General features: G+C 52.1%; 5 protein-coding genes across 18 annotated transcripts; 4 read left to right on the forward strand and 1 right to left on the reverse strand.

The window, feature by feature from the left end:
- Nucleotides 1-13,353: 13,353 nt before the first annotated feature.
- On the forward strand, nucleotides 13,354-23,405 carry MOB3C (MOB kinase activator 3C). 6 transcript variants are annotated; one of them, XM_044770722.2, is made up of 4 exons: nucleotides 13,354-13,433; nucleotides 17,121-17,592; nucleotides 19,925-20,127; nucleotides 20,439-23,405. In XM_044770722.2, the coding sequence occupies exons 2-4, from the start codon at nucleotides 17,175-17,177 to the stop codon at nucleotides 20,466-20,468; spliced, it is 651 nt and encodes a 216-aa protein (XP_044626657.1). In that variant the 5' UTR covers nucleotides 13,354-13,433; nucleotides 17,121-17,174; the 3' UTR covers nucleotides 20,469-23,405. The 6 variants fall into 6 exon arrangements, with proteins under 6 accessions (XP_044626657.1, XP_070366102.1, XP_014683381.1 ...); XM_070510001.1 differs by having other exon boundaries at nucleotides 13,416-13,433; nucleotides 17,124-17,592; XM_014827895.3 differs by lacking the exon at nucleotides 13,354-13,433 and adding an exon at nucleotides 13,585-13,759 and having other exon boundaries at nucleotides 17,124-17,592.
- Nucleotides 23,406-25,498: 2,093 nt separating this feature from the next.
- MKNK1 (MAPK interacting serine/threonine kinase 1) lies at nucleotides 25,499-66,397 on the forward strand. Of its 7 annotated transcripts, XM_044770719.2 has the most exons (15): nucleotides 25,517-25,632; nucleotides 33,278-33,369; nucleotides 35,013-35,194; nucleotides 41,683-41,786; nucleotides 43,952-44,056; nucleotides 46,207-46,304; nucleotides 49,324-49,403; nucleotides 50,965-51,038; nucleotides 53,202-53,306; nucleotides 56,363-56,418; nucleotides 59,722-59,817; nucleotides 61,385-61,579; nucleotides 62,260-62,424; nucleotides 63,643-63,686; nucleotides 65,027-66,397. In XM_044770719.2, exons 4-15 carry the CDS (start codon nucleotides 41,771-41,773, stop codon nucleotides 65,259-65,261), a joined length of 1,269 nt encoding a protein of 422 aa, XP_044626654.1. In that variant the 5' UTR covers nucleotides 25,517-25,632; nucleotides 33,278-33,369; nucleotides 35,013-35,194; nucleotides 41,683-41,770; the 3' UTR covers nucleotides 65,262-66,397. The 7 variants fall into 7 exon arrangements, with proteins under 7 accessions (XP_044626652.1, XP_014683370.1, XP_044626654.1 ...); XM_044770717.2 differs by lacking the exon at nucleotides 33,278-33,369 and having other exon boundaries at nucleotides 25,499-25,632; XM_070509999.1 differs by lacking the exon at nucleotides 41,683-41,786 and having other exon boundaries at nucleotides 33,278-33,560.
- Nucleotides 66,398-66,455: 58 nt separating this feature from the next.
- Nucleotides 66,456-75,512, forward strand: KNCN (kinocilin). Its single transcript, XM_014827890.3, has 5 exons — nucleotides 66,456-66,583; nucleotides 72,270-72,520; nucleotides 73,629-73,697; nucleotides 74,394-74,468; nucleotides 75,309-75,512. Exons 2-5 carry the CDS (start codon nucleotides 72,370-72,372, stop codon nucleotides 75,386-75,388), a joined length of 375 nt encoding a protein of 124 aa, XP_014683376.2. The 5' UTR covers nucleotides 66,456-66,583; nucleotides 72,270-72,369; the 3' UTR covers nucleotides 75,389-75,512.
- Nucleotides 75,513-78,996: 3,484 nt separating this feature from the next.
- Nucleotides 78,997-89,836, forward strand: TMEM275 (transmembrane protein 275). Of its 2 annotated transcripts, none has more exons than XM_044769337.2 (2): nucleotides 78,997-79,255; nucleotides 88,488-89,836. In XM_044769337.2, the coding sequence occupies exon 2, from the start codon at nucleotides 88,576-88,578 to the stop codon at nucleotides 89,116-89,118; it is 543 nt and encodes a 180-aa protein (XP_044625272.1). In that variant the 5' UTR covers nucleotides 78,997-79,255; nucleotides 88,488-88,575; the 3' UTR covers nucleotides 89,119-89,836. The 2 variants fall into 2 exon arrangements, with proteins under 2 accessions (XP_044625272.1, XP_044625273.1); XM_044769338.2 differs by having other exon boundaries at nucleotides 79,025-79,262.
- Nucleotides 89,837-106,928: 17,092 nt separating this feature from the next.
- Nucleotides 106,929-116,034, reverse strand: DMBX1 (diencephalon/mesencephalon homeobox 1). Of its 2 annotated transcripts, XM_044770715.2 has the most exons (5): nucleotides 116,023-116,034; nucleotides 111,911-112,079; nucleotides 108,787-108,965; nucleotides 108,159-108,507; nucleotides 106,929-107,383 (listed from the first exon to the last, which is right to left on the reverse strand). In XM_044770715.2, the coding sequence occupies exons 2-5, from the start codon at nucleotides 112,062-112,064 to the stop codon at nucleotides 106,929-106,931; spliced, it is 1,137 nt and encodes a 378-aa protein (XP_044626650.1). In that variant the 5' UTR covers nucleotides 112,065-112,079; nucleotides 116,023-116,034. The 2 variants fall into 2 exon arrangements, with proteins under 2 accessions (XP_044626650.1, XP_070367559.1); XM_070511458.1 differs by lacking the exon at nucleotides 116,023-116,034 and having other exon boundaries at nucleotides 108,787-108,982; nucleotides 111,913-112,064.
- Between the last annotated feature and the right edge of the window lie 11,615 nt (nucleotides 116,035-127,649).

Raw genomic sequence — 127,649 nt, forward strand, 5'->3', positions numbered from 1 at the left:
CTTTGGAAGTAGGAGCTGCATGTTCTGTTTTTTTGCAGCTTCTACATTACTGACCTTTTGCTTAGTCTTGGAGAAGAGGTACAAATGCCCATGCCCTGTCATTTGATTTTGCATTGATTCAGCATGCATTCATATTTATTGAGCACCTATTATTTGCCAAGCACAGTTATAGGAAACTGGGGAATGCAGCAATGAACAGGACAAATAAGGCCCCTGTTCCAATGGAGCTTATATTCTTGTGGGGAAGACAAATAAATAATGAGTATTTCAAATACGGGTAGTGCTATGAAAATTTTTTTAAATGTGATAGAATGTGGAGTGGAAGCAGTAACTTAAATGGTCAGGAGCACCATCTCTGCAGAGGTGACAGCTGAAGCTTGAGGTGGGGGAAAAGTACCAGATAAAGAAAAGAACAGGTGCTGAGGCCTTGAAGCAGGGCCAAGCTATGCACGCTGGTCTCTGGGCACAGATTTAAAGGTTCAGTCCCTGCCCTTGAGGAGCTCACAGTTCAGTAAGGCGAGACACTGACGTGAATAATTACAAGGCAGACTGACCAGGGCCATCTCAGAAGAGGGGCAAGGAATGTAAAGAAAGCTGCTGGATGCTGTGGGGAATGCAAATCTTGCCAGACCATGGTACCCACCGTGAAGCGCTTATAGCTTAAAAGAGAATAAAAAGCAGGCAATATAAAGTCTCAACGTATTCTATTCTGTAAAGAATGAGACGGGAGGCCCTGTGAGTTCAGAGTTGGTCTCACAATATATGCGTGTTAACAGTAACCACTGACATTTATTACCGGGGGCTTACATGTGCCAGCCCCTGTGCTAAGCCCTTTACTTGGATTATCTCAGTCTTTCCCATGACCCTCTGAGGTCAGCAGGAACCTGCTAGTTGGTGAGATGTGGCACTGCTCTCCTTGCGCCCCACCTCCCGCCCTGCCCTGCCTCCAGCTCAGAAGAGAGGGCAGCCTCCCGATCACCCCTAATCCCAGCTCCAGCAGCCAACTCAAGGCTTAAGAAATCATGAGTGGCTCTTGAACCAGCCCTTGCTTTGAGAAACTTGTGTGCCGGTTTCCTTGCTGGCAACTCAAGAACAAAATGCACACCTTATACATTTCCGATTCCTCCAAACTTTGTTTCAAAAGCCAGCGTGTTCTACCTGAGGAGGATTTTTTTGTGCTGTTTTATGCCACATGGAGCACTTTGGTCTTGGCAATTCTCCTAATGTGACAGGCTGGTGGCAGCATTTTTAGCCCTATTCTGCTAAAGGAGAGACTTGGTACACGAAAAGGAAAGAGATGACTTGAAGGTCACTGCCTGCATCAGGAGCCAAGCCAGGAATAGAAGGTGGACTGTCCATGCCCCGGACTTAATGGTATCATTTGTAATGTCCACTGAGCAGGCTCATCCCTCAATGTTCACAGGGCCACTTCTGAGCTCTTCGGGCCTCAGGAACTGGACGAGCTATAAGAAAAATTGGTTCGAACCACTTAGGAATATTCCCAGGCTCCTCAGAGCTTTCAGAATAAAGTCCCTTTGGATCTGCTCACAAGAGCTTTGGGATCTGGTCCATGGTGACATCTGTAGGCTCATCTCTTGCTAGGCCCCTACCCACTCCCTTAGCTCCATTCATTCTGGACAACTTAACAGTTCCCTGAACACACTGTGTTCTTATCTCTGTCCTGACCTTTTCAGATACTTTTACCTGCCTCAAATACCCATTCTCCCTTCATCAAGTTAATTCTTATTTGTCTTTCAAAGCTCCACTGAACCATCTCTACTAGAGCCGTCCCTGACACCTCCCCAAGTCCACGCTGACCCCACCCTGGTCATGTGGTCCTCTGTTCCTCCCCAGTGTTTTGTGTTCTGCCTTTACAAGGCTGTCTCTCCCATAGACTGGACACTCTTCTGAGGCAGGGATCTTACCTTCCTGGACATTATATTCCCAGTGTCCAGCATGAAGCCTGACACAGAGAGACAAGATACCCAGTGAATGTCAAATAAATTCCTCCTGGATGACTGCTCAGCTCAGACCCCCTGTGTCTACAAACATCGCGTGTACAATGAGACCAGCCCTGGAAAACACATTGTGCTTATATCCCAGCCCGAGAGTGGCCATTTTGCTTGCACTTATTGCAGAGGCTGCATGTGGAAAACAAAGGGCCATCAGAGGAGGCAGTCAGGTCCAGGGTTTGTAAGCAGAAAGAACCAACAAACAATGAACGAACTTTTAGAGCAAGACGGTTACTTTTTTGGCACATTCAAGCTCCTGTCTTGGCTTACCAAGTCTTACCATTAAAAAGGACCTTAGAGACTGTCCAGTCACTAGTTTTCAAGTGTGTGTCAAGAAATCTAACAGTTCCTTACAGGTAGGGACCCTGGAAGCCTGGTCCTTACCTCTAACTCAACCAGAGAAGCAGTGTGTTATTTACCGAGCATCCCATCAGTTGTCATTTGAAGAAACAGTTTCTAAGAAGGAATGAAAAAAACCCTGGTCTAGTTTAACCTCTCTCCCACCACAGCAGCTCTCTCTACAGCATCCCCAAGCCATTGGGCAACTGTCTGAAAACCCACAGGGACTGGGAGCTCTCTGCTCTGCCGGCTGACCTGTGCCCTGCCTCTCCCTCACAGAGACACCTCTGAGTGACAGCAAGTTCCTCCCTCCCCTGCAGTGAAATTTCGCCGCCTGTCACTCCCTTACAGGCCTTTGTTCTGCCTGACGTAGCTGGAGCCTCCCAGAAAAGTCTGTTCACTTTTCTACCTCACAGCCTCTCCTGATGATGTGTGACGACAGCTCTCAAGTTGCCTTGGAGACTTTACAGCAGATTACACAGCCTTCTGTCTTTCCTCATATGACCGAAAACCCCAACCCCTGCTTCTGGACAGACTAACTCACCAGAGTCTGCCTCACAGTGGGGACTTGAACCCAACATAGCCTTATGGAGTGACCAGAGGAGATTTAGGATGGCAGTCCTTTGGGAATCAGCATGGCCCACCTGGCAGTCATCTCCCCACACTGCCACTCCCTAAGGTCACCTTACTGACTCCTCCACCTTGCCCTTGCCTCACTCTGGAACTCTTTGATTTTTGGCCTCTACACATATCCTGATTTCATTTCATCTGGCTGGTTTCAGCCCAGGGTTGTCATCACATCTTGACTTGAATCTTGACTGTCGCCCAGAACCTGTGTCCCTCCCAACAGATGTGAGTTTCCTTAGTCTTCTACATCTGCCATGGCAATAATCAGAGGTAAATGGTGTCCCCTCAAGTGTTCCACTTACCCACTCACCCCCCCAAAAAATCCTTCCCTTGGTTTGAAATATCACTACTGAGTCATGTTTCACTTTTGGTCCACTGTGACCCTGAGATCCTTTTTGTTGTTATTGGGCCTATATTCATGATTTGGCATGAATCCCCGCCTCGCATTCTTATTTCTTCAACCCACATTTATTCTCCCCTTTTGGCCTTGCCTCTGGTCAGATGGGAAGTAGCTGACAGAGCTTATATTTTGACGCTGATTTTGTAGGGGATGGGAGGCAACACAGAGGTGTTTTGCTGAGCCTCATTTGGTGCATGACTCCCAGCGGACTCTCTGAGATGTTTGCTTCCACTGCCTAAGTTTCTTCCATTTGATCTTCCTCAACAATACTATGAGGATAGCATTACTCTCGTTTTATAAATGATATCCCTGGGGAGACAGCATCATAGATGTTAAGAGTAAGTTCTAAATCCCAGCTCTGCCTTTGGACCAGGTACTCAATCTCTTTGAGCCATTGTGTTCTCATCTGTAAATAAAAAATGATAGTCCTATCTGAAAAGTTAAAAGGATTAAGTGGTATAGTATATGTAGCGTGCTTAACACTGTGCTTCACACAGAATAAAAGTGCAAAATAGTAGGCACTAGATTAAGTACTTGGCCTTTTCGAGGCACACATCTCCCATGTAGAGGAGGTGGGATCTTCTACTTCTGGAACATAGATCTGCTTCTAGAACATAGACATTCTGCTTCGAGAGCACAAGTTTCTGTGATGCTATTTTTCCTGTACTATGTTGACATTTTCAGAAATCCTGGCATGGCACTAGGAATTTGGGAATCTCAAGGCTGGATTCACAAACTGGCGGGTAGGAGCAAGGAGGGGAAGGCTGGGTTAACCCAGACCAGAGCATATAGGTTGGAGTGAGCACTGTTTCTCTCTCCTTAATCACCAGCTGGCTGGACCCAGTGCCCACACCTGGGTAAGGGGAGCAGGGAGTGAGGGCAGGCAGCTAGGCAGACCCAGAGCCTGGGAGTGACAGCTGGGTCAGAAGCCAGGTGACACTTGAAGATCCAGGCCAAGGTGCAGGGCCTGCCTGATTATTTGTGGATGGCTTATCTGTGACCAAGGTACTCCTGATTATAGACCTCTTCTTCTTTAATTCCAACTCATTAGAGGTAACAGTTTATAGCTTAAAGAAACCAACATAATTTTCCCACCTGGCTGGGCCTCAGAAACACCTGAAAACTTGTCAAAGATGTGCATTCTTGGGCCCCACCACTGAAATATGGATTCTTTTGGTCTAGGGTGGGACCTGGGAAACTATTTACTAAAAAAAATTCTCTGGGTAATTCTGAGGCTCAGCCTGGTTGGGAACCCCTGCAATAAGTTAGCAATTTTACAGATGAGGAGAAAAGCCGCAGACCAGGTGAAATTACTTCCCCAACGTCACACAGGGTGTTGGTGGCAACATTCCTCCTCTCTCTTTGTTGCAAACTTTCTCTGTACTTTGGTCACAGGCAACCCAACTGGAAAATATCTGAAAAACAAGGATTAGATTATTGTCTGCTTCTAGGGAAGATTTCTGGGATGAGACTAGCTGTTCCTAGCATGTCTTGGATGACAACCTTGAGGGACAACAGAGGACAGCAGAGGCCTTCCCAGATTCTTAGAGTCCAGATTCTTAGTTTGATTGTGAGAGCTGAGAATTCCCCGGGCTCATGACCCCTGGAGCCAAATGCTGGCTTATCTGTTGCACTGGATTATCTGTGCCTGGCTCCTGCAGCTGCGTGGAGAATTGTGTGTTGCCTGTGTAGGCTGAAGCTCTCCACCCCGTGTGCGTTTGTTCTCGTCTGTGGTGAGGGAGTGGAGGTGGATGATATATGGAGAGCTGGGCTGGCAGCGATATGGGTAATGGATGGGAACTCACTACAGAGCTTGGCTGGGAGACTCACACCCCATTGGAGCTGGGATTGATTGGCTGGAACTTTCTTGCCCTTCTCAGTTTGTCTCAGAGCCAGCAGCCTGCAGTGTGTCCTCCGAACGCCCCTGTGGAGAGGGAATTGCTGTCAAGGTCAGGGAAGCTCTGGGTATTTCAGTGGTGGTCTACCATGTGCCTTCTTCCCAGAGGTGGGCGACCCTCTACTCTAGAAACCAAGTGACCCTCAGATAGCCTCTGTTTCCTGAACCCCTTCTCCTCTCTGTACTTGGTCTCCTTCCTATCTCTTTCTCCTTTTCTACCCTCAGCTCACATTAAATGACTTTCTCTCTGTCTGCAGACTGTACAGGATAGGACCTGCCCCAGCAGATTTTGCAAGGGTATTGAAAGAGTGAGCGAGAAATCTAAGGTGGTGTCAAGGTTACTGAGGATGGTCAGTGAACTGAATGCTGTTAACTGCTTTAACATGGATCAGGCACAACTGTCTGCATTATCATCTACTCTCCCAGGAGAACATTTTTAGAAAAGTGTCTAGGGTTGGTGGCAACATTCCTTCTATCTCTTCGTTGCAAATTTTCTCTGCACTTTGGTCCCAAGCAACTCAGCTGGAACATATCTGAAAAACGAGGATTTGATTATTGTCTGTTTCTAGGGAAGAGTCCTGGGATGAGGTCAGCTTTTCAAACTGATCTGTTCTCCTTCCTGGGTGGGTCATGGGAGATAGCTCCTAAGCAGTGTATCTGCTAAGCACTCAGGCAGTGTGGGGCATGGCAGGGGGCTGGGGGCACGCATGATTGGAGTTAGGAGGCCTGGGTTTGAGTTCCAACTCTGCCATTTTCCGGCCGTGCCTCTTGGCCAAGTCATTTCACCTCTTGGAGCTAATACTTGTCTCCCAGGGTTGTTGCAGGACTCAAAAATGACCAGAGTGGTGAAAGCACTTAGTAAACCAGAAAGTTCCTTACAACTGTCAGTTGTTGCTACAGGGTTCCATGGGAGGAGGTAAAATAAATAAGAACCCACTTTTCAGGGTTTACGGTCCAAAAGGGAAGACAGAGTCTCGTGGGCTTAACCAAGGAGCATATCTGCAAGCACTAGGAACTTTCTGTGCCAAGGGCTCCCCCCTGAGGAAGGTTGGTTCCAGGCAGCTGGTGTATTTTAGGAAGACTTCCCGGGAAAAGAAGAGCACACCATTCGTTCCCTTAGCCTTGGGCAAAGCTGCTTCTTGAAAAAGCCCCAGATGCAGCCCCATGACAAGCGGGAAGTCACAGGCTGTACTTGCTGTGGAATCCAGATCCACAGGGTGCAATGTGAGTCTCCACCAAGTGAGCAGGCCCCGCCCACTGCCTGCATTGCTGCTTCCTGACTGTGGGGAACAGTTTTCCCACCTCCAGAAAATGAAGCCAAGATGGGACCTATGGGTCCTCCTGGGAGCACTGCAGGGCAGAGTTTGGGGTGTCATCTTAACACGTCCAATCCCTGCTTCCCCCTTAGTGGGACTGTCTTTTTCTTTCCCGCCCCTCCATCCCTCCACCTGGAGAGGACAACTTAACAGCTATGGAAAGACAAACCCTCCTTCCAAGGTTGATGAGACGAAGAAATGAGACAATGCATCTCAAGCACAGGTATATAGAAGGTTCGCAGAATGGTTTTTATTATCATTATTGACCCTTTTTCCTCCCTGTGCCTCAGAGTTCCCCTGTACTCTGAGGAGACTAGACTGATAGCCAAGGACCCTTCCCCTTTAAGAGCCAGTCCCTCCCTGCCCTGTTGCTGGCTCTGATCTTCCACAGCCTCAGTCTTAGGAGCTATGAAGTGGGACACCTGGTGGAAGTTCCTCAGAAGACCGAGGGCTTTGTCATCACCCACAAAACAAGAGCAAGGTCAGCACCTGGCCCAGAAACAGTGCCTGACATCTGATGAATGAATGAACAAATGAATGAAACAGGTGTGCTGTTTCCATCCCACCCAACTGTCTCTGTAAGATGGTAAAACTATACTAATTTACTACTACTATTACTAGAAGACATCACCCCTCCCCTCTGGGAGGCCCCCATTTTTATCCCCCCTCGAGTAATAAGGGGAACAGAAAGAGGTCGTTTTAGTCCATTCGGGCTGCTATAACAGAATACCACAGGCTGGGTGGCTTATAAACAACAGAAATTTATTTTTCACAGTTCTGGAGCCTGAGAAGTCCAAGATCAAGGCACCCACAGATTCGGTGACTGGCAAAGACTGCTTCCTGGTTCACGTGGCCATCTTTTCACTGTGTCCTCACGTGGTGGAAAGAGAAGGGAGCCCTCTGGTCTATTTTATAAGGGCATTAACCCCATTCCTGAGGGCTCCACCCTCATGAAGTCATCCTTCCCAAAGGCCCCACCTCCAACCATCATCACACTGGGGATTAGGTTTCAAAATGTGAATTTGGGGGGAACACATTCAGTCTATAGCAGAGGTTCTCAAACCTTAGTCTTCCATATAAGCATCACCTGGGGAGCTTGCTAAATAGACGCCTGAGCCCACTCCAGAGACACTGAAACAAAATCTCTATGAGAGAGGCCCAGAAATCTGCCTTTTGTGTGTATTCTTTTCTAAACTTTTTATTGTTGAAATTTTCAAACATGTGCAAAAGTAGAGCCAATAGTATAATGAACCCCAAGTCCCTATGACCCAACATAAAAAATATGCAACACATGACAATCTGGTTTCATTTATACCCCCACCCACTTTCCCTCCAAATGCTGGATATTATATTGTTTCATCCGTACAGACTTGTGTTTATATTTCTAAAAGATGAGAACTTTAAAAAAAATTCCTAAAGGGGGCCAGGCTAGTGGTATCGTGGTTAAGTTCACACGCTCTGCTTTGGCGGCCCAGGGTTCACAGGTTTGGATCCTGGACGCGGACCTAGCACCGCTCATCAGGCCATGCTATGGTGGCATCCCACATAAAACAGAGGAAGAATTGGCACAGATGTTAGCTCAGTGACAATCTTCCTCAAGTAAAAAGAGGAAGATTGGCAAAGATGTTAGCTCAGAGCCAATCTTCCTCACGCATACAAAAAAAAATTCCTAAAATAAATAACAATAATTCCTTAATATTATCAAATGTGCAGTCATATTCACATTTCTCCAGTTATCTCATAACTTTTTTTTAACAGCACATTTGTTCAAATCAGAATTCAAACAAGATCCACACCTTGCAACTGGATATGTCTTTTAAATCAGTCTTTTTAAAAAAAAGCTTTTGGGGCCTGCCTGATGGCACAGAGGTTGGGTGCACACGTTCCGCTTCGGCGGCCTGGGGTTCGTCAGTTCGGATCCCGGGTGTGGACATGGCACTGCTTGGCAAGCCATGCTGAGGCAGGCATCCACATATAAAGTAGAGGAAGATGGGCACGGATGTTAGCTCAGGGCCAATCTTCCTCAGCAAAAAAAGGAGGATTGGCAGCAGATGTTAGCTCAGGCCTAATCTTCCTCAAAAAAAAAAAACGCTTTTATTTTTTTAATAATTTAGACTCACATGGAAGTTGTAAAACTAATACAGAGAATTTCTGTGTACCCTTCACCCAGCTTCCCCCAAAGATAACATCTTACATAACCATAGTATAATTATCAAAACTAGGAAATTGACATTAGTACAATACTATTAAAACCACAGACTTTATTTGGGTTTCACCAGGATTTATATGCACTCATTTTTAAGTTTTTCCTTTTGTACATAGTTCTATGAAATTTTATCACATGTGTAGGTTTGTGGAACCACAATCAGGATACAAAACATCACCCAGAGAAAGTCCCTTGTTCTCTGTCTTTATAGTCACACCCTCCTCCCAACCTTAACTCCTGGCAACCACTGATCTGCTCTCCATCATTATAATCTTGTCATTCGGAGAACTTACATAAATGAAATCATACAGTATGTAACCTTTTAAGACTGAATTTTTTCACTCAGCATGACGTCCTTGAAATCCATGCAAGTTGTTACAAGTATCAAATAGTTTGTTTGTTTTTATTGCTGAGCAGTATTCCATCTTAATTCACTTTTAATTTGTAGGTGTCCCCTCATCTCTTTTGTATTCTTGCCACTTATTTGTTGAGAATCTGTCCTACAGAATTTTCCTCTTTCTGGATTTTGCTGATTTCATCCCTCCAATATCATTTCACTTGTTCCTCAATTCCCAGTCCTTCCTGCAACTGAGAGTTAGATCTCCAGGCTTGGCCAGAATCAGATGGTACTCTGTAAGGAACCCCCATCCCCACTGGTGACTCTAAGGCAGGTGTTACCAAACACACTTGGAGAAGGGATGCTGTGGAGGAAGGAAGAAAGCGCCAGGGAGGCTTCCTGTAGGAGACGGGCTCTGAACTAGGGTGGTGCTCCAGGCAGGCAGCCCCAGAAGCTGAATTTGAGGCACCACAGTGGCAGAAGAGGGGTTAGGGTTGGACAGAATTTCCTGTGCAGGCTTTGTGGTGGGTTCCATGGACGGCTGAGCCTGGACACTGGTGAGCACCCCCTGCACACACACAGCTATCACCTCCTCTCCTGGGACACCCTGAGCTGGGAAGTGGTTGGAGAGCGTGCACCAGGGGGAGAGAGCAATGCCTGACAGGCCATTTTGGAGGTCAGGTCAGGAGGACTGTGAAATCGTCCTAAGGCCCTTATGCACACCAGACTTCCACCAATCTCCTGAGATCTCCTTCCCAAAATGGAAGGCCTGAAACCTGCATAGGTGAGAGCAAAGCCTCCCAGGTGGACCGGGAGCCGGGAGGGAGGAGGACCTTTGAGCACAGAAACTGGAGTCTGAGGTTCTCAGGGTCAAGAGGGCTCTCCTGCTCTGCAAAGGGATTGAAACCCTCTGAAGCCCGTGTTGCAGGGGACTTTGCCACTTTTGCTTGCACACTTCTGTCCTGAGAAGTGGGTCCATCCACCCAGGCTGCATGGTTGGACAGCTGTCATGTGCTGAGTTTCTCCTCATGTACTGTCCTGGGTCTCTGCCCCCTGCCCTCCAAGACCACAGGAATAGTGCAATCCCTCTTCTACACAAAAGCCTCTGGGTGCTTGAAGCCAGCACCCCCAAAAAGACGGGCCAGAGCCTTCTGCCATTTACCAGGGCTCTCACATTTGATCCTCACGGCTCTTCTGTGGGGCACATATTAGTGTCGTTGTTTCTGTTTTACAGAAGGGGAAATAGGCTCCGAGAGAATAAAGGCCTTGCCCAAGGTCGTGCAGAAATTTAATGTACATTCTTTTCAACCTTGTCTTCCCCTGCCACATTCCCTTGAATTTGTCTTCTTTAAGCGAAAGGAAGTCTAAGCTCAATTCTTCTTACTGCCACGAGGGTATCCTTCGCTTTTTCCTCCATGTGCCAGGATAAAAGACCCAGGATGGGAGATCCTGCCTTCTGGGCAGGGAGGGGCAGAAGCTGAATGGAAACTTTTTCTTGGGAAAGAGTGAGGAGAAGGTGGGCCTACATGCTACAGGTGCTGCTGGTGCCTAGTGGGGCGAGCTGGGGATATTGTAGCTCATTCTGAGAGCGGTGTGGGGCTGGGGGACTTTTCCTGGCAAAGGAGGGCCTGAGGAGTCCCCAGGGAGAGGCCGCTCTGTATCACTGGAGTCACTGTACAGGCCCACAGGGGCAGAAACACGGAGTTGGACCTGGTAAGGAACTTGGAATGGTATGGCTGAAAGATGCTTTTGTGGTACATATGGGGAAGTTGAGGCCCAGAGAAGGGCAGAGGCTTTCCCAGAGGCACACAGCAGGGCAGGAGCCCAGGTCTGCATGCCACCCTGCTGCCACTTGGAGCTCCCATGGAAGAGTCATGTGCCAGCGCTGTGCAGTGGAAGAGGGTATGTCCTCAACCAGATTCTCCACGGCTTTCACCAAGCTTGCAAAACAGGGCTTTATTTGAGCCACTTATATTGAGTACACAGTGGCAGAGAACAGTGCCTGTCCTGTGTGGGTGTGCAGTGCTGCAGGGTTACAGCGTGTCATCACAGAGGACAAGAGTAACCCAAGGTCACACGGTTAATACATGGTAAAGCCAGGACCTTGTTCTCCGAGGTCTGGGTCTCCTCAGCCCCAGCAGAGCCTCCTGAAGGAACAAGGCCTCTCTAGCCCAGACTGAGAGCTGCAGTAAGGGGGTGCAGGTGCTTGCAAGATCTGGGCTGTCTCTGGCTTCTCCCAACCCTTCCACCTGCCTGCCATCCCACCTGCCAGCCTGTCTACTTTTACTGACACCCAGGGGCTCTGTGGCTGATCTGGGAACTCCTGAAGTTCCTTCAAAACGGATCATCTGTATTTCCTACAACATAAGATTCTGTGCTTTTCACTCTTCACCAGGCAAACTCCTGCCCATCCTCTAAAACCCAGCTCAGACATACAGCAAATGACCATGGACAAAGCCACAGAGGGAGTCACATCACATTCCAAAGAATCTTACAGACCATGATCTCCAACCACAAGGCAACATAATTAGAAGTGAAAAAGAAAAACATAAGCCTCCCATAGTCCAAGAAACTAAAAAACACAATTCTAAATCATCCATGGGTTAAAGAGGAAATGACAACGAAATTATGAAATATTTAGAACTGAATGATAAGGAAAGCACAAGCAGTTTCTATTTCCTTTGCAAAGTTAAGTCCCTGAGCCCATGCGCCAAGTATCTTCTGTTGCCCCCAGATGTACCCTTCTCCCCCCAGCTCTAGGCCCAGGAGGCCGACCTCTAGGCACTGCGTCAACAGACTCCCTCGTCCTTGGCTTCAAGGGTTGGATTGGGCCAGTGGGGAAACCTGGCCAGAGATGGGAGGGAGGGAGAGAAGTGAGGCCCCTTTTCACCCCCAGTCCTTCGCAGCATGATCGCTGTGGGCTGGGTATGCCCCTCGACCTCGGGCCACAGCTCCCATCAGTAGCCCCCTCCTCCTCGCTCCCACTTTACCCCTCCCTCTCAGCACCCCTTCAGCCTGGGATAGACAGCGAAGGGCTGCTCTTGCTAGCCCTTTGTGCAGTTTCCATACACCCTCGCTGCAGCTCTAAATAGTGCCTGCCTTAAACTCTCCTCAAAGTGCCCGATTTGGGTGTTCCACGTGTTTCCTGTAGATAACCCCACTCTTACAAAGAGCTCGTTAGCAGTCTCTAGCCATATTCTCACTTCTGGAAAACTGAGCTCTGACCTTGTGTTATCTCTGTGTGTTGTCCCCCACTGCTGACCTGTTGTCAGCTGAGGTAAGGGGCTGGGACAGCTTCATCAGCTGATCCCCTGCTCTCAGTGCACAGAGTCATGCTCAGTAAAGGCTACTGATTAGGATATCAAACAAATGAAGGACTAGATTTGAATTCCTTCTGCATGCACTAGAGCACGCATATGTTTGTTTATAGGGGACTTGGGGCAGTGTTAAGACTCAGACAGCCAAAAAAAGAGAGCTTTAGACTGGGGCAAAAATAGATGCTCAACAAAAGAATGAATCCTCAGTTCTCTGAGCTGGGATTCTTAAGGATCCAGTGTGTTCTCATGCCATTGAACAACCAGAAGATCCAGAAACAAGGGGAGCTCAGTGAGGCATCTATGCCACTGTAAATGCCCACCTCCAAGTCTCCGCTACCTCTGCCTGCTCACCTCCCACACCCCTCCAGAGTGACTTCTGCAGCCATCTGTCTGCCTTGGTCCTCCCACCCCCAGAAGGCCTCCAACCTTCCCTCCCATCCCAGGACAGAGCCAGCCAACTGGACCCTGGGCCTGGGGCCCACAGTGCGCACTGAGCTGCTGCGGGATATCTGTCTGCCCTCAGGGGAGGAACCCAGGCAGACAAGGAGGGAGAGCGGATCAGGTCTTGAATAGTTTGGATTTGGTTGGTAGGAAGGAGGGGGAGAAGACAGCCCAAAGTGGGAGCAGCTGCAACAAAGGCCTGGCAATGAGAAAGGGGGTGACTTCTGCTGAGGGAGGGGAAAGTCTGTGATGTGAGCACTCCTCACTGCCACGTGCTGGGGTGAGGGACTCACTCATGATTCATTCATTCAGCAAGTGGGCATTAAGTGCCTGCTACTGCCAGGCACTCTGCCAGGAGCTGAGGGCATGAAATTGTATAGGGCAGACCTGATCCCTTATTGAGCTGAGGGACAAGTGAGACACATTTGCTTCTAGGAGGGCAAGGAAACCACCATTATCTAGCAGCTCTTTTGTTTCTGCTCCAGACGGAAGCTGAGCTTGGCCCCATTTTACAGTCGGGAAAGCTGAGGCTGCTTCCTGGGTAAGTCTGAGATAACTGAGAGTGCCAGCTAGGGAAGCCGGGAGCACGACTTTGCGGAAAGGCGACAGAGAGTGTGTCTGTGCATTGGGGGGAGGAGGGTCCCCTTTCCCCGCCTCTTCCCCGCCCCTGGGCCGCGGCGTGGAGGGCCCGGGAGGGACAGGGCGGAGCCGGCGTCGCCTTGGGGGCGGGAGGGCGACAGCGGCCCGGCGGGGCAGGCCGGCGGACAGGCGGACAGGCGAGAGAACCGGCAGGGTGGGAGGACCGGCAGAACAAGGCGACCCAGGGCGCTGGGGATGTGACCCGGCAGCCAGACGAGGACCCCGTGAGTGAGTGCCCGCGCCCCAGCGCCCCCGCCGCGCACGCGGCCCAGCCTTGCTTCCACTTTCATTTCTGCGGCTGTCCCTGGAGTGGCACTGTCCGGAGGCGACCTCCGCCCGAAGGCAGGCTGGCCACAGTCTTCGGTCCGGGGTCCGAAGCTAAAAGCTGCGAAAGTCGGGGTTGAGGGGGTGGCGGTGTTTGAAGGGGGCGTGTCTTCAGGAGCGGAAATGTCAGGCCTGCTCCTCTGGGTCCTACGAACTTCTCCCCTGGCAGCTGGGCGAGGGAGAGTGGTGGGAGTCAGGGGGTCCAGCGGGAGGCCGAGGGGGGGGCGTGGGTGAGCGCTGCGAGGAAGAGCATGGAGTTTCTGCCTATGCTTTCCTCTCGGATCTCTCCCCTGCAGGGCGCCCCGACATGGCACCGCCCTAGGCTGGATTCTGAGTTCAAACTGGGGCCATCCCCTGGCCAAGATCCTGGGCCAGGCCTGGAGAGTGGCAGGTGTGGCCCTGGCGGGGGGGGGCTAAGTGGCAGAAAGAGGCAGGGCCACTCTGGTCTTCATTTGGGAAGCCAGAAGTCCACCCAGGATATGAGCCATCGCTGGCTACTTTAGGAGTAAAAGGACATCCAGAGTTAGAAAACGGAGACTAGGAGGGGGAATGGCCATGGTTCAGGGAGGGGACAGAGGCTCTGTGAGGGATAGAAACTCAGTAGGGGCTTTGGAGTGGGAAGTGAAGAGACAAGGACCATGGATAGAAGGGCACCTATGGATCCTCCCGCCCCCAAGCTTACATTTTCCTGGGGAAAGACCGAGGCCTTGAAATTCTGCCGCAGGAAGGTGGGACTCTGGGTCACTGGTCAGGACATCCAACTTGCTGTGAGGGTGTGGGGGAGGCTCAGCATGCTGGGAGAGCAGGAATCAGGTTGGTCTAGTTGGTGAGAAGATGCTTCCCCTCTGCCTCCACTCCCCTCCTGTCCCCTCATCTCTACCAGACCAGCGACCAGCCAGTGCAGGAAAATGGCCCTTTGCTCATGGTCATGGTTATCCCACTTCCCAGTTCTGCCTTTGGAGATCCCCTGCCTGTAACTTGCTGTGTGAACACAGGCTCCTCAAGTCCCCTTTCTGGGCCTCAGTTTCTCCATCTGTACAAGAAGTGGGTTGGACCAGTTGGTCTCAGAACTATTTCAACCCTGAGATTCTTGATTCTAAGCTTTTAAAGCCTGAGCATCAACTATGTGCCAGGCCCTGACCTAGGCTGTGGGGTGAGGTGGGTGAGGACAGCAGTGACCGAAGAGCAGCCTCCATCCAAGGAGAAAGTGCTCTGGGTTCAGAAGAGGGGGCTGTGGGAGTAAGTAACATTCAACCTGACCATGTGTAGTCAGGCAAAGGGACCAGTGTACGAAAACACACAGAGGTAGGAGGATGAGGGTGTGTTCAGGCATCAGGAGGAAGCCCAGGGTGGTGGGTGTAGGGCAGTGGGGCAGAAAGGTGGGGTGCAGTGTTGAATGCCGGGGAGGGGGGGGCTTGTTGGTAACTGTCCGTAAAGGGGACTGTGCGGAGGTGGAGAGCCAGGAGCCCCACCTAATGGCAGTGTGAATGATTTTGGAAGCACCTGCCCAAGCAGAGTTTAGAACGCAGGTGGCGAGTGAAGCCTGAAGACACATCTTCTCTTGGGTCAGGAAGCTCGGGTCCCACTCTGGGGACTTCTTTGGGTGAGAAGTCGAGGGGCAGGGGATGGATAAGATGACCTGCCACATCTTTGGGGTTTTTTTCAAGAAGACAAGATTCTGCCGGGAGACCTGCCCCTACCCGCCAAACTCCTCTCATTTTACTTCACTGTCCCCTCCTGGCCTGCCTGTTGTGGGTACGGGGAAGAACCTCCTTCGAAACTTCTCTTCCACTACCTTGACTTGTTGCCTGATGTGACACCTCCCAGCCACCCATGTGTGCTGTGCCTTTGGTTACACCCCGTTGTCACCCTGTCCCATCCTCCCGTCCCCAGTCCTGTCCCAGCATTACTAGCAATGTGAGAAAGGAAGAGGCTCCAGTGTCAGCTCTGAGGTCAAGGCCAGGCTTCGTGGCTGTATTCAAGCCTCAGCCTAGGGCTGGAGTCCAGGACTCACAGTGACCGGGGTCAGGGCCAGGTCAGAGTTCAGCCTAGAGCCAGAGCTCAGTGCACAGTCTGGAGCCAGGGTCAGTGCTCAGTTTGTGGCTAAATTCCAGTCTGAGCAGGCACCTAGGTCTGCATTTCCCAAGCGCTCACACACTCCCCGGGGAGATGAAATGTGAGCTGACTGCCGCAGGAGTCCCAGAAACCTGGCCTGTATCAGAGTGACCCAGGAAGTTACCTGGATCAAATCCATGCCTACTACAGGGGCCACCCAGCCATGGGAGAGCTGGGACTAGGACCCAGGACTCCTGCCTCCAAGCCTGGGGCCCTCATTGCTGTCCCCAAAGTCTGTTCTGAGTCTGAGATCCTTCAATTCTAAGAGGCAAAGCAAATTTGTCTGAATTCTAGATGCACCCAGCTGGGTGGATCTGACTGCATTGTCCTATCTCCCAGTGCCAGGCACATAGTAGGTACTCTAGAATGTCTCCTGAATGGCAGGGGCAGGGGCAGGGGCCAGTGGCTCGTTCGGGTTTGGGTTTGGGTTTCTGGCTGGAGGAGGCTATCTTGGGGTGAAGGATCTCCAGCCACTGTTGGAGGAAGTGGCATCCTTCTAGACCCGCCACCCTTCCCCCCTTCTCCAGTGCCTGGGGCCACACTCAGAGGCCACCCAGCTGGCCATATGAGGGGTCCTTCCTCTTTCAGGGTAATAAAAAGAAAGGACATTTTTGGTAGAAAAGTCCCTCCTGCTCCCTGGGAATCCCCAGTGGCCAGTGGCCGGATGGACTACGGGATATCCCAGAGGAAGCCGAAGGCGGGGCCCTCCCCCTATCCCCTGCCCCTAGCACAATGCAGCCAGGCTCTCCCACGCTACACCAGCTGGCCTGTGGGGCCCCCACAGGTCATCATGTCCAGGCAGTTGCCTCCTGGTGGGCCTGCAGGAAGCCTGTGCTGCCTCTCTACTGGTCAACAGCAAGTCTGAGGAGCACCTGTTGGGAGCCCAGGCCCAGCCCTCTGTAAGATGCGATGAAAGTGGAGAGGAAACAAAACAAGATGGGAGGGCTGTGGGCGCTTGGCAAGGGGAGCTGGGGTAGCCTGGAAATAGGGCTGGGGCGCTGGACCGAGGGGATGAGGAGCATTTAGGTCCCGGACAGAGGCTGCAGAGGTTGGCCAAAAGCTCAGAAGTGAGAGGGAAATGATGTGTTGGGAAGTCAAAGGCCTTTTGGTAAGGACCTGACCACTATGCTCCCCCTACCCTTGGCTCCAGCAGGGCATCCACAGGTCCTGCCCCTGGACACTTGGCCCTCGACCCAGCCTGGCCATGGCGCTGTGCCTGAAGCAGGTGTTCGCCAAGGACAAGACATTCCGGCCGCGGAAGCGCTTTGAGCCCGGCACACAGCGCTTTGAGCTGTATAAGAAAGCTCAGGCATCGCTCAAGTCGGGCCTGGACCTGCGCAGTGTAGTGAGGCTGCCCCCGGGGGAGAACATTGACGACTGGATCGCCGTGCACGTGGTGGACTTCTTCAACCGCATCAACCTCATCTATGGCACCATGGCGGAGCGCTGCAGCGAGACCAGCTGCCCAGTCATGGCCGGCGGGCCCCGCTACGAGTACCGCTGGCAGGACGAGCGCCAGTATCGGCGGCCGGCCAAGCTCTCGGCGCCGCGCTACATGGCCTTGCTCATGGACTGGATCGAGGGCCTCATTAACGACGAGGATGTCTTTCCCACGCGCATTGGTGAGTGCCACCTGCAGGCAGGGGAGGCCTGGCCAGGGAGTTTAATAGAGCAGTTCTGTAGCAGGGGTTGTGATTTTTATCCCTGTTTTGTAGAGGAGAAAACTGAGGCGCAGAGAGGTGAAGTGTCTGCTCAACATCAGGCATCTCCAGCTAGGACTGCCTGACTCCAAGTTTGGGGCTCTTCTTGTCTGAAACTTGAAGGGACCACCTGGCAAGGCCACTATGGTTCTCAGAAACTTCCAGAACAGGTGCCTTAAAGTGCTCCTAGCAGGTTGCCCTGCTTGGGCTGATCTGACTTGCAGCCTCCTGGGAGTTCCCTCTGATTCCTGGCCCAGGAAAGGGAAGGGGTGGGGATTGCATGGGCTGGGTGGGATCTCCACCTCAGAGGGCTCTGAGGGCAGAATTTTCCCTTGTTAGGCCCAAGCCATGGGGCCTTCTCTTATCTCAGCTGGGCAGCCTGGGCAGGTACTGGTAGGGAGGAGAGATGAGTGATGTCATCCTGGCCCTGCTTCACCACCCAAGGGCAACAAGAGGGGGTGTTGGCCAGGAGCTGAGCAGTCATGACACCATGTTCATCACAGCAGCCGCACCCCCACCTGGCCTCATGTTCATCCTTGTTGAGGCTACTGGAATCAGAGATGGGTGGGGCAGGGTGGTCAAGCCCAGAGGGGAGAAGTCTGAATGCTGAGAGAAGCTGGGCACTGAGTCACAATTGAGTACCCACGGCCCCTCCCCAGCTGGTGTCCTGCCATTTCTTGCACTATCATGCCCAACAATGGGTATTTTCATTTCACGTGGGAGGAAACTGAGGCCAAGAGAGGGACAGCGCAGTGAATCAGAAGGGATTCAGAATTGCAGTTCAGGTCTCTTGAGGCCCGGGCCCCAAGTCCAGATGGGCAGGGCAAGTCTGAAGGACCTGGGCAGGGCCTGGAAGCGTTCACAGGAGGCAGGGCACAACCCCACCTAAGCGCAGTGAGCAAGGAGAAGGGCGCCGTGGAGCCGGGTGGGCCAGGGTGGCGCTATGGCTGGGCTCTTATTCCCTTCTTGCCTTGACTCCCGGGCCGGTGAGACTCCAGGTGCCTGTGCCTTAACCTTGGGATGGCTCTGCTACAGCAGAGAAGAGGGTGTAGCCACTAAGAGCTCCACCTTGAGTGTCGGGGCTGTGTAGAAATTGTGCCTTTTTCATAGGTCCTGGAGCTTCTCTCAGGCTGGGTCCATGGCATTTATCTCTGAAGGGCGCTGCAGTGCAGTGCAGGAGGCTTTGAGTCGTGCCTCCGGTCTGTACTAGTGAGTAGTTAGGTGGCCTCGGGCAAGTGGCCCCACCTTCATGCACCTCCATCTTATCATATATAGAATGGCTACCATCCCAGACAAGAGGTGCAGCGGGCCCAGCACAGGGCCCAGCTCCTAGATGGAAGGTTCTTTGTGAGTGTGATTGAATATTTGAAGGAATGAGAGATGTCTGAACTAGTTCTTGAAGATTCAGTAATTCTCGGGATTGGGGATCTGGGGCCTGCTGTATGAATGTTGTGAAGAGGAAAGAGCCAGGTAGGGCCAGAGAGGGAGGTCAGGATCAGATCATGAAAGGCCTTGTGCAGGTGCTGTGCTGCAAAGTTAGGACTTAATCCTGAAGGCCCGTGTTTTTAAAAATGGACCCCAGGGGCCAGCCACATGGCCAAGTAGTTAAGGTTCTGCACACTCTGCTTTGGCAGCCTGGGTTCACTGGTTCGGTTCCCAGGCACAGACTTACTCCACTCATCAGCCGTGTTGTGGAGGCATCCCAGATGCAAAGTAGAGGAAGACTGGCAGAGATGTTAGCTCAGGGCTAATATTCCTCAAGGGAAAAAAAAAATAGAGGAGGATTGGCAATGGATGTTAGCTCAGAGCAGATCTTCCTCACCAACAAAAAAAGAAAAAAAAGGACCCCAAATGTTGATGAACTCCCCTTGGAATTGTACCCAAGGACATCATTTGAGAGCATCTGCAGATGCACATATCTCTGGGGAGAATTTGGGCATAATTTTCATAATAGTCTAAGAATGGTTGGTCAGTGACCCCAACAAGGTTGCAGAGTCCTGCTCAGGGAAACGGGAAAATGTGGGAGATGATTTGTATTTCAGCAAGAGAGAGGAACAATCAGATGTGTGCTTCCTTAAAAAGGGAAGGATGGGAGAAAGCCACCACCTTCTCTTTCTCTCTCCCTGTCTCCGCAGGGAAGTGTGCTAGGGAAGAGGCCATCCTGGGCTAAGGCTGCCTATGTGGGGGAGGGCAGGGCTGGGCTGAGTTTCATCACCAGATGCTGATCCCCAACTTCTGCCCATCTCTGCCCCAGGAGTTCCCTTCCCCAGGAACTTCCAGCAGGTCTGCACCAAGATCCTCACCCGCCTCTTCCGCGTCTTTGTCCACGTCTACATCCACCACTTCGACAGCATCCTCAGCATGGGGGCCGAGGCGCACGTCAACACCTGCTACAAGCACTTCTACTACTTCATCCGCGAGTTCAGCCTGGTGGACCAGCGGGAGCTGGAGCCACTGGTGAGGCCAAGCTCCCTCTCTCCTCCCCGCCCAGGGCTAGCCTCTGTGAGTTTTCAGATCCAGAGGCTACCTGCTTTAAGAAAATCCAGTACTCAAGTGGATAAATTAGGGGAAGGCAACTCTTTTAACCATGGATTCTGTACTTTAATAGAGAATTCATTCAAGTGTCAGCTTACAAACCCAGATCTGCAGCCTGGAGTTGGGGAGGGGGCCAGGCTCAGGCAGAAGAGCAACCAGGCCCTGGGGTTTGGGAAGGGGCTACCTGGCAGGGTGAGCTCTGACTGACTGCTTCCCACCTTGTGTCTCTGCAGAGGGAGATGACAGAGCGGATCTGTCACTGAGCCCAGGCCTGGATGTTGTTGCTCGTCAGATGGATCATCTGAACACAGAGTGGCTAGGGGAGGGGACCCTCAGGAGTCTGGTGACAGAGAAACCTGCAGGCCCTGGGACCCCTCCACACACCCAAAGCCCCTGGACTTCTGGTCCTCAGAAGTCCGCCCACATGTCCCCCTGACTGCTTGTGAATGGGGAAGGGGATAGCTTAAAAGTGGGCAAGCAGAAGGGAAGGAGGAGCTAACCCTCTGGCATGAAGTCTAGGGGCAGGGTGGGCTAGAGGGTCTCTGCTCTGACACTTGACCCTTCCATGGTAGTTCCCAAGCATATTTGGGAAATGTGGATGTGGCTGAGTTGATGGCAAGAAAGGTACAAGAGAGTGATCAGCCTGTGTGTAAGCACAGATGACTGTGTGTCTGTGTGTGTTTGTGTGTGTATGAAAGTGATTTTGACTACGGGGTGTGTTTGTGAGAGCTAGCTGCCTTAGACCTCCCTGGCACATAGTAGGCCCTCCATAAATGTTATGTAAATGGATGGAAGGAAAGAAGGAAGAGAGTGAGTAGGGTTTAGGACCATCAGACCATGACCACTGTAGGATGATGACAGGTCGGAGTTCCCACTCAGTGTGTCTGACCATGTGTGTAAGTGCACAAAATGTCACTGTAGACGTAGCTCTATGTTTGAACCTTCCAGGCTACCGTCTTCCACAAACATAAGTTCTGAGGAGCTGGGGGCAAGCAGGAAGGGGAGCCTTGCCTTGGGTACCTAAACCCCTGGCCCACCACAGATACAGGTTCTGATTTGCACACAGGTTCTTATTCGCTCAGCCAGAAATGCCCATCAGCTGTCATTTCACTCATCCGTCTGCCTCTAGGAAGGCCTGATTGGAGGCAGCTTCCTGGAGGAGGGGGGTGATCCCTCATGTTTACGAAGGTCTCCTGGTCCTTAAATTGGGAATCACATGCTCCAGTCTAGCTCCTAGAATCTATGGACTTGGCTCCCAGGATCTGAAGCCCAGTACAAGATAGCTCCAACCCGAGGAGCTAGTGGAACTTGAATTGGGAGACTCTGGAGACTTGTCTCCCATCCTGGGACATTGAGGACCATGTAGCTAGTGAGTAGACTCTGCCAGGCTTGGAGAACCTCCATCCTGCAAGTACCTGCCTCCTTCCCAACCATTCTTGAGACATTCCAGCTGGTTGGATCTCAGAGCGTAGCTGCCCACAGAGAAACTGGGATGTTCATTCAGCACTCCATCACTCAGCACCCCATGCCCAGCCCTGAGCCCAGACCCAGGGGTGGGGAAACTGAGGCAGGGACAGCCAGAGCCTCCACGCTGGGAGGCCAGGATGGAGAGCCAGAAAGGACCCGAGCATCATTCAGTCTCACAGAATCATCCACATACAAAGGAGGAAACTGAGGCCAGGAGGAGAGGAGGGAGAAACTGTCCAAGGCCTCACAGCAAGGCTTTTGTGGAGCTGGAGTTAAACCAAGGGTCCTGACTCCCACCCAAGGCCTGTGGATGGCTGCAAAGGGAGATGAGATGCACATGGAAAGAGGGTTTGACAGGCCCTTTCCAGAACACAGCTGTTCCTGCTTTGAGCAAGGATGTCTAGCCTGATGCCAGAGCGCCCTACCACCCCTCAGGTCTGCTGAGGTTGTCTGCTGAGCCAAGCCTCCAAAGTCATGCCCCTCTCCATGGCCCAGCAGCTGCCTGATCTCTAGGGAAGCAGATGGGGCTCCCGGGGCCAGCCAGCTGCACCTGGGACTGCTGCCGCCGGAGAAGTTCCCAAGGGAAACACACTGACCCAGCAGCTTTGCCAGAGACTCTGGAATGAGGGGGTGGGTCAGACATTCCCCCAGGGAGGACTGGATTGGGAGATGGATTCTAGGCTGTGGCCAATGGCTGATTGCAGAGAGGGGTGGGGGGAGGGGGTAAATCTATTTTTGCGAAACAGAGGGAAGACTTTATTGTTGTTATTTTTGGTAAAATAAAGGAGGCAAACTAAAGTGGCACTGGTGGGAAGCTGTGGTCTGAGTGCCACATGGTTCCTGGGCAGGCTGTGGAAGAAACTGGGCCAAATGGGGCAGGGAGGCCTTTTTGTCCTGAGATCCTGGGCCATGTGGAGGGTTGATCTGTGTGGTCATGTCTGGCCCAGCTCTCCAGGGTAGAGACACCCAGGTTTTCCCAGGGCTCTGGGAATTCTGGACCCAGAATTCCTGGGCTGGGCTAGGACTCCCAGAGTAGGGGGTGCTGGCCCTTGCCTTCAGGGAACTCAGTCTCTTGGGAGAGTCTCCTTGTTTCAGCTCAGGTCACCTGGCACTGGCTATTCCTACCCCACCCCCGTAATCTGGGTGGTTTAGTGGAGCTAATGGGTTAAGGGACAGAGCAGAAACAGTCTTAATCCTGATCACAGCAGAGGAAGCCCTTCTCAAGAGAAGGCTGTTTGTTGGGTGTTGGCTAGAGCTCAAAGTGGGGGTGGCAGGACATGCAGCTGACTCCTGAGCTTATTCCCAGAAGATACCTGAGTGTCCTAGCTCAGGTCTCGCTGTCATTCCACTGCCCCTTGGCGTCAAGTGCCCAGACAAGAGCTGAAAAACAGCTTGGTTCTTAAGAGTCAGCAAAGGCCCACCTAGAGCTCTCTCCTCTACCTAAGAAGGAGACAGCCTGGCTTTGTGCCCTCCTGGGAGGCAGAGGCCCGAGTTTCAGTCCCAGCCCAGCTCCCCAGGTGCTAGGGCAGGCCCCTTTCCCCTCTAGACCTCAATTTCCCCATCTAGTTCATGACCAGGTGTGGGAGTGAGGAACTGATTGATCTCTGAACTTCTTCATTACTCACGGTCTGTGGATCATTCACAATGGTAACAATAATTGCTAATACTCACTGTGTGTCAGGTACACACATATAATAGTGCTAAATGCTTGACATATAATAGCTTATTGAATCAAGTTTGTCTCTGACTCCCTTTCTGGCTCCCAGTATCCCTCCTGTCACTGCTCTAGGATCTACAAGGCCCTCCACTCTGCTGCCTCTTCTTCTCGCTCACCAGAGGAGGCCCCAGTCCAGCATTCCAAAAGGTGGCTCTGCTTGCATACCTCCTATGACAGGTCACTCACTACCTCTTCAATTACTGGACAGCTCAGCCTCTTAGAAAGTTCAGGCTCTGGGCCGTAGTTGTGAAATACACTATGGCAGTGAGGATAAGTTTCTCTCCGAACTGTGTGGCCAAGGCCTGTGCCTTACAAAGGAATGTCTGAATACATCAGGAAGTCGTCACAAAATGGCTTGGAGAAATTCCAAGAGGGATGCTTAGAGAAGACTAGACAGAGGTAGAGAGAAAGGAGGAGACAGAAGGGAGAGCTGGGATCTCAGCGACACAGAGAAAAGAGTCCTTTGTAGGTCAGAACTTGGCAGGAGAGCAGAAGGTCCTGGGAGAAGCAATGTATTGGGGGTAGAAGGACAGAATGGGCAGCCAGGCTGCGGAAGGCTTTGTTTTCTTGTTGGATCAGGATCCATAACAATATTTGGAGAGGGGGAACCAGCCTGGTGGTGCAGTGGTTAAGTTCGCACATTCTGCTTCAGGCCCAGGTTCTCAGTTTTGGATCCCAGGTGTGGACCTACACACCACTTGTCAAGCCATGCTGTGGCAGGAGTCCCACATATAAAGTAGAAGAAAACAGGTATGGATGTTAGCTCAGGGCCAGTCTTCCTCAGCAAAAAGAGGAGGATTGGCAGCAGATGTTAGCTCAGGGCTAATCTTCCTCAAAAAAAAAAAAATTTGGAGCAGGGAACAAGGAAGCGAACCACTCTCCCACCTTGGGGCAGAGCATCCACCTGTTGAGTCAAGGTTGCCCTCCCCACTTGGCCCTCATGAACACTGCAGTTTCTTTAAAGTTTCCTGCTCCCACTCCCAACCCTGCTCCCAGGAGCTGTGTGGAGCCCTACCTGGCTTGGGGGAGGCCTGCCTGAGCCCTTCCTCCTCTGAGGCCCCCAGAGCCCTCATCTCTGGTGTTAACTGAACTTGGTTGCCATGTGGGAGACATAAGAATTTTGAGAACCTGGATTGGAACATAGGCCTGAGTGACTCAGGGCCAGCTGGCTACTGAGACATTTAGGGACAGAAAGGGGAACAGACCAGCATGGCCTCTGAGGACATGAAGCTTGGGTGAGCCTGTAAGGTGATGGTGGGAGAGGTCAGGCTATACAGGGGCCTTCAGGTTGGACTGAGGGATTCTGGAAACTTAGAAGAAGGCCTCCCTCTCCAGGTTTCACCCAGACTGAGAAATCTAGCAAAGCCCTGAATGTTCCCTAATGTTCCAGACTTCCCTCCATCAAACAGATAAGAAGACTGAACCCAGAAGGGGCAGGTCGACAAACACTTCTCAGGTGATGATGGGAAGGAAGTCCAGGAGGCCCTTTAACTAGCATTGTCCACCAAACCCTCACAAAAACCCTGAGACAGGCGGGGAAGGGATATTTACTTCCATTTCACAGCGTAGGAAACACATTCTGAGTGAGGACCTGAATTAAACTCAAGTCAGCGCTCTCATTCCCTCATCACACTTGCAGCCTAGAGGAGGGATGGGGCAGGGCTGAAATACTAATTATTTGCAGTTAGTTTTCTCCAAGAAATGAACTTTTAAGTTTTTTATTTTGAACTACTGGGGGTAATGTTTTACTCAAGGAGAAACTCTCATGGTGAAATCATAGGCACCCAAACCTTTTAAGAAATTTTACAGAATTAGCTCTTGTTTTAGAAATCTCTGGCAGCATTTCCACATATGTAAAAGGCATTTAAAAATTCCTTTCTGGCATGCAGAAGCTCTCAGTAAATGTTAATTACACCTGCCGCTGCTGGGCCTCCTCCCTCCCAGCGCTTGCAGACCTCTCTGGAAAGACAGCATCGAAAGGAGCTAAGCCCCACCCGCTACCCAGCGATCTCCCCGCCCCTCCCTATCACGCCTGCGTAGTTTACTGAGCTCGCCCCACCCTCTCCCTGGGAGTAGCCGTCAGGGCGCAGGCGCAACTCCGCCCCCTCACGCCCCTCTTCAGTCGGGCCCGCCCCCCGGGTCTAGTACCGCCTCTTCCGCGTTCTCGGCGGAGCGATCTGCAGGTGGGGGTGCGCGCGGCCGGTCCCGCGAAGAGTCAGCTGCGGTCAAGGCGGGACGGCGAGGTATCCCTCCGAGCAAAATGGGGCGGGGGTCTCAATGAGTCGGTGTGCCCGGGACGGGGCGGTCACGGCCTTCAGAACAGCCCGAGGTCACGACTTGATTCTGCCCTGGGGGGACACCCCAAGGGGATACTCCTTTAGGGCTCTCCTCTGGGCTCTGTCTGTGACGAGCTCAGGGCGCAGCATGTGTGCCCCGTCGAGGCTCAGCCCGTGCCTGGGGTCGGGCGTCTGTCGGGACAGGTGTCAGAGGTCGGAGCTCAGCCTGTGGCCAGTTTGGGACTCAGTCCCTAGCAGTCTGTGTGGCTGGGCTCACGGCTCAGGCAGTCCAACACCGTGAATAGTTTTTCACGTGAGGAATTTATAGTATCTGTGTACTACGTTGTTTTAAAGTTTACTGATTTCATTTAAAAGCTCCTGACATGCGCGTGTGGCTATCCAGTGAGGAGAAGTCTGTGTCAGGCGCAGTCTCTGGCGGGGGCAGTTTCCAGGCCACCTGTCAGATGGCCAGTAGCAGATCCGAGGCTCGGCGGGTGACAGGAATGAGGTGCTGGAAGTGCTTGGCTTCGGGGCAGGCAGTCCTGGGTTCGAGCCTCCCTTCTGCCACTTCCTAACTGTGTGTCCTCCGGCCAAGTCATTTCCCCTCTCAGAGCTTTAGTTTCTCCTATAAGATGGCATAGTAGGGTCCTTGTGAAGGTTGAATAGGATCTACATGTGTCACCTGGTATGGCACCTGTCACAAAATGGGTGCTGAATGCTTGGTAGCTGTGATTCCTAGGAACTAGATCATTTTGGACTGGGGTACCCTAGAGAGGCCCTGGGGGAGGGGAGTTGAGGTGACCCAGGGCCTGACACTTCAGTGGGATTTGTAGGCGGAACTGACCTTGCAGGATGGGAAGGGAACAAATGCTTATTGACCATTGTCCATGTGCCAGGCGCCGTTCTGGGCAGTTGATGTGTATCCTCTCACTGGATCTTCAGCCAACAGCCAGATGCTTTCAGCCCCATCACCCTTTGCTTCAGCCCCTCTAAAGAGGCTAGGCTGGAAGAGATGTAAAGAGGAGACCCAGGGTTGGGTTTTTATATGAGTTGGGCCAGCTGGAGACTTTGATGCCCCCCACCCCCCAACTTCTCCCACCTCGGCTCTTCTCTTTCTGTGATCCACAGGGCTAATTGGGTTCTTGACTTTGTCTGGGAGGCCTGTTACTCTAGTCCTCCAGCAGATTTTGATGGTTAGAGGGCCTGGCAAGTGAGCGCCTCTTAAACCCCGGTTGCATGAAGCTGAGCCATGGGAGAGAGAAGCTTGTGAATAGGAGCAGCTGGATTCCAGCACACGCTTAGGGGGCACATGTGTCTCTAATCTAGTAACTTGGTTCCTTTTGCATCTTCTTTGTAGGTACCTATGTGACCTTCCTGAGACAACATTCTTGTCATGTTATATCTCTGCTCAGAAACCTTGGTGGGCTTTGTCGTCCACTATATAGAGTTAGGACTCCTCAGTCTCATAGACAAGTCCCTCCATAATCTGTTCCCAAACCTGTCTTCTGCTCTGTTTCCCTTTGTTCTCACACATCTGCACCCTGTGCCCCAGTCAAAATAATCTAGTTTTCATTCCTCAAACACTCCTTGCATGTTCCTTTGCTTGTGTTCCCTCTTCCTGGAGTTCCATCCTCCTTCTCATCTTTCAAGTCCCATGTCTCACGTGACCTCATCAGTGAAGCTTCTCTGATCACCCTACTGGGTTAGTTGCCCACCGCCCCCATCTTCTGTAGCAGAGGCTACACTTCAAATATAGCACTGATCACAATCTGCCTTGGGGTATGTCACCCCATATGTACTCTGAGTACATTGGTGGCAAGGGACCAGATCTGTTTCATCCTTCCTCTGCCTGGCACATAGTAGGCCACTGCAGTGTTTGTGGTTGAATGAGTCAGTGACATTTTTCGTTTATTCGCTTTGGTCTTTGTTTTATGAGCTTTCAGGTTCAGAGTGGGCCTTTGTGTTTTTCCTTCTCCTTGTGTCTAAGGAGAGCCCTACTTTAGATTAATGATGCCTAATTACAGGCATGCAAGGCACAAAAGTACAGGAATTCTGCGCAAGGCAGGATTCTTCACTGCTGCTATCGTTTTCAGGCTCTTGTCTTGCCTTTGCTGTGAGTTTTGTTGGAAGGAAAGTGGTGCTCTGTTCAGGGACCTGCACTCAGTGTGATGTAGTTCACGCAGGGGAAAGCACACAGGTGGTTTACTGATCAGTTGTCCTGCCCTTGGCCTTGGCCTTGGCCCCTTCCGTCTGGAGAACCAGCAGCTACAAGTGCACATTTTTCCTTGCCAACAGCTTCAGTATATGGAACAGAAGGCTCTTTGTTGATCAGAGAAAAATACACATTGTTAAAGGTAGAAGGAGTTTGGGAACCATCTGGTTCTCTCTCTTTAATTTTACACATGGGGAAAGGCCCAGAGAAGGGAAAGGACTTGATCAAGATTACACAAGCAGTCAGTCAGTGGTGGAGATAGTACTAGAAGTGCAAAGTCCTGACTCTTTATTTTTCTCCAGTGTACTTCATTGTTAATATAATATCTAACATTTATTGACCGCTTACTATTTGGCTTTTTTTTTTTTTTGAGGATAATTAGCCCTGAACTAACATCTGCTGCCAATCCGCCTCTTTTTTTTTTTTTTTACTGAGGTGAGGAAGACTGGCCCTGAGCTAACATCCGTGCCCATGTTCCTCTACTTTATATGTGGGATGCCTACCACAGCATGGCTTGCCAAGAGGTGCCATGTCCGCACCTGGGATCCGAACCAGTGAACCCTGGGCCACCAAAGTGGAATGTGCGCAGTTAACTGCTGCGCCACCAGGCCGGCCCCGAGAGTTTTAGAATAAATTCAGTCCACGATCTTTCTGTAAAGATTACCAGTCAAGGGTGGCAAGATCCAGTTCAATAAACACCTATTGAGCTCTTGCTGTGTACAAAACCTTGGTATTGAGAAGTACACAGAGAGGAAAACACATTTCCTGCCCTCCTGTAAGTAATTGTCTTCTCAGAGCCTTCTCCCTTCAGTGTAGTTCGGAAGACAGATAAGTACATAAATAACTGAAATCAGACTGACTATGGTAAATGTAGTGAGGAATGTAAACAAAGTGGGAGCTTGGGAAAAGGAGAAATCAATCCTAATATGACCACAGGGGGTCCAGAGAAGGGTTCCTGAAGGTGGGAAATTTATGCCGTGGAGGAAGTTCATTCCTGTGAGAAGGAGCAGCTTGAGCAGTGGTCTAGAGGTGGAAATGAATAGCGGGTGTGTGTGTGCATGCACGTGTGTATTGGGGAGAGGAATGGAGTTGGCGAGGAGAGGAAATAAGCTGAAATGATGGATTGTGGCCAAAACGTGGGTGTGGGGAGAAGAATATTAACATTTATCGAGTGTCTGCTCTGCTCTGTGGCTTACAATATGTTAGATGCTTTACACACTATAATTTATTTAATCCTCACAATCCTTTAATATGGGGATATCTATCCCCAATTTAAAGATGAAGAAATGAGATGTCAGAAAGATTAAAGTGACTTGCCCAAGGTCAGGTAAGTGGCAGAGCTCGGTCCAAACCAAGTGTTGGATTCAAAGACCCATGTTCTTTCCATTATGCTGCAAGGCTCTGAATGCCATGACTAGGGCTCTGTGGACTCTGGCTGCAGAATGGAGGCTAGTCTGGAGCAAAGAACATCCCAGAATGGGGGCATCGATGAGGGGGCTGTTGGAATAGTCCAATTCAGGCTTCAACTGAGAACCACTGACCTAGTGTGGAAGCTGCCTGGTCTAGGTCTGCTTGAGTCGTTTAATATGTGAGTTTTTGACAGTTCTTGTATTACCATAAATCAGTGTATTGCCATCCTTAGCTAGGAGAACCTTAGGATCAGATTACAGAGGCTGCTGGCACTCTTGTTTTCAGGCATAGGTTCTAAGGTGAGATGAGCAGTTCAGTACAAAAGTGTCTGGGGAGGGAACCCATTGGCACATTCTGTTGCTTTGTTTTCTCACCCTCAAATTCAACAAGAATCTATAGTGGAGGAAAGAGGACGACGCTTGAAGTCAAGAGGCTGGCATTCAAGTCCTGGTTCTGCTCCTTATCATCTGTGAGTCCTCAGTCTCAGCTTCTTTCTCTATAGTATAGGGGCTATTTGAGCTCGCTTTGAGATCTCTTTTCTTGCTAGTGTCACGTGTTGCTCTGCTCCTCCTGGCTGGGGGCAGTAGAGGGAAGCAGCTGAGAAAGTGAACCTGGATTCAGGGAGACTAGCTTTTGGAGTCCAGCCTCTCGTCCTTCTTGTAGGGAGACGGTAGTTAGGTGTGTAGACTCTAGAGTTGGACTGCCTGGGTTTGAGTTCTGCCTCTGTCACTTGCTAGCTGTGTGACTTGGGCAAGTTATTTAACCTTCTGGGTCTCAGTTTCTTCATCTGTAAAATTGGGATAGAAATATTACCTACCTTGTGGGGTTGTCATCAGGATTGAGATAACTTATGTTAAACACTTAGTGCAGAGCCTGGCACATAGTAGGTGCTCAATGAATGTTAGCTTTAATGGGAATAATAGTAGCAATTATTATTAATGTCCACTTAGGTGTTGATTTTATAGAAAGTATATTTATTAGGGCCATTTTCCCTACTGTCTTATTCTGACATTGTTACCTTCTCTTTCTTCCCATTGCCCCATCAGGAAACTTTGAAATACTAGATTGTTCCATCACAGGGTTGCAAAGCATGACATGACAGAAAGTGCCTGTAGGAAAAGGGTCAAGGTCGGTGGCTTGTTAGAAAATCTTACCTGACTTGTCTTTTCACCCACCTCTCTCCACAGTAAACAGGAACAGAGCAGCGTATTCATTCCCTTTTGCACAGCCTTCAACAAAAGTACTAAGCAAGACGCCTCCAAGTCACTAGCCAAAAAGCACAGTAACAGTATCTCTGGAAAGTGGTGCCTAATTTGGTTCTTCTTTCTCTCCAGCTTAAACCGCTCTGGCCGTAACTTAAGCCATTTCTTCTTGTTCCATTTTCCATGAATATGGAAAAGTTACTTCTGATTATAAAGGGAGGATGAGATCAAGATTTTCTCGGGAGATCCTTTTGTGTACTTAAAGCCAGAATCGAGTTAGGCCTCATCTTCTCTTCTCCAGGCTAAGCAGCCTTGGTTTCTTTTACCTCACTCTTAAAACCTATTTTCCATTGCTTGGATCACATTGGTCATGCTTCTTTTCTTTCTCTTCGGTCTTTCTACTTCTTGGCGGTGACCCAGACTGTGCTTAGTCTGCTAATAAGAGTCCAACTAAAACAGTTTAAGGGAAGAATAACTTCAGGTGTTTCTATTAATTCATGAACATTTCTTGAGTGTTTGCCCCTCGCCAGGGCTGTGTGGGGTGTAGGGGACCCAGAGATGAATCAGACTTAGTCGCCACCCTGTCCCTAGCTCACACTCTAGAGGGAGATGTCCAGTAACGTGTTACTAGTGCTGTGATTGAATCATGCACAAGTGTGGGAAACTGGAACTTGTTTAGGGCAGTTAGGTAGAAACAGATTGTCTGTTCCGCCTGGTCAAGGCTTCTGTAGAGGAGTGGTAAGACGTAGTGCAGGAGGGGTCATCTGGGGCAAGATTGTGGAGGCCCTGAGTGACAGCACAGGAGCTTGGTTATTCCAGAGGCAGTGAACACCCATTAGAGATGTTGGAGCAAGAAAATGACAGCCTCAAATCTGGCTTTTTGGACCAAGAACAGAGATATCACAAGCCTTTGTCTTATCTTTCCTCCACTGATGTTTTCTGTCTTGAAAAGTATGATGAATTCTTTATATACTTGGGTTTGCTGCTCTAAAACTTCTGTAGAAAGACTAATTCTTGAGCTCTGTAAAAATTTCATCCCCTACACAGCAGGCAACTCATGAAGAATTGAGAGAGAATTGGGTGCCTAGCCTGTAGAAGACCCAGCGGCAGGCCCAGTTGTGTAGGTTTGGTTTGGCCACATTCACCCTTCCCCAGCCCTATCCCAGGAAGAGGTGCAGGAATGAGGACAGGGTTCCAGGGCTTATCTGTGTGTATGGTAAGGAATGCTAAGACTATTCAGGCAGAGTGAGAGTCAGAAGTTCTTGCTGAGGAAGAAAAGAGGCCCAAAGGAATTTGGAACGGTGCCACAGGAATCAGGGCTAACTAGGCACTTAGAATCCCAGCTCATGTATCTGAGAACCTCCAAGTTCTTTCTCTCAGCCTTTGTACTTTACTACCAGTTAATTCTCTCCTGCTGCCCAGTTGTAGTTTACAGAGTGGCTGGATTGCTTTCCAGGACCACAGCTGATGTGGGGAAGCCATATCCCAAGCTAGAATAATAGTTACTATTTACTGAGCGCCTAACTATATACCAGGCATTATGCCATGAACTTGACATACATTGGCTCATTTAATTCTCACAGCAACCCTGTGATGTGGTTTTATTGCCCCATTTTATAGATGATGACAGTGAAGCACAGAAAGGCTAAGTATTATGTTCAAGGGTACCTCGTTAGTAGAGGGTAGGCAGAATCTGAATCTAGTCCCTAATGGCTTGAAAACCCATGCACTTTCTACCTCCCCAGCCCTAGAGTGGTTCCAAACAGCAGAATAACACAGTGCATAAAGGAGTTCTGGGGGTTGTTTTACTGGTGGACATGAAGAGGAATGCGAGTGTGTGTGTGTGTTGGGGAGAGGAGTGGAGTTGGTGAGGAGGGGAAATAAGCTGGGTTGGCAAACAATTGTCTACAGGCTTTATCTGGCTCACCACCAGTTTTTGTATGGACTGCAAGCTAAGAATGCTTTTTACATTTTTAAATGGTTGCGGGGGCGGATCAAAAGGTTAATACTTTGTGGTGTGAAAATTCAAATTTCAGTATCCATAAAGAAAGTTTTATTGAAATATAGCCACATGGGCCAGCCCCGTGGCCAAGTGGTTAAGTTCATGCGCTCCACTTCGGCAGCCCAGGGTTTCCCCTGTTTGGATCCCGGGCGTGGACATGGCACTGCTCATCAGGCCATGTGGAGGTGGCGTCCCACATGCCACAACCAGAGGCACTCACAACTAGGATATACAACTGTGTCCTGGGTGGGGCTTTGGGGAGAAGAAGAAGAAGGAAAAAAAGAAGCTTGGCAACAGATGTTAGCTCAGGTGCCAAAATTTAAAAAAAAAATATATATATATAGCCGCAATCATTCATGTATGTATTATCTATGGCTGTTTTCAGTCTACAAAGCAAAATTGAGTAGTTGCAGCAGAGACCATGTGACGCACAAAGCCTAAAATATTGACTGTCTGTCCCTTTACAGAACAAATTTGCCAACCCCTACTCTAGGCAACATGAAGGGTCCAAGGGATTTAAACCTGTGGCAAGACTAAAGGCAGAGTTGAAGTTCAAGGATGTTCAAGCTTGTCCCTGGAAGTGTTGTGGCCATAAGGAGAGAGAGTGTAACCTGAGCCTCTCTGGGCCCTGGAAAGTTTCCTTGGGCCACAGAAATTTGTTTGGGAGTAAAAAGCACAATAGGAAGGATTATTCTATGTGCTAATACTCCCTATGGGACAATAAAGAAATATTTTGTGGATGAAGTATTTCGTTCAGATACTTACTGGAGCCCTTCTTTGTTCCAGATACTATGTTAGATGCTGGAAATGCAAAGAGAAGAAAGATGTGTCCCTGCCTTTGATGAGCTTATGGCCTCGGGGGAGAGCCACATATGCTTGTGTATAACCAACTCTAAGTATAATAGCATGCTGTGGGTTCCATTAAATGCTGGATGAAGTAGAAAAAAGAGTCTAGGACCGCTTCTGTAGTTTGTGGGACTACTTTCAGTAATTTGCAATGGGCCTTGAAGGGTGAATAGGTGTTCTTTTTCAAGGAGCTACATAGCAGCCTGAGGGAAAGCCTGACAGTGTGAGTATATGGAGTTTATGAGGCTGGAGGAGAAAGAGACATTAGAAATGACTTAAAGGTTCTGTGGCTAGGAAACTGGCAGGATGATATCATCTGAGAGAGAAGAAGAGAAAGGAGGAAGGAGGTGGTGGGTGGGGGTTGGGGATGAGTCCAGTTTGGGACATGTGATTTGAGGTAATGGTGAAACACATCCGGCTTCCAGTTAGAAAACTATTTTAGAAATCTTGGCAGAAGGACCCAGAATTGGGTTTTAAACTGCATTTTCAGAACTTTTCCAGTGGGAAAAGAGGAAGTACACTTTCATTTTGTAGAGAAATTGACAAACCAAGTTTGATACGTGATAGCTAGGGCCACAAGATTAAAAATAGCAGTGGACATCCGGAAATGAAGTTGCATCAGATGGAAAACTAGCAATTAGTATGTATTTGGCATAAAACCTTGTTCCCGTTCATGCCACCTCCTGCTCTCAGCATCTACTTTATCTTTCTGGCTCTGTTGCCTCCTGCCTGTGAGAATGGGACCCGGCCGCTAGGAGGTAGAGACAGGGTCTATTCATCTCTAAAAAAGTGGATGACAGAGAAGTGTTAGTTTTACATTCCCGGTGAGACTCCTCAGCGAACAGAGAGGTGTCCGTGTCTGTCATCCAGGTCCAGTTGCGTCTTTCTATGCCTGGAATCCCACACTGGAAACAGAATCTGAAAATCTTTACTCAGACCCTTGTTAAATCTTCAAATGCTTAGTGTCAGCATTTTCAAATGCTCAAATGTCTGAATTTTTTTTTTTTTTTTTTTGAGGAAGGTTAGCCCTGAGCTAACTACTGCCAGTCCTCCTCTTTTTTTTTTTTTTAAAGATTGGCACCTGGGCTAACAGCTGCTGCCAATCTTTCTTTTTTTTTTTTTTCTGCTTTATTTCCCCAAACCCCCCCGTACACAGTTGTATATCTTAGTTGCAGGTCCTTCTAGTTGTGGGATGTGGGACGCCACCTCAACGTGGCCTGATGAGCGGTGCCATGTCCGCGCCTAGGATCCGAAAGCTGGGCCACCGCAGCGGAGTGCACGAACTTAACCACTCGGCCACGGGGCCGGTCCCAGTCCTCCTTTTTCCTGAGGAAGCCTGGCCCTGAGCTAACATCTGTGCCCATCTTCCTCTACTTTATACATGGGACGCCTACCACAGCTTGGTGTGCCAAGCACTGCCATGTCCACACCCAGGATCCGAACCAGCAAACCCCAGGCCGCTGAGAAGCAGAACGTGCAAACTTAACCGCTACGCCACTGGGCCGGCCCTCAAATGTCTGATTTTAAAGACTAGGGAAATCTGTGATTGCCTTGTGCAAATCTACTTACCAGGGTAATGCATAGGTTTGGGGAATGCTTAGGTTGGTTTTTATCTTTCCTGATTCTTTTAAAGAAGTCAGCATTTTGATATCCTTTCTATTTCTACTTTTCGAAGATTTTCATGCCAGATATGATGAAGCAGAGGCCGATGGAGAGTTGAGGAATGTCTGCTACATACAGAGGCCATTGAAACACTTCCTGTAGCTGGAAGACAGCAACCTCCTGACAGAAGCATTATTTTATTTGGAATTTCAAGTTTACAGAGGATTCGCTTCTCAAAAGTTGGACAAACTATAGGTAAGATTGGATGTACATTTTACTTAGCCTTTTAGATTGCTTCAGGATGAAACTACCTGATATTTCGAGAAGGGGTGAGTCCAAGATTTCACTATTCAGCTGGGCAGCTAGGATTAGCTGGGCTGCCTGGCATGCCTAAAACAGCTACTTAGTAGGGAGGAGCACATTTCTACCAGAATAAAATGGCAGAGAGAGTCATAGGAAAACCATGCAGTAGGTAAAACATACTTGTTTATTTTTAATTGTAAAAGTAAAACAACTGTATCATAACAAAACAAAATCAAATACAACAGAAGTATAAAAAGTAAAATTCTGTAACCACCCATTTTCATTCTCCCAAAGTAGCCATTGTTAATAATAGCTTGAGATGTATCTTTTCAGGGTTTTTTTTTTCATGTTTTTTTAATTTATGTGTGACATATATGATGATGTTTTGAAGTGTTGTGTATGACACTCTAACCTGGGGTTTCATCATGCCTGCTAGGTTATAAATAATGCATCATTTATAAATTGGGTCAGATGAAGGGTGGGTGAGAATGGTTTTAGCCTGATCTGTGAGCTTTTGTAGTTGGCTGCTCTGTGGTCACCCTTCATCTGAAGCTTCGCAGCAGCACACTGTCTTCCCTGCTCCCCACCCCCAGCCAGCTTCCCTTCCTGAGCTCCCCCCTCCTTTGATGATACTACTGCTCTTATGGTTACCTGGCTTTGGTTAATGAACATATATTGAGGTCCCCCTCTGTGCCTGGTTCCATACTGGGCAGTGGGGAGAGAGAGAAATTAGACCCTGTCCCTTCCTTCAAGGAGGGTACGAGTCTTTGATTCCTCCACCGTCTCCAGTCATCTGGCGGGACCAGCACGAGTTCTGCCTCTGTGACTTCATTCCCTCACCCCTGTCTCTTCCTTTCTGTCCCTGCCTCAGTTATAGGTCTTCCTCAGGTTGTTGCCACAGCCTCATTCCGCCCTCCAGCCTCCAGTTTTTTCTGCTTTCACAGCTAGTTTGATAGCCCTAAAGCGCAACTCCAGTCGTACCCGGTCCCTCCTCATTGCCTAGAACAGTGGTTTACAAGGGTGCTCTGCAGACCTTGGGGGTCGGTGAAACCCTTTCAGGATATCTGCAAGGTCAAAACGATTTTCATACAGTACTAAGATGTTATTTGTTATTTGCAAAGCAACAGTGGGCAAAACTGCTGGTGCCTTAGCATGAATCAAGGCAGTGGCACCGAACTGCGCTAGCAATCATTGTGTTCTTCACTGCCACACAGAGTTTTTAAAAAAGTGCCGTTTTCACATAAGAATGTCCTTGATGAAGCAGTAAAAAATATTAGTTTTATTGAATCTCAACCCTTGAGTACACATCTTTTTAATATTCTGTGTGACAAAATGGCAATGCTCATAAAGCACTTCTGCATACCAAAGGACGCTGGTTGTCTCAGGAAAAGCACCTGTGGGGTTGTTTGAATTGCAGGATGAACTAGCCACTGCTTTCATTTTTACTTGAAAGAATCACTGACTGTTGGTTGGTGAGGCTGGAAAGTAGACGGGGACCAGATGTTGGAGGCCCCTATAGGCTGTACTGATAAGCTTGGTTGATCTCACTTCAGCCCGCCTTTTTCAGCTTTTTATACTATCGTGTTCACACAAATCCAGTCCTTTACTCCTGCTTGCCGTTTCTTAAGCACACACTTCCTTTACCCCCTCTACGCTTCCTCTTGTCATTCCTTCCACCAAGAGATGCAGTGACAGCTCTGAAGTCTGCTTGTGATCCCAGAATCAGAACAGAGGAAGAAGATGGGCCTAAATCTAGACCTTTTGCCTCTGGAAATCTGACTGTCCCAGCCCAGTTTGAGGCCTGTTGTGAATCACCACCCAGCCACCTTAGCTGGCCTCAAACTGCTTTCAGTGCAGTTGAATGAGACACTGGAATCTGCATAATACTGCCCGGCCTCACTACACACAGGACTCTTGGGAGAAACCTGTGAAGGACCTTAGCCCCGTGGAATCACACTCACAGACAGACCATCCTTTCATTGAGCTGATTCCACAGGTGGCTCCTTTCATCCACCATGCATTAGATTTGACTAGCTTCTATTTGAGTGCACCCTTTCCTTGACCTTGTCCCCTGCGTAGTAGTGATACCATCAGAAACCAAATCAACCAACTAGTAGGTCACGTAGAAGAATGTAGCCTTGTACCTGAGACCAGAACTGCCATGAAATAATGTGGTTGGATTGGTTTGTAGCTCGTCGTATGTAATGTGCCAAAACACGAAATACAGAGCTATCTCAGAGTGAGAAGAGGAAACTTCTGATAAATCAGACTTTAATATAATAATGATAATATGGTAATAATGCTCTTGTTTTAATGTAAACTAGAGCAGTGCCACTTATTACCTTTCTGACATGATAGCATGCACAGAAATGATACTGTTCAGCCTGATGAGAGGATCCGTATCTCATTCACAGCACATTGGTAGGGAAGCTCTGTGCTAAGCTTTCTAAATAAAAGTATTCTTGCTGGTGCCTGACTAACTCTGACTGGCTATCCCCTATGCCTTTCCGCATTAATGTGTAAATATAGTATAATAGTTAAAAGCTTGAATTCTGAGCCAGACCATCTAGATTTAATCCCAGCTCTGCCACTTACTAGTTGTGTGACCATGGCAAATTACTTAATCTCTTTGTACCACAGTTTCTTCATCTGTAAAATATGGATAATAATTATACTTACCTCACAGAGTTGTGAAGATGAAAAAAGTTATATGTTATAATAAATAAGTTAAATAGGTATGTACAAATGTGGTATTTGTAAAGTGCTTGCAACACTGCCTGGCATGTGGTAGGCACCATATCCGTGTGTGTGTGTGCTGTCACTGGTAGTAGTGGTGTGTGTTGTAACTACTACTACCACTTTAGAGAAGGCAGTGTCCAGCCTCAGTCTCCCCAGACGCCTCCTCATTGCCTCCTCCTCTGCCTCACGTTTCTTAGTCTCAGCCTCTGCCTTAAGAGTGTCCATCCCCCTTCCTTTCATTTCTTCACTTTGCTTTCATTTTCTCAGTTCTCCATTCGTTTGGGTGCCCTCAGCCAGCTGATGACTGAGAAGGCAGCTGAATTGATCATTGTCCTCTTGAGCTTCCTCTCACCGCTGCTCCTTCTCTAGAAAGCGCTTGTGACTGAGGGAAGTAACTCTTGCAGGTTTGGAAGAGGAGTGAATCATAGACCTTGAGGAGAATGCTAGAGAGGTTAGGAGAGGAGCACGAGCTAGGCCAGCCGAGCTGAGTTAGCCAGCGAAGTCGTGCTCTTAGGGGAAAAATGATCATCTTTGCTATCACATACCAGATGTGGGAGCTGGTTAATTCTCTACAGACTCTACCAAAATATGGAAAGCACATCTAGTCACTTTGGGGGCAATGTGGCTCATAGACTTCATGGAGAAATGACACAGTTCTTTCAGAAGGCAGGCCTTGGGGTCGCCTTGCAGGGGAACCAGAAATGGATCGGTACTCGCATATCAGGAACATCTGTTGCTGTTGAAGTCCCACTGGGTAAGACTCCTCGGCCTTCCTCATCTGTGAGTTCTCTCTAACTCACACTGGCCAACCAGGCTGCCTCTCCTTTGGGCCTAGCACATGCTCGTCCTCTGTCTCCCTCCCCAGCCCTGCCCTGGCCAATTCCCATTCATCCTTCAGGTGTCAGCTTAGCTGTCCCCTCATCTAGTTCCCAAACTGAGTTAAATGCCTGTTGTCTATCCCACAGCACCTGGGACTTCCCTGTCACAGCACTTGTCCTACTGGATTGGAATTGTTTTACATGCCAGTGGATTTAAATTCCATAAGGGTAGAGACTGTGTCTTCTCTTATATTCTCACTGTCTAGCACTGGACAATCAGTAGGTGCCCAATAACTATAGTGTTTGTTGAATGAATAAGTCAGCAGTGCCGTCACATCTAGTTTCTTATTTGACCTTCACAACAGCCTAATGATATAGGCAGCCCAGTCCTTACTCTGCCCTCATTTTCTATATAAGAAACTGGTGCCTGGAGAAGCTAAGCAACTTGCCAAAGCTCACACAGGGGTGGGGAGCCAGGATTCAAACTGGTGTTTCTCAGGCTTGAATGTTCAATACGTTGTTGTGTTTTGTTTTTACAAAGTTTTTCATTTTTAAAAATAGCATTTAAAAAAGGTGAAAATTAGGGCCGGCCCTGTGGCCAAGTGGTTAAGTTCACGTGCTCCACTTCGGCGGCCCAGGGTTTCGCCGGTTTGGATCCTGGGCGCCGACATGGCACCGCTCGTCAGGCCATGCTGAGGTGGCATCCCACATAGGACAGCCGGAGGGACCTACAGTTGGGATATACAACTATGTCCTGAGGGGACTTTGGGGAAAAGAAGGAAAAAAAGAAAAGATTGGCAACAGATGTTGGCTCAAGTGCCAATCTTAAAAAAAAAAAAAAGATAAAAATTAAAATAGTATTTGTTGTTTTTCAAGGTTATAAAAATAATATCTTCAAGGCTTCAATATTCCTGAAACATTTTTGCTCACTGAATGTCGAATTTCAATACAGAGAAATCTAGATATAATTTTAAATACTGTATAATCAGATTCTAAATTCTGATGTGTATTGGAGAAAAATTGTGTATTTTATTGAAATATAAAACTTGACTAAAACAATAATAGCATAAAAAAGTAATAAATTTCATTGTACGCAATTTGGGGAATACTGAAAAATATAAAGAGGAAAATAAAAATCACCTCCTCACATAGACAGGACTACTACAGGTTAGAAATGGCCTGGACTTGCAAGGGCAGCACTGATTTTGAATCCCAATTAAACCACTAACTAGACGTTTGGAGTTCAGTAGATTATTTAACCTTTGAGCCTCAGTTTCCTCACCTGAAATATGGTGAAATATTTACCTTTTGGGATTATTGTAAGAATTAGAGATAATATATGTAAAATACCTAGCACGGTGCCTGGCACATAGTAGGCACTCTTTCAAATTGTTGTAGTATTAACGTTTTTGTGTATTTCTGTCTAGTGTTCTCTCTGTTGTGTGTGCATACATACCTGTGCATACACATGTTTTTTGATGTGCATTTATATTAAGTATATCACTGGGTCCTCACAGGGTTACCGGAAAGGGCAGGTATTATTTTTAAACCTTTTCAGTAGATGAGGAAACAGACGCTGTAAGAGGCAAAGTAATTTGGCCTTGGTGCTATGTCTGGTAATATCTGAAGCAGGACTTTCACCTTGGTCTCCTGATGCCAAGCCCATGTGCCTTCGTCAACAGGGTGCCTCTTCTCCAGCTCCTCCTCCACCATCTCACAAGTGGTAGGCCACCAAACCCTGCCCAAAAGAAAAGCAAGGGCTGGAGGCAGTGGAAGTGCTGGGAGCCTCCACAGCAGCTGGAGTCTGTCTAAAAACTTAAAAGAAGTCCTCACTTCCTCCTCTGAAATAACAGACACATTGCCAAGTCGTATAGCAAGGACCAGGCTTCTGGCTAGAAAGTTAAGATCATAGGACTTTTTTTAGAGGGAGTTTGTCAGGGAAGTCATAGAACTAAATAGCATTATTCTGTGTTATCTGCAGGGCAAAGATGTACCCACATTTCTTTCAGTGTGTGCACTTGGAACTTAAAGGGCCTGGGTGACATGCACTGCATCAAACGTTAAGCACGGTCATGTGCCGTGTAACGTTTCAGTCAGTGGTGGACCACATGTCTGGTGGCGGTCCCATAAGATTAGTACCCTGTAGCCTAGGTATGCAGTAGGCTGTGCCATCTAGGTTTGTGTAAGTACGCTCTATGATGTTCACACGATGACGAAATCACCTAACAACACATTTCTTAGGACATATCCCCATTGTTAAGTGATGCATGACTATGTGCATCATTTCATATTTTCATTTCAGTGCGTGTTTTCTGATGGCTGGTATGTGTCTGACGCTGTGCCATGACTTATGGGAGATGCAGCGATGAACAGGCAACAGACCTGGCCTTGGGGAACATTGGGGAGAGCTCAAGGCCAAATAAAATCAGCGCTCCAGTAGAGCTTCTAGCAGGGGGCTTGGGAGCAGAGGAGGAACACTAACCATAGTTCTGTGCGGTCGTACCGTCCGTTGCGTATTGCCTAACTGTCCACAGTGTTTACTCAGATCTTAACTCACTGCAAGGGGAGGAGACTTTCGAGCTGGGTTTCGACGGCGGAGAAGAATTCTTAGGCCAAGGGAAGGAGGTGAGCCGAGGAGCCTGATTGCAGAGGCTTGCACCCTAAGGAAGCTTTTATCAAATGATTGCGTGGATGATAAATTCAGGTCCTCAGACCCTGCTGGTGGACTGTCTGTGATAAAACAGAGTGTATGGACAGGCTCCAGACGGTGAACTATCAAGCGCTTGGTGAGATTGTGACACCTCTCCCCCCTCCTCCTGTGAAAACAGGGAAGTTAGGGATATTTTTGCACTTCACTGTCTTCCTGCATTTTTTTCTTCCTAGTTTCAAAAACAGTTCTTCAACAAGCTCTGTTTCCGAGGAAAGTCTTAACCATTTGTCCTTTCCGGCGTACTCTCTTCCATTGAAATCCATGCAGAATAGACCAGGTACTCCATCTTTTTGTGTGTGAAGCCATAAAGTCTAATATTGAGCATGCGGCAGTGCTCAGAGGTGTGCTTCTTCCACAAGAGGCTCCCTCAGCCCTGCCGTGGTAAAAACCAAGTGTAAATTGCCGCTAACAGGGTTTTCTGGCTAGAGTCGTAAGTATGTCTGAGCATCCCCTGTGAATTATAATGCCACCGGCTCTCTTGCTGCTCCTCTACGTTGCCTGCCTTTTGGCTGTTTTGCTTGTCCTTAGGCCCTCCATCAGAGTGTGGGTAGGGAAAGGAGAAAGAGAAGTGAATCCAAAATCTGTCCACTCTGCACTTGGCTCGCAGTACTGGTGAGAAAACAGACGGAGACGAGAGTTGACACTGGACTGCACACAAGGGCAGAGCAAGAGGGACCTTCCACAAGAGGCTCCTTCTCAGCCTGCTTTCCCGATGGCCAGTGCCCCCTCCCTGAGCTCCAGAAGATGAGTGACCCTGTGTTTTATTTCTGTAGAATTTCTCACTATGTTGGGCAGCTTTTTTCCTTTTAGTTTGCCTTAGTGAGGGTGGATATTTGGCTGCTGATATTTGAATTCAATTCTTTGCATTCATAGCATGTTACAGTCCCCAGATATATCTTGGGTTTGAAGTTGTTGGCTAGAGTAATATTTTGAGATCCTCTGAGGATTCCTTTTATCCGTGTGTTTGTTCTCTAATGTATAATTGAAAATCTGCTGTCATCAGATCCTAAAAACGGAAGGAAGAATGCACCTAAATTGAGCTGTCAGACATTTGGCTGCTTAAGCATGCTTTCTGGATTGTGGTGTTGAAAAGTGCCATTGTTCTGTGTGCTTTCTCCTAATGGCTGTTGTGTACTTGCTTCTGAGAACAGTGTATGGAAGACATGCATCGACTCTAATCAATCTTCCTGAGCAGACTTGCTGTTTCTCTGATCGTGTTCAGCCAGGGTCCTCTGAGAAGAGCGGGCCTTTCCCCTCAGTGGGCAAAGAGCCAGCTTCCATTTCAAAATCTCTCAGAAAAAAAAAAATCCAACAACCTAGAGCCTGTGTTTATTGAAGGTTGGTCTAAAAGTCTCTCACGTCATATGCCCCATCAGCACTCGAGTGCCTCTATTTTAGAAGGATGTAAAGGTTTAATCACCCTGGTGGGGATTTAGACCCAGAGACTTGAGAGAAATCTTATTATTTCTAACTGCAGGCAAAGCGTATTAAGGCTCCACTCTGGATCAGGGGCATGACATGTTCTATAAGTAATTTATCTTTAACAGGGGAAGGCCCTATCTAGAGTGTCTTAGAAACAGTACTATGATTGGGCATTATTCCTCCTCTTCTCTTCCCCGTCTCAGTCTCCTGCTTATTCTTTCTGTCCCTGCCCTTTCCTGCCCAATCTGTCCAGTGTCTGAATGTCTACCTCACAAATCCTCCCTTTAACAGGGGGAGCCAGGTGCTTGCCAGTGAGAGATAATAATGTTTTTGCAATAAACGACCTCATCCAGCAGCCTGCTGTAGACCTGTCAACTGCAGACTCCTGGGTGGGCCCTACCTGCAGCCTTTCAAATAAGGAGCTGAGGAGGGGAGAGTACACTCTGGGCTCCACAGGCGCTCACGTCTGTGCTCTTGGACGTGAAGTAACAGGGCCATCCTCAAACCCATCCCCTGCCCTTATTATACCTTCACAGAAGCAGCCTCCACTAAGGCCTTTTGATCCCCATGCGCTTCCACAGGGAGGTCACTGCGCGTATGATTTCATTTGCATGGACCTCTCCCAACCACACCCCCCACCTTGCTTAACTCCCTCAGTCCTGCCTTTCTGGCTGTGAGGCTGGAGGATGTCACAGGTGGGACTCTGCTCATGGGTTGTTCTATTTGGGGCCTATAGTTTGACTGGTGGCAGATCTAAATCCATGTGCTAATAAGCTAGGTTAAAACAGACTTCTGCTGTCCTCTTTTAATCCAGCCTCTCTGCCAGAGTTCCTTTCCACAGTTAATGATCTCCTATAATGGTTTTGCATTTAGTTTTGCCTCGCGGGTCAAAACAAATCAGTAATCCTCACAGATGTTTAGAAACCATCAATGTAAATCTCCTGCCCCACCCCTTCTTCTGGGTGAACTTATAGCTTGATCAGTACAATGATATTCCCTTACATCTCCTCTTTTCTCCAGAGATGGGCAGCAGTGAACCCCTTCCCATTGCAGAAAGTGACAAGGGGAGGAAGAAGAAGAAGCGGAAGGCCCGGGCCACTGACTCCTTGCCAGGAAGGTTTGAAGGTTGGTCACACACCTCTCTCAGATCTGGGCCTGTGGCTGCCCAAGCATGGGAGGAGCATCCTGGAAGCCCGTGGGTCTCGATCACAGGCTGCATCATCTTTGAGCCAGCTCATGATTATCTGTGTGATAGGGATGAAAGATAGGGTTTACACAAAGGAGTGACAGCGAGCAAGAGCAGAGATGGAAAAACTCTCAGATGATGTGCGGCCTCCTTTGAATGGTTCGAGCATCTCATCCGTGTACAGAGAGACCAATCTGTTAGAGTTGTACATGGAGTGAGACTGCCTGGTGTGTTTCAGCCCCTTCTCACACATGACCTTTCCCTCAGCTGTTCCTTCAGGGGATGCTGAGAGGCAGCACAAGAATGTAAGAGGATGAGAGAACACCAAGGGCCATGGCTGCAAAGGAAACTTCAGTCTTCTATAAACAGAGAATTTGGCTTCCAGAGATTGCAGCTACTTGTGCTGTCTGGGTTTGACTCCACTTTAAGAGTGCGTGTTGTGATCAGGTGACGCAACGTTGGGTCATCAAACATTTTGAACACGCTCTATGTGTGAGGCACCAGGCTCAGTGCTGCTCCTGTTATCACTGGGCATGTGATGGGATGAGGGGAACATTGGACACTTGTGCAAAGGACCGAAAGATCAGTAGCCACTCCCAGGAGTGACATGCCCCTTTTGTCTATTTTGTTTCTTTCATACGAGACCTGAAATAGCTTCTCCTCATGGTCCCTCTTTCCAACACTGCAGATACACTAGTGAATTGATCGTTTTGTAGAGTGATTCTAAGAACAAGCCCTTTATGAGTCAGGAATACTGGACCTCCAACAACCGACCTATCCTGGCGTGTAAAAGGCTAATACCAGAGCGTCCGTTGTGAGAAAGGAACATCATTTAAAATACTTACAAACAACAGTGTGCATTCTTATAAACAGCTGCAAGACCAAACTGTGATGGAACCAGGAAGACGCTTAGTGCAGGGTTTTGTCTGTTTGTCTTTAACTCAAACAGTAGATGTGTATGTATGGGGGGAGGGAAGAAGGATGGACAAAAGTCCCAAGCTTTTTAGAATAGGTTCCAAATCAACAATCTTGTTCTTTCGATGAACACAAGAGTATTTCCTGTTATTCAAGGATAGCTTGTGCAATTATAGGGCTTCTCATGACTAAGAGTGATAAAATCTAATTTCATGGTTAAAAAGTATTTTGCTCATTCTGTGGGTTTAAATGCTAGGCTGCCTCAAGAGGAAAAAGCTGAAGAATGGAGGCCAAGGTTGGAGGAGGTCAGCTGGCAGAGGCTGTGACAGAGCGGTGGCTTCCTTTGGAAGGGGCTCAAAGAGCTTGTGCTATTTGTGAGCTCGGGCAGGTCACCTAAATGTTCTTTCAACCCAGGCCTATTACTCTGTTAGACTCAGTACCCTAAAAACCTTGAGGCGTCTATTTGCATCCTACTTCTGTCCCTTGTTTCTGTGGGTGACTTATGGAAACTTCTCAGAAACCTCCGATGACCTCCTTTGTGTGTGATATAAAATAAAACAGTGCTTTACTTCCCTTTGTGTCGTCAGTGCCTAGCACAGAGCTGGGCACATAGTAGGTACTTGGCAAATGAGTAAATGAATGAATGATGTCCATTCAAATCACACCCCCGTCTGTGAGGGTCTCCCAGAGTCCCTGGACAGAGTTATCTTTCCCTTCCTCTGCTCTGTTTACTGTGCCTTGTCCCTCTGAGATAGTAGTCACCACTGCCGGGGTTATTCTGTGGTCACTTCTGTACATGTCTGTCCTCCCCACTGGACTGTGACCCTCAAAGGGCAGGGACTGTATTTATTCCTCATTCTGTCCCTATTAGGAGTCTAATGTGCTGTCTGGCACATGGTAGGTGCTCAGGAATTGTGTGCCAAATTGAAACCCTTTCACTGACCTCATCTCTAAACTGAGGAACAGGATGCCTTCAATGTGGTCTGCTTGTTGAGAATCTGAGCCCTGAGATGGCTGGGAAAGCTAATGGTCTTCCTCATCACTGAGTGCTATGGGGTCATCGTGTGCCTGTGTTGTCCCACCGGGGAAGCTGAGTCACAGAAGCTCTTCTCTCCACCTTAACTTGCAAAGGGGTGACTCACCTTGTTATTCCTCTCATCCATTTCACCTCTAGATACGTACAAGCTGACCTCTGAATTGCTTGGAGAGGGAGCCTATGCCAAAGTTCAAGGTGCCGTGAGCCTGCAGAATGGCAAAGAGTATGCTGTCAAAGTGAGTTTCTTATCTGGATGCCAGGCTTTACCTTGCAAATAGTCAGTCCCAGCTTGTCCTAAAACAAATAAATTTTATATTCCCCAATACTGTAGCTCAGTAAGAATGGGAGCTCTGAAGCTATAGTCTCTGGGTTCAAATCTTGGTTTCTCTACTTATTTGCTGTGTAACATTGGTCAAGTTACTTAACCTCTCTGTCCTTCAGTTTCCTCATCTGTAAAATGGGTGTAACCATAGAACCTATATAGTGTTGTTTTGAGGATTAAATAAGTTAACATGTGTAAAGTGCTTAGAACAATGCCTGGCTCATAGTAAGCTGCGTCTTATTATTCTGACAAATGAAATTAGCTTCAGGGAGCAGACAATCAGATTTGGAATTAGAAGGCCTACCTGAATTTCTGTTTTGACAAACTACTGCTATTTGACTTTGGTCAAGTCACTGAACCCCCTTGAGCCTCAGTTCCCACATCTCTCAAATGAAGATAATGATCCCTGCCCTTCCTGTCTCGTGGAGTGGTTATGAAGATGAAAATAAAAAGGAACTGGTAGAAGTAGAAACACTTCACAAATTATGAAATGCTGTACAAGTGATGTACAGTATCGTGATAATGAGGACTGAGCCCTCCGCTTTGGAGCAGGAGAGGTGACTTCTACTTGCATGACCTTGGAGCGGCTCACTTCACTCCTATGTGCTTCCATTTGCCGACTCCCCCATGGACAAAGGGGTGGATCGAGAGCAGTGGTTCTCACAGTGTGGTCCCTGTACCAGCAGCATCAGCATTGCCTGGAACTTGTTAGAAATACAAATTATCTGGCCCTACGCCAGACCTACTGAGTCAGAAACTAGGCATCGGCCCAGCAATCTGAGTTTTAACCAGCTCTCCAGGTGGTTCTGACACTTGCTAAAGCTTGAGAAGCCCTGACGTAGGGCAGATTTAAACTTTCGTATGTGTCGGAATCACCTGGAGGGCTGAGAAAGCGCTCAGAGACCCTGGTCTCCTAATAGAGGAGGGGGGGGTCTTTGTATGTTTACCAACCTCCCCAGGTAATTCTGATACCCACCAAAGTTTGAGAACCATTGACCTAGAAATAAGGTCTTATTAAATCCAAGGAGGCAAGTCAAGCTTATTTCAAATCATCCACCTGAGCCCCCAGGTCCGAGTGCAGCCTCGCCTCAGGTGGGCAAACCAGTCAAACTGGCTCCTGAAGGAAATGTTTCTTCCTTTAGCCAACTGGCCATAGTCCCAGCTGTAGATTTCCAAAGGAGAACACTTCTGCTAAGCTGTGTTCCTTTTTGCTGGAGTGTTGCTTCGTGTGGTAACAAAAGCACTACCACGATTCCTTTTTGGAAACAGATCAGTATAGATTGCAAGTAATTTTTTTAAAATATGCCTAAATATGGTAAAAACTACATATGTAAATTGATTCTCAAAAGTTTGAATACATTTATGGGTAACAGACCTATTTCTTCAAGGTTGGATCACAAGAGGAAAACCTGGCCCTTCCTCCATGCCCGCTGGCATTTTGGGCAAGGACTGGACCCTGGCCTGGAGATGCTTTAGTTTCTGCCCACATCTCATGTCTCTCTGGTTCTTTGAAAGCTCCCTAGAGATGGGCTACTTCTCCCAGCATGACTCCACAATTCTTGGTTGTATTAGGGCTTTCCCTACAGGCATCCAACTGGTGAATCCTAGAGTCTCGGGGTTGGAGTGGAATTTCAAGATAATCTGGTCCTCATTTTCCTCTGTAACTCCTCAAATAGTTGTCCTTGTTCTGCTCCCCTTCTCTTGTAGCAGGGGTCTATTACCTCCTCAGAGAAAATTGTCCATTGCTGGATAGTTGGCCTGCTGGAAAGTTCTTCCTGAGTTTGATCTGAAACTCTTGGTAAAGAAACAAGTTGAGTCGCTTCTTTGCCCAGTACTGCACCTCTCTGACTGCTCAGAAAATGTGTCCACAGCGGTTTACTAACAGACGTGGACTTGTTCGGAAAATTACATTTTGTCATGGATGTTTGTGCTACAACATGTTGAAGAAGGTTGAAGTGTTCTACACAGCAGTCTTGGAATGAAGGAACAGGATGTCATCATCTCTGCTGCCCACTCTACACGTGGGGCTGTAAGGCAGAGCCAGCTCTGCAGGAGACTTGCCCGCAGGCTCTACGTGCAACAGTTTGTGACTCTGAATGGGTCTGTAGAGATGTTCAGAGTCAGCCCAGCCCTGTGTAAACCAGCTGCTTCTCTGTTGGCTCATCCATTCCTTCACTCAGTATTTGCCAAGCATCTCCAGGTATAGGTGGGGAGGGGGAGCAGCCCACAGTGTCGTAGGGGAGACAAAGCCTATAGGTTCCCTGAAAGAAGCCTTGTAGGACATAGGCAAGTACAGGATAGCAAGGGCTTTGGAGGCAACTCTGGGCTGAAATTCCAGCCCTATCACTTATCAGAGCTGTGAGCAAATATTTTACCTCTTCCTGTCTTTTGGGATTGTGTTGTAAGGGTTAGCTCAGACTGTGTACCCAAATGACTCAATACAGTGCCTGCCCAAGGGTAAATTCTCAGAAGTGCAGAGGTGGCATCTGAGCTGGGCCCTGGAGCTTTAGTCTCTCTCCACTGTGTCCTTCATCCCCTGGCTCTTCCTCCAGCACCAGAAGATCCTTCCGTAGAGGTTGTGAATTCTTACCCGTGAGGCAGAAAGAGATGCCCTCTGGGTCGGAATGGGTAGACGTAGCTCTTTGTCTTGCAGGCTCTTCAGTCTCCCCTGGGCAGCTGGGGGGCAGCTGGGGGGCATCAGCCTCATACGCTTTCTTGATGTTGTACTTGGCAGAGTGGAACAGGCCCAGACCGGCTGGAAAGCCCTTAGGCCAATCTATTGCTTTGCTGACAGAGCCACAGTGCCTGTCACGAAGGCCTACTCCAGACTTGTGCTTGAAACTGGATTTGGGCTGTATTTGGCCTTGCGTTCTCCCAGGGGGCCTCTGCTGAGGTCAGCGGGGTGTATGTGACACATTTTATTCTTCCCACAGATCATCGAAAAACAAGCAGGGCACAGTCGGAGTAGGGTATTTCGAGAGGTGGAGACGCTCTATCAGTGTCAAGGAAACAAGTGAGTACAGGGCTGCTACTTGCTGCTTCTCTGGGGGGATGCTTGGCCACAGAAAAGGAGGTTATTTCTTATCATCACTGACCCAGCATTTAGCTCCCACTCCTTCCCCCGTAACTGCATATAACTCCTTCCATCTTTCAATGTTTGAAAAAGGGGGAGAGGAGAAGCAGCAGCAGCAAAGAAACTATCTTCCATTACTGTAAAAATATCAGCAATTCAGGCAAGTTAGAAGAGTGAACAATTTGAATCAGTGGCTCATTGGGAAAAAATGGAGTTCTCTTTATTTCAAGGGCCTGTGGAAACTAGGCTGAGTGAGTGTTGCCTAGTGGAAATCTTTAGGGACCTGCTTTACTTCATAGATGAGGATGACGAGGACCATTCAGAATATTTGCTGCTTTCTGATCCTAGCTTATTTACATATGTGCAGCTACTACTGAGGGTCCTGAAACCTGCTCTAACACTCTGCTTGATTACTGGGCCAAGGTAGTCTCCAGCCCCATCTTAGTCTGCTCACCTCCAGCTCCAAATGAGTGGCTGTCCCACTGTGGCTTTAAATCAGGGTCACCTCTAAGACTCCGCTTCCCCCTCTCCCTCCATGGCAGGGTCGGCAGGGAGCCAGTGGGCTGGTATTGATGGCTTTGTCATTAAGCCTGGAGGATGGGGGCTGCTGCTGATTTAACTCCAGGCGCTGCCTCTACAATCTTCTTTCAAATTAGGCCATTTTGGCCGTCTTATTTGGATGCCTTCACACTAGTGAAAGCCTGGTCTCTCCCAAAGTGGCCGGCATTTTTTTATGAGGGACAGATTTTTATTTTCAGCCCTGCAGCTTCTGAGTTCAGCATTAGAGACTCTACTTGGTTTATTTCGTTCTTTAAAAGAAAAAAAGCCGCCAACGCCTCCGATATCCAGGCTGGTGGCTTCCCTACTGAGTTACAAGGCGACCTTGTTGGCAGAGCACAGTAATGCTCAGGCAGACAGAGAGTGCTCACCGGGGAAGGCCACAAGTGCTATGGCGGCGGGAACGTGGCCGTTTCATTAAGCAGCGCTTAGCAGTTAGGGTCTGGCGGTGCCCACGTTAGGCCCCAAGTCTATTTGACAGATGTTTCCATTTTCTCCAGGCAATGTAAATACTGCCCCGTGATTTATGGGCAAGAGGGAGGGCAAGTAATTATTTGCTGCTTGCCTCCAGGACACACACCTACTATTCAGTGTTATTAGCCGCAATTGCTTCCAGTCGGCTGCAGATTTTATTCAGTTTAATGTGACTGGGACTTTTTTATAACTCTACCTAGTGGGTTTTAGGATTGGGGTTTGACAGCGTAGACTTGGTGAAAACACCAGAGACTAAACATTATGGAAAGATAAGGTGACCTGAATCTTGCTAACACCATTGGCTACTTCTCAAACATGAGTCTTTAATAAGCATTCTGATTTGAAGTTGATTTCTGTCTTGCTACAGGGCATTGTATATTTTTTCATTTAATATTTGTAAGTGGGCTTTAATATATAATACCATTTCCCCTTTTTTTTTTCCCTTTCCTCCTATTTTTTCCTATTTAAGGAACATTTTGGAGCTGATTGAGTTCTTTGAAGATGACACAAGGTTTTACTTGGTCTTTGAGAAATTGCAAGGAGGTACTTACTGTTGAGTATGTGTTTGGACTTCTGATTAAGACTCAGAGTGGTGATCATCCATCATGAATCCCAGAGACTTCTAAAATGAGTCAAGCTAATAAAAAGGATGAAGGACTTAAAACTGCCCTTGATTTGGGAGAAGGGAGGCCGGAGGGAAGGATGATAATTAGCATTTTGCAGAGCTTAGAATGTCACCTGTGTGGGCATTCTAGAAATGCCTCCTCATTATAATAGGACTCAAATATAGATACATTTCGTCATCAATTTATCAATCCATTGTTTTGACACATTCACTATTTAACTAAATTAATTATGGGGTGGAAACTCTTGCATACACTGTGAAGCCCAGAAAAGCTCACTGAGGGAGAGGAGGGTTCCATTGTTTAGGACACAGACCCAGATAGAGAGGAGGCCTGAGAATGTGCCATCCTGCTGGTAGAAAGATGCCATTCTTGACCATTTACCACTCCTGCCATCACTCCCACACATAATCACTGGGATGTATATTCAAGTGGCTTTTCGGACATAGAGAAGGGGATAGAGAAGCCCTTTCCCTAGCCATGACTCACCCAACCCTAGGACACATTTGCAAGGTGAAGGTTAGGGAGGATGTCGGAACTGAGTGGATGACTACACAGAGGAGCTTGGTGGTTAAGGGAGTGTGTTTTAGAAACCAACAAAGCTAAGTTGAAGTCTAGCTCCATCACTTACTAGCTTTGTGACCTTGGGCAAGTCACTTAACTTTTCCAAATAGTATTCTTATCTGTAAAACAGGGATAATGACAGCACCTACCTCCTTGGGACACTGTGAAGATTAAATGAGATAATTCATATGAGATGCTTAGCATAGTGCCCAGTAGGCACTAAGGGTTCAATAAATGTCAGCTGTTAATATTAATAAAACAGGTATGCTAAGGGCTAGCTTGGAAGTATGTAGAATAATTCTTTCCTCCTTCCCTTTTAATAAATTTGGAAACAAGAGACCCACTGCAGTAGAGCAAGCCTGAGACCTAGCCAGGAGCCAGTTTTCTCAGAATGTTCCCTAGCATGTTGAGATCCTTTGATTGTTTAATCTGGCAAATAAAAGATCTTTCATCCCCTCCCCATGCCCAAAACCAGAGGTAAATAAGTAAACGTGCCATTTTTAGGACACAGAGATGACACCTTCAGCCCAGAAATACTAGCTTCCAGTAGTGAGCATAGACCCAGCTGCACGTTTATGCCCCTGCCTGTCCCCGCTGCACCCAGCAACGCTAGGACTGTGAATTGCATGTCTGAATGCTGGATGCAGCTGGGGTCGTCAGTGACCATATCACTTAGAGTACAGCTCTACCGAGGCCAAACCCAGTAAGTAAAGAGAGTGCATTTGGCTCAGGGCAACCCAGCCCCCTAGCAGTCAGACCACAAGTCCTGCTGAGGGGAAGCCTGCACAGGCTCTGAAGCCAGACTTACTGGGCTTAAGTCCACACACACTTACTGGTGTGTGATCTTGAGCATGTTGCTTAACCATCCTTGGCTTCAGGTTCCCCATCTAAAAAATGGAGATGAGATAACTATATTTTGTACATTTTGTACAGTTGCAATGAGGATAAGAGAATCTATTTAAAGAGTATTACATAGTGCTTGGCACATAGTAACTACTCAATAAATGTTAGCCATTGCCAATAAAATTATAATAATAATAATAAATGAGAAAGTTCAAGGGAAAAAGCAGTTTTTTCCTTTTTCTAGACCTTTCCATCTCGATGAGGGTGTGGTATTTCCACGGGAAGTCTCGTGCTCTTGTTTGGGTCTGGGATCAGATGTAGAGGAGAGAAAGTTCCTGCAGACAGGGCCCCAGCCCTGTGTGGATTCACTTTTAGTTCTTTTTGATTTCAGAAGCCAAATCTGCCCCATGACATTAGTATTTTTTGCTCGTTTAAATAGTTGTTCTCTCTCCCTTGTGTGCTCATCATGGTTAGGTACAGAAGACGGCAATCTAGTTCTGTTTAGTCCAGTCTTGTGCTGGTACCGCCTCTGCGCTAGGTACCACACTTGCTAGACATTTAGTAATGAAGAAGCTTCTGTCACCACCCCAAACTTGTGAAAACTTGTCCTCTGAGAAGTTATACTTAGCAGAGCAGAGCCTGAAAGGCATTCCTCTGTGTGCCCTCTGCTCCCCAGGCTCCATCCTGGCCCACATCCAGAAGCGGAAGCACTTCAATGAGCGAGATGCCAGCCGAGTGGTGCGGAATGTTGCTGCTGCACTTGACTTCCTGCACACCAAAGGTGAGCCAAGCCTTTGCCTTGGCAGGTGGGTTGAGCTGGCCAGCCTCTGGGGACCAAGGGAGAGGAGCAGGCCAGGCAGAGGGCTGGGCCAGGAGCAGGTGCAGCTGCTGAGGGTGAGGGGGCAGGCCAGGATGGCTCCTGGGCTTCTGGTGTGGACGGTGGGTACAGGTGGAGCTATTAAGCAGGCTGGGGATACAAGAAAAATAGCAGGGAGGAAAAAGAATAAATGTCATGTTGAACAGATGTGTGTGAGTGTGTGGATGTGGATAGTCTTTCCTAATGAAGAAAGTAAAACTTACGCATAATACGACTTTTCGTATTTCGAATAACACTTTGAGTGTTATTCAACCTAGTCTTTTAAAATATATCACCTGTATCTCTCTTTTCAAAATTTGCATGATGGTACGTATGAAGTTTTATATCTTGCTCATGATAAATGGAAAATGCATTTTTCTACTAACATCGTACATTTGAGATATCTGTTGAACATCATGACGGTAAATAGCATGTTGCTATTGTTTCAATTACACTTTGCTTTACAGTCTTTGATCTAGGACTGGTTATTTAAGAATGTTTGTAGTATATTAAATCTTTTTGCAAATTAAACATTTTTGCATTTCCATAAATATGTTTGACTATTACATACATTTTTTAAATTTGCCTGACAGCAGTGCCATGGAAAAAAATGAATTCTGGCTTCACCTTTTTACCAGCTATGTGCTCTCTCAGTAATAATGCCTACTTCGCAGAGCTATGGTGAGAATTAAGAGAGATGATAATAATAATCTCATCAACAGTATTAACACTTAACACTTATGTGTTAGACACTGTTCTAAGCCTTTTATATAAACTCACTTACATAATTGTGTGTATCTTATGTATATTGTATATGTAAAACATAGTTGGAGCATAGTGCCTGGCACACAGTGTTTCTTCAAAAATGTTATTTCCTCCACCCTTATCCCTCACTAGGCAGAAAGTATTTTTTATCCTAATATTAATTCCCTTAAAGTAAAGAATTCTGCCTGGTGGGGGTGGAGTGAATAATTTGTGACTTAGCTCTGCTCCCTTCATTTTTGTGGACACTGCCACATCGGTTGTGCGTGCTCAGGACCAATTGTAGGCATGCCAATCACGGATCCCACGTTGTGCCGGCAACACAGTGCAGCCTGGTGCGGCGTGTGTGCGGGAAGTTCAGGTGTGTTGATTCCACCTCGTTTCCTCCAGTGGCTGAAGAGACATCTCCTGATGTACCCATGTTGGGGGCCTGACTTACACGTGGGATGAAAATTCCTAGAAGGGGTGTCTCTGCTTTCCATAGCATGATGAATAGCAGTAGTTCTGTTTCTGAAAGCCGGGATGCATGTAGGTAACACCTGTTTGACAAAGATTTACAACGGCTCCCCAAGCTGCCTCTGTAGATTGCAAAACTGGGTCACACTTTTTACAAGATCCATACCTTGGAGGGGGGTAAAGGCGGTTTTATTTTTTATTTTTTATTTATTTATTTATTTTTTACAAGAATGCACTAAAGGGAACAAAGGCTGGTGGTGTCTTAGGAGTTCTGAAGTGCTTGTTAACATCTAGCTGGCCAGCTGCCCATGTGACTAGAAGTTGGAGGGTATGAAAAACGATTTCCAGCCGAACTTGGCTGTTTTCTAAATAACTTCATGCTGGGAAGATGAATTGGGCAAGAATGGGTCAGCCCTGAAACAAGTTCCATACTTTTAAATACTGGACACACTGCCGCTTAGCCTCTGGGAAATGAACGGGAGCGGCTCGATGGCTGGTGCGCTCACAGAGGCAGACCCATTATTACAGCAGGGCTCTCAGTTCTCAGGCTGGGGGACGACCGGGCCACGGGCACCTATTTGGAGAGCAGGGCTCCATGTGTGGCTCATGATCCTTCTGTGGGAACACTTGCTGTAATAGAAAATATCTTTCACTTTTAGTGTGGCGGGCTGTAGCCCGACTCAATTTGTGCAGCCTGGACTGAGTTGCTCTGGGTTCTCATTCAATTAGGCGGCTGATGAAGTTACTGAGCCTGCTGGAGCTCAGGTTTTTCCTCTCTAGTGAAGTGCCACCATTGGGCTGCCTGAGAAGTTGGGCACAGGGGAGTTTTAGGAAGGCTGGTTCTGCTTTCCCTGTGACCCCACGAACAGGGTACTTCTGCTGCTGCCCAGTACTTCCGAGCAGTAGCTGTGCGGTTTTTACTCGACCTTCCAGCCCTCCTGTCTCTGCGCCACACATTCTGCGGGAGGAAAGAGGAATGGGAGGTTTCTGTGTCTGCCACTAGGACACCATGGCCCTGTGAGCTGCTGCTTTGTCCCTATCTTTGGCTAGAAGGTCTTCCTCCAGGTCCCTTCTTGGCCAGGTCAGCAGCGTTCAGCCCCTCATGGGGTAAGCTGCTGTCCGCAGTCTCCTTCAGGAGGTCTGGCCAAAATGCAGGGGAGGCTTTTCTTAAGGACAGAACCCTGAGGCCAAAGCGGTCCTTGCTGTGCTTCTGGCGGGACTGTCTCAGACTATGCAGAGCAGGTGAGAAGGGAATTGGACATGCTTTGGGAGATTTGTTAACACTTGATCCTTTGAACATTCAGGGAGTCCCACTGAAGGAAGCTTTTTTTTTTTCAATCGGCCCCACAAGAAGAAATGAGGTAGAGCAGTCTCGGCCCCCTGAGATGCTCTTAAACAAGGCACTAATTATTTCTGCATTGCTGTTCCAAGCATGGTGCTCTGCAGAGCTCTTTGCTCTGCCTCGTCTTAGGCTTCTTCTTGGTCGTCACTGCAGAGCTGAGAGGTAGGCTGGCTTGGATTCATTTAGCCCTTCATATCCCTGCTGGACTTCTAAAGCTTCTGCTTCAAAAGAACTTGCAGAGTCAACTGGGCTTTTGGTTTGTGTCTCTGGTTACTTCTGCCTCCTGCAGCTCGTTGATTTTTTAATGTACCATAATTGGGAATTAATCTGCGAACAACAGCATTTGGAAAAAATTAATTGTGTGTGGAACGTTTGATAATTATGTGCATACGGCAACCATTTCTTTGCTCTGTCATTTCAGGCATTGCTCACCGTGATCTGAAGCCAGAAAATATATTGTGTGAATCTCCAGAAAAGGTACTTAGGGCCTGACTTGGGATGTCACAGTTGACACTGATGCCAGGAAGCCACCCTTGCTTGCAATATAGGTCGTTAGCAGTTCTCTCCACCTCAGGTACCAACTTGAACTGATTATTATGGACGCGTGAGAATGTTATACCTGATGTGGAGTGTTTCTATAATCCAAGTAGCTTAATCCTTGTCCCTTCTTTGCTCTTTATCAGCAGTGTGATTGGATTCAGCCTGAGAGTTTGTAAAATATGAGACCTGCACAAAATCAGTGTTTTCTAGTGCACTACCTTTAGAACAGTTGACGTGCGTCATAAACAACAACTCAGTCTTATAGGAAGCAAATCTCTGCCCATAAGTGATGTTTCTGTTATGGCATATATGCCAGCTGGTATCCACCACTAGAGGTAATAATTAGAAAGCAAGTTCTTGAAAAGGGTCTCTGTTTCCATTTTTATTTCCAAAGGTGCTTATTAAAAAGAAAACATTTATACTTGATGTTGAACAAATGCAACCTATTTTAAACTGTATCTTAACTCAATCTGTTAGTAAATGGAAGTGTTTGTATTTCCATAAGCATTATAAATTTCACAAATTCTGTGTTTATTGGAAGGGATTTAGGCCCTGGTGGTTTGATAGCTGTGTGTGTATATGTGCACGTTTGCATGAACACACATCTTGCTCTGAATTAAGGGATAGCTCTTAAATTAGGAATGGCTGTGAGTGAATTTTATGACTCAGCCTGCTACATACAACTGTTTTGTTGGGAATAGTAATGTATTAGCTCAAATAAGATCTTGTGATTTCCTATCTGGCATAAAACTTTATAATTTATCATTGTCATAATTATAGGTCACATTTCTTGAGTGCTTGAATTGTGCCAGGAACTTACTTTATCGAGCGTTTATAAAATCTCACGAGGTAGATACTATTATTATCTTCATCTTATGGATGAGGAAACTGAAGCTTAGATTAAGAAACTTGCCCAAAGTCACTCAGTTGATATGTGGTATAGATTGAAACCAAGGCGTCTGACCCCAGAACTCCATGGCGCTCTGAACTACTCTGTTATACTGCCTCTGGTTTACAATTTACTTTCATGTCCTTTGTGTCATGTGATCTTCATGGCACAGATTGGTTGCCTCCTTTTTATGGTTGAAAAACTAAAATTAAGAGAAGCTGAATGTGGGGCTGGCCCCGTGGCTGAGTGGTTAAGTTCGTGCACTCCACTGCAGGCGGCCCAGTGTTTCATTGGTTCGAATCCTGGGCGCAGACATGGCACTGCTCATCAAACCACGCTGAGGCAGCGTCCCACATGCCACAACTAGAAGGACCCACAACGAAGAATATACAACTATGTACCAGGGGGCTTTGGGGAGAAAAAGGAAAAAAAAATTTTTTTTTAAATCTTAAAAAAAAAAAGAATCTCTTCATATTCTTTAAAAAAAAAAAAAAAGAGAACCTGAATGTCAAAAGACATTATCAAGAAAGTGAGAAGACAACTCATAGAATGGAAGAAAATATTTGCAAATCATATATCTGATAAGGGTTTAATATCCAAAATATATAAAGAACTTCTAAAACTCAACAGCAAAAAGAAACCCAGTTAAAAAATGGGCAAAGGACTTGAATAGACATTTCTCCAAAGAAGGTATAAAAATGGCCAGTAAGCACATGAAAAGATGCTCAACATGCTTAGTCATTAGGGAAATGCAAATCAAAACCACAATGAGATACCACTTCACACCTTCTGGGATGGTTATAAAAAACTAAACGGAAAATAACAAGTGTTGATGAGGATGTGGAGAAATTAGAACCCTTGTACATTGCTGGTAGGAATGTCAAATGGCACAGCCACTGTGGAAAACAGGGTGGCAGTTCCTCAAAAAGCTAAACATAGAATTACCATACCTCTCAGCAGTTCCACACCTATGTATATACCCAAAAGAATTGAAGACAGAGACTTGAACTTGAACACCAATATTTATTGCAGCATTATTCACAATCAGCAAAAGCTGGAAACAACCCAAGTGTCCATCAGCAGATAAATGGATAAACAAAATGTGGTATATACATACAATGGAATATTGTTCGGCCATAAAACAGAATGGAATTCTGATACATGCTATGTCATGGATGGACCTTAGAAACGGTATGCTAAGTGAAATAAGCCAGACACAAAAGGACAAATATTGTGTGAGGCCACTTAAATGAAATATCTAGAATAGGCAAATTCATAGAGATGGAAAGTAGGTTGATGTTACTGGGGCTGAGGAGTTGGGTAATAGGGAGTTATTGCTCAGTGAGTTCAGAGTTTCTGTTTGGGATGATGGAACAGTTTTGGAAACATACTGCTAATGGTTGCACGATAGTGTAAATGTAATGCCACTGAATTGTACACTTAAAAATGGTTAAAATAGTATATTTTATGTTATATATATTTTACCACAATGAAAAAAGAGAGGCTAAGTGAAAAAGAAAAGAAGAAAGAATGTAAGAGAGAGGAAAGGGAGAGAGAGAGGGAGGAAGGAAAGAAAGAAAAGAGAAGTTGAGAGACTTGTCCAGGCTTCCCCAGCAGAGAAATGGCTGAGCTGGGACTCTCGGAGCCAGCCTTTTTGACTCGCCCTCTGTGCTGCTCCCACCACACAGGCCGTCCTCATGTATGCACACAAACTGCCCTCCTGGTTGCTCCAGAGGTGACGTGTGCTGTCTGTGGTCTCAGGTGCAGCATCCACTTCTGGTGGGCTTGGCTGCTATGTTGATGCTGCCTAGAGTGACCAACCATCCCAGTTTGCTCAGGCCTGAGGGGTTTCCCAGAACACAGGATTTTCGGTGCTTAAATTGACAAAGTCCCAAGCAAACAAAGACAGGTTGGTCACACTCAGCCACCTGAGGCGGTCAAGGGTTTTACTCAAAACTCCTTTGCCCTCCGCTGAATGGGCTGCAAAGAGTCTTTCAGGAATGCATACTAACTTCTCTAACCTCTGTGGTGCAACCTACACCATCGTTTGTCAGCAAGGGTTCCATAGGTTTACTACTTGTTTTATACTAAGTTCACAACAGTCTGACACCAGGTAATGCACACATTTTCTCTTAGTCAGGAAACAAGGAGAGAGCATGGGGAAGGCGACACCTTAGGATAATTCCTCAGGTGATTTCTAGTTAACCCAAGGAGAGTAAACATGACCTGACAGATAAAGCTGGGCTTCAGTGTGGCAGCCACGCAGCTGTGCACCCATAGAGTCATGTTGGGCTCCTTGTGTCCTTTGGGTTCTTATATTTGTGACCTTTGGTTTCTGCTTTCCTTTTCAGGTGTCTCCAGTGAAAATCTGTGACTTTGACTTGGGCAGTGGGGTGAAATTGAACAACTCCTGCACCCCTATAACCACACCAGAGCTGACCACTCCGGTATGTTTGGCTGGGCACCCTGGGCCACCTCAGTCTGAGCTCCTGTACGTTTGGTGTGCCCCTGACCCAAAGCTCTGGAGTCCAGAACAGAGGGCTGAGGAAGGAAAACCGAGCGTACCGACACCACTTCCTGCCTGAGTTGTCATTTGCCTCACTGCTTTGTGTTGATAACCTCCCCCACCCCTCACCCCAGTGCTTAGTTGCTAATGAAACTGACATTAGAGCTTTTAGTTTGGGGTGGGTCCTCTACCATTGATGAGACAAATTGTTTGTATAAGAACAGGCTGAGCCCTGACTCTTGACCCAGGTAAAGACAGACACTACTCCCAGGATAGCCCTTTTGCATATGACCATGTGGAGAGCTCTGAGAGTCCCATTCCCACTGCCTGGGTCATAGCGCATCCACCTTGTGACAGAGGATAGGGAGTGTGGTCTCTCTCGGGCCGGAACTGAGAGGATGCGGGCTCTCTGCACAGAGGATCGCTGGCTAAGTTATCCTGTTGCTTCTCTCACTTCACATTTCATGCCCAGATGGTGCTGCTGGGAGCTGCGTCTTCCTAAGATACCTCTTGCACATACTGAATATACTTATTTTGATTCTTTTGAGATTTGCATGCTTCAAAAGTGAATTTTTCTAATAACCTTCTTTTAAGGCATGCATTTAAACATGCCCTTGTCTTATTCTGAGCAACATTATTAGAAATGTTTCTGTATTAGCTTCTACGACACTGATCTACCTTGTTCTCAAAGTCATTAACTCTAATTGCCAATAACACAGAAAATGTTGTTTCTCCACTTACCATCTTCCCATCAAATTAGTTTGTGTGTCTGTGTTGTAGGGGGAGGTTGTCTCTTGGTGAGCCTGAAATAATGAAGAGGGGAGCAAGAAGAAGTTTTGTTTTTATCAGCAGTTTTCTATGCAAGGATGGGAGGAAGGAAGCCTGGATTGTTGTCCTGTGTTTGCCGCTGACGTGCTTGAGCAGATCCCTGTCCCAGTCTAGTCCTTAGTTCTCCCATCTGTAAATGGGAGAAGCTGGGAGATTGGTTTTGCTCTAAGAGCTCGCCTGGCTTTGATGGTCTCTTCATTCTAAATTCTTCCACTTCCTTGCTCTAAGCTAGCAGGGAAGCTTGGCAGGACTTCACTTTAAGAAATCCTCGCTTTATGGAGTCAGATCTCCACAGATCTCCCTCCCTGAGCCGTGCTCCTGTTACATGGAAGTACATGTACATAAACTGGCTGTTTACAGAGCACTGAGGCAGGGCTTTCCCTGGAGCTTCTTGACCAAGGGTCTCTGCCTACTGGAGAAGGACCTGAAAAGATAAGGTGACCTGGATGGTCACATGGGTCCTGGGGAATGACAGGACAAATGTTTAGGTGGCCCCGCTTCTCTCAGTGCCTTGGTGGCATCAGGCGAGCTCTCTAGCTGGCTTTCCTGACAGCTTCTTGCTCTGCAACTCCATCCTTTTCCTCAAGTCCCATTACATTCCAGTCTTTGCCATCCCCTCTCCCTGTGACTAAACTTCTCCCTCCTCTGCCCTTTCCCCACCCCAACCCTGGTTTCCACAGTGTGGCTCTGCAGAGTACATGGCCCCCGAGGTGGTAGAGGTCTTCACGGACGAGGCCACATTCTACGACAAGCGCTGTGATCTCTGGAGCCTGGGCGTGGTCCTCTACATCATGCTGAGTGGCTACCCACCCTTTGTAGGTCACTGTGGGGCCGACTGTGGCTGGGACCGGGGAGAGGTCTGCAGTGTGTGCCAGGTGAGCACAGCCTCAGGACCCGCTGCATAGGGCCTACTGGGGGGTCAGCGTGGCTGTGGGATGCCAAGCAGGCTTGGACTTGGGGATTGTTCCTGATCTGGAATGCGGTTTATAGTGCACCTTCCCTCTTCTGTCCAAGGGCAGCCACGAGGTGGGGTAAAGCTAATCAGGTACTCAGCCCAGCGAGGAGTTCAGGGCAGGATGGTTAGAGAAGATTTTCCCTGAGCTGAGTCATAAAGGATGAGTCTTGCCCCAGAGGAAAAGGGGCAAGAAATACAAGAGGAGGAACAGCACAAGCGAAGACATGGAGGTTTGAAGCAGCTGCGTGTGTCGAGGGAAGAATAGTGGAGTAAAAGGCTGACGGTGGGGAGAGATGACATCTGAGAGGTTGCTGGGAGCCCATTTGTGGAAGGCCCTGAGTGAAGGGCCGAGGAATGTGGGTTTTGTTCTCTAGTTGATGTTCCTCAATAGCCATGCCAGCCACCAGGGCCCTTCTGTGTGGTTGGAGGAGTCAGGGGAGAGTGGGGTGTTTGGGAAGGGGCCCTGCTCTGTGGCATATGCAAGCCATGAGCTGCAGCTTAAGCTGAGGTCGATTGGACACAGGGTGATCAGATCAATGACAGGCACATTCTGCCCATCCCCTGGCCAGTGTGGCCTCAGGAGGAATCTTCTTTACCTAGAACAAGCTGTTTGAGAGCATCCAGGAAGGCAAGTATGAGTTTCCTGACAAGGACTGGGCACACATCTCCAGTGAGGCCAAAGACCTCATCTCCAAGCTCCTGGTTCGAGATGCGAAGCAGAGACTGAGCGCTGCCCAAGTTCTGCAGCACCCATGGGTGCAGGGGGTGAGTGACACGGGAAGGGTGACATTCCTCCTCTTTGGGCCTGCAGCATGGCCATGAGGAGGCTCTCATACCTGGGTGGCTGACCTCAGCTGGAGGGACCTCCTATGGAGCTTCAATCCCTGTGCATGTAGAGTGAACTGACTCCCAGCCTAACCCCAGTCTGAGCCCCTTACTGATCATAGACTTGGCTCTAACCTTGGCCACAAACTAAGCCCCTAGCTGATCCCTGCCTCTCTGGAATGGACAGAGGCCTCTGGGGGATTCGGCACATGCATCCCACAATTGGCAAAGGCACATAGCCCAGAAAGGGGCCTCTAGTACCATCCCCTCGTACAAAAACTTCATTAGCCAAGAGCACCCAGAAGTGGTGCCTTGCTGCCCTGCTTGCTGTGTGGCTGCAATGAGGGACATAGGTTCTCCTTGTGGTCCGGGGGGTCTTGGTGCAGCTTGCCTGAAAGGCAAATGGTGGTGTTTGCCCCAAACTAAGGATCCACTTCTTCACTAGGAAACATTCTTAACCATCCTCCTCAGTTAGTCACCATACCTGACCTCTGCCCCTCTAAGGGGTCTGCCAGACCTCCTGTGATTCACTGTCTATCCTTGGTCTGCCAGGCCCTAGCCGGCCTCAGTGACCCTGACAATGGAAAGAAATAAGCATTGCCAGCCCCATGGTACAGGGCAGGACCCAATCCAAGAGTCTCTGACTGGCTAATTCACAGCCACACAAGAGTTGCTCCCTTTCCTGAGCACCTGCCACGTGCCAGACCCTGGCATTAGTGGGATAAGTAAGACCCAGTTTCTGTCTTTGTGTTCTAATGGGGAGATGGAGACAAGGGAATAAATGACAGGAGAGTGTAACAAATGCTTATCAAAAGTGCTAGGGGCACCAAAGAACAAGGACCCACCTCTGCTTGGAGGGGATTGGGAGGTGGCAGGGCAGGGGGAAAGTCTCACAGGGGCAGTGACCCTAGAGCTGGCTCCTGGAGGATGATTAGGACCTTTTCAGGCAGAGAAGGCTCTCCACGCAGAGGCAGCGGGTTGGGGGCTGCACCTTGCTTGCTCGCTCCTTGGAAGGTCTAGCCCTGCAGGCAAGCATGGCCAAGTCCCTGTGCTGGGCCAGAGCCTGTGGTAGCCTGCCCACTCAATGCTGGCGTGGGTGGGGGCAGCTCTTGAAGGAGGGAGCGGCACTTACCCACACATCTGTCCTTCCCATTCTAGCAAGCTCCAGAAAGGGGACTCTCCACGCCGCAAGTCCTCCAGAGGTAAATGCTCCAATGACACCGAGTGCCCTTCCTTCCTTGGCTTTGACTTTCCCTCAAGCTCTCAGCCCTCTTGGGGTGGAGGTGGGGATGGGAGCCCACCTCTAGGCTCAAGTGTCCTCCTCCTGAGGGGGCTCCCTGGCCCGCCTTCTCCCCACTGCTCCTCCTCTCTTGCCCTCCACAGCATCCATCTCCCTCTGTCCCTTCCTCCGCCTGGAGGGCTTCCCCTGCCCACCAGCACCTTGAAGGCCCCTCCTAGTGCTGTCTGCAGGAGAAAAACCTGTTTTGCATATCCACTTGAATCCTAACTGGAAATCACCACTCACAGCCCAAAGACAGACCTTTCCTGTGGGTTATTCACACCAAGTTTCCTTCTGTTGCTGTGGGTTGGGGAAAGTGGCAGGAATCCGGGGCACTGCAAGGCAGTAGGACCAACTGTCACATGTACGACTAGACAAAGAATAATCGTAAGGGCTACTGCCAGATCTGGTGCTAAAGGCTTTACATATATTGTATCCATAATCTTTATGATAAATTTAAAAGAGAGCGTTCCTGTTACCCCATTTTATAGATGAGAAAACTGAGCAAGAGAGAGATCACTTTAACTTACTCAAGGCCACACAGTAACCTTGGGAATTGGACTTGAACCCAATCTGTTTGACTTTCCTGCCTTTTAATACTATATCCCGTTCCTAATGAGCACTGCCCTGTTCCCAAAGGGTCAGGGCTAAAGCACTGTGGGAACCAACCTCATGGCCAGTTTCTCAGAGTTACACAGGGAAGTATTACTCCTTTATAGCCTCGATTCATCGGAGGCAGAATGCTGCTGCCCAGCTTGGGTTCCTACCTGATTCTCTAGACCTGCATCTTGAGGCTCCAAACCTCAGAGCCACCTTAGAAGATTCATTCAGCAAACCCAAAGTACCCGATACTTGCTAGCTCTGAGCTGGGTTCGGGGGCACAGACATCAAGGCAGGGCCCCCACTCTTGGAGCCCCCTGCCCTGACTGGGGAGAGGGATACACTTGGGTGAATTTCCCTGTGCCGTGGCTCCTCTGGAGGGCTGTGTGCAGAGCTCAAAGGAGGATGCTCTGAACAGAAGGGGGCCTTTGTCCCAACTCTCTGCCCAAGGACTGTACTTAAGGTTCAAAGCCATTCCAGCCTCAGTGAAATCACATTCTAAACCCGTGCAAGAACTGCTTTGGAGAGAGCACCTGTGCCAGCTCAGAAAAACTCGGTGGAAGTACAGGACCACAGCAACTGGTGGGGGTGTCGAGGAGCTGGCCTGGCTGACCCCACTGAGTCCTGCCTCCCTCTCTTCCGTTCTTTCCCCTATCCCTGCAGAAATAGCAGCACAATGGACCTGACGCTCTTCGCAGCTGAAGCCATCGCCCTTAACCGCCAGCTGTCTCAGCACGAGGAAAATGAACTGGCAAAGGAGTCAGAGGCGCTGGCCGAGGGCCTCTGCTCTGTGAGGCTCTCTCCTCCCTCCAAGTCACGCCTGGCCCGCCGGAGGGCCCTGGCCCAGGCAGGCCGCAGAGGAGATGCAGGCCCATGCCCGACAGCCTCAGCACTCTGACCCACTCCAGTCACACCTGCCAGGCTCCAGACCTGTCCAGGAGTTGCCCCCCTGGAAACCTGTGAGGCCGAAATCTGCAGAGCAGGCAGAGGGACCTGCTCTGTGGCTCCATCCAGGGCATTTCATCCATGAAGGCCCTGGGTTCCCACCCAACCCCCCATTAGCCAGAGTTCTCAAGGAAAAAGCTTTTTCCGAAGGGGTTGTCTTTGAAAAGGAAAGCAATCACTCGTCACTTTGCATAATCGCCTGCGGCAGGGACATCTCTTTGCGGGGCTCCAGCCCACCTGCTCACCCGCCTGCAGATCTAGGATCCAGCCTGCTCTCACAGGCAGGCAGCAGTGGCGCTGGAGCTGCAGCCATCAGGGAGCCAGCCTTGAGAAGTGTCAGTTGACAGAGGCTCTTCCCTCTTCTGCACTGTCACCCCTCTCTGGCAGTCCTTCCACCTTCCTCTGTCCTCCGGACGTCCTCCCCCTCGGCTGAGCAAAGCCATCCCCTCAATTCAGGGAAGGGCAGGGAGCCTTCTGCATTCAGGAAGCCTGATCAGTCTTCCAGTCTATAGCACAGAGAAGCGCATAATCTTTCTTTGCCATGCCCGAAGTGTGTCCCTCATTTATCATCTTCTTCCTTGTTTGAGATTGCTGCTAAAGTCAGTATTATTTTGTTTAAAAAGTGTTTGTTTTTTTAACCATGCTCTTCCAGCAAAGATGGGACTTGAAACTCCTGCTGCAAGCCCGTGGACTTTGCAGAGCTGTAATGGCTTGCTCTTTCCTGAATGGCCATGCATTTGAAAGGTTTTAATCAGCTGTTTCCTTTTATTCTAACTGGTTTTAAGCTGTTAGGATGATGAGCTACTTAGAGCCCACATCTGTTGCTGGGTCCCTCCTGCCTGGCGCGAGGGCAGCTCAGGTCTGGGGCAGTTAAAAGGAGCTCTGATGTGGAGCCAGATCGGAGGCGGCCTGGCCACCCTGGTCTGAGCCATGCGGTGCCTGCTGCAGAAAGCACGGAGGAACATCCGGTGTCAGCTACGCTGAGCTGCCCAGTTACCTAAAGAAAATCGATTTGCACATGACAGACGTTTCTACAACACGATGCTATTATACATTGTGCTTATTTTAATAAAACTGTTTTAAATTCTAGCTATGGTCTTCCTGGTGGTCCTTTCTTCACCTGCAAACCTGAGGAGGAGACAAGCCTTCTGGAGAGGGGCTGAGTCCATCCCCGATTGAGGGGAGAAGGTACCCCTTGTCAGGACCTTCAAATATAGCAAGCTCATTGGATCCATAAAATAAGGTGAAGGAAACATCACTGCTTTTCTTTTTTAGGTGAGGAAATGAAATTCGTCAACCATTTGTCAATCCCCTTTTCTGTGCCAGGACCCAGAGATGAGTAAGAAACAACCTCTGCCTTTTAGGATCTCCCCATCAAGTAGAAGAGGGGGTGTCATTGACCATCACACAAGCCAGCTTCAAACGGTGCTTTCATGGGTGTACCCTGTACCCAGGCCAGCCCACCCACCCGGTGGGAACAAAGCTCCCTGTGTCTCAAGCAGTACTTAGCCTTTCTTGAGGAATCCGTTATGTGCCCAGTACTGGGCTTGTCCTGCCAGAGTTGGCAACAGTGAATAACGGTGCCTCGTCTCGACAGCCCTCATGTGCATCATGCAGGGAACTTCACGTGCCTTGTCCCGTGTAATCCTCAGAACCCAAATGGAGAGGACTGGCAGGCAGGAGGAGGGCATTTATAAGTTCCCAAGAGGTGGCAAGAGGGAGGTCTGAGCATCAGGGCAGTAGACAGTGCTGCTGGTGGCTCTTCTCCCAGGGAGAACGGAGGGGAGATGGGATCAGAGGCTCTTCCATCTGGAGGCCGGTAATGGCCAGGCTACCAGCTGTCCCGCACCGTGAGTGCCTCCATGTTGATGATGACATACTTGTTGACAGTCTTCCTTTTGCAGTAACCCTTACCACCCTCACACCCCTTCTTCATCTACCTGGAGAGGGATGGGCTGGGAAAACAGGCCTGCAGAGTCGGACCCTTTTGGCCCGAAACCTTCCAGGCCCTGGGGACTCAAAACCAGGGTATGAGTTTTGTTTCTGACTCCAGCCTCAGCCTGGTCAGTCCTCCAGCTTGGCCCAGCAGGGATGGGACTTCCAGGGGCTTCCTGGACCAAGTACTCCCCACCCCCACCCCACCCCACCCCGTCCTGCATGTGGCTCCAGCCAGACTCTCATGCCTCTGTGCCTGTGCTTAGGCTATGCCCTCTACCACCCCGCCTCCCCACCCTAGTGCCCCTGCTGGGCCCCTCTCATCCTCCTCGGCTCTGCTCAAATGCTACTGTGCCTACTTTGGTTTTGCTGGCGTTGTTGTGCACTTACTAACACATACTTTCTGAGAAGTTTACAGGCCTTACCTCATTTAATTCTCATAGTTGTCATATGACGTAAGGTACTATTATTTTACCCCACTTAACATGAAAACCGAAGCAGAGAAAGGAAAAAATAGCTTGCCTGGGGCTGTTTAGCTAGGAAGGTGGAACTGGAATTCTTCCCAGAGAGACTTGGGACCCAGAGCTGTGCTGCCCGGGTTCCGATGCCAGCCCTGCCGCTTCCCAGCTTTGGGCCTTTGCAAGTTACTTCACCTCCCAGGGTCTGTTTCTTCAACCAAAACTTAGGGCTGCTATGGCTTACCTCCTGTTGCGCTGTGAAAGTTACAAATTTATAAATGTAGTGTTTGGAGCAGTTCCAGGCACACACAGTGCTCCATAAATGTTAGCTCTGATAATTATAATCATTTTGATTGTTGTCTCCTGGGGCAGAATTACTCATTGGGTCCCAGTGATGGAGATGAGCTTTCCCCCTTTCCTGGGCTGGTGGGGATAGAGACGGATCTGGCCTTTCCAGATGGGCCTGGCCTCTGGCCCTCTGTGAGATCCTCCTGCTGATGGGCTGTTCTGCCCCTCTGGCCTGGGGTCCTTGTCCCTGAGGGGCAGCCGAGGTACCAGGGGATGAGTCTGAGGTTGGGGGCCAGGGGCCCTGGGTTCTAGTCCTTCTTCTGCCACTGTGCACTAGGTGACCTCCCAAGGGATGTTGGGAAGTCCCTTGCTCTTTCTGAGGACCAGGCCGTGTGCCTGGCTCTGCTGGGCAGAGGCAGATATGGCAGACACACTGAGGGAGGCTCTGGGGCCTGGAACTGTGGCAGCCAGTTCCCCAGCTCTGGGGCTCATGCCTGGCCTGGGCCTTAGGAGAGAACTGGTTCCAGGCGGCCAGAGTGTCCCGGACCTCAGGCCTCTTGCCTCAAATCCACTTCACAGGCCTCAGCACCAGCTCGTCTGGTTCAGGTAGACCCAGAGGACCCCTGTCTGAGCCCCATCTGGGGGCCCGGACACAGGGCTCAAGTCTTTCTCCCTCCGATGTCCACCTGTCTGAGCTCTAGGGGCCCCTGCTCCCTCCTGGCTGACTGCCCTCCCCCGACGCAGCTCTGTGAACAGCAGGGTCCTGGTCTTGTGCCAACTGCTCCACCTGCTTAGGTCTGGAGGGAAGCGAGGAGCAAGGTCCCCCCGGCTGGCACTCTTGTTGCCATGGTAGCTGTTGCCTTGGAAGCTGCTTCCCCGACTTCAGCTTCCAAACAGTCCGGGAAAGCTGCCCGTCCCTCAGGGGATCAGTGAATTAATCATGCTCTTTTCCAGGGTCCTCACCCCTCAAGGAAAATAAACAGAACTAAACCAAGCTGAGGCCTTTCGCCCACTGTTCCCCCCGCCCCCACGCCACCCTTGCACTTGGTACCTCTGGGAAGGAAAGAGCAGAGATAGGTACCCTCCAGCCCGGACCTCCCAGGGAGACGAAGAGGAGAGATTTTGTGAGGGAGCTCAGCAGTGACCCATGGCCTCGCCACACCCTGAGTCCAGGGCCAGAGGACCTATGCCTCCTCGAGGAGGGCTCTGATGCTTGCAGAGTAGGGGCCAGGTGGGCGCTGGGCTCTCGTGCTGGGGCTTCCATCTCATTTACCTATTATAGTACACACATCACCCAAGGACAAGCGCATGTTTTCTTCTTCAGAGATGATAAGCCTGCATGGGGGAAAGAATTGGCAAGTCTCCCTATCCACATTTGTAATCAGCGGAAGAGCAGGCATCGCACAAGTTTCGAGTGGCCTTTAATGACACTCCTGTCGTGAGGGAAGAGATGCAGGCCTTGGCTGATTCTTTTGAACACAGTGTCTCCCTCTGAGGGTGGGGTGGCCAATTCCTCCCTCCTCAAATAAGACAATTTGTAAATTCAGGGGCAGAGATATGCTAGAGTACTTCCCAGCTACGCAGGGACTCTGGGGCAATCCTGCCACCTCCCTGTGTCTCAGTTTCCCTGTCTCTTCTAGGAAGGAGCTGGGATGGTTCTGTGGTTCTGTGATCTTGTAACTCATAATGACTTAATGTGTCTCCTCCATAATTTTTCTTCTGACTTTATACCCTGAGGGATTTACAATGTCAAAGAAAAACTCCAATTTAGAGTTTGGTCTCCAGAGTTTAGAGATCAGAGTGTTCTTCTGGAATCTGAAACTCACAATGCACAGGCATCCCTGACTCCAGCCCCTGCCATCCCCATCCCCATTCACCAGATGAGCAAAGTGAGGCTCAGGGAGGTGGAGCGGCAGATGCAAGTCGCACAGGGCGAGGTGGGAGTCGTGGCCCGGGAGCCTCTGTCTGGCTGATGGTATGGGAGTGCCACCCTCAGCCTTCCACCGTGAGAGGGCAGCACAGGCCCTGCCCATCCAGAGTTATGCAAACACTTAAGGGGGGAGGCATTGTGGAGGGTGTTCAAATTCCCAAAGCTCGACATCTTGGGAACATGTTTCCATGGACAATCATTTTGACGGCTCCTTCTAAAACTAGTCAGTGGGGGATCAATTACGTGTGACAGAGACATAGGCTGTCATTTGATGCCTAATTAGAGGAATAATCAGACCTCATCCAGGCGAGAGGCACAGGGTATGCTGGCAGCAGTGGCTGTGGCTGGGGAACGCTTGCCTCCAGGGGCTTTCTCTTACGGGGGGCCAGGAACACGGCTGGGGGCTCTTCCGTGCTCTGTAGTCACTTGTCTCTCTATACCTTTGAGTTCACACATGTCCCGGCCCAGGCCCATCACCAGCTTCCTGGCAGTGCCTTCCCTCCGCTGAAGCTCAGTCAGGTGACCCTGGCCTTCCTAGGCCCCCACCCCCACCCAAGGAAAGCCCGTTAGAGACAGAGGTCCATGGCGCCCGCAGCCTTCCTCTTTGCTGACCCAAGGTGGTTGTGCACGTCCAAGACCTCCCTGAACTCTGTCCTGTGTCAGAAGCCTGGCCCAGGTCCCTCTAGCCATGGCATTCTGTGGAGTTCACTGCAAGAACCTGCCCTAAAGGGGCTCACAGTCTGTAGGGGAGACAGAGAGCAAGGACGTATGGTGGGCACTTCAGCATGGTGACATGGCAGCAGCGGTAGGCAGCCCACCCACTCAGCACCATCAGAAATGGCTTCACAGAATCGGAGCTGGCTGAGCAGGGTCCTGCAGGATGAGGAGGCATTCTCCAGATGGCAGAGGCCACCAGGCAGACACTCAACAGAAGGGCAGCAGAGGAGACAGGAAGGGGATAGGAGCAGGGGGCAGCTGTGGAGGCAGGTGCAGGCAGAAAGCCTTGGATCTGGCTATGTCAGACTGCTGATGTGGTGGTGAGACGTGGGGGGATCCAAAGAGAGGCCAGCGGGGCCAGTGATGGGAGCCTGAAAACTGCCCAGGGACCTAGGTGCAGGGCCATATTCTGGGGTCAGAGAGGCCCTGATCCATAAAGGACCAGAGGATGCAATTAGTAATGAGGGCTAGAACTGGGGGCAGGACAGCGCTGGGCCGGGCTGGGTTACCACTGCCAGGTCTTGAGTTGATGGATCCCACAAGCAGGTCAAACAGGTTGGGAAAAGGAGTTCAGTCCAGAGGTCGGGAGGTGCCAGCCATGTCCCAGTCTCCTGACCCCCGCTGCCCACCCAGGCCCTGCTGATTTCCTCTTCCCAACCCTAGCCCGTACGTGTTTCTTCCTGCCCCATGCCCCCACCACCCTATTCCCTGTCAGCCCCCCGCTAAGGATTCCAGGGTGGCTGGAATCTCAGCCCACTGGCAACTAAAAGGGAGGTGGTACCAAACCTACCTGAGGAGAAGGGGGTCCCCCAATATCAGCCTCAAACTAGGACCCCTCAGCCCTGCCTGGAAGCCCAGAGGTTGATGGGATGGTGAGGGGAAGAGCAGGGGTACAGCATGGACTCTCCCTCTCCTCCTCCTGTCCCAGTCACTTTTCCTGTCTCTTGAGCCTCGTCCAGGTCCTATTCCATGCCCTTGTCTCTGAGTCCCCAAGCAGAGGCCCCAGGTGCACCTCCAAGCCAAAGGGACAGCAGAGTGGGCCTGAGCATGTGGCCAAGTAGTCTCCTCACATCCCTGGCTGCTTAACCCCACGTGAAGCCCCCGGCTCATCCTGCCCCCTGAGGGACCAACAGTGGAACCTAGGCTGAGTGCCCCAGTGGGCCTCTGGGACCCAGGCAGCAGCTCACATTGCTCATGAATAACTCAGCACCTCCCCGCTGCCTACATCTCCAAGGAACCGTGTCGCCTGGACCAATCGCCCCAGTGCTTTAAACTTTAATAGGCTGAGTCTCAGTGGCAGCTGAGCAGGCTCCAGGGAGCGGGGACAGGATGCCCTGGGCAGGGGAGCTCAGGCTGAGTTTGCTGAGACGAGGCTGGCAGGGGAGGACCCCGTGGGGCAGGCCCACCTCTCCAGAGCTCTGGCAGCCAAGGCAGGATGTGGCCAGGCAGGAGTCCTGAGAGTGGTCTCCAGCTTCAGGGGCCTTTCGGGAAGGAGGAGTAAGCTGGGGTGACCTGGCAGAGATCCTAGGTCAAGGTGGGGCAGGGGCCCCTAGGAAGCTGTGGGATAGGGTTGCAGATAAATCTAAGGGTTACCAGCCCAGAATCTTACTGCCCAGAAACTCCTTCCCTGAAGGTGGAGCTCCAACAAGGGGACATCCAAGAAGACGGAGACCTCCAGGGCTTTTCTAGGGACAGGCCCCCCTGGCTGGAGACGGTGCCCTGCGTAGGCCTGCATGGACATCCCCATCAGCAGCAGAGACTTCCGCTGCCTGCAGCTGGCCTGTGTGGCCCTCGGCCTGGTGGCCGGCAGCATCATCATCGGCGTCTCCGTGTCCAAAGCTGCAGCGGCTGCGGGTGGTATCTTTATTGGCGCCTCTGGTCTGGGTGAGCAGGTGCTGGGCTTGGAAAGTGGGCAGGGGCATGGCCAGGCGAAGGAGAAATGGAAGGAATGACTGGGTCAACAGGAATTGGTTGGGGAGGAGGGAAGCTAGAGGTGTGAGCAAGGCAGCCCTGGGAATACAGGGAGGGAGAGGAAGGTTGGGGTGTTTCCCCCTGTGGACTGCAGGGGTGAGGAGACACAGAGGAGGGAGCTGGCTGTCACACTCCTCTCTGGCTGCTCCCCCTCTGGCTCTTCAGTCCCAAGCTCCAGCCTCTTGGGTTTGTGGTGGGATTCACAAGCCTGTTGGGGGTGGGTTGATGGAGGGCATGTAAAAGAGAACAGCATGCCCAGTGGGACTCTCCTTGAGCCAAGACAGCTCAGACGAAGGGTTTCCTTTTCTTCTCGTGTATGTCTCAGCAGCAGATCTGTCTGTTCAGGCATCTGCCCATCTGTCTTTCTGGGCCAGTCCCACTGACATCCCAACAGTGATGCTGAGTACCATCCCTCCCCGCACTCCACCACCCTGGGCCAAAGCAGAACCAGAAGCACAAGGCTGGTGGGCTCTGGGCCTCAGTGCCTGTGAGCTCCAGTCAAGGGCCACAGACACTTGGTCTGAGGATGAAGTGGGAGCGGGCAGGGCAGGACCTGCTCTTCTGAAAGTCCCTCCCCAGGTCTGGGTAGAAAGCAGTATGCTGAGGAGCCACCCAGTCCTGCCCTGGAGGCCATAGGGGAGGGTGGGGCAGGGGAGAGGTGGTGGTGGGGTATCAGCTGGGCCCATTTCCAGCCCGTGGAGAGGGAAGGCCAACCTGCTCATCACCTGGGGAGGGTGGACAGGAGCCTGGGCCTTCACAGCCTGGAGCCCCCTCCCCAGATAGGCAGTGCTCCCCGCCCCCTCCTGGGGGTGAGTGTTGGGGAGCCACCCCATGCACATACTCACAGGCTCACATTTACACACCCATAGTCCAAATTCTGCCCACTCATCCTCCTCCCATGCACACCCATACCACCTTCATAAAGTACCTACCCGGCTCACAGCCCATCCACAGCTCCATGCAGCTCAAACTAACCAGGCCCCCTCCCCATCGCAGGACCCCTCTGTGTCTCTCTTCTTAGGGATCCTCATCTTGGCCTATCCCTTCCTGAAGGCTCGGTTCAACCTGAATCACATCCTGCCTACGATAGGTGAGTCCTCGCCCCTGCCCCCAGCAGTCCCCTCTGCCCAGGACCGTGTAAGACCCTTCGCGTGTAAGTCTGTGTCTGGCCCACTGTGTGGTGGAGCCGAGCCCACGTGTGTGACTGCTCCTGGTTGTGTGTGTTGGAGTTGCTCTGTGTGTGTGTGTGTGTGTGTGTGTGTGTGTGTGTGTGTGATATGCAGGCATTGCCATGACTACGGCACAGCAGAATCCAGCCTGCGGCAAAAGTGCCTGAACCAGCTCAGAGCACCTAGAACTCCCAACTCATCTGAGAGATTCTCTGCCTCCCCCAAAGCCTCCAGCATCTCCAGATCACCCCACTTCATCCCCGAGCCCCAGAAAGACCGTAGGACCCTTGTATAGCTCCCCATCTCATCTCAGCTCCCCACATACGTGCTCCCATCTCCATCAATCCTGTGGGGCTTTGAACTCAGGATCCTAGCTCTCCCCAGGATCCCCAACTCCTTAAAAATCTGCCATCTTCTCCTTCAAGGGCCCATTTCTTCCTCCCCCACTACCATCCCCCCAAACCAGCCCAGATCATATGGGAGACCTAAGGGAACGCAGTGGAACAGAGACACAACAGGGGTGGAGACTGGGCAGCAGGAAGGACTTCTCTTCCCAAACTGGACTCGATTTGAGAATGGCGTAGCAACCAGGGGGTTGGGGTGGTCTCATCCTACAGGGAGCCTGAGAATCCACCCCCACCCAGCGCCTGAACACGGGGAGGGAAGATCCAGCGCCAATGACAATAAAGAGGGTAAGTTCCAGAAACTCCAGAATCCATCTTCCCTCTCTGGGTGAGCAGCTCTGTGGGACCCAGGAGAAGCCTCGAGAGACATGCAGTCGGGGCCTCCCCAGTCACAGGGAGCCAGCAGAGCTGGGAGTTCTTCCACGAGCTCAGTCAAAACCCTTCTTGCTCCCAGCCAAGCTGAGCTCCTGTCTGTCCTCAAGGCTCCTCTGCAGTGCCCAGCATGGACACGGGGACAGAGGATACCACACTGCCCCTGCCACTCCCCTGGGTCCCATGCCCCAGATTATTTTCTCTCTCTCCTCTCCCATTGCGGAATCCAGCTCTCAGAGCTTGTACCTGAAACTGGGCATCTTCTTCCTCCCCCATCCCCACACACTGGAAAATTCCATGGCAGGCATTCCTCGAAGATGGCCCAGCCCACAGTGTCTGTCACCAGGATGCCTGATACTCAGCAAAAGGTCCCCTTCCAGATGCTGTTCCAAGCACCTGACATATATTAACTTGTTCCATTCTCAGAACCACCATACAAGGGAGGTGCTATAATTAGTCCACTTTATATATGGGGCAACTGAGGCACAGGGAGATTAAGTGACACAGCAAGGAAGTGGTAGGGCCAGAACTGACGTCAGGCAGTCAGCCCCCGAGTCCTGCCTCTCACCCCCACACCATGCTGCTGTCCTCTTGACGGGCCATTCTGATCATCTGTGCCTCTTGAAACTCTGCTGAAACTGCCCCCTGGGCCTCCCCTCTTTCCCTGTTCCATCCCGCTCTGCCCCTGGGTCCCTCTGGGTTGCTCTGACCCGGGGTCTGTCTACTCAGGCAGCCCTGTCCTGGTCTCTCCTCCAGGAGCCCGCAGCAGCCTGTCGACCGTGAGCAGGACCCTGGAGAAGCTGAAGCCAGGGGCCCGGGCGGCTGGGGAGGGCTGAGGCAGGGCCTGAGGGGCTACCCCGGCCCTGACCTCCCTTCCTGCCCGCTACCCTGATCGCAGAACCCTCCTGGGTCCAAACCAGAGGTGACCCAGGCCCTGGAGACACCAGACCTGCATTCCTGGGCCAAGGCTATTGGAAGTGGATTCCAAGCAGCAGAGTAGGGGGTCCTGAAGCAAGGAGTCATGGGAGCCGCCCCCCCCCCAACTGGGGGGGCCCTTGTTTCAGGCTCTTGACCTGGACCTTCTCTCTGGAATGCAGCTCACCTTCCTTCCCTTTTTGATCTACTGACTGATTTCTCTGGAGTTTGGGGCCCAAGGATACCCCAGTGCCTTACTCCAGCCTGGCCACACAAGTCAACCACAGGCCCACAGAAACTACAGATGGGGTCCTTGCTGAGCCCATCAGCCCCTAAGGCCTGGCCCTGGGTGTCTAGAGCTCACCGGCTGGACAGAGGGGCTGGACCAGAACTTTTTCAGAATGTTGAAAACTCCAGGCAACTCCTCAGAGACAGGCCCTGAGAAGCAGTGAACCAGACGGAGGCGTATCCTAGACAAACAAAACGGTCGCTGCCATGACAGAAGCCTGTGAGGCACGGGCCTGGAGGCTTCCAGGAGGAGGTGGCTCCTGAGCTGAGACTCTTGGTGCTTGACTCCACCATTCAAGACTTTTCGTGATCTGGCTCCAGACAAGACCTCCAGCCCCCCCCTTCTCCCTCACCCTCTCAGTGCTCCTGAGCAATCTAAACACATTCCAGCCTCCAAGCTTTGCCTTGTGTACCCCTGGGGGCCCCTCCCCAGCCTCCTCCTCTCTGCCTATCAAAACCCCCACCTTTATTTAAAGGGCCAGTTCCAAGAATCCCCTCAACCATAATGCCCTCCTCAGCCTCTCCCATCAACCTGTGTCTGCCTCTCCCGACGCCCTCCTGGAAGGTTGCAGTCTTCTTTGTCACAAAACAATTATTAATCCTATTAAACCTACTGTATGTTACTTTCCCAGTCACTGTCAGGGCACAGTAGGCGCTCAATAAATCTTAATGTTTTAAATTTAATGGAAAAGCAATTCCCTCAACTTTCTCTGGAGAGCCACTTCAAGCCCCCATGTAGGCACAGGGATTAGGGTAAGGAAGACCTGGCCCAGGTGTGTGCGGCTGTGCCTAGAACATTGCTCCTCCTCACACCACTCCTCATACACCTGCGCCCTCAACGCGGAGCAGAGCTATTTGACTTCTCTGGAAATGTATGTTCCACGTGGCCTCTGTCCTGGTTTAGTGAGCAGAAGACAAGCGAGGGAGAGCTTTATTCTTCAAGGATCAGTACAGATGACACCTCCTTGCGGAAGCCTCCCTTGACTTCACTGTTCTCGCACAGTGCTTCCCTCCATCATAGCCCACATCGCTCTGAATGGTCCATCTATTTCTTCCTCTCAGGAGCTGGGGGCAGAGGGCCAGGCACATGGGAGGTACCCAGTGGATGTTGGAAAACCCAACCAAAAGTGGGAGAGACCATCTCATCATACAGATGGGGATGCTGAGGCCCTGCAGGAAAAGGCCTCATCGAGTCCCACGGAGGGAGGTTGTGGAGCCAGGCCTTGCATCCAGCTCTCCTCTATCTCCCCATCCAGGCTCTGCCCTCTGCTGTCCTCTGCACAGGCCACAGGGACCAACTCTCTGGCCACAGTGGGACAGACTTCCACGAAGGGGCTCAATTTCACAAATGCTGACCAGTTGTGGTGCCTTTGGGTCCTCCAGCCTGAGGGAAGTCAACCCCCCCTCTCCTGGCATTGCCCTCCTCTCCACCTCCCTTCTGCCTGCTCCCTGCCCCTTCTGCTTTCCCTTACCATCATTATCATCAGCAATAACTTGGGCCTGGTGACCCCTCTTTGATCAATATGGAAACCCTTCCTCCTGTCCATCTTGAGTCCTCACCTGAAGCGCCCCAAAGAGATGCCCAAGGGTGGAGGGAGTGGGAGTGGCGAAAGTGGAGCCTGAGCTGTGGGGCGAGTGGTCCCCCCTCCACGCCCACCATTAACCCTTCCCAGCCATGATCTCCCCAAGGCAGGGCTACAGTATCCCTGATGCCTGGCAGGGCCAGGCACAGAGTAGTATTGCAGAACAGAGTGGAATAAATTAAGGAATGGACACATAAAAAGGCAAGAGCTATGTACATTGGGGAAGAACTCAGTGGGGGTTCAAAGAACCCTTGAAACTGGGAGCCCTGGAGGGCTGAGCCTCCGATTCCTCTCTTTCCCCCTGCCATGGGCTTACTGAGACCTCCTTCCCCCAGTCCAGATACTTCCTGCCTAAGTATATCTCCACCCCTGACCCCCCACCCCAACCTGGTCACAGGAGTGGTCCATGTGGAGCCACCTACCTTCTCCCCATCTATGCTTTGGAAGAAGGCGAGGTTGGGCCAAGCCGGCAGGAGTGGAGTGCTAAGCTTCCTCAGCGTCTTGCCTGGGAGTGTTAGGGAGAAGTGACATCTCACCTCCGAGGAGCTCCAGACCCCTCCAATATTTCAGCATGGGAGGGGGTGTGGACAGGGACAGATCACTGGACTCAGTTCCTCCAGCAGTCTGTTCCACAAATGAAATCAGTTCTGTCCAATAGCCCTGTTCTGACCTTGACTGTGGCTGTGCCCGGCCAGCCCAGGCTGGGTGCTAAGAACACACCCAAGGCGGGGAGTGCTTGGTCCAGGCAGCCCCTGGAAGTCCCATCCCTGCTGGCCAACCTGGAGGACTGACCAGGCTGGAGCTGATGTCTAGGGATAGGACTCACAGTCTGGTTCTACTCCCCAGGGGCTGGGCAAGAGGCTGTGGGTTTGGAGCCTCAGCTTCCTCACCTGCAGATGGAGAAGGGGGGTCCCTCAGAGGGCACTGTCAGGATACAGGTTGCCTGACAGGAGGTGCACATGAGGGTGAGTCCATAAATGGATGAGTGAATGAAGGAAGAGGCAGGTTGGAGGAGATGCTCTTCCAGCTGAACTCCTTCAGGTCCTGGAAAGTCAGCCAGTCCTCCCTCTAAGACATCCCAGCCTGGAGGGGGGCCTGGAGCCCAGCACTCCCTTCCCATCCCTCACCCTCAGGCCCTTACAAATCTCCCCAGGACCTAGAATCATCTGTAGAAGGGGCTCATGGCCATACCTCTCTCCAGGGTGCAGGGTTGTTAGAGGGTGTCTGGGGAAGGGTGCTGAAAATGAGCCCCATCTCTGGAAAAACTCTCCCTGCCCCCACAGCTCGGCCCCCCTTCCAGAGAGGGTGGGGAATCTGCGTGAGACTGAAGACAGAGCCGGTGCGCCCTACGCCCCTGGCGCTAGTCTGAGTGGCCGCGCATCCGGCCCGGAAAAGTCCGCCTGGAGACACTGAGGGCGGGCGGGGAGTTCACTGCCAGGTGCTTGAAAACCGCGAAACCTGGAGGAGGGAAGGGGAGAAGGGCGGCGCGGAGGGGGAGGAGGGAGGCCACTCCGTGGGAGCGCCGCTCCTCGGGGTCAGAGGGGAGGCCAGCGACCGCAACCCGGCCCGAGACTGGGCCCAGCCGCCGCTCACCGCCCGCGGCCCGCGCTCCGCCCCTCCCCCCCCGCCGCCGCCAGGGGCGGGGACCCGCAGGGGGTGCTGCTCCTGGGGCGGCCGAGCCACCGTGCCGCGGGCTCTCCACTTGCGCGCCTCCCGGGCCCGCCCACCGCGCCCCGGGATCGCAAGCCGCCAGGCGGTGAGTGAGGGGGCCCATCCCGTAGGCCCACCCCCTGCGCCGGCGGCCCCGCCGAGTCGGCTCCCCGCTCTCTCGGGATCCTTCCCGCCTGCCGGCCCTGGGGGCTCAGGAGGCACCCGCGCAGGACCCGCAGAGAAGTGTCCAGCGAGCGGCTCAGGCAGGTGAGAGGTACGCGGGTAGCGGAGGCTGGAGAGAGGGCAGGGGGATGAGAGGGGAAGGGGGAGGGCGGGCGGGGAGGGGATGCTTTAAAGAATGGAGGCGATAGTCCATCGGCCCTAAACCCCAGGGTGCCGACACAAGAGGTCAGGGACCTGTAGCCTTGAGACAGGGTTCACTGAAAAGAGATGAGAAGGACAGAGAGGGAAACAAGAGAAGGGGAGATACACAGCAGGGAGTGGCTGCCTTGGGTCCCCTCTACCCTGATCCCTTTTCCCTCTTTAACTCAGTAAGAATCTGCCCTGTAATCCACCCCCAGTCCCCACCCAGCTGCCCACTGTACCCTCCCAAGGCCCAAAGTGAGGCGGGAGTCAGAGAAGTGGGCCCCGAGTGACTTCAAAACCAAGAGACAGATGAAACCAGGAAGGCAAGAGACACATTAGTGGCCCCTGTGACAATTCCTCCCTTCACCATCTGTTTCACCACTATTCCCTGGGCACCTGGGGAGACTCAGGCACTCCAGGAGATGTGGCAGCAAACAAGGTGAATATAATCCTGGTCCTCAAGGAAGACCATTGGGGGATGCAGACCTGGACACAGGAGTCACCAATCATCGTGCTGCTCTGGGGAATTAAGGAAGGCTTCCTGAAGGAAGTGCCTGTCCCAGTGGCAGTCTGATGGAGGAGCTGGAGTTAGCCAGGTGAAGGGAAAGTGTTCACCGGACCACGTCTGGTGAGTTCAGCTCCACTCCAGCAAAATCAAGAGGGCCACCTGAGGGAGCCAGGGCTGGGACAGCCCAAGAGGGATTTTAATCTGGGGGGTGGGGGGTGGCGAGTAGCCGTGAGGCTAGAGAGGAAAGGATAGATTCTAGAGACACCTGGAGGGAAGAGTCTGCAGGGATTGGTGACGGATGGGATTGGAAATGTGTGCAGGAAAGCCTGAGGGAGGAGGAGGAGCAAGGATGAAGCCCTGATTTCTGGCTGGGAGTCTGGGCTTTGTGGGAAAAGACGAAGTTTAAGAAGCCTCTTTCCAAGAGAGAAGAGAATGTTTCCAGGAGCGAGGGTTCAGCGGGCCCAAGCTGTGGAGAGGTCAAGCTGGCCAAGGACTGAACAGCGCCCACTGAACTCAGCGACAAGGAGGCGACTGGGGCCTTAGAGAGAGCAGAGTCGGAGCGTGATGGGGCAGAAACCAGACTGGAGTGGATTGACTCTTGGGAAAGAGCTAAAGTAGGGAGTGTAGACAGCACTTTCAAGAAGGGGCGAGAGTGTTGAATGGAGGTAGATGGGGGGGGTTGAAGGAGGGTTTTGTTTTATTGTAAGAGGGCGAGGCTGGAGTGCATCCAGGGGGAGGTGCCAGCATGGTGAGGGGCGTGGCATGGTGAGGGGAGTCGTGGAGCACTGACTAGGAAGGAGGAGCTTTCCTGGGAGCCCTGAGGGCCCAGGGCTGGAGACGTGGAGGCACCGAGGGCTGGTGCTGTCCAGCTGCTGGTTTTCTTTTCACCTAACAAGGCTTAGCAGTTTGGGCCCAAACTTGGAGGAGGCAGAAGCCTGGACTGAGGCAGGCTTGAGACCTTCCTGGGCAGCTTTGGCAGAAGGACAAAGGAACAAGTTGCCAGACAAGGTAAACTGCAAGAGAGTAGCTGGAGTAAGGCAGTGCGGGTTCTCGGATGGAGGCGTAAAGAAGCAGAAGCATGAGGCCCGCAGTTCCAGGATGGCATCAGATCAGAGAACAGTCACAGCCAGAGGCGCTGCGGAGTCGCGCACAGATTTAGAAGACACACAGCCTAGGTTTGAATCCCAGCTCTGCTACATATTATCACCATGTCTGTGACCCTGGGCAAGTGATTCAACCTCTCTGAGCCTCTGTGTCCCTGTCTGAAAATAGAGATGGCAATAGCATCTAGCTCTAGGATTGTCACATGGCCTAAATGAGTTAGTAATATAAAGGGCTTACACAGTGTTTGGCACATAGTGGGTGCTGTTCAAGTGTTTCAGTAGTGGTAGCGATGGGGTTATCGTCGAAAGGAAGATGTCTAGGCTTCTCAGAGATGGAACAGTTCAGGGTGATGACAGGAGTTATGAAGTCCCAGGGGTGACCAGGTGGGGAGGAGGGCAGCTGAAGTAGAATGGAGGAATTGGGCGTTAGAGATGAGGAGCCAAGGAGGGCACAGGGTGGGGCAGTTGTGCAAAGGATGTTGAAGTCCCTCAGGGAGAGCAGGACTAGGACTGGAGGGAGAGAGCTCATCCCAAAGCCTCGGAAGGAGTTGGGCAGGAAGGGCAGTTCCCCCCGCAGCCAGTCTGCAGTCCCCTCCCTCCAGCCCTCCCTCTGGCTCCAGGCAGCTGAGGTGCGTGGAGTGGAGGTAGAGGCCCAGGCTGAGGTTGGAGATCCAAGTCTGGCCACAGACACGGCCTTGGTGGGGGCTGTGGCCCAAGAAGTCTGGTGGGCAAGTCTGAGAGCACCAGGGAGGACCAGAAGAGAGCAGGAGGCCCAAACACAGAGCCGTGATGGCTGCAGAGCAGGCTTCAGAGTCCCATGTCACGGGGTTCCCTCAGCTGCGCCGGAAGCCAGAGCCTGCAGGGCCCACAGAGACCATCTAGACCAAACTCCCACTTTACCCGCAGAAAACTGAGCCCCAGTGAAGGGAACGGCGAGTGCTCGCCTGTTGCGGGGACCCCGTTGTATATAGGCAGGCATCATCAGAGCAGCTGGAACAGAACTCCTACCCCCATCACCCCTCCCAGGGGCTCCTGCTTTCCGCACCGCCAAATTACCTCCTTCCACCTCCACACTCCCAGGCAAAAGGAAGTCTCCAGAGGTACCTACTGGGCAGCTCATTTCCACCAGATATGCAGGCAACAGAGAGAATGTCTGTCTGCCTGGCTACATATTGGCCTGTGTCTGTAACTCTCAGTGTGTAATGTATCTGTATCTGTATTTCTGGGTATCTCTGGTCACTGAGTGTACATGTGTGATGTGTGTGTGTGTGTGTGTGTGTGTCTGTGTGCATGCACATGCACCCAGGGATGAGGATCATGGGGCCCAGGTGTCAGACACGGGAGCTAGGAAGTCACACCTCCAGACTTCAGTCTCAAACCTTGTTTCCAGCTGGGGGAATCTGTGTGAGTGTGCGTGTGGGATTGGCTGGGGTGGGGGCGGTGGCAGCTCTTTGGGGCTCCAGGGAGGCAAAATTCAGTTGGCAGAAGCTGAGAGCTTCCAGGGTGGTGAATAACCGGCTATGAGTAACGGTGACGGGCAGGTTCCCTGAGGGTGGGGGCGTAATGGAGAGGGGAGGAGGGTGGGGATAGAGCACTGGGCCTGGGGGGCAGCCAGAGGAGGGGGCTGGCCTAGACTTTCATGGACTGGCCAAGACTAAGGGGAACAGAGGGGTTCACAGTGAGGGGTAAAGAGCTCAGGCTGAGCAAATAAGGGACTCAGTCTCACATGGAGGACGGGGGGCTGGGACCAGTGGCTGATGTCTGGACCAAAGCCCCAGCCCCCTTGCCCAGAGGCTCTTGGGCCTTGGAGCAGGAGCCTCGGGCCAGGGGGCCTGGCAGCTGTCCCTGGTCAAGCACCTGCGCTTGCACAACACAGACCCCCCAGATCCATGAACTGGGCCAGCGGGGGAGGGGGGTGACCTGAAGGGGCTTCAGATGAAGACTCCCTCCCCGGAGCTCTTGCCTCCACCTACTGAAGACCACCCTCCTTGGGCCCCAAGCTTGTTGATGATTAATCAATTACTGGATTTTTAGGAATTCTGATGTAGCAGAAACATGGGCTTTTCAATCTGACAGAAGTGGGTTCGAATCTCAGCTTTACCTGTGACAACTGAGTAAATGGGGGAATCTTCCTTCATGTCTCTGAGCCTCGGCTTCCTCACTCCGAACTGGGTTCAGGACTGCGACAGCCGGCAGGGTTGTGGCCAAGTTAACTGTGTTAGTATGGGGGAAGAGCTAAGCACACAGCCCCTGTTCAGTGTGAGCGCCCCTCCCCCGTAATCGGACCGCCTGTGCTGCAGGTGCTTCTCAGGGGAGTGACTTAATCCCAGCCCAAAGCAAACAGCCATATTACAGGTAAATGTATCATTGTTTGAGACCTTTTGATGCATTGGCAGTATTTTCTGAATAAGTTTCCATATCTACCTTCACAAACCACAGGGAGTTGCGGGTGGGCAGCAGGTTAACCAGTTCAGAGACAGTAATTTGGTTAAATCTTCCCCTTTGCATTCAGGCAACCGAGGCCCCGAGTGGGGCCCCAACCTTCCCAAGTTGCCCAACCAGACCAAAATCAAGAACCCCGGTTGTCTGGGGCCCGGCCCCTAGTGTCTGCCTCTGCCGCAACCTGCTTCTAGCCTGAGCTCCCAGATAGAGGCCACAGGGCCTTCCCAGCCAGGGGCAGGGCCGCAGAGAGCGGAACTGCTTGTCCAGGGTCGTGCACAGCGGAACGGCAGTGGTCAGAGCACTGTCTTCACGGGGAAAGGCCTGGTTCTGATCTAGCTTGGCCACAGACTCCCTCCATGACCTTCCCCACTCCAAGCCTCAGTTTCCCCCATCTGTAGATGAAGGGATCAAACTGGGTGATCTCCATGGGCTCAGCAGAATGCTCACTAGAGAGAAAATCTGTTCCAATCCTTAAAGTCAAGATTCAGAGCAATGACCTTCCCTTCGGCCCAGGCAATGGGGTTGATGGCTGAGTTTAGGATGAAGTAGAAAGGGCTTGAAGGATTGGGGATTATATAGCAATAGCATCCCAAATAGCATGAACTTGGAGGATCCTGCTTCTGAAATTAAATACTCCAGCCTGGAAGTGACACAAGTCACAATTCATTGGCCAGAACTAGTCCCACAGCCCCACCTAATGACAAATTGGCCAGGAAGAGCAATCTTCACATGTGTTGAGAAGGAGGGAGAACTGAAAAGATTTAGTAAACAGCACAGTGACACCCCACAACAGACATAGCCAGAGCATCCACAACAAAACAGTGCCCAATAGTGCAAGAGCCCCAACTGGAAGGCCACAGCCCACCAGATGGAAATGGTGCTGCAAACTGAATTACAAGAGCTGAGTGACCTCAACACCTCACCCCTGCGCACCCCAGATCCCAGGTAACCAGGGTGCAGCACCCATGTGCCCTTAGACTTTCTCTGTCTGGGGTGGAGACTCTGGGAGTGGTTTTGTCTTCTAGACTCAGCTCTGCCTCCCAGGAGGGAGTAAGAATCATCCACTGCAATTAGCACTCGGAAGCTCAGCCCCTGGGCAGGTATTTGCTTTTGTTGAACTGAGTGTGCTGAGCCCAGGAAGGAGCAAAGTGAGTTACCTTCCCTGAGAGAAACAGAAAGCACACCCTGCCCTCCTCTGTGGTTGACATTTGAGCAGTGTATGTGTTAATTACAGGAGCTAAGCTACAGGGCCTTGAGGAGAGCCTATGCCCTGTGCTTCAGTCATTCAACAAGCATTTAGCAAACCTAGCACTGTGCTAGGTTGAGAGCTCAGGCTTCAGGGTCAGAACACCAGGTTTCAAATTGTGGCGCCACTGCTGCCACTCAGTGGTCTTGGGTGAGTGTAGTTAATCTTTCTGTGCTTCAATATCCTCATCTATAAAATGGGGTTATAACAGTAATCTTAATCGCATGTTGTGAAAATTAAATGAGATATTATTGCAAAGTGCTCAGCATAGCACAACTAACTTAGCATTCTGAAAGTGCTAATTTCAGATTCTCATCTAGACTTGTTTCTGGCTAAGATAGACCAGCTTGTATCACACCGGCTCCCTCACTGAGGATAACTAAAAAGGCTGGATTAAATATTTAAGGAGTCTGTGTAAAGGCATGGGAGAGCTGCCAAGGCAGTAAGGACTTGAGGGGCCAAGGTCTTGGAGAGAAGAGAAGTAATATTTGGTTTCACTTTTTCCCTTAAGGCATTTTTCAGTTTGTAGGGGGCAGTGGTCATGGAGTTGAGAAGTCAAAATTGGAATTTAGGGCTTAAAAAGGGGAGAGGCCTTGTTAAATACCTCTAGCTTTTATTTGAGAGGCCCAAAGGCCTATCCTCTGGGATACTCAGATAGACACAAACACAGCTCCCAGTCAGTGCAATCCTAGATTGGGTCAAGTGGCTTGTCCCTTCTTTAGCTGCCTGACTTCTTCTCTGGAGGAAGATAACATTATCCAGTGCCTTATGCTGTCTCTACAGTTTTTCATATACAGTGTTGGGCATTTGATAAAAAATTATCTGGCATCCCAGGAGATAAGAATAAATGACCAAAAACCAAGAGCAATTAAACAGACAATAGAAACAGGAGATCCAGATGTTAGAGTTTTCAGATATGGACTTTAAAGAGTTTAATATGTTCAAGTAAATAGATAAGAAGAGGATTCTTTTAATAGAAACCTGGAATCTACAAAAAAGAATCAAGAGAAAATTCTAGAACTGAAAAGTTATAATAATTGAAATTAAGAACTGAATGGATGTATTTTACAGCAAAGAAGACACAGATAAAGAGAGGATTAGTGAACTGGATGATAAATCAATAGAAAAATATCCAGACAGAAGCAAGAGAGAGGAAAAATGGCTAGAAAATACAGAATAGAATGTAAGAGACATGTAGGACAATGTCAAATGGTTGAACGTGCACAATTAGGGTCTCAGAAGGAGAGGAGAGAGAGAATGGGGATAACGAAAATGGCTGAAATTTTTCCAAAACTGGGGGGCCGGGGGTGGGGGGGAGAACAAGCCATAGATTGTAGAAGTACCAGGAAGCCCAAGAAAAAGAAATACAAAGAAAATCGCACTGAGGCACATCATAGTAAAACTGCTGAAACAAAATGAGAGCCTTGGACCCTCCAGCCAGCCAGGGCCTCCCCTATCCTTGTCCAATGTCAGCTTTCAGGAGTCTGTTGTGAGCTTAGGTGAAGGGCCAGACTCCATCCCCTCCATCAGCCTCAGACTGAGCCTTTCCCACAAGAGGGAAGAAGCTGCTTTGTCAGATAATGTCCGGTATTGATGAGGTGGGAAGGGACTTGAAAAAGGGGGAAAATTTGGGACTCATTGCCCCTCCTGAGAGCAACAGGAAGAAGGTGTTGGGGTTTACCTCCACATAAACCCCAAAGGGCTCAAACCCTTCTCTTTAAAATGAAGCAAGATTGCATACGCTGTGAACCAGATCACGTGTTCTCTGACTCTGTTCTCAGGATGTCTTGTCTTCCTTTTAGTCCAGCCTCTAGAGGCCAAATCCACTTCCCTCCATGAACCTCAGTTTCCTCGCTGTAAAATGTGCTGTTAATAAATATGAAGCAGTTGTAGGGATTCAGTGATGTCACGCAGGTGAATGTGCTTTGGCGACTACACATTACTGCACCCCTTCAGTGGGTGCTGTTTCTAACTGGCAGAACCAACAGCTGCAGGTTGAAGAGAGTGGATGGTTCATGGAGATGTGGAGCTTCCTGAGGAATCTGTGGTCTGTAAATGCCCTCCATGGTCAGCACATGCTTGCTTGACCAGGATTTGGGGATTTCTGACTTCCTGCCAGCTGGGTGTATCAGCAAGGTGCTTCTGGCTAGAGTCCCAGTGGAATTTCCACCTCTCACCATAGTGCCACGGGAGGGAGCCCTGAGGTCATCAAATCTGGGCAGAGGGGAGGTGAGCCTCCAGGCTCCCTGACCTGCTTAGGCCAGGCTGATTCCAACCTGTGTCCGGAGTGAGGACCCGAACTGTCCCTCCCTGGCACTAGCCCTCGTTTTCACTCACTCAGTCATCAAATTGTCTCCAACCCCACTGTGTGTGGGCTTTGGACACTCAGGAAGGACAACTCAGGACTGTCCCTGAGGCACTTCCACCTGAGGGACAGACCAGCTGTTCTGTTTCCAAACTCAACATGACCGACCTCCCAGATCTGAGACCTCATGGTCCCCTTCTCTGTCAACCACAGTGACCACATGGCTAAGACTTACTGAATTCTCACTGTTCTAGGCACTGTTCTGAGCACTTGCTTTAGCTTCAAGCATTAAATTCTCACTACAGCCTATGAGGTAGGTTCTGTTATTAGCTCCACATTACAGGTGTTAACACTGAAGCATAGAGAGCTAGGCCACCTATACAGGTCATGCTCTGTTACTCATTCTACATACTTTGCCCAATCCTGTGGTGCCTCTCTTGCCCCCACTCAGGGCCTTTTTCTGGCACATTTTCACAATTCTAACACAGCCCCATCGCTATGATCTCATCCTTTCAGTGCCTTTATACCTGTGATTGCATGTTATAGAACAGAACTCTCAAATGGAAGTCATAAATCTCTAGACTCTAATTACATTACTCTTGCTTCTGCATGTACTCCCAGAATTCTAGAATCCAGTAATAGATCCCAGAACCAGGTAAACTAGAGAATCCCAGAAAGGAATTCTAGCATCCAGTGATTGGGCTTTTGAGTCCAGGCTCCACACTAGAAACCTTGGGGTGGAATAGGGGCAGGATTGGAATCTAACAGAAAGCCCACTCTAGAAAGGACCAGGGACCTTGGGTCTGCTCCAGCCAGTGTAGGAACTGTCCCTTCTCACTGGCCATCAGAAACATCAGGAGCTCCTCACTCTCACATAGTCACTCAACTGATGTTGGGGGCCTCAGCTGATATTCAGGAAAGTTAATGTCACTTCTAAGCCTACAAGATCCTGCGTGGGGACACCCAGGCCAGGCGACAGGTCATTCGGTCCTGCTCCTGGATCTTGGGTAAACTGCTAGACATCTCTGGGCTTCAGTTTCCTAATGTGGACAAGGAGAGGCTAGACGAGATGATTTCTAAGGCCTCTACCACTGAGGGCAGGGAGTTGTCTAAATCCCAAGAGCTGCCACCTGCTCTCTAATTAGGGCCACTGATAATGATGGTGATCATTTAATGGGCACCTATGCACTGTGCTGAGCACTTCACAGCCATTCACTAGTTTAATTTAATTAGTCCAAGAAGGCTTCTGGGAGGAGAGAGGGGAGGAGCTGTGTCTGTCTGGAGGACAAGAGAAAGTGCTGAAGGGGGGAGGATGGCAAGATCAGCCACGAGGGACTCCAGGGCCTGGGTGGGGAAATACTGGGCAGAATCTTCCCACATGGGGTGGGTTTTTGCTTCCCAGAGGCAGAGGCAGGGGGCTGGCCAAGATGACCTCTGCACTCCCAGGCACTGGATGTAGCCACAGAACTGAGATGGGGTTGGAAGCCGAGATGCCCAGCTGACCCCTCCCTCTTGCTCTGTACCCACAGGACGACTGGGAGCTCTTTCCCTGGCATGTGTGCTGGCCCGGGCCGGCGGCAGGAAGGAGCTTGATGAGTGCCCGGCGTCCCCAGGCCGATGCCGCCCGCAGAGAAGAGCCAGGGACCCCCGGCCCGGGCGCCCGCAGGCCGCGCTCAGGGCCGGTTGCCCGGCCTGCCGTCGCCGGCGCTCTTCTGCGCCTGCGGGCTGTGCCTGCTGCTGGCCGGCGTGAACGTGACGCTGGTGGGCGCCTTCGCCTCTTTCCTGCCCGGGCACAATGCGCCGCTCATCGTGGGGCCGGCGCTGCTCGTGCTGGCGCTCGGCTTCTTCGCCGCCTGCTGCGTGTGTAGCCGCCGGAGCTCCGCGTCCCACGCGCGCTCGGGGGCGGCCGCGGGCCCGGGCCAGGGCGGCGGCGGCGGCGCCAGGCCGGTGGCGCTGGAGATGGAGAGCAGTGAGCGCATGGCGCAGGACACCACGGCCGTGCAGCTCAGCCCCGCCGCCTCGGCCGCTTCCTCCGGCCGCTCCAGCCCGGGCCCCAGCCCCGGCCCCTTCGCCCTGGATGCCCCCGCACCCGCCGCCGTCTACGCTCCGCGCTCCGAGGGGCTCCAGCTCAATCTGCCCCGGGAGCGCTTCGCCCCCTAGCGGACGGGTCCCCAGTCCTGAGTCCCCTGTCCGCGTTCAGTGCCATTTAAGAAAAAAAAGGGAGAAAAAGAAGACAAGAAAATTTTCATAGGGGTCCGGCCCTGGGCACAGGTGGCCTCATCTGTCCCATCTCTGGAACTTCTGGAGAGGAGAATGTGGTGATCGTGTCGAGGCACAGCCCCCAAAGGACGGAGCAGCGCCTTGGCCCCTTAGCTGGGGTCTGCTGGGGTCCACCAGGCCCTACTTTACCTCACTCCCCAGACTTGATGAAACTGGGCTCCTGGACCTTTGATCTCTAACACCACCACCACCACCCATGGCATTTGGGCACCGTGAACGGAGTCACTCTGAGAGGGGCTAACTACCAGCAAGACCCGTGCCCCCAGGGGTGGGAGGAAGGTCAGCCTGGGCTGCTTTCTGTCCCTGTACACTATGAAAGGGCGCCAGCTCCCCTTCTGTTCCTCCAGCCCTCCTTGTCTCCGCCAACATGACCTTCAGGGATTAATTGGGGATGTCCTGATTTGAGCCTGGGGGTGTCCTGGTAGAGCTGAGTTGAGCACATGCCACCCTTTCTGCCTGACTAGAGCAGGGGGAGCTGAGGCTGGGGTCCCTGCAGGGATGAGTGGTGAGGGGGCGCCTCTGACCCTGGAGGTCTCCGTGTGATCTGCAGTGTGCATTCCCGCTGTGCCTCACTCCTCAATAAAGCACCGTTGGAGTCAAGTGCTCTGCGATGGTGCAGTCTGGGAGGGAGGGGCTGCCCGCTCTGACTGAGCGCCCTGGATTCTGGGGTCCTCCCAGCCTGTGGCTGAGTGCTTCATCATCCTAGCACCAGCCCCTCTTGGAGACCTAGAAGGGGGCAGGGGAGAAGAGTGTGTGATTGTGAACAAAAGGCTGTCTGAGACTGTGGGTACTTGTGAACACCTGTGGGACCAGGTGTGTCAGATTAGGGGGCGGGATAAGTATATCAGTGTGCCTGTGGGTGAGATTGCCTGGCTCCATGTATGAGAAGGGGAGTGTGGAAGTATTAGGGTGACCCTCTCTCCCATCACACATGCATGTGCAAGTGTGGGAAGGGGGTTGAGGGTTGGGTCACCCAGCAGGAATGGTGAGAGAAGAAGGGCTTCCCGGGGCTGTGCAAGGCCTAGACCTTTCTCCTGGCCTGGCTGGTCTTGCAGAGCCTGGGCTCACTCAGCCTGTGTTCTGTCCTGGTGGGTGAGGGCATCTGGTAGAGGGATGGATGCTGCTTCGCAAGAAGAAACAAGGGGGCTGGGGCTGGGGGGAAGACAATGCAACCCTGGGCCAGCCCCTCCTCTCACTGCAGGGACCCAGGCAAGCAGTGCCCGGTGGTGGTGGCATACACTGGCCCACCACCTCTTACGGGCCATGACTCCCTGCCCCTCCACCCTTGGCTTCATCAGCCTCCCTTGTTCTTTCCAGGGTGGGCTCTGCTGCTTTTCTGCCCTGGCCCAGGCACTTCCCACCAGCCCTGGGGCTCTGTCTCCCTTCCTGTGATCTGCCCCCCTCCCTGCCCTGTCTCTCCCTCCCATTGAGCTGGAGCAGAGTGCATCTATCTCAGTAGCTGCTGAGCAGGTCATCTCTCTTAATTCACATAGGTCAGTGGGCCCTAACCTTTGAAGCATCTAGCCCCTAGAGCTGATGACTTCTTCTCAGAGCACTTCCCCACTCCTACCATGCACGCGCAAGTGTGTGTGTGTGTGTGTGTGCGCGCGCACAAGTATTTAAGGAAGGCCACCTCCCCAGGCTTCAGTCCTGTCTCTTCTGGTTCGCTGGTCTGCAGCCTCAGACGCCACCTGCTGCCTTGGTAGAGTAGAGGTGAGAGGGGCCACTGCCAGTGCTGCCTCGGGGTGTGGCGCGATCACCCTTCTCCCACCACCTTCTTGGGGGAGGCACCCCAGATTCTAGTCCTGGAATGCTAGGGCCAGCCCAAACCCCTGTCCCACCTGCTGACCCCCACAAGAAGACTTCCAGATCCCGCCTGGGAGCCTGGCTGCTGGGCAGGAACAGTGAGCATGTGAGGGCTCAGGGAAGTGGGCCACAGATCCATGGTGGGAGTGAGTAGAATAGGACAGAGTGGGGATACATTGGCTCCCTGGAGTCTCCTCTCCACTGCCAACCCAGCTGAAGGTCATCATTTGTCCCATCTGTGCCCCCTCTAGAGACACACCCAGAGAGACTGTTTATATCCCGGTGCCCCAGGGCCTACTTTACAATCGTTAGCTCTAGCAAAGCCCCGGCTCCCCCCACCCCCCACACACATATCTCTTCAGGCCTACCACACAGGGGGGACTCCTCCCTTCATACTCCTTCCCCAGGCAAGAGCTGGGGGACAGGCCCCCTGAGGGCAGTACAGCCACCGAAGAGCCAGTGAGGCCCAAGAGCAGCCCCGCTCTCCTACACACGTGGAGGCTGGAGGATTGCTCTGTCCGCATCTCCGCAGACCCCTCCAGGGCAGGCTCCAGCCCCTAAGGACAGACCTAGGGCTCCAGGAGGCCAGTGGGGGGTCAGGTTTCTTTTGAAGGTGAGGATACGATTCTGATAGCACCAGGCATCAAGCTCCCTGACCCTGAGGAATTTGAGCTGAGACTGCAGGGACACTGGTCCGAGGGGCCCTGGGATGAGGGCCACACCCTTCCACCCCTGCTCCTGGCCCTGAGACTCTGGGAACTGAAGCACCAGGGCCCACCTCAGCTGTCCAGGGACTGCAGTGGGGAACACATAGCTGGTCTTTCTGAAAGGAGAGATGCTCCCTAGTGCCTGGGGGAACTTGGGGGGGTGGGGTGTGGCAGAGCAAGCCCACCTCCCAGAGGGAACTACTGACGGCCTGGCCAAGGGAGCCCACTAGGGGGCCAGGAACTCAGATCCTCTCCTGTGCCCACTAGAAGAAATGAGGGCAGCCACTTAGGGCCATTTTTTACTAATTAACTCAACAAATAATTCCTGAGACTTCTGTGCACCCAGCACTGGGAATACAGTGGTGAAAAAGCTCAGGGCTGCAGCCGGGGGTGAGGGAGGGTGCTTACTTTCCATTAGAAGAGACAGACAATAAAGAACTCAATAAATGAGAAAACAAGACAAAAAATGTTAGCTAGTGGACAGTGCGATGCAGAAAATCACAATAGGAAGGCATGATGGAGGGACTTGTTGGATGGTTGGGGCAGTCTTCTCTGAGAGGTGACATTTAAGCTGAGCTCTGACTGACGAGAGAGAGCCATATAAAGGTCTAGAGCAAGAACATTTCAAGCTCAGGAAATGGCCAATGCAAAAGGCCTGAGATGAGAATGAACTTGGCCTTCCTGTCTCAGGCCAAAAAGAAAGGCTGTAGAGATGGGTGGGAGATGAAGTTGGAGAGGGTGTGGTGGTGGGGCCCTAGGGGTGGAGTATTGCTCAGCTCACATAAAGCTTAGGAAGCCAGGGTGAGGAGTTAGGGTTTTCTTCTCAGTGAGATGAGAGCCGCTGGAGGGTTTTAAGCAGGGAAGTGACACGATCTGATTTATGATTGTAAAGATCGCTCTGCCTGCTGTGTGGAAAATAGAGTGTTGAGGGCCAAGAGGGAAAATGGGGTGGGTTAGGAGGTTACTGCAGCAAGATAGGCTTGGGGCTGGGCCTGGACTGTGGCTGCAAAGTGGGCAGGTTCTACACCCATTTTTGAGGTCCCCCTGTTGGCAGAGTTTAAGGGGAGTGCAAGAGAGGAATCCAGGAAAGAGTTCTAGAATTTTGGTTTGAGCAGCTGGGCATAGGGTAGAGGAAAACCAAGGGCTATGTTAAGATAGAAAGTCTGGTAGCCCAAAGGAGCGGTCTCATAGGAACCGGAACCACAGCCCTGAGTTCTGGAAAGAGAGCACCGGGGGTGCAGATTGAGCAGCTTTTGGCATATGGGTGATGGGTGGTTAAGCTGTGAGGCCAGGTGAGGCGTATGAGGAGAGAGAAGACAGGACCCTGACCCTAGAAGGGTCTGCCCTCTGAGTCTAGGGGAAAGAAGAAGCCCTAAGCTGCCCCTTCTCTGAATCTTGCCCAAACGTCTGTGGATGCCAGTGCCTCTCTGATGAGGTCTGCGGACCAGGAGTTGGGAATTTGGGAGAAGTGAGTAGAATGTGCGCTCCAAGAGGTTGGGACTTCTGTCTTGTTCACTGCTGTGCACTCAGTGCCTACCTGGGACAAGGCAGGTGCTCAATAAATCTTTGTGGAACCGCTGAATGAGTAAAAGGTGTGAATCTTATCACATGGCTAAGACTCCAGGTCCCTAGGAATAGGGAAATATCAAGATGCCTAGTTCTGGGCAGGAAGGGAGGAAAGTTCCTTATGTGCGTGGGGGTTCTCCTATTTTTTACTTCTTTGTAAGGAAGGGGATGACGCAGGAACGTAGAGCTGGCTAAATAGGCATTAGTGGACATCTCTGAGAGCCAGGGTCCCTAAAGCAGGAGCTGGCCAGACAGATGAGCCAAGCCTGAGGAAATCGGCACTGCCAGGGAGTGCCACCAGAGGGCACCCTGGGCACATGACAGGGGATAGAGGCGCCTCAGCCCAGGCAGACTGCCCAACTTTGCCTTTTCCTCCTCTGAGGGTCCAGGCCCTGAGGATGGAGGGGAGCAAGGAGTTGGGTGTACATGGGGGCTTGGTGAGTAGGGGGCTTCTGTCACCCAAATTTACTGTGACACCTCCAACCCTGGAACCTGACCTTATCACAGAGGAAGCCCTGACCCTGGACATAGACTTAGGCTTTATCAAGGTCACAGGTAAGACCTGAGTCTGGTCATAGACTAAACCTAAACCTGATCTTAGACTGAGCCCTCATCCTTGATCCCGGTCACACTCTGAGCCTTGATTCTACATGGTCCATATACACTGAACCCTGATCTTGATCTTAGACTGAGATCTATCTTAGTCCAAAGACCAAACCCTGACCTTTATCAAAGATTGAACTCTGACCTGGACACAGACTGAGGCTTGATCATGGACACACATTAAGCTCTTATCTGGTCACAGTCTGAGCCCTGACCCTCATCCATACACTGAGCACCAATAACAGACTGAGACTGACCCTACTCACAGAGCCCTGAGTCTGGTCCCAACCTGAACTCCAACCTGATCCATACATTGAACACTGACCCTGGACAAAGACTGAGCTTTCATTATGGTCACAGACTGACCACCCTTGATCCTTAAGACTTTCTCCCCCAAAACCCCTTTGACTTAAGGACCTTCCAGATGAAGCTCTCAGGCCAGGCTTCAGCCCCAGAAGGAAGTAACTCCTGGAAAGACTTTTGAGGGAGAGAAGGAATTCTGGGTTTCTGAATGGTCCAGAAACTCCTAGACATTTGACCCCTGAGAGGCCAAGCAGAGAAAGGCCAGTTCTAGCCTGTCCAGGACATGAGGGAGGAAGGACAGCTGGGCCTTTGTGAGATACCCCTGGAGCTGGGGGGTGGGCCTTCCCACCTGCCTGTGTGTCTGGGGGGCTCCCAGGCCGGGAGCCTCTTCCATCTGCACTTCTGACTCCGGAGGAACCCTGGGCAAGCCCCTTCTGCTCACTGAGCGGTGCTCCACCCCTTGCTACCTTTCAGGGGAAATGTGAGGAGAAGGTGACCTTCTGTGTGAGAGAGTGGGACCAGAGCATGACTGAGAGGCCCGTGTCCCCACCCTGTGCCCTGGCAGGAAGAGAAGCCCCCTCACTCTGGGCACTCTCTCTGGCTAGTCACTTGGAACAGAAAAAGGGAATCATGCTCCAGGTGGCACCCACCGGGCCTCGGCCTCCGGTTGGCAGCGCCCGTGAGACAGGAGCACGGAGGTGGCATGGATCAGGAAGGAGAAGTCCCCAGGGCCCTGCACATTGCTGGGGTCTGGTGTGTGAGAGGGGCCCAAGGGCCGCAGGGAGCACCCAGCCCTTCCCGGGGGCACACTGACCGACGCAGTGTCTGCCTCCCCAGGGAGGCCTGGATGCCCTGTCGCTGCGGCCCGGCCTCGGCGCACCTTGGGGGCCCCCGGGGCGGGGGTGGGGCCGAGCCGGGCAGGAGCCAGGGGCGGGGGAGGGGGCGGCTCGAGTCAAAAACGCTGACGCCGAAGACAATGAGCTCTCCGAGGCTGCGGCAACTCATTTGGTCCCGGCCACGCTTTATTAAATTCTCATAAACCTGTCAGGGGGGACAGGGCTCGCTTCAGTTTACCTCATTAGCCCGACACAATGACAGTGGGGGGGGGGGCAGCGGAGGGGGCGGCGAGGGGAGGCCCGCGCGCAGCGCTGAGAACCGAGCCAGCCGGGAAGATAATTGAATTAAGTGGCTTTTGTTAATGGTTTTTAAGACTCCGAAGTGTAAATAACATTTAGGGGCTTTCTTTTAATGGGGCTGGGGTTTTAGAGACCCAGGGAGCTTAGAGGAGGCCCGGCCGCCCCTGCCCCTCTCCCCCACCCCGGGGCGAGCCTCCTGAGATGCCCTGCCCGGGATGCAGTGAAGTTGGGCGGGGAGGGGCGAGGGGCGGGGCCAGGGTAGGGAGACGACTTCCTGGTGGGTCTCCGAACAGAGACAGAGAATGGGGTCAGAGCGAGAGAGGGCATAGAGACAGGGGCTGACGATGACCCGCCCGGGCCTGGAATGCCACCACTGGCCAAAATGGCCAGGGATGTCTCTGGGGTGTTCCTGGAGGCTTGGCTTGTGTTCAGGGAACCTGCCGTCCTGGGGCCACCAGTGTAGATTCCTCATTGAGAGGTCAGTGGGGCTGGGAGGCTACGGCCTTATTGTTTATTGGCAGTGGGAGGCAGTGAGCACCCCGTCACCAGATGCGTGGGAGGGCTGTGAGCTGGAGTTTCCAGCCCGCAGCAGGGGGTGGATTAGACTAGACCCCAGGTTTCCTTAAGGAGTCTGGACTTGAACTGAGATGTAAGAGAACCTGCAGATAGAACTCACTTCTCTGGGGACACAAGGGCCTGGGGGGCTGCGTGCAAGGAAACAGGGACATGGACGAGTAGTTTTGGAATCTATCCCCTGGCTTTCCGCGGTTACAGCTTCTCCCTCCCTGCAGACATGACCAGGCCCAGGAGTTGGCTGGGCTGCAAGGGGCTCTGGGCTAGGTCCCAAGGGGCTGGAGGTGAGATGGGGTGGGGCTGGCCCTAGGCCAGCCCACAAGGGGTTAAGGTGTTAATCGCCCTGCATGCGACAAAGGGAAGTGGGTTTTCTGATCCAGAAAGGATCAGTCCCTGGGACGCCCCATCAGGCCCTTCAGCGTGAAATTACACCCCAGCAGGGGTGCTCCCCTCCCCCTGCACACACACACTCCCGCCTAGGCCTGGCACGGATTAGGGCCTGGAGTCATCAGCTTAATAGACCCCGCCTCCCCGAGCTCCCCCCTCCCCCCCAGGGAGCCTTCAGTCCTGCCTCGGAGCCTGCGCCAACCTCTTTCCTCACCCGCTGTCCACCTGGCTGGCTGGTCGTCTCTGGTCTCACTCTTGGTCTAGTGACTCCATCTATCTCCTCAGCTAAACCCTGACCCCAGCCATGCACTGGGCCCTGAGCCCACTCCCTGTTTTAGCTTCTTCATAACCTCTAATCAGCACCCTAAATGTTTTTGTCTCACTGCTTATCTGTTTGTTGTCTATCTCCCCACCAGCACTAAGTGCCTTGGGAGCAGGAACTGTATCCTTCAGCACTGTACCCCAGTGACCGGCTGCATCTGGCACATAGATGGTGCTCAATAAACACTCGTTGACTGAGGCCCCTCCCAACCACCTCGTAAAGACTGGGGTGCAGTGTGGACATTAGTGCTTAAGACTGAGGAGTTGAAGCTAAAGCCAGTACCAGGACAGGGCCATGTCCTCAGGAAGAGATAAGGGCTGTGCCCTGGCCTCTGCCTCAGCCCAGCCTGATATCTCAAGGATGCCATGAATGAGACAGACCAGCAAAGGGAGAGGCCCTGCATGGCCAGAGGGGCTCACTCGTCCTGCAGTGCCACCTCTGGAGACCCTTACACCCCACTTCCTTGGGCCACAGCTGGGCCTTTGCCACAGAGGGTGAGACAAGGGGGTGAATATTACACGGGAGAGAAAATCCAGCAGGACATTCAGAAACAAGGCTGTCTGAGGCAGGCAGGCAGCCAAGAGAGACTACCCTCCACCCTCTGCTCAGGAAGCAGAGGCCCAGAAAAAGCAAGGGCCACACAGCAAGGCCAGACAAGAACCAGATTCCTGAGGTCTAGGCAGAGTGTGACCCTCACACCACTCCTCTGGTTCCATTCAACATGTACGGTATTGGCTGAACACCAACTGTGAGCCAGGCTCTGGGCCATGCCAAGTCCTGCTCAGGGAACTCCATCTGCCTATGGAGAAGAGCTGTGTATGCTGGCCAAGAGGAGTCAAGAGAAGGGGGGCTTCCCTGGAGTAATCAGGCAAGGCTTCCTGGAGAGGGTGGCATGTGGATGGGTTCTGAAGAGTGAATAGGCTTTCCCCAGAAGGAGGGATCAGCAGGAGCAAAGACAAGTGGGAAAGGGCACAGTGAGCATGTGAGGCACCACACGGTCCAGCGTGGTAGGATGTCCAGAACAGTGTGAATAGACATGTTCTGTGTACTCGTGCCCAGGCCAGGCCTGATGAGGAGGGTCAGGTTTCAGCTCAATATGAGGAAGAACTTTCCAACACTCAGAGCTGAAGCAGGCTACCCTGCAAGGTAATGAGCTCCCCATCCCTGCAGGTTTGTGGGCAGGGGCTGGGTGTTAGTGACAACTGTCCAAATGGGGACTGACCCCTGAGGATGTCTACTCCAAGAACCTGGAGCAGGAATCCCCAGACCATCCACAGGCCTGGCCCTGCAGGGCAAGCCCTTACCCAGCCCTTGTCCATTCGCTTGGGCTTGACAGCGTCCTGGTGGCTGGAATGGGGGAGAGGGAGCGGAGGAGGCAGGCAGAAGGACTCCATTTGTGGTTCCAGCTACTCAAGGTCCTGCCTGTAAACATGTAGCTTCGACCCAGTCCAGTCTGTGGCACTTAAGTCCAAGCCCAACTTAAAAATAGGGACTGAGGCCCAGAAAGGGACTTTTCCCGTATCCCACAGTCCGAGAGGCAGGTTGGGGCTTATGGGCTGCACAGTCTTCCTCTAGGTGGCTTGTCAAGAGCAGACTGAAGGTAAGCCTGGTGAAGCAGCCTTTCAGGCCATCATGTTGGCCCTGCCTCCAGAGGGGCTGTGTATGCTGGGGAGAGGCCCCGAGGCTGAGGGTGCCCTGCACCTTCCAGAAGAAGCAAAACTCCCTTTCATCTCTCCTGTGTTGACAAGCATCGAGCCCAGCCTAACTGCATGCTTCCTGAGGTATTGGGGCTCCTGTTTCCTGGAGTTCTCTAAAGAAAGTGTCCCTTCCTCCTGGCTGCCCAGCACATCTGTGCTGAGGTGAGGGGATGGATGGGGTGACCTATGAAGGACCTAGGCTTCCACGTCTGCCAGCTCGCTCAGGTGGGGACGGCAACAAAGAGCGACTTTGTACACACACGCTCATGCTCACACGCACCCACACACGCCCCACACAAGCTCTTTCCAAGAATGGCTCTTCAAGCCTGGTTGCCAAGATAAAGGAGCCACTGGGCGGTCGGCCCCCAGGAGGAAATATCGCTCTTGTGTCCTTTGTTGTTCAAAGGGCTTTGCGAAATCTCCAGACTCCTCTTGGAAAGGATCCCGGGCTGAGGTGGCAGTTTCTCGCAGCTGGAGACGAGGGTGAGGATGGCACAGCCTCCCCAGCCTGGCAGCAGGGGAGCCACAGGGGGCCGGGCTTGGAGTCAGGAGCAGCAGTGGCAGCGGTTTAATCCTTCACTTCTTTATTAGCTCACTCAGTTCCCACAAGCCTGGGGGTAGGCAGATCTCCCCACGTTACAGATGATAAAACAGAGGTTCAGAGAAGCCCAGCGGCTTATTAAATGTCCCCACAGTGAATTATTGCTACAAATGAAACTGACTTGGCACCAGTCACAGACTTAGCTCGGCGCTGCGCTGGCCCCATTCAGAGCCCCAACTCTGACCTCTAATTGAGCTGTGACTTGCCCTAGACTGAGTCCTACTCCTGGCCCCAACTGATCCCTGATCCTAGCCACACAAAAAGCTTTGACCCTGGCACCATTGTGAGCCCCAGCTCTGGCCCCCAACACAGCTGTGACCAGCCCCAGATTGATCCCTGATGCTAACCTGAGACAACTCCTTGCCCCTATTCCAGGCCGATCACTGCCTGGTGAGGGGACATGGGTGGAAGGGAAGCCTCTGCTGTAAGAGGAAGTGGAGGCATCTGGGAAGGTGGGAGAAGCTGAGGGCTTTCTGGAGCCTCTGAGGTTCTGATGTCACAGAAGGCCTGGGTGAGTCAGACTGAGGGAGACTGTGTGAGGGAGCGAGACTGGATACAAAATTTGTGGAGTCCGGTGCAAATGAAAACACAGGGCCGGCTGATAAAAATTAAGAATTTCAAGATGGCAACATCAGAACATTACGGGGCTTGAGCCCAGAGCCCTGTGCAACTGCACAGGTCACATGCCCATGAAGGGGCCCCAAGAGGGAGGACAGTATGTGAGGACAGATGTGTGGATCGGGGGACATGGGCGTGACAGTGGCAGCGAGGGCCGGGCCTGACTCTCAGGTGGGCATTTGGGCAGCTTCTTCAGCAGGCCCAGGGCAGCAGTCATTGAGTGTCTGTGGGCACCAAGCTGGCAGTGTGGCTACGGAGGCCCGTACGTAGAGGGGAATTGTGCCATGATCTGAGTGCCCGGCCATCTGGAGGGTGAGTAAGATGGGAAGAATGCATGTCTGGGGGGTGGGGCTAGGCATGCTGAGCATCCAGGGGACAGACTGTGTGTCTGAGGGCTTGTGTTGGGGTTGTGTACATGAGTAGCAGAGACAGATAGACAGACACCCTGCGATCGTGTGGTCCAATGCAGAAGTCAGCATGTTCTGTGTGTATAAGAGAAGATATGTGTGTGAGTGTGGGTGTAATTGTCAGCGTGTGGGAGTGTGTGTGTGACTGAGTGTATGTCAGAACATATGCATATCCCCACCCACCCTCCGACGCCCTGGCCTGTGCTGCCTTCCCTGTTGTGAGGGGCTCCTAGGTGGAGATGCCCCCCAGCCTGCCCTGGCCCAGCCTCCAGGCCCTTGTGAGGCCAGGTCCCCTTCAGAGACATTCCTGCCTGCCATAGGGTGAGCAGAGCCACAGAGCCACCTCCTAGGCTGCTGGGGTGATCCTGGGCCAGTAGTGTCAGGTTCCAGGCCGGGCCCTCCCTCTGCAACCCTCTGAGGGCCTTTGTTGGAAGTTCAGACAAACTTGTCAGGGGGGCGGGCAGGAGGCCTCCTCTTAATCAGCTTTCCCAGAAGGGAGAGGAGAGTGAGAGATGGGGGTTGGGGGGTGGGGTCCAGCCCCAGGCAGCTCTGTGAGAAAGAGGCGAGAGGGGCGGACCCAGCCCCACTGGCCCTAGGACCCTCTCAGCAGGTGCCCCTTCCACAAGGGCCCCTAAGGAACTAGACACCTGGACTGAAAGAACACTGGGGCCAAGGCCTAAGAAAGGGAGGATTTGGGGAGAAGCTTCAGGGAGCGCCCCTGCCTTTCTCAGCTCACCCACCATGCGCAGTCTGCGCACCTACTGTGTGCTGGGCACAAGGCCACTCAGCCCCTCAGCTTCCTCCTAGCCCGTCTCCTCTACCTCATCTTAGCTTCCCAGGAAGCAGGCTGGACATGGTTAAAGATTCCCATTCAACAGAAGAGGAAACTGAGGACCAGAGGGGCAGTTATTTGCCCACAGTAAACCACACGCTGGGAGTAGCTGGTCCCAACTCCATCATAGAATCTTCTTTGCTTCATAGTCAGTGTTTCCCTGAGGCCCCTTGTCAGTGTCTCCCTGTGTGATCTCATTCGCCACATCTCTGTTGACAACCACCAAGGTTAAGAGTGTGGATTCTGAGGTGAGCCAGCTTCATACCTTGGTTCACCTACTACTACTGTGTGGTCATGGGCAAGTTATTTAGCCTTTCCGTGCCTCGGTTTCCTCATCTGTAAAATGGGGATAATAGTACCTACTTCATAGAGTTGTGTGAGGATTAAGTGACTTCATGTTTGTCAAGTGCCAGGCACAGAGAAAGTGCTATATAAGTATGTGTTAAATTAAGCCTAAGTTGTCAGTGCAGACAGACCCCTCTCTTGAGCTGTGACCCGGTACATCCCAGCATCTTCCCTTGAATAAACTGAAGGCTCCTCCAATGAGCTCAGGCTCACGCCTCCACTCCCACCTCAGCCCCAGGGTCCCCATCTACCTGTTGCTGAGCCAAAGACTCGGGCACCCTTGCCCCTCCATGCCTGCAGTCACCAAAGTAATGCTACTTCCCAAATCTCTCATCAATCTGACCCCTCCGCCCTTCCCCTCTCCCCCAGGCCACATCGATGCCACCCTCCTCTCACCAGGACATGACAACGGCTCCCTCTCTGGTCTCCTCGCCTCCTCATGCAGCAAAGGTATGGGGGGCAGGATTTACTAAAACTCTAGTCTCATCGCCCCACTCCCCCACTGGGAAGAGCTTCCAGTGCCCCCCACAGCCCTTGGGCTTGAGTCCAAGCTCCCAGCTTCCCTCTCCATCCTCAGCCCCTGACACTACCCCGCACCATCCTCAAGCCCCACCCAGACAGGCCCCCTGCTCCTCCAGGGCTCAGGGCTCCCCCACCGGCTAGGTCCTGCAGCTCTAGGGGTGCTGTGCCTCTTCAGGACACCCCTCTCTCTTGCCCTCCTGGTGCATACTGGACCTGTGACTCAGCCGAAAAGTCTCCCTCCCAAGGGGCCTTCCTGGCCTCCCCAGGCTGAGCTAGGGACTCCTCCTCTGTACTCCCATAGTTCTTTCTTTCTTTATTTTTTTGAGGAAGATTAGCCCTGAGCTAACATCTGCCACCAATCCTCCTCTTTTTGCTGAGGAAGACTGGCCCTGAGCTGACATCCATGCCCATCTTCCTCTACTTTATATGTGGGACGCCTGCCACAGCATGGCTTGCCAAGAGGTGCCATGTCCGCACCCAGGATCCGAACCGATGAACCCCGGGCCACCAAAGCAGAACATGCGCACTTAACCGCTGTGCCACTGGGCCGGCCCCAATACTTTTCTATTTTTTGAATCCCAGATCACCCTGTGTCGTAACTGTCTTGAGAGCAGGGACCAGGTCTTCCTTACTTGCTTCTATGTACCCAGCACCCAGCACAGGGCCAGGCATACAGCAGATGCTCAATAAGTGCTGAGTGGATGAGTAATTCGAACTGCAGGGTTACTAGGGCCAGGGAAGATGTGTTCCATGAGGCTGAGGTATGTAGGAGGCACGTGGTGGCTCAGGTCTGGGAGGGAGCAGTGGGAGATTTGGGAGACATTTGATCTGCCAGCCCCTCCGAGGGAGGTGGGAAGGCAGAGTGAAGGGGGGTGCTCCCCGCCCTAATCCTCAGCCCCACTGGGGAGAGAAGAATGTGTCTCCTAGCCACCTGGGAAACGGGGAGGTCAGGGTCCGCCCCTGGGAAGCCCAGCAGGCAGCTCCCTGCACCCTATTCAGTCCTGCTGGGGTTCTCCTACCAGGAAATCCCCAGAGGGGACTCTCACTGCCCCCAAACCCCAGCCCCAAGCTTGTACCACCCCTCTCGCTCAGGGGGCCTGTGCAGACGCTCTGGAAGCCCAGGGAAGGGCGGTGGAGGCTGAGTAGGGGCTGTCCTCTTTTTCTTGAAATGCAGCAGAGCGGACCAAGATTTCACAGCGAGACGAACTTCTTAATTGTGTACTTTTTCTGCACTTATTGCCTATATACTCAGTCTCAAAGTCTCCCTCTGTCTCTTGCTCATGCACAAGCACACACACACGCATACACAAATGCAAACAGACACTTAGGAATTCGTGGCACAGGTTCTCATATCTACATATAGACTCATAGGCTATAACACACACGCACACACACACACATGTGCGCCTCACCCTGAGCTAGAAGGACCCACATAAATCTGTAATCCATCCTGCCACCCATAGCAGAAATCCCTTCTTCATCCTGTGCTTGCTCATCTCTGAGGACAAAGAGCTCACTCCCTCCAGAGGCCACCATCCCATTGGAGAACAGCTCTGACTTTAGATCTAAATGTGCCTTCCTGTCCCTCCCCTTTGGCCCTAGCTCACTTGCTCTTCCCCACAGAATCCCCTGCCCCTCTCCATCCTACAGACCCATCGCCCAGGCTACCCTGAATACCCGAGGTGTCCTGCCACAGGCTGCCCTGCCACATGTGCCTGGGTGAGGTCCAAGCAGCTGAGAGGAGATAGAACCCTTCCCCACCCTGGTCCCCCTGCTCCCCATGACCACTCCAGAGTGGCACACCAGCCATAGATAGGTAAGGGCCATGGAGTGAGCTACGAGGCCAGCGTGGGAGTGGCCAATCATGAGTCAGGCCTGCCTCCTCCCCCACCAGCCACAGTGCTTGACAGGCAGTGAGCAGACCTCGCGACAGCTCCTGCTCAGCACACTTCGGGCATCTCTGGGAATGAAGCTGGACCGAGCACTGTGCTGCCAGATTCTCTTTTATTAGCCAAGTAGGACAGAGAACAGGTCACAACGTCACAGGAAGTCAGACAGACAGACGGACAGATACACGGGACAGGGTGTCATGCTGTACTACGCAGGGGGTGGGGCAGGGGAGAAGGAGGTGTGAGTCTTGTTTTATCAACTAACAGAATAAATAAATACGGTACACAGTGTTTTTGCCACAGCTGGCACGACTTCTAAGCACAAATGGTCACAAAACAGCTGGTTTGGAAAGCAGTCTGTATGGCCAGCTGGCTGCAGAGTCCGAGTGGGAGCCCAGGCTCCTGGGCATGCTCTGGGGAAGTGAGGAAGCAGGGAAATGGAGACCTCAGATAGGAGGGAGGGGGAGGAGCGAGGCTTTCCTGGAAGGGACAGTCAGAGCCTCAGGGTGACCAGCAGGCCCGGCTAGGCTTCAGGTTCAGCCTCAGGTATGGTGGGCCCACCCCAAGCCCACACCCTCTGCTCCCATAGGAGATGCCAGGCACACCCTCTTCTTGCTCTCTAGCTGCTCTCAGTAACTGAGGCTGGTCCCCTAAGAGAGGTTGAGATCCGCCCAGCGGGTGGGGACCCCATACACTTTCCTTGCCTTCTCTGGGCTGGTCCAATTGGGTCAATTAAATGAGGAAGTGTTGACAGAGCTGAGGGAAGCGGGGCTGAGCCTGAGGTGGGCCTGGCTCCAGCCATGACTCTGGGACAGACTTGCCTTTTAGGAGGACAAAGGAGGCTTCCTGGAGGAGGGGGTAAGGTCTGGAGCTCTTGGATTCCAAGGCCCAGTAACAGTCATTTGCATCCAGGGACATGCAGAAAGCTTCAGTCCCCAGGCCTGGTCTAGATGAGATTGTTTTAGTTTCAGAAGCAGACCTTTCTGGAGCTGATCCCAGAGGACAAACCAAAAATCACTTCTGTCTCTTACAGTCTCCGCCACCCTCCCGTCCCCCTGCCTAAGTCTCTCCTTCTCTGATGCTCTTGTGGCTGTTGGACTCACCTTCCAAATCCCAGATACCAGATCCCGGTTCACCTGATCCCCCTGTTCAGAAACCCTCACCTGCTTATCTAGGTAAGGTCTTTAGCCTGAACTCAAGGCCCTCAGCCTCCCTCTCATGAGGCCAGCCACCCCTTCCCCATCGTCCACTTAATCTCACTCCATTGCTATGTTCAAATAGTTTTCCTGGCCCAGGCTACCATCTCCCTCACTTTTTTCCCATCTAAAGCCTTCTCCATCTGCCCCAACCTAGATGGACCTCCAAAGATGATGGGCATCGACGGCTCTGCAAACCAATCCTACCGGAGCGCCAATAGACCCCCCTCTCTTAGCACCGGGAAGGGAGACAAGCCTTAGGAATCTTTACCCAGTTTTCAGATGCAACTTCTCTAAGCAAAGGGTGGAGGGTTCAGTGGTGAGCCACAGAGGGTTGGGGATCATGATCCGGAATCTGTGCAAGCCATCCCCCTCCCCCTGCCCTGAAGGCCTGAGACCATGTGAAGACATGGAGATGGATGACCACAGAGGCTGGCACTGGAACTCAAGAAAAGCAAGATCAAATCCAGATTGTCTCAGCTAGAAAGGACCCATTATACTTATTAGGAAACTGAGGCTCAGAGACTGTGGCCATGCCCTCAGAGAGGCTTGTGTGAGCAACACCCACTGCTCCACAGCAAGGCAAGGGTAATTTTCTAATTCATACATTGTGCTTTTGAGAACCTTTTTGTGGTGGTTGTTAGTTTAACTAAAAACTTCTGCCCTGCAAGGTTGTGAACACAGACATGCAGAATGTTAGAGCTGGACAGGATGTCACAGGCCATCTAATCCAGATGGGGAAACGGGCCCAGAGAGGCTTTGGGCTGACTCAAGGTCACACCGCTTTGAAAGGGATTCTGCTGAGCTGGATCCCTGGCCATAAGCAAGAACACATCCTGCTGTACCCGTGACTAGCTGGACAGAAGCCTCTCCTTCAACAGGTGGCCCTAGGACAGGACACCAACAGAAGCCCGAGACTCCACAGTGCTGCCTGTCGCCCTCACTGGGATCAGGAGCTGGAGTTCAACCTTCCTTCCTGGTTCAAGGCGGGCCTGCAACAGACACTCCCTGTTGGACCGGGAGGCCAGCTGCGGGAGAGGAGCACCTGCTGCTCTGCCCTGAAGAGCACCGCTGCTCTGCTGCCTCCCGCACCAGAGAGAGGGCTGGAGCCCTGTGGTCCATCCTGGATGCACGCTGGCAGCAGGCCCCCTCCTGGAGGTCTTACAGGCAGGGTGCTGCCATCCACTGCCTGCCCCATCCGACTCCTGCCTCCCCTCCCCTGGCCTCACAGCTGAGAAGAGAGAGAAGAGAATGTGTCCACCACACCTTCTAGAGGCCAGGCCAGGGCAGGGTGGGTGGGGGACAAGTGCCACCTCCTGCCTGCAGCTCCAGTGGCCACAGGGTCTCCAGCCAGGACCTTATCACTTCTCTTGAGTATGGAAAGGGACAAATTCAGAGAGAGGGTGCCAGTGCGGGGAGGAGACAGGCAGGCAGGGAAGAAGCAGGAGAGGGACAGCAAGAAGCAAAATTACTAAAACTAAAAAGCCACAACCCCAAACCAAACATTGCTTGGGAATTGACGACACTAACACAACCAGCACCAAAGAAAGCAAGCTGAGGCAGGGAGAAGAGACATGGGGGAAAGATCCAGAGTGGGGAAGACAGAGGCCAGGGAGAGAGGGGCAGGAAACAGGATAGAGGCAGGGAGAGGGAGGTCAGGGAAGAAGGGAAGGGGAGAGAGAGACAGAGAGAAGGGAGAGCCAGAGTGAGAGGCAGAAGCTGCGGTGGAGGCCAGGGCGGCAGTGGAGAAGGAGCGGGGCAGGGGCCTGGGACAGGCTGGGGCCTGAAAATATAGCTTTATATATGTATAGTTATATCTCACATTCCACACAGCAACTTACTAGGGGCAGACCAGACGGGGAGGGAGGGAAAGGAGGGGAGGAGGTGACACGGAGGTGGGGATCTAGCCAGTGAGAGCCTCTCACTCCCCCGTGGAAAGCCTGGCCCCCCCCAGCCACTCCCCTCCTCCCCATCAGCCTCCTGGGGATCCAAGCAGGGCCATGCAGAGGATGTGCAGGTGTGGGCCTCCCCTAGGGCTAGGGCTCTGGGGAGGGCATGGGGGCAGGACTCCAGGCCCAGGATCCCTGGGCTCATAGGGTTAACTCCTTGAGAGCCGGCTGGGGATAACCATGGGCTGGGAGGGTGGCCCCAAGACCCCTGGCTGGGCTGGAGGCCAGCAGTCAGTTGGGCAGTGTATCGAGTCCCAGAGAGGCCGCGTGCTGCTTGGCCCGAAGCCGCAGGTTCTCGATGCTCGTGGTTTTACTGTTCAGGGCAGCCGAGGCAGGTGCCAGGCCTGCTGGGGGTGCAGGCAGCAGTGGGGCCCCCCACACGCCCTGGTGGGCAGCGGCGGCTGCTGACAGGGACTGGTAATAGGACTGGCAGTGCAGTGAGCCCAGCGGGGCCATGTTGACGCCCAGGTAGGGCACGGCGGCGGCGGCGGCGGCGGCAGCAGCGGGGGCCGGGCCCCCCACTTCGAAGGATGAGTAGTGCACCAGGTTGTTGGTGGCCGCCATGTGCTGGCGGAATTGCTCCTGCAGACGGAAGAGGCTCAGCGGGGATGAGGAGTAAGAGTGGGAGGGGCCCAGGAGGCCGCCCCCAGGGGCTGCAGGAGCCAGGGCCAGGCTGCCTGGGGAATCTGCAAGCAGAAAATCAGGTACCAAGGACTCAGGACAAGGGCAGTGGCTCGCCAGCAGGGGCCCCCTCAGCCTTCCCATCCCCTTAACGCTGCAGACAAGACAGGCTTTGGCTGAAACCATATCCACCCATCTCAGCCAGGGCAGCCCCTGAAGCATCCCTCAGAATCCTGGGAGGGAGGGTTCCTGCAGGAGCCCCAGGGACCCTGCCAAAGCCCCCATTTCTGACTTCCTGGGGAGACCCCTTGCCTTTCCAAGGGCTCTCTCCTCCCCATCCCCTCTCTAGTCCATGGCTCCCATCCTCCTCCAGCTCTCAGCCCCATCCCCTCCCTGCCCGGGCTCAGGGTTTATGTCTGAGATATGCCTCATGCCACAGCTCTGTTCCTGCAAAAACACAGCTCCGAGTCTCTGCTGCGTGTGGGAACCTCTGGTATCGGTATTTAGGCACTGATACGTCTGTACCAGTGGTTAAAATACTGGAATATTTCCATAATGGTTGATGAATAGCCTTTGCCCTGAGCTCCCCAAGTACCCCTCCCCTGCCAGCCAGCCCCAGAACCCCCAAAACCTTCCCAGGATTCACCATCTAACAAATGACCACCTGGCCAGGCCTGCTATGGCGAAGTCCTTTGTAATGGGTCATGTCTGAGTGCCGTGTGTTAATGGCTGACTCTACCCCCTGCTCTGACCCTCCTCGCATACCCAAGCCCCTGTCCCCCTGGACCTGGCCATCCCCTGGGTTGGGCCACAGCACCCATAGCACCTGCCAAGCCTCACCTGCCTTGGGGCTGCCCCTCTTGCAGCCCAGCCCCTTGCTCTCAGCCCCAGGGCTCTTCTCAGTTTTGGGATCCTCGGCCCCTGCCCGGGGGTCCTCCTCCCGGTCCGGCTGGTCCTCCGGGGCTGACTCACTGGCCGATTGCTCAGACAGGCTCAGGTGAAGCTCAGCTGGGGGGTCACCACTGTGCAGGCTGGGGGGCTGGTCTGTCTCCAGCTGTGTGTCTGGGGTTGGGGCCTCGGTCTTGCCTTCCCCATGGGAGCCCTCAGCCTCCTTCTGCTTCTGGAGCTGCTCCTTCTGCAGGCTGCGCTGCTTTTTCCGGAACTTAGCCCTGCGGTTCTTGAACCACACCTGCAGGCGGGGAGAGGAGCAGGAGGAGCAGGAAGAAAAGAAGTGGAGTTGTGGAGCTTGGTGCGCCGGGAGGGGATGGACAGGGTAACACTGCCCCCACCACTCCAGGAAATACACACCCCGGTCCCTTCCCAAACTTCCCTCCTCTCACTGATGGCATTCGTGGAGACATCAGTTGCACTTTGGCACTGACGGCTGAAATGCTGGCTCCTGAACAATGGGAAACCAAGATGGGCTGGTGCTTGTCTGCAAGGCCTAGTTAGAGGAGCAGGGCCCTACCTGCACCCGGGCCTCAGGCAGGTTGGTGCACATGGCCAGCCTCTCACGCATCACCACGTCTGGGTAGTGGGTCTTCTGGAAGGTCTTTTCCAGGGCCTCGAGCTGCTGAGCCGTGAACGCGGTGCGGCTACGACGCTGTTTGCGATGCTGGGAGCCATAGCGGGCCTCCAAGATGATGTCTTGAAATGTACAGCCGTTGGAGGGCAAGGAGAGGGGGCCCATTTAATTAAGCGAAATAGGTTTCGAATTTTACCCTGTTCTGACCCACTGCAGACACCCAGACTCCAGCCAGAGCTGGACCCTGGTCCTTTCCCTTTGGAAATCACCCGTCCCCTCCCCACATGGCTGGATTTTCAAGATCTCTTCATCTCTTCATTCGCCATCAGGACCACAGAGATCTAAATCATCTCCATGAACACCTGTTAGGAATGTGATTAAGGGGGGGGTCTTCCTTATTTGGTTTGGGGGTGGGTGGGTAGGTGGGTAGGCATTGCCCTATGATTCTTAAAGTCCTAGGGTACTATGAATATAACATTCTGAGGTTATATGATGCTAATAATCTCTAAATCCATGTCACAAAGGTTCTAATATCCTATGAGCCTTAGACTCTGGATGCCAACAGAATACTGGCCCCTGACCGTGAGAAGCCAGGCTGTGAGCTGGGACTTATCTGCAAGGTCTAGTCAGAAGAGGTCTGACTGGGTAGACAGAAGTCATTGGCACTTGATTCTATGTCCTCTGGGGATGAATCTCCTCATCCGGATTGGCCCGTGAGTCTCTGATGGCAGGACCTGAGGCTCCTGCTCTTCTGTCTCCGCAACAGAAAGCCTGGCTCTGACAGGGCCCTCAGAGCACAGGAAAGGCTTGTTGCATCCAGTCTTGACCCTTCTGGCTGCTTCCTCAAGGAGGAAAGGACAAAGAGGCCAGGTGCGAACGACCACAAGCTTGGAGGGGAGACAGGGCTGGTGGGTCATTGATTCCACAGTCCTGCCCACATGCCAGTAACATGGAACCACCCTGGACAGATGCCTACCCAGGGCTAGTGTCTAGCCTCCAGCCCTTCTGCTTGACTAGCCCATAGAGGATGGACAGTAACCTCTCTCTCCCTGCCTCCTCTCACCCATAAGTGGATCCTGGACTGTCTATGCAGAAGGGAAGCCGAGCTGCCTCAGCCTCTGCATAGTCTATGTCAGACTCCAGGGACAGAGAATCATCCACAACACTCTAGACAAGGAAGGAGGCAACTGGGCATCTAGGAAACCTCAGACTGTGGGCTGCTGCCTCTTCCATTTACAGAGGGAGCCCTGAACCCCTTATGACAGGCGCTGATCCCAGCCCAGACAGAGCCCCGAGCTCACGCTGGTCACCCTGGAGCAGGAGGGAGTGGGGACCCCTGTCAGCCGAAGCCTGGTTGAGGGAGCAGCAGCTTAGTGTCCTGCTGCTGGCTCCAGGGCCCGGAGAGGGGTGGTCCCAGGGGAGGCCGGGCTGCACCATCAGCTGCACCTCCTGCTAGAAGGCAGGGCCTCCGTACAAAGGCCCACCCAGAGCTCATGTCCCTCCTTCTTCAGAATTAGAGAACTGGGGTGGAGTGCTGAATATTCCAGTGCCTCTGCCCCCACCAGCAGAAGTAAGCATTCCATCCCTGACTCCCCTCTGGGTCAAGAATACGGTCAGGAGCTGGTGTCACCACCAGGCTGAGCCCATGGGATGCACTCCAAACCGGAGAAGCAGCCGTAGCCGGGGCAGGACTGTACCTGCATTCCCACACTAGTTCCCCCAAGCTGATCTACAGAAGGTGACCGAGGCCTCAGTTTTACCCACCGAGCCCTGCCCAGAGGCCTGGCAGGGTCCAAAGGAGTGGGAGTAGCTGCTCCACCCTCCCTTCCAGGCCGGCACCTCCACCCAGGCAGGGTCCTCATACCCCAAATCACGTTTGTGCCTTTGCTCACACTAGTCCACTCCTTGTCCTTTTAAGGCCTGGCTCTTCCTCCACAGCCTCCAGGAAGCCCCCTCTGACTACACCAGCAGATGATGCTGCTCTGAGCTGCCCCACCACTATCCTGGCCACATTTCTCCTGCTGTGCCCTCACATGGGTTTATGGGCACCTGGTCTCCCTGGGTGTGCCTCTGAGGACAGCCTGGCACAGGTTCACCAGCTTCTCAAGGTTTGGCCCGGGACAGGATGGGATGGGTGGCATCACCTCCCAGGAAACCACACTCCCCACTTATGCCATCAAGTCCCTCCCACACCCACGGGGAGGCTGCTGTGGCAGAGCCACAATGAACCAGGAGTGGGGAGACCTGGCTGCAGCCCCCTCATGGACACCTACCTTGGGACTTGGGTGATACGAACTCTGAGCACCTACCAGTCCCTGCTGAATACTTCGCATATGTTATCTCAAGTAACCCCCAAACCATCCTATGGGGTGGGCACTGCCATTGCCCCCTGTTTATAAAGGGGGAAATTGAGGCACAGCGAAGAGAGGTGAGTGGGCAGCCCCTGCAGTGACTGCAAGTCTGTGACTTCAAAGCCCATATTTTTAGCCATAATGTCACATTCCAATCCCCTGCCCCACACCTGCCTCGATTTAACCTGAGCCTCAGTTTCCTTGTTCACAAGATGGAGATAAGAACCTCTCCTTCTCGAGGTTGAATGGTTTGCTGCACAGAGCCTGCCACGGGGCCTGGCACATAAGTGGTGTTCATAACGTGGGAGCCATTACTATTTATACGACTCCCCATGCCTGAAATAGCCTTTCCTGGGCACTCCCACAACTTCCTAGCTGTAATACCCTGGGCTAGTCCCTTACCCTCCTACCTCAGTCTCTTCGTCTGCGAGATAGGCCAATGGAGCCCCCCCACACACACACACAGGGCTGTTAGGGAAATTTGAAGGCACAGGGCAGCTCCAGTGCCCAGCACAGTGCTGGCAAACAAGGGCTGCTCCAGATAGTCACCCAGAGATTTGAACTGACATTTCTTTGTGTTGCTAAGTGACCTGGGTACTTTGCCAAAGCTCCCTCCTATCTTAGCGTTCCAGAGCCACCTCCCCAAGACCTCCCTGCCCCCCTCCCCCCGAGCCTCCATAATCCTGTCCCCAGGGGCCCATCCCCACGGCCCTTACCAGCCAGGCGCTCAGCCAGCGTAAGCGCATGCACCGACGGCCGGTAGTCGGGGGCGTGCTGGGCCTGCTGGGCCGCCTGCTGGTGCAGGTTGTACATGGCACTGAGCGAGTTCATGGCGTGCAGCGAGTAGCCGTTCACCCCGTAGTGCTGCATCGCGGCATGCGCCTGCACACAGGGCAGAGGGAGAGGGGACAGGAGGCAGGGCGTCACACTCTACCCTGGGGGAGACACCGCCCCCGGCCCAGATCTTGGATGCCCACCTCACCCCCAGAGCTTCTGCCTCCCCATCAGAAAGTGGCCTGTCTTGCCCACAGCTCAGAGTGTGAGGGTTCCTGCATTTACTCATTCATTCACCGACTCATTCACGGGTTCACTCAGCGGGACTTGTGAAGGGTTTAATGCAGCTCCGCTCTGGAGTCACACTGCCTGGGCTGGAATCCCAACTCTGCCACTCAGGAGCTTTGTGGCTTTGGGCAAGTCATATCACTTCTCTGGCCCTCAGTTTCTCCATCTGCAAAATGGGGTTAATAATAGTCTTATCTCTGGGGCTGTTGCAAGGGTTAAGAAAAGCCTTTCAATAGGGCCTGGCACATGGTATGTGCTCAAAAATGTCGGTCATTGGGAATGTCAGTCCACTGGCTGCTTTATGCATCATCTCTTCACTTAGTCACCCAGGCACCTGCTCATTTATCCATTCATCGATTCACTCACACGCTTATTACTAATCCAACAAACCCCCACTGAGGCCCACGTGGGGCCAAGTCCAGAGCTAGGTTAGGGACACTGAGGCATTCACGCTGATCAGATAGTGGATTAAAACCCTAATGTTCTGCACAGACATAAGAACACTATTGTCATGACTGTTCTACATTCACTGCCATTACCTCCCTCTATTCTCACCATATTCCCAAGCAGCAAGAAGGCCAAGAACAATGAACCCCATTTACAGATGAGTCTACTGAGGCTTAAAGAGCTGGGACACATTGAGGCCACACAGCCAATCCTGCCCCGCCTGCATTGCTTCAGCCTCATTCTTTGTGGTCAATTCATCAGAGAACACAGCCCTCCCACTGAGATGGCTCAGATCAGAGCGAGGCTGCCAGGGTCCCGTCAGCCTCAGGTCTCCTCCAGACCCTCACAGTCCTCTGAGCACCCACCACGTATCGACCTGAAATGTCATTTTTGGAATGTTGTCCCATGTTTGCAGGAAACACACATGTGTTTCCCGGGTGTGGGAGTGGGAAGGGGAAGTTCGGGGCAATGGCAGGTCCATTTGATAAGAGGAAGAACGTGCCCAGGTGTCTCAGCTCCCCGCCCTCACTGAAACAGACACAGGCTATACGTAACCAAACAGCCACAGAGCGCGCACACACATACGCAGACAAGCACACATGCTTCATGCACAAACGCACGTACGTAGACATTCTCTGCAAGACATCCACAGAAGCAGTCACATTCACACACAAACTCATCCACATTCACAAATTCAATGTCATTATTCCCACAGTTCCACACACAGACACTCTCACAGATGTCTATCCATGCAGCAGATATACCTCCACACAAACATTATACTCACACACGTTCGTATATCACACATATTCATTCGACAAACATGCATTAAGCACCCACCTACTAAGTACCAAACAAAGTCCTTGCCTTCATATAATTTACATTCCGAGGGAGGAGGGCTATAAAACAAGACATAAATATGTATAATGAGTGTTCTGAAGAAAAACAAGGCAGAAGAGGAGAATAACAAGAGGAAAAGAGGTTATTTTAGAACGTGTGGTCCTGAAAGGGCTCTCTGGGATTTGAAGTAAGCCATGCGAGGCTCTGGGAGAAAGGCTTTCCAGGCAGAAGGAACAGCAAGGAAGAGAACAACAATGAACAAGCTTGGTATGTGTGTGGAACAGCAAGAAAACCAGGGTAGCTGGAGCACAGAGAGGGAGGGAGCGAGTGGGGGAGGTGACGTTGGCGGGAGAGGAGGGGCCAGATCCTGGGGGGCTTCATGGCGCACTGTGAGGAGTCTGCATTTTATCCGGAGTGAAATGGAAGCTCCTGGAGGGTCTTGGACGGGGGAGTAACATGATAGGATTTGTAGTTAAAAGCTCACTTTGACTGCTGTGTGGAGAACAGACCGCAGAGTGTCCAGCAAAGGCCAGGCCACTGCAGAAGGCCTGGCCACCAGGCGCCTTCCAGTAGGGTGGCAGGGGTGGAGGTGGTGGGAAGGGTCAGGTTCAGGACACAGTTTGAAGGTAGGGTCGACATGATTGCTGATGGGTTAGTTATGAGATGTGAGGAAAAGAGGGCAAAAAAGGATGACTCAGGCTTTTGGCCTGAGCAACCGAGTGAAGATGGATCTTTTCCTGAATCAGGAGCCCTGGAGGAGAAGCGGGTGTGCGGATGGGGGACTGGAAATCAAGGTTTTTGGGAGACATGGTAAGTGTGAGATATGGATCCGACTTCCAAGCAAGAATGCTGAATTGGCAGTTGGATGTACGAGTCGACAGCTGAGGGCTAGGTTTACAGATTTCTGAGTCGGCATTCACACATGACACCTACCAACAACAGTCACCCACAGAAGCCCACTCTGCACCATAAACACGGCCCCAAAAGCAGACACCTAAGAGAAGAGAATGATAGGCATGCAACACCAAGTGCTTAACCTTTAGCATAACAGAATGTACTGTTAACAAAGCTAAAAGGGAAATAACAAACCTGGAAAAATATCTACCATGTATACGCCATAGCAAAATTGATAGAATAAATAGCACAAATAAAAACAAAAGAGAATATCCATAATATATAAAGAGCTCTTATATAGAAACAAAAAGGATGGTCTCCTTGATAAAAGATGGGCTAAGTAAATGAGGAGACAACGTCTCACGGAAGAAACACAAATAGCCGTCTGACAGAGGACAAAAAGCTCAGCCTTACTTGTAATCAAAAAAATAAAAATAGAAACAGTAAGATACCATTTTTCACCAATCAGGTTAGCAAATAGGAAGAAAGATGATTACCCAGGGTTATCTAGGGGAGTGGACAATGGTCCTTCTCCTACCTCTCTGACAAAAGAGCTCTTTAGTCCCTGCACCAACAGCCTTTAGAGAGAGCATTTGACTCAACAATTCCATTTCCAGAAATTTATCCTTCAAGCATGCAGAGATATGTGTACAGGAATATTTATCACAGCTCTGCTTACGAGGGCAAACAACTGGAAACCTCACTGTCCATCACGAGGGCTTTAGTTCAGTAAACGAGGGGACAGTCATGCCCGCAATGGAATACAGCGCCACGGTTTAAAACAATGATGCGCATCTGTATGTGCTGATGCTCACAATATATTGTTGAGTGGGAGAAATAGGTACAGTATGCATGATGTGATCCCATCTTTGTAATGGATGTATAAATATGCATAGAAAAAAATCTGGATGGTCGTACCCTGAAATATTAACAGAGGTTATCTCTAGGAGATAGCACACGGGATTACAGGCGATTTTCACATTCATATTCTTTCTTTCTTTCCTGTTTTGAGGACAGAGATGGGGAGGGTTATCTTTGTGTTCCAATGGATGAGGCCAGGCTCCAAAATGTGTCACAAGCTCCAGGTGGGGAAGAGAGAACAGAGTAGAAGTAATTTTATCCATCCCTTCCCCTCCCCTGCTGGGCTGGATCCCCCTCCCCCACCAAACTCAGAGACTTTTGCTTAAAAGCTCGCTGCTGTTAATGTGGTAACTGACATTTTAACTGACTTAATAATTGCTGATCTCCCAGTTTTTGATGCATGACAAGTCTTTATTAACGGAAGCCAGGAGAGGCACCTCCCTCAGCCCCACAACTGCCCCAGCCCACGGGCCCTCTAAAGGTCTCCAAGACCTTCCCAGTGTGGCCCCCGGCCCCTCCTCCAGCCCGAGGCCCTCCCCTCCCCAGCATGGCATTATCAGATTACCTGCCACTCCCTCTTGCCTTTGCCCCTGCAGGGCTCTCCTCAAACACCTTTCCCTTTCTCCTCCTTTGCCTGACAAATTCTCCTCTCCATCAAGGCCTAGTTCAACTGACACCCCCTAGGAAATAGGGCCTTCCCCAACTTGTGCCTAAGAAGGCATCTGTCCCCTCTCCCGGCTCCGGATAACGAAGCTCAGGTCATAGAAATGATGATGACAACAACAACAAGAATAATACTAGCTACCATTTACTGAGCACACAGAGGCCTAGTTCACCACACAACACACCTCAGGTGGATTTTCTAAATTCCAGCACCTGGATCAAAGTAGGGTGATGACACTTCCATCTCCCCAACTAGACTGAGCTCCATGAGGGCAGAGAGTGTATCTCACGCATTTCTGGACTCCTCAGCCCAGCCCAAATCACTGGCACTGGTAGAGAGGCAGGATCAGGAGATGAGGGTCAGATGAATGAATTAATAACAACAACAATTTATTAAGTGCCTCAGAGACATCAGACGTCTCCATCAATCCTCCCAACAGCCCTAGGAGGTAAGGACTATTATCATGCCCATCTCTCAGATGCGGAAATGGAAGGTGAGAAAGATTGGATAATTTGTTAAAGGCCATGCAGCTAGGAAGTGGTGGAACAGGTTTCCACAGGTGAGGTTCTTCCCACCAGCTAGTGCTCCCTAACGCCAGTCACGCAGGCTCGTACTCCAGCACGTTTGTTCCCTGACTTCTAGCATCTCTGATCTGATCCAAGGCAATAGGAGGAGAGCAGAAAAAAAGCACATTTCCCCTGGTATGTGTGCTCATGTGTGCACATGTGTGTGTGCATGTGTGTTGTGGGATGAAGCTATGTGTGAGCCCAAATCCTCCCAGCTGGGGTCCTCTCTCCCCAGCCTCACACTCCTCTTCCTCACTCCATGTGGACATCAGGGCTCCTCTGAGGCCACAGGGGGGCCCTTGCCTGTGGATGCTACTTACCATGCGAGCTGCACGCATGTGGTACCACACAGCCACATGTCGGCAGCTCACCTCAGTGTCCATGTGTGGCCACGTATGTGTGCAGCCTGATTGCAATCAGCCAATAATTGTGTGTGCATCTGTATTTATGTGGGTATCTGTGGTTATTTACATGTCTCTGTGGGTATGCATGTCTGTGGGCCTGTGTGTGTGTGTGTGTGTGTGACCAGAGGAACGTACACTACATAGTACCCTCAGAGGTCATGTGGCCCTGAACAGGGCTCTGAGAGAAATACAAAGAGAAAGAAAAAAAAGCAAAGAGATGGAGTTGATGCAGAGACATAGAAAGACAGATCAATAAAAAAAAAAGTACAAAAAAAGAAAGACCAACATACAGAAAATAGATTTGTCTTATCTATTTTTTGTTTCTGCAACACCTAGTACAAAACCTTGTACCCAGTCAGCACTTAGTAAATAATAAATGTTGGATGGATGAGAAAGAACACAGGCTAAGAGATGGAGAGGGAGGCAGGGCCACGACAGCCCAGTACGGTCCTCGGGACAGAGTGGACACTCAGAGCCCCAGTCCCACCACCTCCTCTCTCCCCAGGACTACAAGCCTGGATTTTGGGGGAACCCTGCTCAGTGGACCCTTTTCCAGCAACAGGGGCAGCCCGGACCTGCCCCCTGTGGTCCTCAGCCAGGCCCAGCAGCTGGAACCCCATCCACAGCCAGTTCTGAGTGCTGTGGGTCCTACAGAGAGGCCAAGAGCCACCCAGGCTGAAGTCCTGCAGGGCCCACAGGAGCCTCTACACAGGGCCCTGCACCCCTGGCCCCAGGCCGGGCCCGCCGTGGGCTCAGCCCACTGCACACTCCAAACAGAATCAATTATATATTTAAAAGGTGCCGCCCCGCAATTCCTGGCAAGTCAGGAGAGCCATCCATCATGGCGAGGCCGCGTTTCACAAGCTGTCGAATTGTGCTTACATTGGTTAAAAGAATCTTTATATTTCATTAAGCAAGCAGATCGGCGGATCTCCCGCCACAGGCGCCATATAGATGGCTTTAATTTTCCAAATCTGCAAATGCATCCGTTATGTCCCCGCGTCGCTGCTGGCTGCGGCCTAATGCCCAGCCAATCGAAGAATCAAGCAGAATTTTATTAGGGGGCATTTTTTATAAATTAACAGCAGCACTGCTGGGGAACCGCACACAAGGCATCTTTGATTAAAAGGAAAGTGGGCTCTTCCTTTGGTCACACCTGGCTCGGCCACCCCACAGGCCTGCCCCATCTCTCTTTCTTCTTTTCTAAACTTTTAATCCTCCCTCAGTTTCTTCTCATTCCATCACAGTGGGGAACAAGGCAGAACAACTTTGCTTAAAGGAAAGGAAAGAAAGCAGGAGGGGGAGGAACCAGCACTCTCTGAGCAACTTGCCTCCTCCGTGCCCCGCACGAGACACACATTACACACATTATCTCACGACAGTGATGGCAACCTTTTACTGAACACTTACCACGGACCAAGCCCTCGTCTGCTCACTCTAGCAAGCTTCAACACAAGCCTATTAGGTAGGAATTATTATCCCCATTACATGAACGAGAAAACTGAGACTCAGGGAGGTAAAGGCCCCACAGTTAGTAACTGGTAGAGGCAGGACAGGAACCCCGCGTTGCCAAGGATCTATCTGGTATTTATTTCTAGAGTATGGCCCAGAGACAAGACCTGGTGAGGACTAGCCCTGGGTATCAATGGCAGTGGGAGGGATGGAAGGTAGACTGCTGCCATGGACTTCCTTCTCTGAACAATGCTGCTGCCCCTTCAGCCCTGGGTTCCCTGGTGACCCTCTGGGGGAAGGAGCCCCTGCAGCTGTCCCTCCTACCTAACGGTTTGGAGAGCAAAAGCATTTTCATTCAGCAGGCAGAAGAACATGCTTACACAACCCCAGGAGCACCAGGCCAGGGCTCCTGCCCCAACCACATGCTGCTGTGTGACCTTGGCCAGGGTCCCACCATCTCTGACCTCTTCTGATAAAACACTGACCCAATGGCTGCCCCAGGAAAGAGAAAAATCTTGGTCTTGAGAAGTGTGTAACCCAAGGCTGGCCAGCCACCTGGGGGAGGCTGAGGAGGAGAGATGCCTTCATGTGTGTGCACGCACATGTGTGTGTTGGGGGGCAGCTGAACGAGAAGACCTAGAAGTCTTCCAGCTATGAGCTAGTGGGTCCAAGATTTTCAGAGAAGCTGTGTGCCTGGCTCATGCCAGATATTCAACTATGGAACCTCATTAATTTCTTACCTCAGCTCTATGAGGGAGACCCTATTATCGTCTCCACTTTACAGATTAGGAACTGAGGCTCAAGGAAGGTGAGTCACCCTTGGCTGATTTCTTTGGGAACTGGGAAAGCTGAGGCCCCTCCCAATAAGTACCCCTATTCCCACATCTTTCCTTTGTCCTGAGTTGCCAGTAATCAGCAGTGGGAGCAGATGATGTAAGGGGTACCCAGACCTCTGCCCTGCCCTGACCAAGGACCCTGACAGCACAAAGTCTGGGGGCAGACTTGAGATGAGGAGATCCCCAGCTGCTCTCTCTCAGGTGCTGTTTATTTTACAGAAGCTCCAAGAACCCCAGATCCATTCTCAGGTCACTGTTGACCCCTCCAAGCTCCCCAAAACTCCACTGTCAGTATCAGGCCCTCAAAGGTGCAAAGCCCAGGAACCAGCCTCTTGCCCCTCTTGCCAGGGGCCAGATTCCTCCCAGCCATGCCCCTCAGAGGGGTGGGCCAGGGCACCAACAATTCAGTGATTCAATGTGGCCAGCAAGGCCACAGGGAATGGCCAAGGACACATTCCAAAGACACGTCACGGCTAATGGCCCCAAACACGGCATCATTTGCTTCTGGGTATCTAAGAGCTGGGGCATCTGGGACACATTCTCCTCCCTCAGACTCTCGTGCTCCTGGGTTGCAAACCTCTGCCCCACTGCTCCCATCAGAGCACATTTAAACCTGTTTCCATCTCTCCCATTTAAAACAAATGAACTCATCTCTCAGACCGGTTATCTTTGGTCCCTTCAAATCCAAATTTCTTGAAAGGCATTTCCAAATTCATCATCTCCACTTCCTCTCCTCCTGCTCACTCCTCACCCACTGCACCACCACCCTCCCACCCACCACTGAAACACAGCTCTCTGAAGTCACCATGTTGCTGCCTCCTCCTCTGGGAACCCTGTCTCTCCACCAGCATTACCTGGAGAACTCCTGATCCCTCACTCTAGACTTAAGCACCCCCTTCTCCAGGAAGCCTCCCCAGATAGCCCAGGCTGAGTCAAGCGACTTCTCTGAACTCCTATCACAGCATAACCTCACCAAATTATAGTTGCCCATTTGGCTGCCCGTTACCTGAGCTATAATAAATACTATTTTTACCAACCATCCTAATAGAGACCTGACAGGGAGCATCTCTTTTAATCCTCACAGCAATCTCATCATTCCCATTTGACTGATAAGGAAGCTGAGACCTAGAAAGGTAAAGCCACTTGCCTAAAGCCACCCAGCTAAGCAGTTTAGCCAGGATGGAATCAGAAAGTCTAACTCCAAAGTGAGAACTCAGAGCTCACCAAGAGCCCTCAGCCTCACCAGTCCGGAGCTCCGGTAGGGCAGGGTCTGGCTCCAGAGCCAGTACTCAGTGCCCAGCACAGGAGACATTAGACACTCACTCCACAAGTAAAGGTGGAGCCACTATTTGTCAGGCAATGGACTTTGGGGTAGTGTAATAACTTCCAGCTCCAGAGGCTCAGATTCTCGAGAAATGCAGACAGACAGATGCCCTGGATGAGGGGAGACCAGCTCCGGGAGATGTGACAAGGGCAGCAGAGCCCAGAAGCGAGCGAGCCAAGGCCCAGAGTCTCCTCCTCACCCTGCCTGCCCTGTCCTCGCCCAGCAGGGAAGACCCCCGTCCCCACTAGAAGCCAAGCCACCTCCTAGCCATAGCTGCAGCCCTAACCTTGCCACACACTGAGCCCTGACCCTGTCACACACAAAGCCCTGGCCTCTGCTCTCACCCATGCCCCAGTGGCATTTGATAAAGACATCACGACCCCTACATTGCTACCATTAACTTCACACTGCCTGCTCCTTGTGGGGAGGGAATGGGCTGTTGGTGAGGTCCAGAATCGCCAGCATTCCCCTTTCAGCTCAGCTGAGGTCCCCCAGAGGGGTCATGGAGTGGGAGCCAAGGACCTCAGACAGGTGGGCTTTAGGTTGTGCGGCTTTACAAGGGTCAGATCAGATGGAGTGCTGGACTCAGGTACCTGGAGCTCTTCAGTTCCTCAAAGGAGATTCTCACCTCCTTTGTTGGGGAGGGGAGAAGGAAAGGGGGAGGGGCAGCGGGGAGCCCTCCAGGGTCAGGCTGGGTCTCAGGACAGACCCGCCCGCGGCCCTCTTGATGAGCCCAGGGCTTAGTTCCCTACACAAACTGTTATCCATTAACATCCAATTATCCCTCGGTCCGAGCCATTAATTATAAATCAGCCGCTAATTGGGGTAATTAGCCCCCCGCAGGCTAATGGGCTGAGACTGAAGGAAGCCCTCCGCCCGCCGACCTCGGGTTTTCCGAGGTGCTTAATGTTGGGGGGTGCAAAGAAAGCAGGCGGCTGGAGTTAATGTTTTTTCTTCCAGGTTGTGAAATGTGGCAGCGGGAGGGAGAGAAGATGAGAGAGGCCAGTTTCTGTTGTTTTCTCTCGAATCCCATCCAGCATCCGCTTTTGAGGGCAGGCAGGCACCGGGGGAGGCCTGACCGCAGGCCCTGAGAGTAGAACTGTTGGGTAATTGCTTGATTCTCCGCCTCCTTTCCAGCGTAGATGTTGCTAGAGCGCTGGAGTCAAAGACTGAGGAGGCTTGGACGGAGGCAGGGTGGAGCAGGGGACAGGGTCGGCCACCAGCACGTTCCTGGCCTCTCACCCAGCGCGAAGAGGGCGGCCAGGAGTCCCGCAGGGGCCAGCTGGGCCGCTCCGGGCTGGTCCTGACCCAGGCAGGGACGGGACCTCGGAAGCAGGGACTTCAGGGTCCCTGCGGAGCCGCTGCTCCAGGCCCAGAGGTGGGCCTCGGACGGCTGGAGGAGCTCTAGGAGCGTCTGTGGTGCCGGCTCGAGAGCCGGTTCCTGCCCTGTGTTGCGTGCGCGCGCGCGCGCGGGGCCAGACGTACGGATAGACAGAGGGCCGCAAACAAACCCCTACCGGATAGAGCTGCGGAGGCAGGAAGGGCCTGCGAGACCCATGTGCTCCCGTGACTCTGGGGCATAATGAAGCAGCGCCCGCAGGGCGGCAGACTGGCCGCAAGGAGTCACCCGGTCTGGGAAGTGCGCTCCGGCCTGGCGACCGAGGATTCAGGGACTCTTCCCTTTGCCGATACCGGAAACCTGGCTCAAGTCCGAAGGACAGTGGGGGCCAGAGCTGAGATCCCAGGTCTGTGCGAGCTGGGATGTCCGGCCATCTGGCGGCACTGGACTGAGTCAAATCAGTTGTCCGAAGAATGGACGGGTGACTACACGGAAAGTGAGATCGATGGATGGCGGGAGGGCCCAGCTCAGTGCCCTTCTTACCAAAAGGGAAACTGAGGTGCAGGGAGGAGCAATGACTCGCCCAAGGTCAGAGATGAGGAGTACTCAGTGCAGGACGAATGTCCAGACCGGACCACAAGCTCCGCTCGAAGCTCACCCGCCCCCCAGCACCCCTCCCTACCCCGCCCGCCCGCTTGGTAATGGGCTTTGGCGGGCGGCAGCGGCGTCGCCCGAGGCCTTGATTAGATATTTATTGCTGTCATTTACATGGGCACCGTGGGGCGGCCGAGCGGGACGTGGGGAAGGGGCGGGGGAGAGGGATGGGAACGTGGCGGGAGGTGGGGGCTGGCTCCTCAAGGACCAGAGACCCGGCAGCGGGAGTGAGCAGCGAGGCCCCGGGAGAGCGGCGGGAATAGGGAGCACAGAGGCCGGGTTGAGCTGTAGACGCACGCCGGCCCTCCGGCTCCGGGGCGAGCGCGGGAGGTGCGGCTGTTGCGCCTCCGAGCGCTGCCCTGGGGGTGTCTGCGCGTGTTATGCGTGAGTGTCCGAGTGAGTTTAAGCTGGGTGTATATAACTGTCTATCAGAGGGATTTGTGAATGTCCGTCCAGCAGATCTGCCTGTGTGCCTCTATGTGTGTGTACGTGCCTCTACACGTGTGGCTTCTCCCCGAGTGTGTCTGAGTACCCAAAGCCCAGGTGACTCTAACTCATGCCGTTCGAATCTGTGTGGCTGTCAGCATGTGTGTCTGTGTGTGTCCCTGTGTGTGTGTGAATCTGGACAGCCCCAAAATGTGCGTGTGTGTGTGTGCGCGCGCGTGCGCGCGCGCAGGATTAGCTTCAGAGATGGGAGCTGTGCCGTCGGTCAGGCTCTCCCCCTTTGCCCCAGGGCGGTCTGAGTGAGTGCTCCAATCGCCAAACCCGATCGGGCATCTCCCAGAACCCAGGCTTCGGGGAAGCTGGAGCGGAGGGCTGTGGGCGATCCCGCGTTCTAGGCCCGACCTGGCCAGTACTGTTGACCAAGCGTCATCTGAAAACTTTGTTTCCTGCTTAAGATCCGCTAGGCAGTCTGTGAGTAGGTCCGCGCGGCTCGGGTCCCCAGTGCGAGCTTTGTTTGTATCGCAGCAGAGAAACGGCTCCAATTTCGCGACTACACGGGATCGCGCGTGTGAAAGTGGTGGGGCCGGGGTGCAGTGGTCCCCCAGACACTCACCCGTCGCCCTTGAAACTGACCCGCGAGCCCGCCTTGGGGCGGAGCCAATACCGAGGCCCGGAGCGCTGCCTTCGTGGTTGCCTTCGCCCGGGGCGGGTTTCCTCTCCTCTGAACTGTGTTCCGATTTCCACGCGGGGTCTGTGCGGCCCGCCGCAGCCAGGTTCCCATGCCCTAGCCGGAGTCCCGGCCCATACGGTCTGCGGGGGTGGGGAAAGGCGTTTACCCCCATCCTGAGTAGCGATTCTCCGCTTCTTGTCCAAAAACTGTGTCTACCCCGGCCACAGAGGAGAGAAATTTGAGCCAATTATCCGGATAATTTGCTCTCACTAGGCAGCAAATTCGATTCTTTTTCTGACCGCCTACACACGCATTAGAATTGCTGGTTTGCAAAGAGGGGAGGTAGGGAATTAATTCAGCGATCCTTAGGACTGAATGCCTTTCCCTTTTGGGGGAGGACTGGGGATGCGGCGAAGGGAAACACGAATCCCCGCAAAATTGAAAACACTCCACCCTACCTAACACTAATAGGCGACAGGACCTCCTAGGAAGATGCTGGGCCCGGCCAACCCGCCTGCATCGCACAGGATCCCGAGCTCCAGGGAGAGGAACAGACACCCGCCACCCTGCCCTCGCGGCAGCGAACTGGGAACTTGAACAATTTCCAAGGCTGTGGCGCAAATAACCTCCGCCGTGAGAACAGCCTCTTTCCCCAAAGGGCCCGTCGAGTCAGTAACGCCCTCCCCTCTCCCCGACGTCCTTAAACCTGGGCCGCCTCAGAAAACCAGCAGCGGCCCGGCCGGCCCAGGGCCTCTGCAGACTTTTCTAAAACGAAAATGACCGTCCCGTGCCCCGGGCGGAACCGGCCCTGAGGCTGCGCCCGAGGCTCCGCAGGTTCCCTGCTTCGGGGTATTCCAAACATGGAAAGAGGGCGGAAAGGCCGTGGATCCCGGCCTCCCCCGACTCCCCCATCCGGGACCCCCTCATCGGACAAATCACAAGCCTGAGGAGCCCGCCCCCACCACACACGGGAATCCAGGAAAAGTTCGGGTCCCAGACTGGGGCGAATGTGGAGGGGAGGTTCCGCTCAGGCCCCCCGTGCGCACCACGAGGGCTGCAGCGGCCCCTGCGCAGAGTCCGGGAACTTGTGACAAGGGAGAAAGTTCAGCCGGCGGTGTCCGGGAAACCGCCTGTTCCCGTTCAGGACCGGGTCACGGCCCCCCCCCCCGGGTGGAGGCACAGAGAGGGGAGACCCAGCCGTTCCCCCGGCCCCTCGACCGCTCCACCCGACGCACCGCGAGAGGCGCTCCAGGGGCTGGCCCCAGCCTGCGGTTCCCCGCTGGAGCTCACCCAACCCACGCCAGCCGAGGCCGCGGAAGGCACAACGAATTCCTGGGGACTAGGCCCGCTGCGCCCCAAACACCCACCTGGGGGACCCTAGCCCGAGACCGCGTTTACGAGGACAGAGACTGACCGAGCGTCGGAACACCCCCAACTGGAGAATTCGTGCAGAATCGCAATCCCGAGAGAAAAGGCGCACTCTCCCGCTGCGGAGACTGAGCGGGAGCCTCGCGGGCGGGACCAGAGCCGGATCCCGGGCAGTGTCGCGAGCACCACCGGGCTCGCGGCGCAGCGCGGACGCGGACGCGGACGCGGAAGCTGGGGAGGCGTCGGCGGCCCCTGCGCTCCCCCGGAGCGGACCTGGGCTGCTGGCCGCGCCCCCTCCCCAGCCCCGGCCCCGGGCTCCGCGTCGCCCCGGGCCGCATCTGCTCTGCATTACCCCAGCCACCTCCTCCCCACCCCCTCCAAACTGAGAAGGATTTGTCTCCGCTTAATATCCAAACCTTTTTGTATTTATTTTTTTTCAGGGGCGAAGTAATATCTTCCAAATGAGGCAAAACCGTGACGGATCCCAAGCGTTCTCCGCGGGTGCCTGCGTCTCCGCGGGCCCAGCTTCCGTCTCCGCCTCGGCGCATTTCTGCCCGCGGCTCTCTTCTCTCTTTCTGCCTCGGAATTTCGAGTTTTGCGCTCTTTCTGTCTCCTCGGATTGCTCGCTCGCTCTGACTCCGTTTTCAGCCCTGGGTATCACTCCGTCCGTCTCACCCCGAGTGTCTCCCTCTGTCTAAACCTGACTGTCTCTCTGGCCTTCCCCTCCGCGTCCTCTGTCCCTGCGCCGTCTGTCTGTCTATCTCCAAGTCCCTGGCCCAGGCAAACTTTCCGGTCCTCCTAGCGGGTCAGGACTGCAGGACCACAAGAGGGGAGGCAGTCCCCAGAGCTCTCTGCCCGCGTCCTCCCCGCCCCAGCACCCCTCCCTGCTCGGCCCCGCCGGCCCCGGCCGCTCGCACCTGGTCGCCCGGACCCGCACCGCCGCCGCCGCTGCCGTCTACGCGCGCCACCGCCCGGGCTGGAGTTTTAAACAGCATTTCCCGGGCGCCTGGCGCGAGCCCACAAGCTCCCTAATGGCCCCGGTGGCTGCCAATCACGCTCCGCTCCCGCCCCCGCCCCGCCCCGCCGGTGCTGCAGAGCTGCACTCAACCTAGGCTGCCGGGGTCTGACCGTCGGTGGGTCTGCGGGCTCGGCCAGCGTCCGTCACCTGCTCTGAATCTCCGTTTCTCGGTCTCCCGACCCCGGGATCTCTGCTTCTCTCGGGTGTGGGGAAGCTGCCGGTTGAGAAACCTTCCCCTCCTGAGGACTCCTCCGCGGCTAGGGGTTTAGTACTAGGGTCAGCAGCGATGGCGTGGCTGACACTTAGCACTAGTGTCAGCAGCGGCCCTGACTCCCACCCCCACCGTCCGTCCAAGATTGGTCCCGAGCTGCGCACACACCCAACACACACACACTCTCTCTCTCTCTCTCTCTCTCTCCCTCCCTCCCCCTACCACTCCCACACCACCCTCGCACCACCACACCACCCCACAACCCGCAATCAGAACTCACCGCCCACACACTCGGCCCATACACAGGATGGCGCTCCTAGCAGCCGGTCACCTGGCAGCTGGAGGCTGCAGAAGTGGGACTCAGCTTCACAGGCAGCACAGGCACCTGTCTCACGGGGGACAGACACAGGGTGCCTGGCCCACATGGGGAAAACCCTGGGCCCAGGGCCCTCCTGTTCCGGCCAGTACCCCACTCCCTCCAGGCAGGACCAGTTCACAGGAAGAAGAAAGACTTCTAGAGCTGGATCTGAGGCCAGGTGCTGATGGAGGCCAGCCTCCTGAAAGGCGTGTCCAAGGTGTGTGCCAGAGGGACAGATTAGTACCCATGCTGCTGGCAATGCTAGAGTGGCCAGTGACTGTACTGAGGCTCTCTGTGTGTGGCTGTGTGGAGGGGGCTGGAGAGGCACTTGGCCAAGTGTGTTTAGGGCGTGAAGTGTGTGTGGTGTGTGTCCCTGTATGGCTGGGATTCTGTGAAGCCTGCCATTGGCCACAGTGACAGCAACTGTAAGTCTCATGTGGAGTGTGTCCTTGTGACCGGTGCTGCCATGACCACAAGTCCATGTGTAACTGTGGAGCCTCATATGGCTGTAAGTTCTTTTTGTGTGTATAACCAATCCTTGTGCAATTGTGAGTTCAAGCATGGTTGTGAATCCAGGTGGCTGGGTGCAGAATGGACACAGGGTGGGCACATGGTCTGACACTTGGGGCTGGAGCAGCTGGACCCTGGTTCTGGCATTCCCTTTGGTCTGTAAGTGACGCTCCTGGGTCTAGCGCCTAGGAGCTGGGCTGTTTGCTTAGGAGCAAAGGCATGAAGCAAAGGAGGTGTTGGCTGGCCGATGCTGCCAGCAGATTTTAGAGTCCTGGCCTGGGTGGAGGAGGTCAGGAATTTTGGCCTGGGCGGGACAGAAGGGGCCACAGACAGATTTGAGGGTGATCCCCAGGAGAGTGAGGGGCTGAGCGCCTGGGGGGGGGGCAGGAGCCGTGGGCCTCAGAAAGGAGGGGAGAGGAGGGGCGGTAAGAGGATTAGGCTGCTCAGACCCTTCTCTCCCACCAGGATCCCCCACCCCCACCCCAAAGCTCCAGAAAAGATTTCTTCTGCCAAAGCAAAACCGTTTAGGCTCC

The sequence above is a fragment of the Equus asinus genome, chromosome 5, assembly GCF_041296235.1.
Source record: "Equus asinus isolate D_3611 breed Donkey chromosome 5, EquAss-T2T_v2, whole genome shotgun sequence".
Lineage (NCBI taxonomy): Eukaryota > Metazoa > Chordata > Mammalia > Perissodactyla > Equidae > Equus > Equus asinus.

Bases quoted from the DNA above. Each gene is read 5' to 3' on its own strand.
- MOB3C (XM_044770722.2), top strand. From the start codon at position 17,175: ATGGCGCTGTGCCTGAAGCAGGTGTTCGCCAAGGACAAGACATTCCGG. The intron at 17,593-19,924 runs GTGAGTGCCACC...TCTCTGCCCCAG, and splicing joins TGTCTTTCCCACGCGCATTG to GAGTTCCCTTCCCCAGGAAC. The intron at 20,128-20,438 runs GTGAGGCCAAGC...GTGTCTCTGCAG, and splicing joins AGCGGGAGCTGGAGCCACTG to AGGGAGATGACAGAGCGGAT.
- TMEM275 (XM_044769337.2), top strand. From the start codon at position 88,576: ATGCCGCCCGCAGAGAAGAGCCAGGGACCCCCGGCCCGGGCGCCCGCA.
- MKNK1 (XM_044770716.2), top strand. From the start codon at position 48,369: ATGAAGGAACAGGATGTCATCATCTCTGCTGCCCACTCTACACGTGGG. The intron at 48,591-49,323 runs GTATAGGTGGGG...TTCTTCCCACAG, and splicing joins TATTTGCCAAGCATCTCCAG to ATCATCGAAAAACAAGCAGG. The intron at 53,307-56,362 runs GTGAGCCAAGCC...CTGTCATTTCAG, and splicing joins TGACTTCCTGCACACCAAAG to GCATTGCTCACCGTGATCTG.
- KNCN (XM_014827890.3), top strand. From the start codon at position 72,370: ATGGACATCCCCATCAGCAGCAGAGACTTCCGCTGCCTGCAGCTGGCC. The intron at 72,521-73,628 runs GTGAGCAGGTGC...CTCTCTTCTTAG, and splicing joins TATTGGCGCCTCTGGTCTGG to GGATCCTCATCTTGGCCTAT. The intron at 73,698-74,393 runs GTGAGTCCTCGC...CTCATCCTACAG, and splicing joins TCACATCCTGCCTACGATAG to GGAGCCTGAGAATCCACCCC.
- DMBX1 (XM_070511458.1), bottom strand. From the start codon at position 112,064: ATGCAGCACTACGGGGTGAACGGCTACTCGCTGCACGCCATGAACTCG. The intron at 108,983-111,912 runs TGGTAAGGGCCG...CTTGCCCTCCAA, and splicing joins ACGCTGGCTGAGCGCCTGGC to CGGCTGTACATTTCAAGACA. The intron at 108,508-108,786 runs GTAGGGCCCTGC...CCCCGCCTGCAG, and splicing joins TGCCTGAGGCCCGGGTGCAG to GTGTGGTTCAAGAACCGCAG.